Source organism: Thamnophis elegans, chromosome 4, assembly GCF_009769535.1.
Source record: "Thamnophis elegans isolate rThaEle1 chromosome 4, rThaEle1.pri, whole genome shotgun sequence".
Taxonomy (NCBI): Eukaryota; Metazoa; Chordata; class Lepidosauria; order Squamata; family Colubridae; genus Thamnophis; species Thamnophis elegans.
Window position 1 is genome coordinate 31280105 of NC_045544.1, and position 110041 is coordinate 31390145.

Genomic DNA, 110041 nt, shown 5'->3' on the forward strand with positions numbered 1-110041 from the left:
GAGCGAGTTCATCAATGAGATTTGTGATGTAAGATGGTTGTTGCAGAGGAGGCGGTGCCAAAGCGGTTGAGGCTTGCGCGGCGGGTAAACCGCCAGTAACTGTCAATTGCGCGAGGTAGCGTTCGATTTCAGTTGATGAGGAATCTGCTAACTCTGCGGCGCGAGCCTCATCTATAGCGTATATCAATGTGACTTTAGGCTTACCTAAAAGTCTGCGCCTAAGGAAAATGTCTTTCAGGCCACAGACAAACTGTTCTGCTAGGTTTGCCTCCAAATCAGGAAACTCGCATTGCGCTGCGGCGACTCGCAGAGCCTGCAGAAATTGATTAACTGTTTCTGAAGGCTTTTGAACACGCCTGCGGTACGCAAAACGTCTTGCAATTTGCGAGGGAGTAGGAGCATAATACGCCTGGAGACCGTCCGTTAGCTCCTGCCAGGATAGGTCGTAAACTGCTCTTGGAGCGGCAAAAGACCTTGCGGTGGCAAACATCTCTGGACCACAAGCAGTTAGGAAAAAACCACATTTTCTTGCTTGTGAGTAGCCCTGACGGTTATTCGCAATCAGGAAGCATTCAAATCTTTCAAGGAATGCTTCCCATGTCTCACTTCCCACCCCAAAAGGGGCAAAAGTTGGCATGCCAGCCATTACAAGGGAAAAAATAAATAAAGAATTACTTGGTTTGAAGAGAAGTGTCTGTTGAATTTTCTTCTGGTTACAGGTCCCCAGTCCTCGTCACCAGTATTGTAACTTAAGAATGAAGACAGAGGCTCTGGTTCGGTAACGCTGTAACCAATTTAATATAACAGTAACTATTAACAAATTATCTAAGGAAGACCGGCTGTGAGCACGGTAGAAACAATTGTAACAAAGATTAGACCGGTAGTCTGTGGAGAAGAAGCAGCGAAGCAGTTCCAGGTAGACTGGTATGTTTGGCTGCCAGTTGAAGAATCAGTTGACAGTTGGAAGAGCCTGCCTTTTATACCAGCAGCTCGGCAACTGACAGGCGCGTCTGATTGGCTAAGACGCGCCTGGCTGCTACCGAGCTGTCCTTCGTAACTGCGAGGACTTTCTTTCAGTATACAACAGTTTACTAATGGGCTTAATTCTGTAAGCCTAAGTATTCTGATCAGCCAAGTATCAAATACAGGTAGTTCTTGATTTACAACCACAATTGGGACTTGAACATCTGTTGCTAAGTGATGCGGTCCTTAAGTGAGTTGCAGTTGATTTTATGTCCTTTTTTGCCATGGTTGTTAAGCAAATCACTGCGATTATTAACCGAATCACATAGTCACTAAGTGAATCCCACTTCCCCCATTGATGTTTCTTGTTGGAAACCCTCTGTGACTGTGGTAAATGTTGATCATGTGATCTTAGCATATTGCAAGTGTTGTAAATACATGTCAGTTGCCAAGCACCCGAATTTTGATCACATGATCATAGAGATACTGCAACAGTTGTCAGTGTGAGAACCGGTCATAAGACATGCTGTTGTTACTTTGAATGGTCATTAAACAAATGATCATAAGACGAGGACAGTATGCTAAAACTAAGTTCATACATCCCACTAATCCATAATCTTGGTTTGTTGGACAAGACTTAGTGATTTGGTTCATACATGGTGCTAAGACATAAATCTTGGTTTACAAACCAAACTAGCCTAGATTGCATTAAGCTCAGTTCAAACAAACCACATTCTATGTGAGGGGGACTTCAGCTCTTGCTAGAAACACAGAGGAAAAAACTAGTCAGAGCTTCAAAGTATTTCAATATGAACCTGAGTGAATGGATTTATCCCTTCTAGCTACAACCTGGATGAATGGATAAGGAATAAGAGGTTTCTTAAATTTAAAGGGTGATGGATTGTGGATCGGAGGCGATCCTGGTGGGCTAAAAACCTCCGAAGTGCACAACTATTTGGTAATGGATTTATTGGTCAGCGGTGATGTTTTCTTTTCAATATCGATGGCTCCACAGGTCCAAAGTGTGCAGTTCATGGAGTTTGCTGAGGTGGAGAACCATGATGATTTTTACACCGTTGAAGAGGCCTACATTCATACGCAGGATCAGAGAGGGGCTTTTGTCATGTATGATGTGGCCCTGCAAGACCTGAAAGAGACAGAAAAGCAACTTTTGCTCGTGGCAAGTCAGTACATTGAGATGGAAAAAGGTAAGGCCTTTATACAAACTTGGGCCTGAAATATCTCTGATATTACCAATAGTTGAGGGATAGAAACTATCACAAAAAGCAGCCATCCCCAAAAGAGAAATTACTTAGTACACTAATAATACAACCAAAGATAGTTGTTTTGAAGTAATACTTGGAGAAGTAGCTCCAGAGGCACTGCTTGTTTGAAACTTTAACCTTACTGGTCATTGGGGGTCACTATTTATTTGTAATGCATCTGTAATTATAGTAAGCATACAGGGGTGGGTTCTGGCAATCACTACTGCTGGTTTGCTCGTAAGTATGCCCCGCGCGCATGTGCAGAGCAATAAAAATTGCTTTGCACATGCGTAGAAGCAAAAAACACAATGGCAGCACATATGGCGCTGTTCAGAAAACCAGCATGGCAGGCCCGAGTCACTTCCAGTTCCAGCGACCCAGGCCACCAAACTAATACTGGTTCGGCCGAACCGGTCCAAACCGGTAGGTACCCACCACTGAAGTATACCTATATTGATAATTTTCAGTTCTGTGAAGCAGGAAAATCTTGATAACATAGAGGGAATTCACCGCTTATGTTTTATTTGCGCCTCATTAACTGCAAGTGTTTGTGACTGCTTGAATGTGTTATTGCTGGGTTGAAGTCTTTCGTGTTATCCTTTTCTTTTTGAGGCCAGAAAGCAAGGCCTGATTCCTCTAGCAACCGCTATTCAAGGCGGGCAGAAACATCAGTGGATCGATCGGCAGTCTTGCTTGACCTTTGGACTTGTGAAGCAGATTTCTTAAAAGATAAGTGGCAGGTACACATATTCACGCTTCATTGGTCTTCTAAGAAATCAAGGAACCCCCCCCCCAAAAAAAACCCTGTAGTGTAACGTTCCCATGGTTCGCCCATGAGGCCAATGTTGAGAAAAGACAGGACACAACCTTTCTCGGGATGGAGCGACCCAGATTGGGGGTCTGAGAGCCCCTTTTATTGAGATAGGACAAAGGCAGGAGGAGCAATGGCATGTGAGTAAAAGCAGCCTGTAAAAGTACAATTTCTAATCTACTGCTCAGTCTATATATGGTCAAATCCTGGATGTCAATGGTAGGGCACATCTCAGAATGTTATATTATGCACTATCAGGATGTTATGGCGTTTTAGGAGTTTGTTTTCTCCTGTGTGATTCAGCGTGGCTCTGCATGCCCTGGTATGAACTGGGCCATGGGTGACTGCTACGCCTACACAAGGAACTATATTACAACACTGTAGAAAGTAAGAAAGATGACTTTGACAGAGATATGCAAGATCGGTGGCCAGAGTAGAGGTGAGGGTGAGACACATTTTAAAATTATAAAAGACAGATAATATTTGGAAGTGGATCAGAGAGATACCTCCCTAATTAACTGAACTATGAGACGAAGGAGGAGGTGCAGTACAATCAGATTTGGGAGACTCTGCTATCATAGCAGAATTTATAATCTCAATTTAGCCTTGCTGCAGAGTTGATTTCTTAGTTTAGTCTTCCTAGTGACACTGACAGATCGCCAAGGGCAGTGATTGCTAATCTCTTCTGGACCGAGTGCCCAAAGCATGTGGATGCCCGAGCCCCTAAAATGCAATGTGCGCATGCCCTGCCCCCGTGCATGTACGCCTCATCACTGCATGCTCCCTGCCCCCCCACTCATGCCTGTGCTGCTCCAGCATGCGCCCCTGCCCCCCCACATGTGCATGCACCCCCCATGCACCCTGGCCTCTGTTCATGCCTGCGCACCCCACTGCAGCCCTCTCCACACTTGTGCGGCAGAGACCTAAAGACCTGCTGGCTGACAGGAGACACGTGCCCATGTGTGGTGGAGCTAAACTGGGGCAACGGCTCACGTGCCCACAGAGACAGTGCTGCATGCCATAGGCTAGCCATCACGACCCTAGGGGCAACTAATTGTGTGCTGGACTGGAAACATTATTCATATTTGCAAATGGGTTTACTTAATAAATTGATTCATAAGGCTGCTCGTCTCAAGTACATGACTGGGCATCTTCCAATATTAAATCTTATGTTCTGTTTACATCTAGAAATGGAGGCCCTTATTTCAGCTTGTGTCTTTTTTATGATTAACCTGATGAGGTGCATTCATGTGTCACTTCAACCATAACATATAAGAAAAGGAGGGAATAGTGGATGTTTTCCTTCTCCCCTAAATTACAAAATTATACAGTATTTATGTAATCTCATCCCCACTCGGTCTAGCTCAGGGGTCGGCAACCTTAAACACTCAAAGAGCCATTTGGACCCGCTTTCCACAGAAAAGAAAACACTGGGAGCCACAAAACCCTTCCCTTGCCTGACTATTTCCTGAGTGCCCCCCAAACCAGCATATCTATTTGAATTAAAGGTTCTGTTTTCTTCTGAAACTTTTCTTTTCTTGGATTTATCCATGGTTGGCCTACTGGGGGTTGAAAAGCTCAATAAATGGTGTGCTGATGGGTGTCGCACATTGGCAGTTGTGTCACATATTTTTAGCGACAGGGAGCTGCAGCAGAGGGATGAAAGAGCCACATGTGGCTCCAGAGCCACAGATTGCTGACCCATGGTCTAGCTTACTAAATGTTGCTGCCTGAAGCAAAGGTGTACAGGCAGTCCTTGACTTACAACCACAATTGAGCTCCTCTTAACCCAGTTGTTAAGTGAATCACTGCAATTGTTAAGTTAGTAACACTATTATTAAGTGAATCTGGTTACCCCCTTGGCTTTTCTTGATAGAAGGTCGTAAAAGGGGATCCCCTGACCTTGGGACACTGCAACAGTCATAAATATGAGTCAGTTGCCAAGCATCCTAATTTTGATCATGTGATGCTACAATGGTCGTAAGTGTGAAAAATGATCATGTCACTTTTCCAGTGTCTCTCTAACGGTCACTAAATAAATTGTTGTAAATCGAGGACTACCTGCATAGCTAAGCACCAAAAGTCCATTCTTGATACAGAAGATGCCTGGGATTTAGTTTTTGCTTGTCTCTGGTGAAATTATAACCTCTTCCATCGCTATTGTGAGCAACAGTTTGGCTTACAGCCTACAAGGGAGGCTGGATAACATTAAATAAGGCCTTTATTTATTTCCTCAGCCTATGTACGTTGCCTCACTCCACAGTCCCTCTGATTTAACTGAACTACCTGGATTATTGTTCTGAACATATTTATTTTGATTTTTGAAAAACTGGTGTGATACAGCGAGACACTAGATATATAATAGGCAAAGCAGAGAATCTCATTGAGAAATTTATATATGGCAGCACGCACAGAAGTATTTGCTTCCAGCTGAAATATTTACGTTATTAGCAGAAAGCAAAAACAAACTAAAACAAAATGAAGGAAAAAATAAATATTTCTTGCTTATTGTTTTGGCTATGCTTGAAATATATTTTCAGCTTCTCGATAGTTACTTTGAAGTATACCAACATGCTTTAGATTCAGAAGAAAGATTTGCATTGGCCCAAGTAATAACTAACATCATGTACAGACGTCCTCGATTTGATTTCCACCTTGGGTATTTTGTGAACACTTACAGAGATGAATGCACTTGTCTCAAGCTTCACCTCTGCTTGGTGAGAGATATTATGCACCGACAGGTAAGTTTACACTCTATGCAGTAGAACTTTGCAGTAGAAAGTTGTGGTGGCTCATGGCTAACATGCTGAGCTTGAGATCAGAAAGGTTGGCAGTTTGGCGGTTCAAATCCCTAGCACCGCGTTAACAGAGTGAGCTCCCGTTACTTGTCCCAGCTTCTGCCAACCTAGCAGTTCGAAAGCATGTAAAAATGCAAGTAGAAAAATAGGAACCACCTTTGGTGGGAAGGTAACAGCATTCCGTGCGCCTTCGGCGGTTAGTCATGCTGGCCACATAATCACGGAGACATCTTCGGACAGTGCTGGCTCTTCGGCTTTGAAACAGAGATGAGCACTGCCGCCTAGAATTGGGAATGACTAGCATATATGTGCGAGGGGAACTTTACCTTTACCTTTAGCCAGGATAACTTTGGATCTAATTCTTTATCCTTTCCATTAAATACATGACATTCAATTTTTAGTATTTGAACTAGTGATGTCCCAAGGCATGCTGACTGCAGGTATCCAAATACAGATGTTAGCATCTATTTACTGTTTATGTAATGTTTCTGCAAAAGATTGAAAATGGGGATAGGGATGAGAAACAGATGGAAGCTAGTGAATCTAGCAGATTCAATTTATGTGTCACTTTAATTGCTTATATCAGGCTTCCTGTACCACTAAAGTCATGATACAATGTTTTTTTTTAAATCAGAAAATGCTATATTTTATGTAACAATATTTTTTTTATTCCCCCCCTCCCAGATAGAGAATCAACGTAAATATAATTATCAAATTTGGTGTGGTGGTCCTAAAGGTTGTATCTCTGAATTTGGCTTCCCCACATATATAGTTACAAAACAGTTAATTGCTCTCAGTAACAGCCCGTGAGTATCATTTGTCTCTCTAATATGGCACATAGGTTTATAATGGAGCTCGTGCTTGCTATTGTTGTTAAATAAGAAAGTCACACAAGCAAATCCCATTGTTTATTCACTTGGGTTCAAGCAATTCTTATTTAAACAAGTCAACCAGCCAAGCCATATGACAAAATAGCTTTATTTACACTGTTCTTCCACCTGCAAATGCTCATTTCTCAGACTTAGTAATAATAATAAGGCATTAATTCTGTGTTCAGCATGCATATATGTACATGGAGTAATCTCTAAATTAATAGTAGACATGCAAACAATTAAGATTTCATTATCCCCTAAAATATTTGTTTAAAAATTGTAATGTATTATTTTAAAAAGTCAGGATCATGTCACTGTACTTGGACTCAAACATATAAGAGTGTTTCAACACAGAAGGCTCTCTAAATTTTAAAAGCCAGAACTACAAGCAAAACAAAGAATCTGTGACTTTTTTAGTTGTGTTATCTGCTGTGTGGTGTCAAAATCTATTCCTCCCTTTCATTTTGTAATAATGTATTACTCCTTATTTACTCCTCTGCTTTCTCATAAAATAGACTTAAGAAAGTCATCTTTTCAACTGTGTATTTACATTATAAGTAAATATATAAATGTATTTTAAAAAATAATTATGTTAAACTAACATCATTCTGGTATATATGGAAATATATAGTGCACTGAGCTAAAAGACTGCAGCTACATTTATATATGGATAAATAAAAACATAAATTGAGTCATACATTCAATTAAGAAAATGCTTGTTTTCCAATCCATTTCACCTCTAAATAGTTACCATTTTACATTACTTATCATATATGGTTATGTTTTATTACCGTATTTTTCGGAGTATAAGACACACCTTTTTCCCTCAAAAAAGAGGCTGAAAATCTGGGTACGTCTTATACACTGAATACAGCATTTTTTGCCTCCTGAAACCCCACCCCCTTCACCAAAATAGCCATGCATAGCCTTTAGGAGGCTTATAGAGTATTCCTGGTGGCTGGGGAGGGCAAAAATGAGCGAAAAACAGGGCGGTTTTTGCTCCTTCAGCCCTCAGGAGCATTCTATAGGCTTCCCAACGGCTATACATGCCCTTTTTTGACAAAAAGGGGCAGTTTTTGCAAAAAACGGGCTGGTTTTTTGCTCATTTTTGCCCCCCCAACCCCCAGGAGCACTCTACAAGCCTCCTAAAAGCTATGCGTGCACTTTTTTATGACAAAAAACGGCCTGTTTTCATGAAAAACGGGCTGTTTTCGGGAGGTCTGCAGAGTGCAAAAACTTTTTTAAAAAAATTGCCTCTTCAAAACTTGCTGAGTCTTACACTCAGGTGCGTCTTATACTCTGAAAAATATGATAGTTTTTTGGGGTGGAATAGTTTTTATTAATTTGTTTTCAAATAATCCTATTCTGTCATAATACGTTTAACCCCTTTTTCCTTTAAAGTACAGCTCTGAAGAACATGTATTTATTGGAATTCCATTCCTCCCTTGGCCTAGTATCTTTAATTCCTAAAGCTCTAGATCATGCCCTTCAAGAGTTCCAACAAATCTGTGGGCCAAACACAGCCAGTGCGGCCATTCATTTGGAGGAACAAATACTTCAACTTTCGCTGGATGGATGGATGACGATGGAAAATCCAGAATCTTTTTATGGCGCTCAAATTCAGAGAGATGTATGTTTTTGTTCTACATACAAGGATTTGGATGGGTTTCTGGTGCTTAAAAGGTCCTAATCTCATTAAGTAGACATATAGGATTGGGTTAATAGAGATAATTCAAAATGTTTGTAGACCTATTATAGATTCTATGTAATTAAATTTCTAATACAGAAGGACTCATATCTTGATACAAAATTGAATTTAACTGCAGTGTTCCACTGATACAGTGGAGTAAAGCCATTTCTCTTTGTGAGCTGGGCATGGGTACTATTTGTACTTTAAGAGAATCTATTTGCTGTTTATGCTTAAAAGTAAAAAAGAACATCTCTTCCCATAATCATACTTGCCTGTTGTCCAGTCATCTGAAGGTTCTTGTTCCATCTTCTCCTATCTTTCAATCAAATATTTCCATGATATAAAATAATGTCTTGAACAATAAAGTATCAATCGTAACATCAGTACAACAATCCATTGATATTCTTTGAATTAAACATTGATAAATATTATTCTTTCATGGTAGATATTTGCAGATGTTCTGGTTGAGAATCCTCTTATTATAAGAGAAATCGTTACTTTAGCCTTGAAATCGGTATCAGAAGAAGAACAGCGACCAAGTAAAGAAAAACAAACTATTACTTTGAATGTCTTTTCAAGACTCCTTGAACTCCTAACTCTCCGTCATCGGTTGATTGAGGCAGCAGTAGAAGGGGCACAACTGGGCAGGTTAGCACAAAGGAAATCATTGTAGAAAGTTGTACTGAAATTCAGCAATATTTTTTTTATTTAATCTAAGTCTTTTCTGTACTATTGTTTTAATCTTTAAAAGCATAATGGCAAAATCCATATTCAATGTAATAATTGTCTTCTTGCTTCAATTCTTCCAAATCACAATTGACATCATCTTATTGACTACTAAGTTCTTAACTGAAATCACTATTCCTCTCCTTCCATCCTGACCCAGTATAAAGTCTGATCCCATGATCTATAGCTGGCCCTATTAGTTTACTCAACTGAAAATCATGGGAAAGTCATTATTTTAAGGGAAGCTCCAGATATTTCAATCTGAGCTGTAATGTCAATAGTTGATAATTGCAGTTGAATGCTTTTGATTAGTACTGTTTAAATGTGTTTAACAAATCAAATTATACTGGTTGTTTTTACTTTGGCATGTTCATTAGTTAGAAAATATTACAAATATAATACACCAAAACCTTCTACTTATCTTTTCCTAATAACCCAAACTGCAACTTGGCTTAGCAGGGAACAAGCAGCATGTTGTCTAAACCTAGAACTCTGGTTTTATTCCATGCCAATCTAGCCATGGAAAGAATTCAAAAGAAATAAGCTAGAATTTCTGATGCAGTGATCACAGTAATCAAATCACAGATAAAATTGCATGTAGTTTTTTTTAATTTGTGGTAGGTGCCAGCAAAAATTATCTGAGCGGTGGACAAAGTGAAAGTATGGATTGAAGTATTATACAACTATATTTATTTTCTCTGGGTATAAAACTCAAAAAAAAAAATGACAGGAAATGAATGTTTGTGTTTTGCGTGAGCAGAGTGACCACTATAAGCGGTTGGTTCAAATATGTACATTCTTTTTCTTCTTAGACTGTACAAAGAATTTGCAAAAGAAATGGGCTTTAATGAGTTTCATTTATACTTACGGCCTGTGTACTTTGAATGTGCAACTCACAAAGAGAAGGCTGACCAGTTCTCACCAATATTCATTGCTTCACTTCTAGAAGATCAGGACCTTAACCTGGACAGGTAAGTCAGAGGCTTATAAATGTTTTCAGCAGATAAACATGTTTTAAATTGTTTTCTTTTCTTTTGCAGATATATTCCTTCTCACTTAATGTTAGAGATCCAAGATATAGACAATCAAATTGGAAAATTTAGCTTTTGCACCAGGGAGAGCATTCTGCAGGTAACTGAAATATTCTTTATTCCTGTCTCAAAGCTATTATATTACTTCATTTTACTCTTCCGGCCCCTTTCCTATTTGTTTTATTTTGTACTAAATCAGTAGTGTTTATGACTGTACTTCTGACTAGAGTTGTACAGATTCCATAAATAACAAAATATTGTGTAACTGCAGTTTGAAGATTTAGACCTCTTAGCATCTAGATTTTCAACAAATCTTGAAGCAAGAAATGCAATTCTAAATTATACCAAAAGTCACATTATGCAACAATTTAGTCATTCTGAAGTCTTGGGGGGGGGGGTTAACTTCAGTGAATCCTGCCCCCACCCCCTTGTATGCTCTGCCCAAAACAGAAAAAAGGATATTTGTGTTCCAAGGAAAATTCAGTGTTAAATAGTGGAGCAGGTTTAGCAGAGGTCTTGGGTGGAAAAATAGATTACTGATTTTAATCAATCACATATCATTGCTGAAATGATTATTGCTTCTGTATGTTCACTGGAGATCTTCTGATCAACATTATTACTTGTCTATGGCATTTGATTAAATTTGTTTTGGGCTAAACTATTGTCACAGAAGGTGGCAGCATGTAGTTAATTTTGGCTAATGTTGAAAATGCTATGCAGTATCAGACATGGCGATAACGGAACAAAAGACTATTTGGAAATGACAAGGTTATACATGATAGACTGGAAAGCCTATCAATGCACAATATGTTTTTGCTTGTATATAAACGGGGGGGGGGGAGTAATGACAAAATCTTAGGTATTGCTACACACACATCTTAAGAATGTTACACGCACATATAGTTATCTGGAGTGAAGGCTGACTAAGAGATTTTCTGAATTAGATTCTGTTGCTTCCAAACTCCATGCAAAATCAGTCCTGGGTTTATGACCGCATTTGAGCCCAAAACTTATGTTGCTAAGCGAGACAATTGTTAAGTGAATTTTGCCCAATTTTACAATCTTTCTTGCTAGAGTTGTTAAGTGAATCACTGCAGTTGTTAAGTTAGTAACCAGTTTGTTAAGTGATCCTGGCTTCCCTATTGCTTTTGCTTGTCAGAGGATCACAAAAGATGTTCACATGACCTTGGGACGCTGCACATGTCATAAATATGAGTCGATTGCCAAGCATCTGAATTTTGATTACTTCATGGGGATCAGAGGGGGCTTTTAAATCCCGGCGTTGCCAGTTTGCTCATGCTCGTGCGCGCAATGCTTTTGTGCATGCGCAGAAGCATCCGGGTGGGTGGACGGAGCCTCCCGCCGCCGCCACTACTAGTTCAGCCCATCTGGGTGGAACCAGCAACCCACCTCTGATAGGGATGCTGCAATGGTCATAACTGTGAAAAACAGTCATAATTGACTTTTTTCAGTGCAGTTGTAACTTTGAATAGTCACTAAATGAATTGTTGTAAGTTGAGGATTACCTGTACAACTGAAGCATGTTTGTAGCCTCATGGTCAGACCTAAAGGAAGTAAATGTGCAATGTTACACTGTAATGACCACTAATCTTTTTATCTTCATCCTTCAGCTGTTACTGAAGCAGTATGGACTGGAAAACTTGCAGATTGCTCTTGCTTGCCAGATCACACATAAAAATATGCTCCTTGTAGCTGTTCAGCAGGCTGCATTTTGTCCTTCAGTGCACCTGACACTAACTGGAGATTTAAAGGTTGGCAACTTTCCCCTCTCTTCCTCCCTTTCAAAGACCAAATTCCACCACTGTCTTTAAAAAAAAAACCATAAAAATCAGAAGCAAAAAAGTTACAAGGGAGTCTTTCTTTGCTATCTGCCTTCCATGCTCTTTGACTTACATTCTACTGGGAAAATGTTAGACACATCTCTGTTTCAGGAGATTATTGTCAAAGAAAAATAAAATGTGAGATTATGGGTACCTTTCCGTGTTAGCCTTTTTCGTCTGGGGTATATTCCAGATATGTTGATGTCAACTATTTGAAGGTCACATATCCTGATTGAGAAGGCCCTATTCCAATGATGGAGTCTTTGTCAATAGATGTAATTTCTCCATAAATAAGGCGATGGCAGATCTCACTAGGTTGCATCTACTTTATGTGATTACACACATTATTGTTAACCTTCTGGGATTTAGGAAATCTTGTTTCTGAAACTAGACATTTCTTTTAGTCATACATAGGTCTTAGACTTATATATATTGCTTCATAATGTTTTACAGCCCCCTCTGAGTGGTTTACAAATGTCAGCATATTGCCCCCAACAGTCTGGGTCTTCATTTTACCTCAGAGGGATGGAAAGTTGAGTTGACCTTGAGCCCATTAGGATCAAACTCCTGGCTGTAGGCAGAGTTAGCCTGCAATAGTAATAGCAATAGCACTTAGCCTTATATACCGCTTCACAGTGCTTTACAGCCCTCTCTAAGCAGTTTATAGAGTTAGCATATTTTCCCCAACAATCTGGGTCCTCATTTTAGCGACCTTGGAAGGATTGAAGAATGAGCCAACCTTGAGCCGATGAGGTTTGAACTGCCGAACTGCTTGTAACCGGCAGTCAGCAGAAGTAGCCTGCAGTCCTGCATTATAACCACTGTATTCTAACCACTGTGCCACCAGGGCAATGTAATAATGTAAGCAGACATACAGTAATGTAAGAGTCATAGGACAGGTGATTCTTTTATAGAGTCATACAAGGCTAGAAATAATATACTGTCATTATGAATAGTGGCTATTGATAGCCTATAAGGAAGCAACAGCATTTATTTATTTAACAGTGTGTCATATTATGCAAGATTAGGGTATTATACCAGCCACGCCACTTTTCTTAATCCTTGCAGCCCTCCTTTGAAAAAACTAGGATACCTCCTCCTCGCCAGGATACTCTTCAGGGTCTGCCTTTAAGTTTAACCCATGTTGCTTGATGAAAGTCAAACACTATCATCATTGTTCCATATAAGAATTTTCTGAGAGAGGAAAAGGATTGCTGGTTGTGATTTGTAGGCAACCATCATTTTTCTCTCTTCTTTGCTCACATGGTTTATCTTTTTCAAAAAAATTCATAATATAAAAAAGAATAAAATGGAAACCAGTGCAGACTTATCATTTAGCACGTGCTAACAATTTGCCTCAGGAGATCATAATATTCTTCTTAAATGCTCTGTTAAAATTAGATTTTAACCAATTTTTGTTTCCAATTGAGCCTGTTTTTTTTTCAGAAACAGGAGAAGATTAAAAAATATACATGTATTTAAAAATCTCATTAGTTTTCCACCTGGATAGCTATTTTCTGAGTAAAAAGCAGTGTGTTTAATATGCACATTTCTTTCAGTAACATTATTCAGCTCCATACTTATGCTGCCTTCTGGCTATTTAATGCTTTCTTGTTCTTTTTTATTTTCTGTTTTTCTTTTTCTTTTGGGAATATTAGAATAAGCCAAATTAAAGGAACTTGAAACTGCAGAGTCAAAATGTTCAACAGGGCCCATATGATGGCATCAAGCTGTTGTGGCCCACCAGCGACCAGCAGAGCTGGCAGCAGATTTGGACAGTGAGGAAATTGGGGAACAGGGGCCAGTCCTGGAGTCTGGGGAAGGCTCTGAGTCGGAGGCAGAGATGGGGCCAGGGCCATCTGACAGTTACCAGTTGCCTTCAGAGTCAGACATCAGTGAGGCAGATGAACAGCTGGAGCCTGTTCCCAGTGTGCACATGCACAGAGTTGCCAGACGAAGGGAACAGCTAAGGAACAAGTAAGCCCACAGGTGGATGGTGAATGGCCCCTCCCATAGGGCTGTTTGCAGGAGACAATTAGTTCATTCCTGCATTCTTGCCAAGTATTGTGGCATCTGAAAGATATCGGCCTGGCCACTCTTCAAGCCTGATAAAAGTCGGTAATTGTGAACTATCTGGAAAGACTGTGGGCTGGGACTTTGCTGGAGAGGAATTCACCGTAAATTAAATAAAAGGGGTTTGTCGGGACGAGGACTCGGCTTTGTGTTGCTGGGGAAGTCTAAGTCAGAACACAAGCATCCAAGAGCATGTGCTGAGTTCCAGGACACTTACAAGGGCCTCCGTTTACACTGACCTTTCTCTCTCCTCTATAAAAATATTCAGTGTAACAATCTGAGCCACTGAGGCTTTCATTTCCACTTCCATTTCAATTTCTCATAATGTCCTCAGTGGTGGTTGTTTTCCACAGCAACAACTTGCCTGATGGTATCCGAGTGGCTTCCCTGAGTAAGAGACCTCGTTGCTCTTCTCTTTCAGGAAGGACACCTGAGTGTGAAAGGTCAGAGCAACAGCTCACCAAATGGAAGAAGTTCTACAGTTGGGAGTGAAGCAGAGGATACCTCCATGTCTCATTCCATTAGGCGATTTGCAGCTGGAGGTTGCAATTCAAAGAGGTAGCTTAAAGAGACACACACAACTCTTATAGTGTCAGGGGCGCATACGTGCCGAATGAGGACTGGAGAGAACCACAACCAGCCACAGAAAACCCACTGGATGACTTTGAAACCATAATTCTCTATCCACATAACCTATTTCATGGGATGGCTGTAGAATAAAATGGAGGAAACTTCCTTCTTGATGGAAAGAGAGAGACTTTAAATCTAAACAATAATTTTTTTAAAAAAATCAGAGCATCTGGGTATTTAGGCTAGGGCTAGGTAGAGCAGTTGTAAGACAATGGCTGCTGTTCTCGTGTCTGAATGCTCTCTGGATTTAAATACCAATTGCAGAAAGGAGCCTTACACCCAAAAGGCCGTTGCTCCCAAAGAGCTCTTCCAAGTAACTTATCCCTCCTCTACTCCTTTTCTGAGGGATCTTCCAAAAGGGAAGGCAGGTCTTCCAGAATATAATATAGCTCCGCCTCTGATTTTGATTTGTAATTTACTCTGTACCACTGGCATCTTAAGACAGCTAGGGCTGCTTCAAATACATCAGTGTGTTACTGCTTTGTGCCTTATAGGGCGGTCTGTGTTTTCAGTGGAGAGATTCCAGCTCCTGGTTTAGCAACATGCTGAAATAGTTGGGAGAGATTCCCAAATGCAGCAGTGCTGCTAGGCCAGCATTACAGATCGTAGGGGTTCAGAAAACAACATACATTCACTTGAAGTTATTTGTAAAAATAATAAAGGTGTAATATAAATAAATAGATGGATGGATGGATGATAGTGTTGGAAGAAATATCCATCTGGTTCAGTTCCAAGCTGGGAGAAAGACACTGGAAACACGGAGGCTGATTGGAAAGATGGTTTAATGACAAAGCAGAACCACCAAGCATGTGTGATTCTGGGTAGCTGACCACATGGCGTTGAGAGTGAGGGGCTTTTATACCTTCTCTTGGGCTTTGCATTTGAACTTCCTATTCCTGTGCAGGAACATGTATTCTTTTGGCTGTTGTAGGGGTCATAGCTGGCTGTGCAGCTTGTCTGAGCTAAGTTTGGTTGACACCTGGAGGGTGATTGAATGTCCCCAGGAGATTGTGCAATGTGGTGAGCTCTACTGCTAGATGGTAGAGGGTTAATTCTATTAGGTCCTGAGGGTTCATTTCTTAATCCCATCATCTGGTAGCTGGAGGTCTTTTGTTTTGTAGATAGGCTGGCCAAATCTTTCTCAATGGGCATAAAATATCTGATGGGGGCTATTAAGAAAGACTTGGGGGCTGTTTTCTGTCTCCAAGAGAATGTTTCTCTATTTCTCCTTTAAGGAAATATAATATTCTGCCTTTTTAATATTTCCTAAAATATTTCATTCTTCTGGGAGGGAGTGGCTTCCCACAATAGATGATAGATACTAGATAGGTAAGTAGGTAGGTAGGTAGACAGATAGACATCACAGAAAATGGGAAACTTTCCAAGTGTTTGACATATTTGTGTACATATTTAATATATTGTAATACTTTAATTCATCCTGTTACTATAATCCATGGTTTTCAATTCTTCGTAAAAGCAAGAAAAAACCCGAAAAGCAACAGCATTATGTGTAAAAAAAGTTTAATGCCTGGGCACAGCCAAAGAATAAAATGGTGCTTATGAATACAGTTTGCATTCCAGTAGTATTTCTTAGTAATGTTATTTTCCTTCATTCTCCAGACCTACTGAGGCTTTTGTTTCAATTCAGCTGGAGAAACAGGGTCCAAGGGACTTGATGTTGAATACATTCATTCAGAAGAAAGAAATCTTGGGAAGTAGAATACAAAATCCAGTAAGTGTATCTGAAATTGTTTAGGAATTAACCAATGTTTGATGATAATTTTTAAAGGGTTATTCATCAACTTTACTATAATAGCTTGGCTTTAAGCTTTTGGATATTTTTTGTCCTTGCAGATAGATAGTCCTCAACTTAAAACCACAATTGGGGCCAGAATTTTCATTGTTAAGCACTTAAATCAATTGTCCCAATTTTATGACCATGTTATAAGCAAATCACTGTAATTCTTAAGAGAACCACATGGTTAAATGAATCTGGCTTCCCTCATTGACTTTGCTTATCAGAAACTGACTGGGAAAGTCACAAATGATGATCACACAACCCGGCAACGCTGCAATCATTGTAAAATACATGCTGGTCACCAAGCCCCTAAATTTTGATCACATGACCATGGAGACTGTTGCTGCAGTCATAAGTATGAGGACTGATCATAATTCACTTTTTTCAGTGCCATTGTAATTTCAGTTGCTAAACAAATGGTTGTAAGTGGAGGACTACCTGTAATTTAAAATATAAAATATATTTTAGATATCTGTAGCCATGTTTTATGAGATTGGTGGCCATTTAAACAGGATCAATAAATAAATATTTAAAAAATACCATATTTTCCGGCGTATAAGATGACTTTTTAACCCAAAAAAATCATTTCATAAATCGGGGGTTGTCTTATACGCCGGTTATCGTTCCAAGCCTCTCAAAGTCAATCTTCCCTCAGGCACGGCCTGAAACCTCTGAGGCAAGTGCAGTGCAGTAATTGCCAATCGGGAAGGGAGATAAGCATAGCGAGCCACAAGCCTCAATTTTAAAGCACTTCACCTCTCTATCTGGCAAGCAGGGGATTTGATTGCAATGCCTAACAGGCGATCCGGCCCCTCTTAGGGTGACTATGCTAGAGAGCCCCTCTCTACTGCCACCTCAATTTGTTAAATTTAGTAGAAGCCAATTAAGAAATTTTAGAATATCCAATTTTCCAAAATTGTTTAGATATCAGTTGCCTACTCCAACTGTCTTGGAGTCAGGAAGGCGGGCTGATGATGTCACACCCTCTGCCAATCCGAGCAGGCAGGCCTTGTATTCATTAATAGAAAATACATTGCTCGCCGTGATTGGCTGGGCACTGTATACTGCCATAACCACTTGAATTAAAATTACCATATTGAAATCAAATCTGATGTTTTTTAATTTTTATTTGGTGTGCCTCAGGAGAGGGGTAGCCTTATACAGCGAGTATGGCCCAAACTCTATATTTTAGCAGGAAAAGTAGGGGGTCGTCTTATACACCCAGTCGTCTTATACGCCGGAAAATATGTTAAGTCAATCTTGTAATCAGAACAAATAAGAACAAGAATGTGTGTTTGTATGAAAAGAAATAATAGAGGAGTAAAGTCTTAGGAATACTTGAAAAACAAACCTTAATAATGATTGTTTCTTTAATTGTTACCATAAAATGCCAAGTGGTGATTCTTTAGATATGGTAACCTTTCAAATTTTCTTTTGCTATTTGAGGGAACTGTTATGCAAAAATGTTTCTGAGAACAGGGATGAGGATCAAATCCTATTTATATTTTAAAATCTATATATTTATGCAATTTATTTGCATATTTATTGTTATATTCCCAGATGTTGGGGCATTAGATTAGGTAAATCGTCAACACACTGAAATAATTCTGAATGTATCAGGTTGGGATTGGAATCAGAGAAGTGTTAAGAGGATTCCTGAATCCTTCCACTACAATCGCCTGCTTTCCTTTAAAATATCCTTTCAAAGACAATATAAAAAATCTTGAATGGGCTGAGCCGAAAATCAGAATTTAGGGGCCACTATTGTGTTATTTTATATATTGCCTAAAGAATCTGTAGCAAAAATATTTTAAAAATATTTAACTTTTTTAAAAAAAATAGTTGTGCAAACAAGGGTGCCTTTCCACTCCTATATGTTAGCTCTTGAATTCAAGGTATTCTATTTACAACATTTCATATATAATTATTACAACTGTGTACAGTTTAGGTAACAAACAAGTGGCATTAATTTCTTCTAGGATGAAGCTGAAAAAGTCAAAAGAGAAGTTATTGCTGAATATTGCCACAGGCAAGTACAGGAAATGTATGCAGTATCTCTCCTGAAGAGTCATACGCAGTGTGTTTGTTTTTCCCCACAGTCTATGTTATGGTAGGAAATGGTGCAATGTTGACTTTTATTCAGCAGAGGTAATAGAGCAGTGTTTCTCAACCTTGGTCCCCTGAAGATGCGTGGACTTCAACTTCAATTCTGGGAGTTGAAGTACACGCATCTTCAGGTGGGCCAAGGTTGAGAAGCACTGCTATAGAAGAATTAAAGAGTAAATATAATTCTAAAATGAAACAGATTGAAACATCTGATACATAGCGTTCTGTTATTAGTTAAAGCAAGAAAGAAAATAAAAAACCCAATTAATCCTTTATATAACCTTTCAATGTGTATTATGCGAACTGGATATTTACAGCATTTATATAAATAAACCATTCATCAACCTTGGTGTTACATATAAGGCAGAAGAAACTGCCTTGATATTCAAGCCATGAAGTTTGGATTGTTGCAGTGCTGGTTTTGTTATTGAGTCTCGGAAGGAGGTAGCCATTGCTACTGATATTGTATATCATGACACAGAATCAAAGATAAACAAACAGAAGGATTCCACAGAGTTCAGATTATAACTCAAACAACATGACTAGTATTCAGGGATTTCAGGAATTGTAGTCCAGAATATCTGGTGGGGGGCATGTAATTTAGATCTGCATTGCGTTCTTTCTGATATTATAAGTGTTGTGACTGGAATATTTTTTAAAATGGGGGGAAAGTATGTCACAGGCTGGGAGATTGACTTAAAAATCTACAATAAATAAGTTTATTCTCCAATGTAGAAGTCAAGTAATGACTTGATACCATCACAATTAAACAATAAGAAATATTAACGAATGTCTGGATTCTTCCACCATTACCCATTGCTAAGGCTGAAAAGATAAAATCCTATACATTATTTATCTCACAGCAGCACTAATAAATTTTTGAAACTTCTTCCTTTTGAAGTTGGTCATTTGAATATCAAGACACTGTTTTTTTTTAAATATTAGCTAGATCATTCTTCTGATATTAAGATTTGGATCCCGTTTAGGTTGACTCACCGTATGTCTCAGTACTCTCTTCGAAGTCAGATCATTGCCTATTATAACAGTATAAGAGCAATGCTGGATGGCTTTCCCAGGGTGAAAAACAAATACTTTACCATAGGATTGCCACAAGAGAAAAAAGATGAAAAAGAATCCAAAGAAAAAGTTAACAGTGATCCCAGGTTTGTAACTTGTTTGCAGAGTTCCTTACCAACTTGATTGAAGTGCCAAAAAGAATAAAGCAGTGGGGTTAAAGCAATATCGATTGGTGGTTCTTGAGTGCTGTGTACCATTGAATTTATTTGGAGAAGTAATTCAATTATTCTGTTAACAATCAGGTCATTCCAGCCACGACCTCGTTGCTTGCTGTCCAGTGATGGACAATCCTTCTTGAACCTGTGGTTCATCCCTCACCCTTCAGAAACCCTAGCTACATTCAAAATGCTACCAGAGAAGGTCAGTGCTTTAACAATCTTGTACAAAGTTCTTTATTGGCCAAACGGCCTAGATCTGAGATTGATCAACTAGTAGAGTGCGAATATGAACAGCACAGGAAAATATATTTTATTGGGAATCATGATTTTAAAAGTGACTGAGATGTGACCCAAGATATTTGATACTTCGCGATATTTTCTCTCATCATCATCTGCCATACACAATCAGAGATACTATGAAAGCAAAGAGAACTATCCTGACTCAGAATTATGGACTTAGTCCACCCTAATGGATGCTCCATTTTGGGAAAGTTTGGCCTATCCTTTGGCGGATAGCAGGTACAAAGATTTTATCAGCTTCTGTGTGTGCATCTGGGTATATGCATAATAGTTATCCTTAGCTGAATGCAATGAAATTTCATTTTAATGTATACTGATTAGTGTACATTTAAAGTGACAATAAAGTTCTATTCTATTCCATTCCATTCCATTCTTTGTTGGGTGATATCTGTGATAGAAGAAATAGTAGTCAAGCAGGCCTTTCTCCTGTATAGAGAGCTAGCAGGGATACTCAAATTGCTACAGAAGCTAAATTGCACTCCTTCTTAATATACATAATAAATAACTGTGATGCAATGAAGATCCTCCCGGTTTACTCTGAAACCGGGAGGATTTGGTTAACCCAGTATGCTAATCCATAATTGTTTAAACTATGATTTGTTTAAAAAAGACATAATTGGCTGATTTCTTATGCACTGGGATAATCATTAAAATGTTATCATTTTAAGGGGTTCATCAGTCCTGCTGATGATTTAGTGCAGAAGTGGTTAATTTTTGGAATTTTAGAATTTAGAATTTATTAGAATTTGTAGGCCGCCCTTTTCCCTGAGGGGACTCAGGGCGGCTCACACAAAAACTGGGAAGGGGAAATACAGACATTAGGACAAACAAGTAATAAAATAGCAAGCAACATACATTCATCATTCGGGAGGGGTAACTATCCTATCCCCAGGCCTGACGGGCGAGCCAGTTCTTCAAGGCTATGCGGAAGGCTTGGACGGTGGAGAGGGTACGAATCTCCACGGGGAGCTCGTTCCAAAGGGTCGGGGCTACTGCTGAGAAGGCCCTCCTCCTTGTAGTTGCCAGCCGACATTGGCTGGCCGATGGAATACGGAGGAGGCCTAATCTATGGGATCTTATCGGTCGCAGGGATGTAATTGGCAGAAGGCGGTCTCTCAAGTATCCAGATCCACTGCCATGTAGGGCTTTATGGGTGATTAATAGCACCTTGAAGCGCATCCGGAGATCAACAGGTAGCCAGCGCAGCTCGCGGAGGATAGGTGTAATGCGAGTGATCGCGGGTGCACCCGTGATCACTCGCGCGGCTGCATTCTGCACTAGCTGAAGTCGCCGGATGCTCCTCAAGGGCAGCCCCATGTAGAGCACATTGCAGTATTCCAGCCTAGAGGTCACAAGGGCCCGAGTGACTGTTGTGAGAGCCTCCCGATTCAGGTAGGGTCGCAACTGGCGCACCAGGCGAACCTGGGCGAATGCCCCCCTGGTCACAGCCGTCAAGTGGTGGTCAAATGACAGCTGTGGATCCAGGAGGACTCCCAAGTTGCGAACCCTCTCTGAGGGGTATAAAATTTGACCCCCCAGCCTGAGTGGTGGAATAGTAGCCAAATCTTTGGGAGGGAAACACAACAGCCACTCGGTCTTTTCTGGGTTGAGCACAAGCTTGTTAACCCTCATCCAGTCCATAACGGCCTCAAGGCCCCGGCTCATCACGTCTACCGCTTCATTGAGTTGGCACGGGGCGGACAGATACAATTGAGTATCGTCCGCATATTGATGGTATCTAATCCCGTGCCTGCGGATGATCTCTCCCAGCGGTTTCATGTAGATGTTGAATAGTAGGGGGGATAAGACCGAGCCCTGAGGCACCCCATAATTTAGGGGCCTAGGGGACGATCTCTGCCCCCCCACTAACACCGACTGTGACCTGTCCGAGAGGTAGGAGGAGAACCACCGTAGCACGGTGCCTCCCACTCCCACCTCCCGCAGTCGTCGCAGAAGGATACCATGGTCGATGGTATCGAAAGCCGCTGAGAGGTCAAGGAGGACCAGGATGGAGGAACGTCCTTCATCTCTGGCTCTCCAGAGATCATCCATCAATGCGACCAAAGCGGTTTCTGTGCTGTAACCGGGCCTGAAGCCTGACTGGAAGGGGTCTAGGTAGTTTGAGGCCAAAGACCATGCCTAATATTTGGAGAGAAACTTGGGGGAGGCAAAAAGACTGGGACCACATTGCTCATGTGGAAGGCCAGTGGTTGGGGAAACAGTTTTGAAGGTTTACTTTGTTTTTTTAAATGTATAGGACTAAGGGCTTACCTTACACTTGTATCTTTTCTATTTTCATGTTTAACTACTCATGATTTATGAAATAACATAGCAATCATGGACAGAAGGCGGCTTTGGGACCACAGAAAAGGAGGTTCAGGGACCTCATTTGTATCTGCAACCTATGGCCCCCACGTGATTTAGCACAGAGTAGGAATTCAGTCACAAAAAAGATGAAAAAAATGAAGAAATACAATAGAAGCCTTAAATAAACTTAGTTAACTCCTAAATATTGGATGTGCTACTGTTTCTAAGTAAAATACAAAGTTCATCCGCTAAATTTTAATTTACTCAGAAAAAAAAAATACTTGGGCTTACTGTTTGGTAACTACTGTAATAGTAGTTGCCCTTGGGATACAAGCAGAAATGAAGCAGCCAAGGGAATGGTAAGATAAAAGCTGCTTAGTCGTCAGTAGGAATGTGGGCCGGGCAGTTTCTTGGGCTTAAAAGGGATATGGGGAGAGATGTAATTTCAGACTGCAAGACTCTGTTAATGTAAGCTTACAATCAAGTAGAATCATTTGGCTTTGGACCTCATCTACCTTGCAAGGTTGACATCCACCAGTAAACAACTCAGCACACTGCTTGTTGACACTAAATAAAGAAAGACAGTAGGACACTTAGTGAACCTATTTGGAGAGGATTTATGAAAGGCAGCAATTACAGCAGTTTATGAATGATTGAATTGGTGTCACTCTGAACTGCTCAATCAGTTTCTTTAAAGCATTTCTCTGTCTGTTCTCGAATTGGATAGACAACCAAATGGCTTATGTATTCAATAAAAGCACGACAGGCTTGCCATCCAAACAGACAGACATAGAACAAAAAGAAAATATAGGTGTAACTTCTGAAAGTTATAAAGTCTTTATAACGATCAGATAAATGGACTTAATTCAAGTGGAGTATTGTTTGCCCTCATAAATATCAGGCAGGCAGTTCAAAATGGCGAATCACCCAGATGAGCCATTACAGCAAGTGTGCTTCCTGCTCTCCCTCTGCTGTCTAATGGAAGGACTCCTGGATGATCAGCCTAGAAGAGGTCAAACCAGGTAGAGCTGGCTGCTACTTTCATTTTGTAATTGCTGACTGCTTGACGTTTTTTTCTTAAAGTCTGTCCTTTAACCCCCCCCCCTCTCATAGGTTGGCGGTACCGCCCTGCGGCATACATTGCAAATCGTGGGATCCTTTCACGACATTATTGCATACATTTTCAGTTTTGCTCAGCTAGGAAGTGCACCAGGCTGTTTGGATTACAGATGTCCTTCTGAACATCTCACAGCAGACTGGGGAGGGACTGAGCAGATTGGTTAGTATCCATTGCTCAATATTGAGATATGATTTATTCTGGTTGGGGATAGAGTATTGTTTATTTTAGTGAATGCTGGAAAAGGAGTGGATCTATTTTGCCACAGCTTGGCAGCAGCTGTTCCATAATGGTAGACTGAATGAAAACCTGGGAGATAGGGCAAGTTGGACTAATTTTCTCTATTAAAAGAATGACCTGTCCCACAGGTTGCAGAAATGAAGCTACACTTTTCAATGTACTAACAGTTGAAGAACACCGATGTTTCAGTCCACTAAAGATTTCAAATGCAAATCCATATTTTCCAGAGGAGTGTTGCTAAAGGGCGGAGGAAGCATAGACTGTATATCCCATTTTGGATGGGACAGTGAGAATAAGTCAAACTAGCAACAACTTGGTTGGTTTTCATAGAGAACTGCATCGTAACAACTGGATAAAAGTATTTGATGTGATATTACAAAACAAAAATCACCAAAGGTACCAAACACATGCTCTTTGGATTCTAGGAATTGAACTTCTTGAAATACAGAAAAAAATAGATAGCCTTCCAAATTCCTCAGATCCAAAGAAGGTGTCTCACATGCTGACCATGCTCAAAGAAGTGAAGTTTCTTCAATTTGAAGCAGCAGTGAGATATTCAATGAGGTAAGATATGAAAAAGAAGCAGATCAGAGGTATTTTCTGTAATATTTGCAACTTTTCCCCGATTATGCTTAATAAGAGGGGCAGTTCAGCCCTTATCTCTGGGTATTTTTTCTATTCAAAACTATGTATAGCCCATTGTTTCTCTGCTTACTAGGGAACAAATATGGTGGGAAATTGGAAAGTGTGACAAAGTTGGGGGCATACTTGCAAAAGGACTGCTGGGAAAGTTGCCTCCTCACAAAATGGCTGTCAAGAAGTGGCCTAACCAGCTATAAGATTCTATTGGCTTACTCCGTCTTCCTGTAAGACCACTTGACTGCCCAGCTCCTTCTTGTTCTTTTTTCTAGCAGGTGGGCATTTTTCTAAATAAATATTGAATTGCAGTGCCCAAAATCTTGTGCATTTATTTACTAAAATGTATGGGGCCTCTTTGGGGTGCAGGGCATTGCTGGAAAGAATGCTAAAGGCTGATGCTTTAACTTTGCAAAGGATCAGATTCACATTTTTTTAAAAAAGAAACACCTTTTTAAAAAAATGTAGAATGGTTGGCAACCTAGACAAAAGATTGGGGAGCTGAGTATCACTCCATATTTTTTTCTCCTACTGACTGTAAAGCAACTGGGAAAGGAGATAATTCTGATGCAAATATGTCTAGAAAGAAATGCATCTCTTCCACTATCATCTATGGAGATTCTCAGTTATTCAGGTCATGGTAGTCCCAAATGTGCTTTTTCAAAAGGCATGTGGGACTTCTTTTGTTTTTCTTGACATGCTAACAACTAGTTGACTGAAAGGAAGATGAATCCCTCCATTCTCCACCATTCAGTTAGACGTGAAGAAGCTTCTTGGATGAGAAGTGAAATGTCTCATGGAAAAAACAAAGAAAGTCCACATGCCTTTTGAAAAAGCATCTTGGGTTTTCCACCAATCATTCTTCCATTCCAAGTAATGTCCTCCAATAGTTATGAATTAAACAATTGTGGGAAATCGCAGGTGACTTTTTATCTAGTCTAATGCCAGGTATCCAAAAGGTAAAATAGCAGGAACACAAGCAAGCTTACATTTGTTTTGCTTTGGTGTTTTTTTTTAAACCTTTTTAAAAAACCAAGTGAAAAATATCTATCTTCATTCCTGGTACTAAAGTGATTATGAAGCTACAATCAGAGGATATATACACTACATCTTACAAAACCTGGTAAAGGAAGGCTCCTCCCACTCCAATAATTTTGGTTAGGGGTGGGTTGATTTATATTCAGTGAGAATTTAAAAGGTGTAAATAAAAGTATTCAAATGAATTTTTGTTTTGTTTGGTTCCAGAAGCTATAAAAAGTGTTTTATTTCTACATTTTCTGGAAAGCTACAACTACAATATGAAATAAACAGCACTAATTATCACAACCTTTTTAGTTTATTAAACCTATACACTATTTATAAAATGCATTTTAAGATCACATATGAAGAGTGAGTCTGCACGTCTCTTCAATGGTGAAATGGGCAAGCTGCGAATGTTCATGGGAAACTTATTGTGTAAACTGGAGTAAAAGGATAGAAGAATAAGAAATTCCAAATTGGTTTCATTGAGTTCCAAGAGCATAATTATTAGTAATTACATTACTAGTTGAAATTAACATTCCTTCTCCATGAGAATAACAGGAAGCAGTACATTTTCAATGAGAAAGGGCTTTTTGACGACCTTCAGCATCCTGGTAGTGTTCAGAGATAAAACAATGGGAAATGCTAGATCACTTTTCAGGCAGACGTTGTCACAGTAACTTAAATAAAATGCATTGTGCAATGTTTAAGCAGAATAAATCAGAAATTGGATTTGTCTTTTCAGTATTGTTTTATTTTTTTTAAAATTTTATATGGCCACCCATCTTAAGCAATTGTGGGTAACTCATAATAACAATAAGTATTGTTCTATTTTTTTCCAACAACCTTTCAGGGAAGCATTTTTATCATCTGGAAATGTTTCTGCATATCAGAGTATTACAGACAACATTTACCACGCATTGCCTCCCATGAGTAATGCAGTTTTTGGAAGTGCATTTGCTTCTCAACTCCAAATTCCACAGCTATTAGATCCACATGGGGAGAGAGTGAGTAAAATGGCTTTTTTCAAGATACATTTGCTTTAACTTCTGAGACATCTTTCAGAAACATTTATCTCTCATCTATTCTCCAAAGAATAATGTTCAGCATTTAACAATTAAAAACAGCTGAAGTGCTGTGCTTCACATCTGTGCCAATCTGTACTACATATAGAAGGTTCAAATATGGATAATGTGCATGTTAAAATGAAAAGGTTCAAGCAAATGTCTATTGCAGAGGACTAGCATATCTTTCTGACCTACTTTTTCACAGTCTAAAAGGTATTGTAATTAGCAATTTCTGGTGTTACCAGTAATGATAGAGTTCATAATTTTAGCAGAAGACTACACAAATTTGTGGAGAAGAGCTTTTGAGCCAAAATATTCGACTGCCCTCATGGCGGTCAATAGGTTTCTTTCCATGATAGCTCTGTACTTCTGGGAAGCTCATGTTTCAGTATTTCCCTGTAATAAAAATTGTGGTCTTCATCATTGTAATAGTAAAACTTCAACTCACACATATCGCTTTTCTGATTCTCTTTGTGTGTGTCTGTGTGTCTTCAAGTCAGTGTTGACTTCTGGTGACTGTCTGGACAAGTTCCTGCAGTTTTCTTGGAAGATTTCAGAAGTAGTTTTGGTGTTCCTGGTGCTCCCTGAGCTTGATTGTTTTCTTGCAGATGTTTCCTTATGCAACTATCGGTAATATCGAGTTACCTAACCACATTACCTAATTGGGTAATGAAACCTGTGCAAGAAAATAACCAAGCTCAAAGAGCACTAAGGACTCCAGGGTTGAACCCTAACTACTAATACTCTATTCCAGAAGTTGTTTTTCCATTGCTTGCTTCCTAGGGCTGAGAGAGAAAGACTGGCTCAAGGCCACCCAACTGGCTTTGTGCCTAAGATGGGACTAAACCTTTCCCCATTTGTAGCCTACTGCCTTAATCACTACATTACATTGACTCTGTACAATGTACTCATTTTGCTTCTAAGCCAAGAGCTGCTCTTGACAATGTAAAAGACTTTATGCCAAGTTTCTTCCCCATGTTCATATCAATTTTATTCTATTATTTATTTATTTGACTGCCCTTCTTACCACATGGTAACTCTGAGTGGTTGAACCCTTGAATCTTTTCTTTGCCCACCACAGCAAGCAGACTTTTGTGACATTCCATAGGGACCTTCAAACTCCATCGTGCAGAGCTTCGCCTTTTGCCACAGCAACAATGTTAAATACTTGTACAAGTGTTCACAGGACACTCTGAGTCCTGGAAGCTTGAGGATTTTCTGTCAAGTTGGGAATGGGTATCTCTTTCCATTCATAGAGCACCAGATGTGAATTTAATAACTTTCCAGTGCATTTCCAGCTAGCTGAAGCTCAGTTGCTCAGGATTAAAAAAAACATTATTCTCTTGAATATTATGAATATTTTATCACATGATGAGAAAAAGACAATGCAAGGAGACTTTTAAAATGATAGCGGCTGAAGATGAAGAGCAAATGTGACAAATTATGCCCATGTAGGAATTTCCACTGTGATGAATAAGAGTGAAGCATCTACAGAGATTTTTCTTGGAATTTTTCTGTTTCTCTTTTGCCTAGCACAGTTCACTGATCAATGCACACTTCTGTCAATTAAACTGGACTTAAGGATATTAGAGGTAATATACATCTGCCTGGGGCTTAACATTAGATCTCTACTATTATCACTTTCTTTAGGCATTAATGCTGTTTCCCTGGAGGACATTCCTAGCAAAAGGAGGTCTATTTCCCAACACCATAAGTAACCTAAATCCCATCAATTCTAGTATGCAGGTATGAGGCTTTTATTCCTTAGTAATCTTAGATTTCTTTATGTTTCTGACACTATGCAGATGATTACAGAAATTAAAACACATTTATTGCATCTAGAACAAATCTATTACATCACCATGTCTGAATTCAACACCTTGGTACCATAAAATCGTATTTCATCCTAGTGTGACTTCTTAGATTAATCAATGATTGATTTACTTTTGTAAAAACCCAATCACGTTCTGAATTCATCTCATCTTTTCTAGTTATGCCTATGTGGTCTGAGCAATGAGGATCAAAAAGTAGCTCATGGAGAGCTGATTGGGATACAGTTTGTAATGGAAGATGTTCTCTGGAATGCCGAAATTCTGACCGACCACCAAGAAGTGCAAAAACCATTCAGAAAGGTAAAACAGGTAGAATTGTGCATAAATCGTGTTCTGTTTGGGGCTGACCACATTTGCATTTAGCACTAAATAAATAACTTTAACACTAGGGTTTTTAAAAATTTATTGCATTAATTACATGATAAAAATTTTCAAGTTCCAGAAAAATTATGCGTGGTGACTTTTGCTAGAATGTATCAATCATATAACTGAATGACAGTTTATCTTCAAATGACATTTTTTTTAAAAAAAATCTGAACTACCATGTCAGACTAGATACTAGTAGATCAGTGATCAGTAACAGGACAATTTTTATATACTGTAATTGACTCAGAAATAAGAATAACTGAGAGATCCTTGGTGGTCTCTGAGCTTGGTTATCTTCTTGTAGACACTTTATTACTCAACTAAGTAACATCCACAGTGCTAGTCTTTTCTGCAAGAAAACAACCTAGCTCAGAGACCACCTCTACTTCAACCCTGAACTACAAATATTCTCCTTTATTGGTATAAGAATAACTATATGGAAAGTTTACAATTGCTAATTCACACAATTTTGGTTTCTTTTGACACCGAATATTAACATGGTGTCAGCCTCTGCTTTGCTGCTGCTTCGGCTGCCATTGAAACGGGGGAGGGGGGGCATGGTATTTGAGAGGGGAATACTAATTGTGCTGGAGGAGGATCCTGGAGTTTGCTGCCTCTCTTGTGCGCATGCGGAGGAGGTTTCCCGTCAAGGCCAACGGCACCGACATTCCATCTGGGTGATGCCTTTCGAAGTTATCTCACACCTGACACTTGGGAGAATTATGATTGGACTGTAACTGGGATGCCAAGGGGTGGGGAATGGGTTATTCTATATATCAATCGCTTTCGTGCCTAAATAATCAGTCTTTCGCTTTGCTACGCTTCTAATCATTTATAATTAGTAAAGTACACTTGATTTCTATCAATGGACTCTCGTGGTTTTCTTTCCTAATTATTCAATGGAGGAGTGCTGACACATGGACTGAAATAAGTTAGCTGTAGACTTGAATCGTTCATTCAATTTTTGAATTTGTTACCTTGGCAAAAATGTGCTTTTGCAGCTCTGTTAAAATCTCTTTCTAAAAAGTGATCTTGTATTTTCCAATCATTGTTTCATCAGGTTTCAGCAACATCAACAGCTGAAGCAAAAGGAAAAGCTTTAACAGCACCATCTGATACAATGACCTCATATGCCTTGCAGAGATCATATCTGATACGATGGAAGCAGCTGGAAATGTTAAAGGCAGAATGGGGAAGACTTAAATTGAAAGTTGAGGATATCAACACAGTTCCTCTGTATAAGCAGTTTTCTGAATTGTATGAGTAAGTTACAGCTTAATGTAAAATATTTTTAATTTATAGATTCAGTGATATTAAATCTCACAGTGCAGATTATAAAATAAAACATTATTTATATTTCATCTTCCTGTTTTCCTTGTTACATTAAATTTAATTCTAAAACATTTTTTTAATAACAACAGTATGCATCCTTGTTTATAAATAAGGACAAAGACAAATTAATTTACTTTTCTTTCTTGAACTTCTGTGTTAAATAAAAATCAGAATATAACCAACCATGTATTTAATGTTATACTTGCCCTTGGGAATGAGGAAATATTACTGTGTGTTTCTAATTGAACGTATTCATAAACTGAATCATATTGTTTTCACAGCTTTATGAAGTAAGTAAACAAGGAAGTGATTTGATTGACTTCAGTCATAAATGTTTATGGCAACTTTGCTAAGTTATCTAACAATTGTGATTTGTAGGCTGATGCACTGGTGAAATCTACCCACTGTTTATAGGAAATAAAGCCAGTACGCTTCTGGGTACAATTCAAGGTCTTGATCAACAGCTATTAAGTCCTCCATAGCATCTCTCAGTTGTTTCTGCCCACCCAGAGTTGATACACTTCAGATCTCTTCCATAAATAGCTGTCATCTTCTGGGATTGAATAAGCATGGTCTCTCTTGCACACTGCCCTGCCCTCTGGGACTCCATTACCCCTAGATACAAATGATGTCTACTCTCCTGAGGTCCCAGAAAGCGTTTAAAACCTGGTCTGTTCCAACTCTGGCATTAATGATGTATCTTTAGAGGCCTTCTCATATTCATGTGGTTTGCTGTTCTGGTTGTTTTAGTTTCGGCTGCCTGTTTATATGTATTTAATTAATTTTTATTGTTTTTTGAATTTTGTTAGCCACCCAGAGTCTAACTGAATGGATGGTTACAACCTTCTACAGGGTTGAACTGTAGAGTTCTTGGTGGTCCAGTGAAGTTGCACTGATGATGTTACATAGCTGAGAAATGAAACTTCTGCCAGCAAAGAGCCCAGCTCAGCACCAACAACTATGGAATTAAAATTTTACTTTTACTTAATTGCTTTAGTCACTTGACATTGAATGGAATTAGCAAAATGGAAATATTCTTTTCATTATTAGTAGCACCATATCAATATTAATAGAAGATATTTGTAAATATTGCTTTCCTTTGAAGTCACTGAAAAGTTATTTAACGAAAGAACCTATGTATGGAGATTATATCTTTGCATTTTTTTAGAGCTGAAATCTTTCATGCTGCAATGAAATCCGTAGCCAGACATTGCGGTATAGAGGATGACTATGAAGAATATGGCACTATCCAACCATGTTCGTTCTTCCCTAAAGAAGTTTCAAAAATTGATGTAATAACACACCAGGTAAAATAGGGCAAAAGAAAAGATTGGTATTTGTTCATTAAAATATATATCAAGGATATTTCCTCTAACAAATTAGAAGATGTCTATCTCTAGCCAGATTTTATTTGAATAGTTTCCATATGAATAGATAACAATGACTATGTTACAATTAATATTTTATACTGTTATGTTCCCTTCCCATATTTCCATTTTAATTTAATTGAAATCTGGTGAGGTAGGTTAAACAGCGATAGCATCTATGATCATCCAGTAAATTTCATGACTAAGGAATGCATCAGTCCTTTTTTTAGGAGGCAAGTCAATTTTACAAGTGGCAGGTAAAATAAAATTTTATTAAAGAAAAAATAAAATTCTTTCTTTTCAAACTTCAAATATAAAAATGTAAACATTAAAATGTTGGTAGAAATAAATTAGAGCTGTTCAAGCAGCAACACACAAGAAAAATACAGATGAAAATATTTCAGGCAGGCACAAGATAACATTGGTTGCTAGAAATAGCATGATTTCTGCTAGAATCTCAAATGAGATACTATTACAATATCTCATAATAATATTATGAGTCACAAGGTATTACGAAGGAAATTTCTGTCTTTTGCACATGAGTAAGATATAATTCAAAGGGGACAAAATCTAGTTTGATTTGCTCAGAACAGTAAAGAACAGGGATTTAACAGAACACTGTAAACAGAAATCAAGACTGGAAAAAATGCATGACTAGAACAGTTTTACTTATTTCTACAGAAATAGAACCCCCTTGAAACAAATGTTTCTCTGCTTCATCTTGCTTTTTGGAGGTCCTTATATGTTTATATTAGAGTATATGCTGCAGAAATGGAACAGATCCTATTCTTAATCAGCCTCTCAATGGCTTTTCCCAAGTTTGTATTTGATTTAAAAAGGACCACAGGATCTATCTCCAGCAGAAATGAGTGGGAGTATCTATCTTTATTTAAATGACAGCCAACTGTTAATTGTGTACATGTGTACATCTGAACATCTGTTCAGGCAGGTTGTACTCTCACATGCGGGCCAAATGCATTCCCAACAGATACTATTATTTCTACATGTATTCTTGCTTCATTATTTAGTGTTATTTTCCATAATAAAAATAAATATTAATATATTGTATTTGGAGAGGTTTTTTTAAAATAAATCTTGCAACTTTGTAACAAATGTATTTCTTTGATTCCTATTCTGCCTTCTTACTCTGGAGAGTGTATATAAAAACTAAAACAGACATATGCTGTTGGGCCGCTTCACCTGATATTGCCTGGCATCCCTTTGATCATAATCTTCTCACCAACATATGGGGATCTACTTTGTGCTTTTCCTGTTGCTAGGAAAAAGAAAAACAAGTTTGTCAGAGGCAGCTATGTCAATCAGTTGTAGAAAAACCAGTAAACGTCCTCATGGATTCTTAAAGATTAGCACGTCTGTTATGAAATAAGATTTAGTTGACAAGTTATCAGGTGAGGAAGTGAAAATTGCGGTCTGAATGACGGTGGAAACCTGAGACAGTTCTTCTTTGTTAGAAAGCTGGTGGGGAGGAATCATAACAGGCTATTTCAGGAACTCTCTGTTATTGTTATCAGAACAAAGCACTCAGTTGGGTGAGCATAGGCCAGTCACTCACTTATAGCTCTATAAAGAAGGCAATGGCAAACTACTTCCCAAAATCTTGCCAAGAAAACTCAGGGATCAGTCCAGGCCATGACTCAAAATATAACTATACAAACGAAACAAACAAAGCATCAGGAACACAAATATTATTTGTTTGAAAATTTAGTTTCATATAGATGCATGTAAGGTATTTTTTGTTGATGCCCTTTAAAACAACCTCTTTCTGTTTTGTGAATGTGAAGAAAGTACCTGCCAGCTACAGTTTTTACAAATGTTTTCATTGATAATAAATCAACCTTACTACTAAAAGGTGCTGTGATTCATCTGATTATGTTTAGATGACTAGTTTTTTTGAATGTTTTTTAACTTAACGGAATTAATCAAACTTTCGTGGATAAAAGTTGGAGTAGTCCTTGAAAAACACTCACTTTAAATTTGAAAGTACTCACAGTACTCTCTGAATCAATTTAGTTGCTCTTGATAAAAGAAAAAAAAATCTGTTTTTTTTCTAGTTTCAGAAACTTTTGGAAAATGTAGAAATACATATGATCCATGATGTACAAAAGAAAATTAACAAAGAAATAACACTGGTTTTATCTGAAAAAGCAAGAGAAGAGAGGCACCTCCCCACAGGTAATAACTGCAAATGCTTCAAATTCAGGATAGATCTTCAGGTGTGGTGTTAATAATGAGGAATAAGCATATGCTGGGAGACTCCTGGGAGCCACCGTACTCGACAATTAATTCATTTTTAGTACAGCTTACGACGACAATTGAGCCCAAAAATTATGTTGCTGAGTGAGATGGTTAAGGGAGTTTTGCCCCATTTTATGAACTTTTTTTGCCACAGTTAATAACTACAGTTGTTAAGTTAGTAACAGAGTTATTAAGCGAATCTGCTTCCCCATTGACGTTGTTTGTCAGGGTTCCACCACAAAATCGCGGAGGACAAAATCGCACTCGACGAAAGCGCGCATTTGACGTCATCACAGCGCGACGAAAACATCACGCTGTGATCGAAAAATGTAAAAATAAAGCTAAAACCTTACTCTAACCCCCCCAAACCTAATCCTAAACCTAACCCTTAACCTAACCCTAAATCTAACCCTAAACCTAACCGTTAACGTAATGCTAAACCTAACGCTAACCCTTAACCTAACGCTAAACCTAACGCTAACGCTCTAAACCTAACCCTAACCCTTAACCTAACCCTAAACCTAACCCTGTGAATGTGAATCGGCTTGCTTTAATTTCAATTTTATTTCAATTTTTAATTTTTTTCGTCGCGCTGTGATGACGTCACATGCGCGCTTTCGTCGAGCGCGATTTTGTCCTCCGCGCTTTTGACGGGTCACGGTTTGTCAGAAGGTCACAAAAGATAATCACGCGATACTGCAACCGTCATAAATATGAACCAGTTCCCAAGCATCCAAACTTTGATCATGTGAACATAGGGATGTTGCAATGGTCGCAAATGTGAAAAGTGGCCATAAGTCACTTTTTCCAGTCTGTAGTAAATGTTCAAACAGTTACTAAACGAATGATTGTAAGTCGATGACTACTGTTTACTGGACTATTGTTTACTGAAAGTACTGTTACTTTCAGTCAACAAACCCTCTTCAATTATTATTCTTGTTTCCTAATGAATTTTCCTTTTCCTTGTTGGATTTGGCAGTGAAGGGTTTATGCATATCTAACTATGCACATAAACCTGGCTGACACATTTTATAAGAAATATTCATTGATTAAAAGAACAAATTTTGCTTTATAAAACAAAGACAATAGGGAAAAGAGAGGAAGAAAAAACAACAACATGGTATGTGTGGAATTTGAATGAAAACTCCCCCCCCCCACAACAATAATTGTAGCACTTGGAGTAAGGATACAGTAACAATTTTCTTTAAAGTTTAGTTTCTTTGAGTTCTTTATGCAAAATCCTTGCCCTCCTTATGAGTATTCAACTTTTAAAAAAGCAGTCATAGCATTGCATATAGCATAAAGTAGTGGTCTATATGTCATGAATCTGAATATTGTTGATGCAGCTCTTTTGTTCATAATTTCAGAACTCTGGAAGCATCACAGCATGCAAGAAATGTTCTCTGTCACAAGGCCCGAAATAGTTGAATCATTTATACAGAGGCTAATGGAAGATCATCAAGAAATTAATGCAGAGGTATGCATATTACACCAGCTTCAACTAGTAAGAGGTTCGGAAGCATTATGTTTCAGATTTAGCTTCTCATGTCTCTGAATTAAAACCATCATGTTAGATAGAGGTAGTAGATCTTGGGATTTTATATATGCAGTACATTTTCTTCACTATCAATGAACTGTGGAGGAAGCACTAGGAGAAACCAAATTTGCCTGGTTTGCCTCACACTGTTTTTTGCCTGTCTTTGCCTAACACTGAGAGTCAGTTTGGTCTAGGGGTTAAAGCACCTGGCTAGAAACCAGAAGACCCAGTTTTAGCTCCATCTTGGAAGTCAGCTGTATAATTTTGGACCAGTCACTGTCTTTCAAACCAACTCATCTTACAGAATTGTTGTGGTGGGGAAAATAGAAGGAGGGAGGGGTATTATCGTATTTTTGGAGTAGATGTACCTTTTTTCCTCAAAAAAGAGGCTGAAAATATGGGTGCATCTTATACATTGAATACAGCATTTTTTTGCCTCCCAAAGCCCCACCCCTTCACCAAAATGGCCGTGCATACCCTTATGGAGGTTTTCAGGGGGCTCCTGGTGGCTGGGGAGGGCAGAAATTAGCATAAAATGGGCCATTTTTTGCCCCCCACCCCCAGCCGCCAGCAGCACTCTATAAGCCTCCATAAAACTATGCATGCACTTTTTGGACACAAAACTGGCCCATTTTTGCAAAAAGGGGCCATTTTTGGCTTATTTTTGCCCCCCACCCCTCCAGGAGCACCCTGCAAGCCCATCCAAGGCTATTCATGCCTTTCATTTGAAAAAAAAAAACGGGCCCGTTTTCTTGAAAAATTGGCTGTTTTGGGAAGGTTTGCAGAGTGCAAAAACTTTTTTTTTCCTTTCGGAAAGCTCTTTAGTTAGAGTGATTGATGAGAATTAGATTGATCAAGTGCTGTGCCAGCAGAAACAAAGTCTTAGGTGCTGCAGGTTGTCAGCAATTTCCTTTTTCAGCACATGGATAAATACACCTGGAAACATCTACCTACCTACTCTCCCTCTCTACCTACTGTATTTCTCTCTCTCTATCCTTCTACCTACCTACTTACCTATTCTCTTTCTCCCTACCTACCTACTGTATTTCTCTCTCTCTCTATCCCTCTATCTACCTACCTACTCTCTCTCCCTACCTACCTACTGTATTTCTCTCTCTCTCTATCCTTCTACCTACCTATCTACTATCTCCCCCTACCTACCTACTGTACTTCTCTCTCTCTCTCTCTCTCTCCCTCTCTATCCCACTATCTACCTACCTACTTAAAAAAAAATTGCCTCTTCAAAACCTTGGTGCATCTTATACTCCGGTGCGTCTTATACTCCGAAAAATATGGGTATGTGTGATTGTTGCATTCAGTTATTTATAAAGTAATAACAGTAAGATAAAACAATTAAAAAAGCTGGTTTATTTTCTGATTTTATTTTATTTCCAGATCATCTTTCAAAGGGACCACTTTAAAAAGTGCCTCACCTCTCTAGCTTGTGATGTCATGGCCAGAGAACGTAGCAACTTTGAAACCTACTCCATGTTCTATGAAAATCTGCTCCGTCGGCAACATCAGCTACTATATCAAAAAGAACAGGTATTCTCCTGCTACTGGTTCTGTAACAGGAAAAGAGGGAAGTGATTCTTCATTTCTTTGAACAAAATGATGTTTACAAATTACTGTTCTGAAAACAGAAAAAAGGTAGAAATTTCTGAAAAGCAAAATTAGTTAAAAGTACATTTCCATTCCGTTTCAGGAAGTGCGCGTCGTAGAAAACAACACAGGAGCTGCTGAAGTGGATCTAAGTCAAGTTAGTGGCTGTGACTTTGGTGCCTTTATTCAGGGAGTCTATGAATGCCTCCTGGTGTCCTTACACTCTAAAGACTTATTTTGAAAGATTGCATTTACAAATAAAATTGTAAATCATTGCTTCTCCCTGTTTTATAGATAGCTAGACTGAGTCATGAGATGATTCTGGAAATAACTGCTCTGCGAGCCAAAGTAACTGATCTGCAAAGAGAAGATCACAACATCAAAGAGAAGATAAGAAAAGAAGTTCAAGAGGATTATGAAGCATTGGTACAAAATATATTTTTGGTGTGTCTGCAAATAAAAGTAGGTACAAACGATACAGAGGGATGTAAAATCAAGTAGATTAGTCCAATGCTTTTTCAGAAAGGTGTTGAAATTTAGTACAATATTTTATGCTTCTCAAGAATAAATGCTAAGTTCCAAAGATCAGGTCCTGTGTAGACAAGACAACAGAGCAACCTGTACATTGTGCCATGTTAATTCTGTCCATGTTTTCCTTACTTCTCAAACTTCCTAAACTGTAAATGGAATTGTTTAACTTCTTTGCTACTTTATTTTATTGGAACTTCACCAGTGAAAAGATCAACTGTCTGCTCATTGTTTTCAGACTACTGTAATGAAGGATGGTACGAGTTAGCAAAAGAAAAAGCAAAAAAAGCAAAATGTAATTCCCCCACATATTATGTCACTGGTCTTGTTTTCATTCATTACATTTTGTTTCTTATCATAGCTCAGTGTATAGAATGTCAATACCAGTGGTGGGTTGCAGGCGGTACGCCCTGGTACAGGTGTACCGGAGCCAGCCCAGAGCACTGGATACTGTTCCAGTACGGTGCTCCGGAGGGCCCATCCGCCGCCCATGTTCCTGACCGCTGTTTAAAGGCTTCCGCGCTTCCGTGCAGTCACATGATGCGTACAGCGCCTGTGCAACGCTTTGCAGAGCAGCTGGAGCAACATGGAGATGCTAGGACGCATGCATGCGCTGTATGTGTGTGTGCACGCTGCGTGCGTCCATGAGGATGCTTCCAGCCCTGTTCCAACCATACCGGTTGGAATGGTATTTGCAACCCACCACTGGTCAGTACACACTATGAAGTAAAAGCAAACAGCCCCAATGTGCTTTTTTTCAAGAGGCAAATTCACTTTTTTGAAGTCCAAGGGGAAAGTCCAGTTGTCTCTTGAAAAAAGCAGCTTTAGGACAACCATGACTGGATGGCTGAGAATCTCCATAGACATAAAAACAAACAGAAATGTCAAATTTGGTTTTTATTTAATGGAAAGCTGGCTTCAAAAAGCTTTTGCCAGAAATGAATTGGTTTTATTTTCTCATGTTGCCTTTGTTTACTAGGTAGGGATTAGGAGAAATGTCTAGGTTGCTGGTCAGTGTTTATTTTACAAATCATAATGTTAAAAATGGGGAGATTTTATTTTTGTGTTTCCAGATTTTAAAAATCTTACAGAATTGTTTTCTTAAAATTCACTTATTTGAAAAGAGACATTAAGTTTGACTTTGTGTTATGGCTGCAGGGGAAAGTAGATGAATATCGTCTAAACATGAACAAACAAATGTCAGAAATCATCAGTGAAGTGAGAAAAGAAGGTGTGGAGAAAATTATTAATCTGAAGAAAAAGTTTGGATCTACAAAGGGTAACAGTGCGGTTGAAGAACATTTGGCTCAGGTAGCCCTTTAGTTTGCTCAACGTTTAGGAACAAAAGAAACAAATTATGACCTAAGGTCAAAATAAAAAACAAGCTTAGAATTGCAATTTGATATACATGCATTAGAGAAATCCCTCTGAAAGCTATTAAAGCAAAGAAAACAAAGCATGTAGACATTAAATTTTCTGTATTCTGATATTGAGTAAGAATTATGCTAGTTTCTATGGCTTTTTCTTTTGAATTGTTACCAGATATTGTCTGACTTTCTCATTTATTAAAATAATGTGTTATGAATTAAAATATATCTGGTCTGAATTTAACATCTTTCTGAGATTGATTGTATTTAGGTTTTGAGACTAGAAAAGCTGAGCTAATTTGAATTGCGCCTCTGCCTGAGTTAGCCTTCTCTTTTCTCAGTCTAAGTTCCTTTCACATCAGCCATATTGGGGAGATCAAGCATCTGATGAACTTAATGCTAAACAAAATGTATCCATTAGCAATTTTTATTAATTTTTATGGACGGATATATACAAATATGTGATGAAGACAAAAGTTATTGAAAAAATGCATTATTGGGGATAAAAATCTATTTCTTTTATAACTGTTTAAATGTAGAAAATCTTCCTGTTTTCCATATAAATATATCCATATAATATTTAATCCATTTATATCCATATAAATATGAATTTAACAATAAAAAAACAATTGCCTGAGATAAATTGTCTGCTGATTTTTGCTCATCGCATAATTTACAGCGTCATCAGAAACACAATCCTACTGAGTTCAGTGAACATTACTCCCAGATTAAATGTCTGTAGAATTTCAGCCTGAGATGCTTTATAATGTTTCAAATAGCAATGGATGAACTTTTCACATTTTTAATTTTATGAGAAAACAAAACCTCTGAAAAATATATACTCGATATCAGGAATGGAAGATGATGATATCGCAGATTTTATTCAGAACCAAAAATCTGATGATTGATTCTATACGTATCTCATTGTGAGCATAGTTATAATGCAAAAAAAGAATATGCTAGGGTCCATTTCATCATAAGCCGAACTACTGCTCTGGGTATTCCTGAATAGCCATTGAATATTTTTGTATTATGGAGAGAGATTATATGACATACAATTTAATATGTCTTGGAGTTTCTGTTTTGTATTCATATCTCTTTCCTCACTGGAACAGAGACTGATGCTTAAAGGGCTGTTGCAAGGATTTTGGGGAGAGAATGCTAATAGAAAGAACCTGTGCTCTTTAGCAGGGGAAGTTGCAGGAACTACGGGATGAAAACAGTGAATTGGAGAAGTTGTTATGCAAACTGAAGGTCTTAAAGTTCTGGAAAGAAACAATGCAAAAAGCACAATTTTTGAGAACATTGCAAGAAGTAGAGAAGGTGAGATTTCCTAAAAAAAGGCTACTGGCTTTTTAATAAGAGTATAATAAATAAACATGTAAATCATGACAATTTTTGTTTTAAAAAAATAGCATAAATTGGGATTGGACTAGTCTTCAGGATAGAATATATGTTTTGCTTATATGCGTGCTCGCTTCTACACAAAGATATTAATCAGCTTCTGAAAATAACACATGCATTAATTAAAGCATTGCATAACCTTGCAGGCCAAATGTGCACACCCTATGTCCCAAAATTGTGTTGCTGAGATTTAATGAATGCTTGTTTTAAATTAAAATAGGATTGAAATTACTTTCCACTCTGAATCCCCCTAAAAATAGTCATTTTTTCTCATTTTTATGCTAGTTATGGCTTGGTCCAGCTTTTTAAAGGATGGGAATAGAAACAGGAAGTGTTCCATTATAGAATGACCTCATTACATGATCAGTTAAAGCACTAAACCTGGCAAATAGTTGGAATCTGATTTGTGGCCTCCACTCTCTCAAATATTGCCCATACCTATATTGCAGGATCACTGAGAAAGGCAGAAGTTTTCATGTCATTTTCTTTCTGTTGCTTCTTTCAGTGATTAGCATTTGACTTTAGCAAGAAAGGAAATGAAATGTTGGCTGTCTGCCTCCTGCCAGTTCTGTGGCAGATAATTTTTAATGTTTACATCAGGAGTGGAAAAATATCTATTGCCAAGCATCTAGCTGCAGGCAGCTGACAGATGGGTGATGGGGAAAATGAGAAGAGCTCCTAGGGACTGAAATCCGCACCAATGTCCCCAAAGGTACTTTAAGGTGCCTCATGGGTTTGTTGTACAGAAAAATAGTTACGTATGCTGCCTTGGGTTGGCAAATGAGAGGTGCAACATTAATCAATCAGCCATAGCAACTGAGTGCTTAGTTCACCATAGCCTCATAAATCTAAACAGCCTATTTAACTGTACAGTTGCAAGAAAAAGTATGTGAACCCCTTGGGATTACATGGAGTTTTGCATGAATTGGTCATAAAATGTGCTCTGAACTTCATCTAAGTCACAACAATAGACAAACACAGTCTGCTGAAAATAATACTACACAAACATTAGATGTTGCCATGGTTTAATTGCACATAACATGTAAACATTCACAGTGCAGGGAGGAAAAAGTATGTGAGCCCCTAGCCTAATGACGTCTCCAAGAGCTAATTGGAGCCAGGAGTGAGCCAACCTTGACTCCAATCAGTGTGATGATATTGGATGTGTTGCTGACAGCTGTTCTGCCCTTTAAAAACACACACCTGTTGTGGGTTTACTGGTTTCAAGAAACACTGTCTGATGTGAACCATGCCTCGCAGAAAAGAGCTCTCAGAAGACCTACGATCAAGAATTGTTGACTTGCATGAAGCTGGAAAGGGTTACAAAAGTATCTCCAAAAGCCTTGATGTTCATGTGTCCACGGTAAGACAGACTGTCTACAAATGGAGAAAGTTTAGCACTCTTGCTACTCTCCCTAGGTGTGGTTGTCCTGTAAAAATGATTGCAAGAGCACAGTGCAGAATGCTTCATGAGGTAAAGAAGAATCCTAGAGTGTCAGCTAAAGACCTATAGAAATCTCTGGCACATGCTAACATTTTTGTTGACACATCTACAATAAGGAAAACATTAAACAAGAATGAAGTACATGGGAGGACACCACGGAGGAAGCCATTGCTGTCCCAAAAAAAATATTGCAGCATGTTTGAAGTTTGCAAAAGAGCACCTGGATGTTCCACAGCACTACTGGCAAAATATACTGTGGACAGATGAAACCAAAATTGAGTTGTTTGGGAAAAACACACAATACTATGTGTGGAGAAAAAAAGGCACAGCACACCAACATCAAAACCTTATCCCCACTGTAAAACATGGCGGAGGGAGCATCATGGTTTGGGGCTGCTTTGCTACCTCAGGGCCTGGATGGATTGTTGTCATTGATGGGAAAATGAATTCCAGAGTTTATCAAGATATTTTGCATGAAAACGTACGACCATCTGTCTGCCAACTGAAGCTCTGCATGGGATGGGTGATGCAACAGGACAATGACCCAAAGCATACAAGTAAGTCAACACAAAAATGGCTTCAACAGCACAGAATACGTCCTCTGGAGTGGCCCAGTCAGAGTCCTGACCTCAACCCGATTGAAATGCTGTGGCATGACCTTAAGAGAGCGATTCACACCAGACATCCCAAGAATATTGCTACACTGAAAGAGTTTTGTGAAGAGGAATGGTCCACAATTACTCCAGATTGTTGTGCATGTCTGATCTGCAACTACAAGAAACGTTTGGTTGAGGTTATTGCTGCCAAAGGAGAGTCAACCAGTTATTAAGTCCAAGGGTTCACATACTTTTTCCTCCCTGCACTGTGAATGTTTACATGTTATGTGCAATTAAACCATGGCAACATCTAATGTTTGTGTAGTATTATTTTCAGCAAACTGTGTTTTTCTATTGTTGTGACTTAGATGAAGTTCAGAGCACAATTTATGACCAATTCATGTAAAACTCCACATAATGAAAATGAAATGAAATAATCCCAAGGGGTTCACATACTTTTTCTTGCAACTGTAGTTGTAGAAAGAATAATTTCTCCCACATTAAGATATATTCTGCCAATTTACGTTGGCTATGGACATGCTTATTTAAACTAGAGAAAGGTCACATTTAATGATTGTATAGTACTTTTTATTTCAGAAGAGGTGAGATAAAGCAGCAGTATAAGCAGCAATGATGTGAAAATTAATAGTCAGAAATGAAAGAAGTGGAGATTTTCTGATGTTTGTTCAGTATTAAGCCTTAAAAGATCTACAGTACACCCAAAAAATATGGGGACCTCTTAAAGGAGACAAAGTAAAACACATTGTAAAGGAGACAAAGTTAACAACCTTATAAATAATTCAGCCTCTGAGACTTGATTCTCTAGCTTAGATCTTGCTAAATCCTTTGCTTTTACAGGAGGCTATTCAGAATAAAAAAGAGTGCTTGCAATCCCAGATGAAGGCGGAAGATGAGGCCATTTTATTTAATCATCAGTTGAGAGCTGTAAAGAAAGTCTTGGCAGAATCTCAGACCGAAAATAAAAGGCTGAAGCAACAACTAGAGAAACAGGTATCTGCCCAAGCTCATCATATACCACGCAGCCAATAAAATCCTCTTATTTTATTATTTTTACTAAATTCAATAACATCTCCCTCATTTTTAAACTGTATTTTTATGTATTTCGTTTTTCTTATATAATTTTAACAAGAATCTCTGTATTTCTTCCACCTACAAAAATTTAACCATTAAAACCTCAATCTGTTTAAAACATACAAATGGAATCAACATAAGCATTGCTTGCAAAATATCTCCGCATTGGCGACAGGAAGGGCATCCAGCCAGTACATACTCTGCTAACTCCATTCAGTTGTCCAGACTCCACCCCACAAGGGATTATGGGGTCGTTAAAAGATGATGATTGCTTGCAAAATATTAATCATTCTGGAATCAAAATACACTTTCACATTAACTCCTCAAAATTTAAAAATATTTTTCTATCTCTTAGAAATCATCTAGATGATACATTTAGAAATGCTCTTAATAAATAAAATTGGTATTATCCTGGGAATAACAGACTAATATAATAACATCTGGATAGTGTATAAAACCTATTTATTTTCTATATCCTTTGGAACTTCATATTTCAAGTTGGGCCTGTTTTTCGCCCTCCCCAGGCTCTGGAGGCTTTCCTGAAGCCTGGGGTGAGTGAAAAATGGCCCAACAGGAAGTTCAGGAACAAACTTCCGGTTGACCCGTTGGGCCGTTTTTTGCCCTCCCCGGGCTCTGGAGGCTCTCCTGAAGCCTGGGAAGGACAAAAACGGCCTCCCCCAGAAGGCCAAAAAATCAGCTGGCGGAACTGAGGCCTGCCGTGCCAGCTAATATGGCTCTGCGTGCCACTTGTGACACCTGTGACATAGGTTCACCATCACAGTCCTAGAGTGTCTCTCATACATTAAAAACAAGCCAACTCTCTAGAAAGCAATCTGACATTACAATCTAAATCTAAATGACTGTTGTAATAAAATGATGTGAGAGGCAAATTACTTTACATTCTACTCCTAAAGATTATAAAAATGAAAAAAATTAACTTATTTTTTAAATATGGAATGAAATAATTTTTGCTTCCTGCAGTCAATTTTAATCACTCTTTTATTTGAATATTTTAGGCAGCATTGCAAACCATATCCTGTATTTTGATAAAAATATTGTCTCTGTATATAGTATAGTCTATATTAATAAATGTATTTATTCAGTTTCTTTTCTCCTGAGGTTAAACATAGTATTATACAAATCTTGTTAATATTTTCATATAGGAATATTTACTTCAAGAAGCAGAACGTAAGATTAATCGAGAATTTGGCAAAAGACAGCAATTAGATTTGATTAAGACAGCAAACTTGGATAAACTGTTAGAAAACCTTGGAGAGAGAGAAGTGAAGTTGTTGAACCTGACAGAAGAATCAGAAAAATCCTCTAAAACAAGACATCTTCAGGAAGCCAAGATGAAGAAAGAAATTCAACAAGTAAGGTTATAAATATTTTAGTGAGTTACCAAAGGATGTATTTTCGTACATGCTTTGAAAACTTCTTGCTAACATGAGTACAAAAAATGTCATGCACCAGAATGTATATTTGAATTTTAAAATGCAGTAATGATAGACAGATGATCCAGATTTTTTTTTACATTTTTTGTTGCACCTTTTATCGTTTTTACAAAAAAAAAAAAAAAATCAAGGCAGCAAACATACTTAATATTCTTTTCTCCTATTTTCCATGCAACCACCTTGTGAGGTGAGTTGGGCAGAGAGAGTGAGTGACTGATCCAGTCATCCAGCTGGTTTTTCATGCCTCAGGCAGGAGAAGAACCTGTTTACTGGTTTCTGGCCTGATGCCTTAACCACTAGAGTAGACCCATGCAGAAGAGCTTCCACCTTTGGCTTCCACTTACCTTCAGATCATTTTTGTCTGGCAGAATAAGGACACCATTATTTTGTAGCTAATATATTTTATTGCTGCCCTACGGCTTTTCTGATTTTCTATAGTCATCTGTTCTAAACTGATAGGCTTGTTCTGATGCTAGTATGTAGTTGATATGGAATATGTATGCCATCCTTGCCTCAGGGCAATTAATTTGTCTGTTTGTAGTAGTTGAGCACAGTTGGGGTTAATTTTTATTCATTTTCTGAGTTTTTCCAAACTGGTCTGGAAGATTGTCACTTTGTATTACTGTTGCTTTCTCCTGCTAGATTTAAAAAAAAAAAATCCAGGAGGGTGATTAGCATTTGCCCCATCATGGGTAGTCCTAGGGAGCCTAATTTACTATCAATCCCTTTATCAATCCCTTTCTGCCCCTGTGGTTGTACAGCCACCGGGGAGGGTGAAAAAAAAAAAAGAAACAGAGGATCCAGAAAAGTCTTGTTTTCACAAAGCTGTCTCATATTTACTTCTATCTTGGAAGCAGGAAAGTACAATTAATCCCAACATAAACTTCATTTGATCACATGGAATTGCTTTGTTCTCAAACAGTCATATGGCTGCTTCCATCGAAATTTAATCCCTTCTGGTTTAGCTGACAATATTAATTTAACTAAAGTTAAAAGCATTTCCTTTCTTTTCTTGTGTGCACTCAAGTGTTTTAAGTATGGATCATAATATGAATTTGGGATTATTTATAAACATGTATATATACACCTATTTTAGATAAGAAGCCAGCTGACCCAGGAACGCAATTTAAAGCTGAATGCTTTCCAGAGGATACATGAGCTGCAGTGTCAACGTTATGACTCAGAAGCTGCAATTTCCCAGAAATGTTCCCCTGCAGGTATAAATGTAGTTTGAAAGATAATTGGTTGCAATTATACATTAGTTCCATTGCACGGTTATTATTCCAAACAAAAACAAAATCAGCAGTAAGAGTCTATGGCCTTGGAAAGGTAGGGAAGGTGAAAGCAATTAAAGAAATAAAACCAGGCCTTTCTCTAAGAATTATGTCAGTACGTCTCATTTGCCAACATGCTCAGATGTACTCATCAATTAATTTCAGTGAGCCAAAAGCCGTGGAGAAAAATAGTAACAATGGCATAGGATACAATTCAAATAAATTACCATATTATTCTCAGAACCCTCAATTTTGAATGAAAAGGTGAGAGATTCTCTCACTCTTAGTTTTGCTAACTAATGCTATAGTCCTATGTTGAAATTAATCTAAAATGGACCTTGAAAATATTTATTGAATAGCTTCAGTACGAACGTTATCCATTATCCAAAGTCAGTATTTTAACACACTGCTGCCAAAAAGCAGACTTCTTGTAGCCCCCAGTCAGTTCATATTTGATATATGTGCCAAAATAGCAGGATCTTGTTCTTTTCTATTAACTTGGCATCCCAATTTCCCTTCTATTGCATTTGGGGTTTTTTTGTACCATTTCACAAATTTGTTACTTGTGCCTCAGGGCTGAAAATATATCAGGATTTATATTGTAACAGGGGGACCAAAGCATACCTCTCTGCTCTTACTGCATGGACAGTTAACTGCCTATTGGCCTATTTCAGGTAATCAGGTCCCTTTGGGGTAGGGAGGAGTTGGGGAAGCCCTTTCAAGACTGCTGTGAGTTGCTAAACTTCACTCAGGGTTGGACTCTGGGCAGATCCTTTGGAAATAAGCAAGACACACCTGAGTCCTGTAATCTGGGACTTAAACTGGTTGATCCTAAGGAAGTGAACAGGGCTTCGATGAGCTCAGCCAAGTATGGTCTGGGCCCATGCCCCTTTTGACTGATTAAGGTGTCCTCAGAAGTGGCATGTTTGGCCCCAAATGGTTAATACATGTGGGAGGGGCTGGCACAATCTGCCTTGAAGGAAGCAGATTTGCCCCATCCTTGGACCAATCATGTTAGACAATGTTCATCCAGATGTTTTTAGTGAAGGTGGTTGCCACTCAGCTTCCCAGGGCCCTGGGGGAAGTGATTTATATGGACCTTTTCAGTTTGGGTTTAGGCTGGAAAAGATATTGGTTGTGGTTGCTTTTGACTTTTGATGGGCTTGGGAGAGGAGTGGTGCAACCATCCTCACTGTCCTAGAACTGTCAGCAGCTTTAATACAATGGTATCTTTCTGGATTGCCTTTGGGGGTTGGGAGCAGGAGCCATTGCTTTCCATTGCCAGCCCATCCAGTTCCTCACAATCTCCAAACAGGCAGCACTGCAACAGCATTGCCTATGTACCTTGGCTTGATGTATCATCAGCTTAAATGTATCATTTAATTCCAGACAGGGTTGCATTCCCCAAACTGAGCTTGTAATGTGGGGGTTTTGTGGATTCTCTACTCCTACTTATGGAGTAGGTGGCAGTAGCAATACCTAGATTAATTGTTGTTGTTCACAATTGTGAACTTTTCTGGACTAGGAGGCTGTGCTTATGGTCAACTCCCTTTTGGAGTACCACAGTATACTGTACATGGGACTGCCTTTGAGCACTACCCAAAAGCTACAACGGTTTCAGGTTGCAGTACATGCAGTGTTGGGCACTCCCAAGTTTGCTCATGTTATAGCCCTGTGCATGAGTTACATTGGTTCCCATTTTCCTTCTGGGTACAGTACAAAGTGCTGTTTATCATTTCTAAAGTCTTTCATGCTATGGGAGTATGTGGTGCTCTCTGAGCTTAGCTGTTTTCTTGCCAATATCTCATTACCCAGCTAAGTAACATTATTCCTGCATTACCCATTGGAGGGAAAAAAACATCTGCCAAAAAAAATAACGCTCCAAGCACCAAGGACGCCACAGTTCAAACTCTGAACTGCATATATTCTTTTTATCAATGGGACTGCCTCTCACTGAGTGCATCTGTCTGTTCCACCAGATGGAAGGGGTAGGTGTGCTCCAGGTTCTTTCTTTGAAATATTGCTAACTAATGTCTTTTCTGTGGCTTCCCTATTTTGTGGAATATGTTCCCTGACGATCTGGGAGCCACCCACCCTTTTAGCCTTCCAAAAGGCCATCAACCCTAACCTTATTGTGTGCTCAGCTGAGGTAGTGATGGGAATTTGCAGATGGTTACAGGGGCATCCTAGGAGAATGTTTCAGGCACGGGAGTTTTATGATTTTAATGCTCTTGTAGTTTTGTTGTGAGTCACCCAGAATTATCTTCTGACATGAGCCATTTAATCTTTTCCATAATTATAAATAAATGCTCCACAATATAGATCCAGGTAATTTGATCCATGAAACACTTGCATGCATTTAAACCTGCATCATATAAGTTTATTACATCCCCATCAGTAATGAAGCATTACCTAAATCCATGCCATATAGGAATGATCTCTGTGAACACCTTCTTTGTACCAGTTCTTAATTGCTCAAATGACATGACTATTATCTATTTGTACAACTGGGAAGAAACGTTTTAAAAAACCATTACCGGGGATTTATTTGATGAACCCTGGATGAACTCTTGGTTCTATTTACATGCACAAATGCTTAAAGTTAAGACTCCAGTGCTTGACAATATCATACTGATCAAACAGCAGCTGCATTATATCATATCCCTATTCAAAAATACCTTTATTGAGTTGTGGGAAAGCTAAGACAGTATGAGCAGTTGAGGATGATGTGGCAACAAAAATGTCAGAAGATCCAATCTTATCCATTTTAATAAATGTTAACTAAATTTGAAATCTGATTAATCATAACCTAAACTTGCCACCCTGAATTCCTAAAAGCAGAATACAAATCTAACAAAATGTGATGCATCCAGATCTGTTAAAAATGGGAGCATTTTGATATTTTTTTATTTTTCTTATCTTATCTTAAATTCATTTTAGATTATTTATGTTCTTGCTTTCAGTTACAAGAAGCTCTGCTAATCTTTCATACATTACCAAAAGCAAACCTTACTATTTTCCAGGTAAGAACAACTAAGCTATCAACATCATTTCTCATTTTAATTTTAGCGTACTATCTTGGAAAGCTTTAAGGAAAAATATATAAACACATAGGCTCTCTTTACCAAGTAGTTATTAATCTATTATATAAAAGCAAATAAAGTTCACGGATGATAAGTTTTTATAAACAGTGGAAATTTATTACTATCTCATTGCCACCATGATGTTTACAATGTCCCAAGCTGAGCTTGACCTCTGGTGATTACATGGACATATCACTTTGTTATACTGTACATGTAGACAGAGAGGTAAAAATATTAAAGCCTGTCATCGTCCAGAATGTTTTTCAACTTCCTAGTCAAACCTACTTGATTGCTCGGAGTGCTACACCTACATCCTAGTAAGAAAAGTAATTTAAAGGATAACCTAGCTAACTTGGACTAATGTCAAAAAAAGCTAAATTGTTATATTTGGATGGAATACTATCAAGACTGTCCAGGGCCTGGAAATTGAGAAAAAAATTAGAAGCAGTTGCCACCCTACTTCAAAAGTATTGCCAAGATTTCAGACACATTCTGTTTAGATTGCTATAAAGTTCATTCGCACACTTCAATTGTCATCCACACCAGCACTGGAAACATTCTAATGAATAAACATCTTTTCTGTGTAGAGCTGTGAATGGGATGTATTAACAAAGAATACAATGTAGCATTGTGTACCTGTGCACAAAAATATTCCAGAAATTGTTCCAAGCTCTAAGATTAACTGTACACATTAATCAAAGCCTAGAATCTACTGCTGGTCTTGTGCAATGACATCATTGCATATTGTGCTCTGTTTACATTGTTAGAGGTAGAGGTACACCAAATGCTTTGATGTGGAATGTTTAAAGCACCAAATTCCACAAAATGTCTTGCATCAAATGTGAAACTGACAGAGTATTTTGGAAGTAGCCTGAGCTCTTGACAGAGATTAATGAGTTTAAAACACCTCCAAAAATGCTGGAAACCACAGGATGTTTGTAAACGGTATATTTTCAAGAAGAGATATGTAATCGCTTTGATATGATCTAGAAGACATGCTTGGAAATTATTTAGAGACCAAATGCAGTACCTGTTCAACTGGAGAGAGGCTGTAACATTACCAGTTAACCTAAATAGAGCAGAACTTGCAGAGATTACCCAAAACAGGTGGTAGATTCTCATTCTCATGTGTTCTGAAGCACACTACTTTCAAGCCAACCATAATAGGTGCTATCACACTACAGTGACTTTCAAAGGGGAGAAAAAGTGATTAGTACCAATCTTGAAAATAAACACATCTGCTTCTAGTGTCTATTAGAATGATGGCTGTGCAATCCCACTCAGCTGCCATCTACAATTGTAAGGCAAGTTGCTATTAGGAATGCCTATGCAAACAAAAAATAGGTTATAGATTTGTCTGGGGAAAAAAATCACCTTTTTTGATATGCGATGCTATCCCTATTCCCAGTGTGAGGAAGCATTCTTTGTTTTTGTTACAATATATTTTATAGGGATAGATTTGCCCAATAGAAGGTAAAAAGCTATCATTGACTTTTTTACGGGGGTGGGGGGTGCGAGGAGAGGTTTTGTTTTTAGATGAGCAACTATATAACATTATATATATTGCATTTATATTTCAGGCTCTTCTTCATGCAGTCAGAATGCAGAATTGCCAACATTCATATTAACCAAAGATTCCACTCAGAATCTTTTGACAGCCAAAACCAAGTTAGAGAAAATCCCTAGGCCAAAAACAGTGAGTAGTGAAAAGTTAATGAAAACATCAGACGAGAAGTAAAGTTATCCAGTCAAGAGTGCAACAAGTTTATTAATTTGAAGGCTATATTTTAAGAGTTTCACTATGAAAGAATAACAATGGTAACAACCTGAGATATGCAGTAGCTTTTCCTATGCTCTGCTTCCCCAGATTACGCTGCTACAAAAAAATAGCTGTTCCCAAATCTTTGAAATGTTAGCTATTCAGAGTGCAAAACATAAACATAACAAGCTTTGTCTTTCCAGGTACCTTCAGGATGGAGAAATAGAATAGTAGATGTTCTATTGCCAGATCTTACCCAAACCTCACATTCTACTTTTCCTGTGCAACAAGAGCAAAACCCATCTAAAAAATAAACTGCTACTAGATTTGTCATTGACCACGACTGAAAACATTACACTACACATAGTTGCTGTCAGTAATTATTAATAAAACTTTTCCTACCATATTTTCTTCAACACTTTTGAGTAATAATGTGGGAATAAAAGATTTTGGTTTCATCATGGCATATTGAGATTTCATTGTTCTTTTGAAGTTACATATTGTCATTGTACAGGTATGACCACAATTGAGATCAAAATTTATTAAAAGAGAAATTTAAGTGAGTTTTGCCCCATTTTACAACTTTTCTCACCACAATTGTTAAATGAATCACTTTAGTTCTTAAATTAGTAGCACGGTTATTAAGCGAATCTACCATAGTTTCCTCATTGACATTTCTTGTCAGAAGATTACAAAAGCGATATGACTCCGGGACACTGCAACAGTCATAAATGTGAGTCAATTGATAAGCATCTGAATGTAAATAACGTGACCATGGGGATTCTGCAATGGTCGTAAGTGTGAAAAATTGTCATTAGTGCTGTTGTAACTTCAAACAGTCACTAAATGAATTGTTGTAAGTTGAAGACTACTTGTATATAATGCTCATGCATTGCGTAAAGCTGTAGTTTGATATTTCTTAAACAAATGATCTCTTGGGTCCCCTAAACAATGCCTTATAAAAATATGTAGCAAATGTTACATGCTGTCAATGTAACATTTATTAGGTTGTTTATGTAGTCTAGCTCTAAGTAACTTACTTAGACAAAAAAGCATTTTAATAAATGATTTATTATTTTGGTATTACGGTTGCAAATAATTTGCATTTCTTCCAATGACAACATCACATATGCAGTACATAATATCTGTAACATTCCATTCCCTATGCAGTACATTTGCATATGAGAGTTCTAAGAACAATCCAGTTAAGTCACAATTTACTATCTAAAGAATTAAGGTCCACGTGATCAGTTATTTTATACAGGCAATTGCTTAAAAAACAAACAATATGCTAAATTTCAAACAGCAAAGTGATAAAAATCTATTCATACTAATTCAAAAGTAATAGCATTAAACCGAAAACAAAGTTTTATCTATCTAAATCTAGAAGGTAAAGAATTTCATATGTGAATAACCGGGAAGCCCCTTAATGTGTCCACTGTAGTTTGGTAGATTACAAATGAAGCTGGTTTAGAAAATCAAATCATCTGCCACTGCATGTAATTGTTAGAAATGCCCTAGTAACTAAACATACAGCTTTATGCCACCTAAATAGAAAATATAGATTTCCTGAAAGGTAAATATTAACACCTGAATTTTCTAAAATCATTGGAAAATAGCAATTGCTGACACTAAGGGGCAGAGATATTGATTAAAATTTCTTTCCCTGACATGAGGACAACATTAAGAAAATTTAAGGCACTTGAAAGAGGGTTCACTGTATTTAGGAATACATGTTTTAATGTCTTTGAAAGGTATTCTTGGCTCAGTAACAAAATCATCTCACATTTTGATTCTGGAAGTGCATACAGCACTGTCAGTTTTGAAACATTTTCCCCTTTAAATTTACAAGATAAATATTAACATTCAAGAATAAGCATGGAAGCAAAAAGTAAATAGCTTTTTAATCTTACTTTGAAGAAAATGTTTATGTAATATTAAGAATTCATTTTTAAACCGTCATTCTTTAGAATTTAATTAGCATTGTGTTTAAATTGTCAGTTTCTTGCATTTATAAAGATCATGGGGAGGTGAGTAAAATGACTACCACAAGGCCATTAAATACACACCACCTATTTTGGAAATATCTGAATGGAGTAGTCAGTTCAACTGTCTTATTCACCTGAGCTATTGTCTTTTAGGAGTACAGTTGTCGGAAGATTCTTTAAAATTACAGTACTCTCTACTAAATTATTTCATGAATTGACTTTCTGACTAATATTGAAGTGAACTTTACTCAACCTGGAAGGATTAAGGAAATTAAAATGATGTCAACATTTTTAACAATAAATCTACAGAGTCAATTTTGTCATCAGCATAATATCAACCACTGCAGTTCCTCTTTGACTGGAGCTCATCCAGCAGAAGCACTTAACCCTATAAATTCAGTTTTGATTATTTCAACTATATTTATCACATGACTTGCAAAACAAACATTAAGATGTTATCAAGTGAATAATCAAAATAAAATAACTTAGTTCAAGTGTTCAAGTTTGTTTCTATCACACAATTTGCTGTATTATGAAACTACAGGTGGGATATTGCTATGTGGGAATAAAATATTCCAAGATCCATGCAGGACTACAGTACCTTTAAAATATCCATAATGTGAGCACAAACTGTGTTTGCTAAATTATTATCCTCATATGAAAAGCACAGCATTTTCTAAGGCAGGTAATTTGAAGGCTACAGACAAATGGCTTTAGAAACAGTAAACAAAGCCTGGATACAGCAGATTGAATCCATACTTTGCCACATTTTGCCACAAAAATCAGTTGGATAAATTCATCACATGTAGCTTACCCAATCTATTTTCCTCAAAGGAAAATATTCCTCAAAATATAGATCCAATACACTGTATTAACACATATGAAAACAGTTAACGATGTTAGCATATAGTGCTGAGGTTCATATGTCTAATGGAGAAAACTTGGTGCAAATAAAATGACATTTTTCACTGAACCTCAAAATATAAGATGGCACAACACTTCAATTTGCTAATTAAGGCACTGGTCCTTCTTCCTTACGCACAGGGGAACTTGTATCTTTTGATCATCATTCTTCCTATAGATGCTTACACTTCCAATAGAAAACAATCATCGTAATATCATATAATATGGAAAAATATGGGCATTCATATCTGTTAAGAAAAAAATATCCTTAAAACATCCTACAAATCTCTTCCAATTTCCAAGCTGAACAGATAAAAAGTCATACTTTTCATAGATAATTTTATGTCAAATTAACAGTAATCTGTTTTTAATAATGATGCATAGGGATATTGTATCTAAACCTAATTAAATCACTATAATTGTAAATTTACCTACCAAGAACATTGCTGCCACTAAATACAGTAACTATCAAAAGCTACATTTGGCATATCAAATAAAATAATAGATTCTATAGTAGCAGCTGCTAAAAATTTAAAATAAGGGTTCATGCAGAATATTGCAAATATTTCTGTTCAGCAAGACATGATTGACACGTTATTCCAAGCACATTGCAGACCTATTTTTTTAAGTCTTGAAAAATAATATCTTGAACTGCTATATTCCATAAAGAATAAGCATCTTTTGGTGTAGCTAACCATAAATATTGAGCTAATCTAAGTCCACTTAAAAAGAAACGTGTCCTAGAGTGTGTTATAGTTTTGTTCTTTGGACTTGCAAAATTTATACAGAAAGAAGATAACTGCTTGCAGACCCAGCACAAGTACAATGCCACCAATGAAACTGGCTGCATCAAAACTCGCTTTATGAGGTGATGGCTTGGTAGTTGGTATTAGAGCTGATGTGCCTGTCAAATAAGAGGATTATAATTATTAGTGATTTTCTTCTGAATTATATTTTCTATGTATTTTTTATCATCTAAAAATCAGTTCTTCAGCTCTCTCTCTATGAAACAGAATTTGAATACATCCTTCAATGGAAAGATAAAAATTAGTCCTTTTCTAGATTACCGTATTTTTCAGAGTATAAGATGCACCAAGGTTTTGAAGAGGCAAATTAAAAAAAAAGGTAGGTAGATAGAGGGATAGAGAGAAAAATACGGTAGGTAGGGAGAGAGAGTAGGTAGGTTGGTAGGTGGAGGGATAGAGAGAAAGAGAGAGAGAGAAATACAGTAGGTAGGTAGGGAGAGAGAGAAGGTAGGTAGGTAGGTAGGTAGGTAGATGTTTCCAGGTGTATTTATCCATGTGCTGGAGAAGGAAATCCCTGACAATCTGCAGCACCTAAGGCTTGTTTCTGCTGGCACAGCACTTGATCAATCTAATTCTCATCAATCACTCTAACTAAAGAGCTTTCCGAAAGGAAAAAAAAGTTTTTGCACTCTGCAAACCTCCCCAAAATGGCCCATTTTTCACAAAAACAGGCCTGTTCCCCCTCCCAAAAGGCATGAATAGCCTTTGGGGGATTTGCAGAGTGCTCCTGGGGGTTGACCTAGGGCCAAAGTGAGCAAAAAATGGCCCATTTTTCACAAAAATTGGTCCGTTTTTTGTCAAGAAAATTGCATGCATAGCTTTATGGAGGCTTATAGAGTGCTCCTGGGGGCTGGGGGGAGGGGGAAATTGAACAAAAACCAGCCCATTTTTTGCTCATTTCTGCCTTCCCCAGCAGCTCTCTGAAAGCCTCCTACAAGCTATGCCCGGCCATTTTGGTGAAGGGGCAGGGTTTCAGGAGGCAAAACATGCTGTATTTGATGTATAAGACGCACCCAGATTTTCAGCCTTTTTTTTTTGAGGGAAAAAGGTGCATCTTATACTCCGAAAAATATGGTAGATGCTACAGGCGAGCAAGGTCAATTGCTGTTTAATCCTGTTCAGATTATTTAAATCCTGTGTGAGGATGCTATAGAGATACATGATTAAAAAAAAATTAAACACAAATCTTATAAGATTTAATGATCTTGCAAACTCTCAAATAATGATGTTAAAGTGTTATATGATCTGGAAATTAATTGCTAATTCCCTTCCCACTTTGCAGTGTGGATATATAGTATCTCTCTTGGAATCATTACAGCTAAGCACAACTACTGCTCCATAAAGAAAAGTTTATGAATAGCTGACAAAAGACACTGCTGCTTTATGATTCAGATGTTTTGTACATGGTCCCTTACCTCTCTGGAAGGGACCTTATTACTCAATTTGCCTTTTTCTTTTTCTTATTCACCCAAGACAAGAACTGTCTTACAAGTAGCTTTCCTCAAGACAACAGTTCATTATGAGTGCCTGTTAAATTAAATTTTACCTGTTTTAGCAGTAATAACAGAAGTAGTGGCAATGGTTGTAGTAGTCAAAATAGGTTTTTCTGTTGAAGTTGAGTTAGTTGTATTACCTGTTATAAAGAAACAGTTTATATCATTTGATTTGCCTTGGAATATGAATGTAATGTATACTTACAGAATCCTATTTGTGATTCAAATCATTGAACATGACATATTTTAGCTGTTCCTTTCCTACATTTGAAGGACTATGAAAATTATAAAAATATCAATGAATGACATACTGAACACAATTTAAGAATCAAATATGAAAGAGCTCAATATCATAAATGGAAACCCACAAAAACAATGAACTTCAGTTGCAGACTGCCAAGAACAAAAATGTAAAACAAGACCCTTGTATTGTAATTGAGATTAATGGAAGAAAGAAATCAGGAAAAGGAGGCTATAGCTTGAACAAGTTATTATTATATATTTAGGCAGTGAGGATTTTGGAGAACAAACTACCATATTTTTCATAGTATAAGACGCACCAAGGTTTTGAAGAGGCATTTTTTAAAAAAAAGTAGGTAGGTAGAGGGATAGACAGGGAGAGAAAGAGAGAGAAATACAGTAGATAGGTAGGAAGAGAGAGAGAGAAGGCATGTTGGTAGGTAGATAAAGGGATAGAGAGAGAGAGAGAAATAAAGAGAGATAGAGAGAGGGGGGTAGGTAGGTAGATAGGAGGATAGAGAGAGAAAAATAGAAAGATTTAGAGAAATACAGTAGATAGGTAGGGAGAGAGAGAGAGTAGGCAGGTTGGTAGGTAGAGGGATAGAGAGAGAAATAGAGAGAGAAATACAGTAGATAGGTAAGTGTTTCTGCTGGCACAGCACTTGATCAATGTAATTCTCATCAATCATTTAAAAAGCTTCCCAAAAGGGCAAAAAAAAGTTTTTGCACTCTGCAAACCTCCCCAAAACGGCCCGTTTTTCATGAAAACAAGCCCATTTTTTTCTTCAAAAAAAGGCATGAATAGCCATGGAGGAGCTCGCAGAGTGCAAGCCCATTTCTGCCCTCCCCAGCCCCCAAGAGCTCTCTGAAAGCCTCCATAAGGGTATGCACGGCCATTTTGGTGAAGCGGGTGGGGCTTCGGGAGGCAAAAAATGTTGTATTCGGTATCTAAGACGCTTCCAGATTTTCAGCCTCTTTTTTGAGGAAAAAAGGTGCATCTTATACTCTGAAAAATACGGTATATATCTTTTTCTTATGTTTTTTTGCATATTCTTGATGAAATAGACAAATATCACCTTATGAGTTACTTCTGTAACTATTATGCATTTCACCACAACTAGATCTCTTTGTTGCTGGGCAAATTAATTGGGTTGAAATGCCTACAGTCAATATTATCACTGTGTAGTTTCAACCAAGGAGAATTTCTAAAAACAGTCAAGTAACAATACTGTAAATGCAGGTACATCTAAAATTTTACCAGTCATACAAGAAATTACTCATAAGACTGGAAATATAGAAACTGAAATTTTGGTTTAGAAAAATGCTAAGAAATAGTGATTTATGAATTGCTGTACATTTATAATTTTAATACTGTTACTTGAACAATATTATGATGTTTGTCCATCATTTTCAAAGAGGAGCTTGACATCTAGCGCAGCGGTTCTCAACCTGTGGGTCAGGATCCCTTTGGGGGTCGAACGACCCTTTCACAGGGGTCGCCTAAGACCATCGAAAAACACATATTTTCAAAAAAATACAGAAAACATAAAATAATTTTATGGTTGATGGTCACCACAATATGAGGAACTGTATTAAAGGGTCGCGGCATTAGGAAGGTTGAGACCCACTGATCTAGCGGCTAGTGGGCTGTCCACAGTGTGTCCGCAAGTGGCTGGTAAGGCCAATATGGGCACAGAATGTTCTGCCACATGTGTGGACACCACTGTTGCACCATTTGCAGCTCTGTCTTTGCAGAGTGCTTGCTTCTCTTGTGCTATGATTGTCCTTCTGTCTTCAAATGTCTGGCAGCCTTGGTGGATCAACGTGCTCCATGTCAATCTTCTGCCAGGGTTTCCCAAAGAGGTGGTGTTGATATCCAGAGACTTGAGGCTTTCAACATGTCTTTATATCACTTCCTTTGTCCCCCATGCGATCGTTTTCCTTGAGACAGCTCGCCATAGAGGAGCTGTTTAGGGATGCGATGGTCTGGTATCCTTATAACATGGCCTGCCTAGCGTGTCTGGGCTTTCATCCTCAGAAGTCTGCGGAGACACATCGTGTGGAAGTGGTTCAGTTGCCTAGCGTGCCTCCTGTACACAGTCCAAGTCTCATTGGCCTGTATCAGGGTAGTTATCACTACTGCTCTAGCACTACTGAACAATACTAACACATATAGAGCCGAGGTGGCACAGTGGTTAGAGTGCAGCACTGCAGGCTACTTCAGCTGACTGCAGTTCTGCAGTTCGGCTGTTCAAATCTCACCGGCTCAAGGTTGACTCAGCCTTCCATCCTTCCGAGGTGGGTAAAATGAGGACCCGGATTGTTGGAGGCAATATGCTGACTCTGTAAACCGCTTAGAGAGGGCTGAAAGCCCTATAAAGCGGTATATAAGTCTAAATGCTATTGCTATTGCTATACTCTCAAAGCAGATTTTGCTTGATCTATAGATTTATAAAAGTATTGCTATAACTGAACATAATTACATGAGCACAAGAATCACATAAACATGTAAGTAAAAAATTTACACATCTCTACACAATACTTATTTTCCTACAGATTCATTACTGGATAGCATTAAGCTAAAACAATATGTCTGCATCAATGCAGATTTTTTTTTGTTACCTGTTGGGCTAGTGACTGTGGTGGAATGACTAGCTGTAGTAGTACCGACAGGAAAATCTAAAATAAAACAAAACAACTATGAAGCATAAAATTGATTTTTAAGAATAATAGTAGCGATATCTAAAATTCTTCTAAGGTTCTTAAAGGTAAAGATTCCCCCGCACATAGGTGCTAGTAGTTTCCAGCTCTACGGGGCGATACTCATCTCCGTTTCTAAGCTGAAGAACCAGCTGGGGTTTTCACCAGCATATAAATCTTTACTTGAGAAACTTGGGTGTTTGGCCTGGCATTTTTAAAAGAAATATTATGTAAAGTTAATAATTACAGCACTAATTATTCCTCTCATCAGTAGTCATAATCAGATGGATTTCATGAGACATCCAAATCCCTTCTAAGGTAATGGATATACAGCTCTTCATCTTCATTGGGATTGCCAAGCTATTAAGATTCAAGAAGAGGAAAATAATCTACCGAAGGGGCAGGATTGAAATCTTGTACATGACACTTTACAGGCAATCATCTGCCCTAGAGGCTGGGAAATATCGTTAGGTCCAGGTGTCTAGTCTGAACAACTGACAAAACTACTAAATAGTCTATTCACTTTATTTGGGTAAAATTCTTTTTTCAAACTTTTTTCAGTGTTTAGAATTTCATCAAAGGGTTATCAGTGTGTTAATTAAAATAATTCTTATATTTACTAATTAGAAATCCTAACTCTTTCATTGCCTACATCAGGGGTATCAACCTCAATTTCATTGAGGGCCGCATCAGGGTTGTATTTGACCTCGGGGGGGGGGGGGAGTATGCAAAGTAGACATAACCAGCTTGATGTCACTTGTGTCGGGGGCGCTGTGATGGCCCGAGCTCTCTGCCAGCAAAAATGGGCTCCCGAGCTGTTTTCAGCTGCGATGGCACCGTGCAATCCTCTGCCCATGAAAATGGAGCTTGGGAGGGCCGCCCACAGCCCTCTCGAGCTCTGTTTTCGCTGGCACAGGCATTGCAGGCTAGTCGTTTGTTTTCAGTGTGGCCCCACGTGCCGGACCTAAGAACCCCACAGACTGGATCGGGTCCTCGAGTCTTGTGTTTGACACCCCTGGTCTACATAGTCATACTCCTGCTGAGTTGATGGAGATTGTATTAGAAGCTCTACATAGGGGTACTGGGCTATTGGGATTTGAAATGGGCTGACAGTCATCACCATCTTTGTCAATGGAAGTGTTCTGAATTGGTTGCCAATGTTGTGTTCTTCAAACCTCAGAAACCTCTTATAAAATGAGCAAACTGCAATGTTTTGGCAAGGTGCCTAAAAGCCATTGAGGTCAAGATAAGATTCTTTTTGAAAATATTCAGTGATGGAACTCAAGAGTTCCCATAAAAAACTTGTGACATTTTGTGGTACATCACTCATTTAGCTTTGAAATTGTATGCCATCTCATTTTTATTGTACAATGAATGGGGTAGTCCTTGACTTACAACAGCTTGTTTAGTGACTGTTCAAAGTTCCAACAGTATTGAAAAAAATGACTTTTGACCATTTCCCACACTAATGACCATTGCAGGATCAAGGTGTTTTTTTTAATTCAGACACTTGGCAACTGATTCATATTTATGACACTTGCAGTGTTCTGGGATCACATGATCATATTTCGAGACCTTCGGACAAGCAAAGGCAATGGGGAAGCCAGATTCACTTAATAACCATTTCACTAACTTTAGAACTGCAGTGATTCCCTTAACAACTGAGGCAAGAAAGATCATAAAATGGGACAAAACTCACTTAACAAATTCTCCCTTAGCAACAGAAATTTGGGGCTCAATTGTGGTCTTAACTTGAGAAGTAACTGTACAGAACCTCTCACCTTGTGAACCCATGGAAAAACCTAAAGAATGTTCAGATTTTAGAAATAAACCTAAAAGAGGCTATCAGCCTGCTAAAGTTGTAAGGTCGCATCAGAAAGACCCAAACTGCATCATATTTTGAAAACAATGCAGAGGTCATTCTTTTTTAATAGAGTTCTCATTAGAAATTTGTATTCCATAACAATAGGGAAAAAGGATGTATAGAGAGAAACACAAAAATAGTAAAATGCAAGATTTTTTAGCAATGGAGAATTTAAAGAAAAAAGAATATTTTCAGTTGTCATCTGGCAGCTACAGTGCAGTAAAAGATTAGGTGCTGACCAAACATGATTAATATGTTTGTCCTGTTTATTATACTGAATAAAGGTTTCAGGCAGCTTTGCTTTCAGGTTTTTTGGCCCTTAAATAATTATTCTCTTTATCATCATATAAGCATAAATACTCACCTGTACATGTCCCATTTTCAGAAACAGTAGTACAACCAGGATGCGTACTTGTGGAATTTGTGCACTGAGTCAAAGTTTTGTCTAGAGAAAAAAAAAAGTTTTTAATGAATGAAACTTTAAAGCATTTGGCTACAATTCTTATTACAAACATTGTTCTACAATATCCTTAAACACCCAATGAAGTGCTGATTTAATAAAATATTTAGGGAGAGTCTGTTACTCTCCAATGTCTGTTAAATTGCAAATTACATTTGCAGCAGTTTGTCAAACTGCATAAAATCACAAGTATATTTACACATTATTTGTATTATGTTGCATTTACTGTACATACTGTAAATTAGTTCAAAGGAACTAAAATTAACATAAATTTAATTGTCTTAAATTTTTCAGATTTGATGGATTTAGTCCATTTTTTGGAGGGGGCAGGGAGGGCCATTGACTTACCTGAAGGGTCGTTTTCAGGGTGCTGCAAAGAAGAGTCCAAGCAAGGGTTAAATACAGCCAAACTGCCCAGAACTAAATTGAAACTTTAAGCCATGCCTCTGGTGCTGATGAGCTTCAGATTTTTTCAATGAAGACGTGGAACTGTTACGTGCTGAGAAGTCCAACCATGAATCCAAATATTCTCAAAAAAATAAGTCCAAGAAAACTGTCAACTTAGAACTGAGAACAGCGGAGGCAGACCCCAAGGATGGGGTAGACTCTTCTTCGCAGCGCCCTGAAAACAACCCTTCAGGTAAGTCAATGGTCCTTTTCCAGAGCGCTGCTCAGGAGAGTCCAAGCAAGGGACATACCCAAAGCTAAATGTCACTAGGGCGGGAAGCTGCAGCAGTCAGGGTCTCTCCGCTGGTATGAATGCCCTGAAGCACACGACTCCCAAAAGCCCCTTCCGCTGAAGCAAACTTGTCCAACTTGTAGTTTCGTACAAACGGAGAGAAAGAAGTCCAGGTGGCTGCCCTGCAAATTTCCTCAATCGGAGCCCTGGTCGCCCAGGCCACCGTGATCCTTGTAGAATGTGCCGTGATACGACTAGGCACCGGTTTAGACTGCAGGACATGAGCGAGGGCGATGCAGGCTCTAAGCCATCCACCAATTGTAGAAGATGATACCTTCCTTCCCTGGGAAGACGGTTGGAAGGAGACAAAAAGCGATTCAGAACGACGAAAACTGGCCGTAAGCTTGATATATCTGTGAACTGCCTTGCGGACATCCAGCTTGTGCCATTGTTTTTCCCTGGGATGTCTGGGATGTGGGCAGAAATCAGGGAGAATAACCTCCTGGGCCCGGTGAAACCAGGAGTTAACCTTAGAAATGAATGACGGGTCCAGGCAAAGAATCACCCTGTCCTGCTGAACGAAGCACAAGTTCTCGCGGACTGACAGAGCAGCCAGTTCAGAAATACGCCTAGCAGAAATGATGGCAACCAGAAAGTGGTCTTAAAGGTAAGATGTTTCATGCTGATAATACGGATAGGCTCGAACGGAGGCTCGGTGAGAGCACGCAAGACAACAGCAAGGTCCCAAGTTGGATAGCTATGGACTGTCTGAGGGCTCAAGTTGGTAGCCCCCCTGAGGAAACGGCGGATGGTAGGATGACGACTGAGAGAAGCCTGCCCATCAGGAGCCAGAATGGTGGAAAGAGCCACTACCTGATGCCGAAGAGTGTTGGGAACTAGGCCCTTGTCAAGGTTATCTTGCAGGAAGTCCAGGATGACAGGAACCGACGCCAATGAGGCTGCCAGGCCGCACGAAGAACACCAGCCGACGAAGGCCTTTGCGTCCTATATCCGGGTCGTGGACGGACGCTTGGATGGTACAGATCACCCTGGTCGAAAGGCTGTCCCTGCTCAGGAGATCCCTGTCAAGTGCCAGACGGCTAGTTGAGGCCACTAGGGTTCCAGATGTTGAAGGCTCCCCTGGCCGAGAGAGATCTCCCGCGGGGAAATCCGTCAAGGGGGTTCAACGGACTCACCAGGTTTGCGAACCAGGTTCTCCTGGGCCAAAACGGTGCCACCAGCAGCACCTCTGCCAGAATCTTCCTGATGACCCTGGGAAGAAGGGGTAACGGTGGGAATGCGTAGAGCAGGCAAGGGGAGTGTAGAGCATTGACACCTTCCGCACGCGGGTTGTGGAACCTTGTGAAGAATCTGGGGAGATGAGAGTTGGCCGCAGTGGTGAACAGGTCCACCTGCAGGCACCCGAACCTCTGGGACAATCGCTGGAACAGAAGAGGATGTAGGTGCCACTCCGAGTGGTCAAACATGGCCCTGCTCAACCAGTCTGCCTGGGTGTTGGTCGTGCCGGAAATGTGCTCTGCTTGGACGGAGAGGAGGTGCCTCTCCGCCCACTGACCCAGTAAGTCGGCCTCCGACATCAACGATCTGGAGTGTGTGCCTCCCTGGCGGTTGATATGCACCTTCATAGCGATGTTGTCTGTCAATACTCTTACGTGACGACCCTGGATGTTGATCTGGAAGTGAAGCAGGGCCAGCCTGACTGCCCTCAGCTCCAGCCAATTGATGGTGTGAGCGGCCTCTTTTGAGGACCACCTGCCCTGAGCCAGCTGGTTCCGGAAATGGGCCCCCCAACCGAACAGGCTGGCGTCCGTCATGATGGTGAGACGTGTTGGCTCCTAGAACGGGGAGCCCTTCGACAGAGCCGGAGACATCCACCAATTGAGCGACTGATGTACCTCTGCAGAGACCAGGACAAGCCTCGTCAAGCTGCTCTCGTTGGCCTCTGGTAAGGGAGCAGGAGCCATTGAAATGGATGGGAATGGAACCTCGCCCAAGAGACGATGGACAGGCACGAAATCATCTTGCCGAGGAGCTGTGAAAGCTGCACGACCTTGGCCTGCGGAAGCTTCTGCACCTGTGCGACCTTCTCCCTGAGGCTCGCCATACGCTCCAGCGACAGGAAGACCTGGCAAGTGACGGTGTCGATGACTGCACCCAGATGTTGTAGTCTGGTTGTCGGCTGCAGATGACTCTTCTCCACGTTTCTGGAGAATCCGTGGGCTTTAAGCACCTGGATGATGTGTTCCAGGTCCAGAAGCGCCTGTTGGGCTGATGATGATTGAATGAGGACATTGTCTAGGTAGCAGTGCAGTCGAACTGGATGTGATCTGAGGAAGGCCGCCACAGCCACGAGTATCTTTGTAAATGTCCTTGGCACCGAGGAGAGGCTGAACGGCAGGGCCCGATACTGGTAATGGCAGCCAGCATAAGCAAACCTGAGGTAACGACGGTTTTGCGAATAGGAACATGGAGGTAGCCCTTTTTGAGATCTATGGAGGTCAAGATGTCTCCCGGCCTGATGCATCCCAGAATGGACTACAGGGACTGCATCTTGAACCTCCGGTAAGTGATTATATAATTTAGCCTTTTTAGATCCAAAATTCCCCTCCACCCTCCTGAACTCTTGGGAACCAGGAACAGGATTGAGTAAAACCCTGTCTCTTCCTGGCCTGGTGGAACCGGCTCTATGGCCCTGATATGCCTGATCTCCTGTTCCACAAGAGCCCTTTTTACTGGGCACGAGGGAACCGGGCACCTGATGAAGTGGCGGGGGGGAAGGGAGAGGAATTCCAGGGTGAGTTCTAGTCTGATTGTTTGCAGGACCCACTGATACGACGTGGTCTGCTCCCACTGGGCGCTGTACAACTGGAGGCGCCCACCCCTATGGGAGCTGAGATAGTCACTTGTATCTCCTGAAGGGGCGGGAACCCAAAAGGAACGTTTGGAGTAGTACTGCTGGCGGCCCCTGTCACGAAAGGACTGGCTGTCCTGGGACTGGTCCGCCTTCTGGGAGTACGTACGATGGGTCGGAGCGGAGCTAGTAGACGGCTCTGCGTTCCTGTAGGAATAGGGGCCCTTCCTGTCAGACTTCTTAAAGGCAGATGGCATCACCTTTTTCTTGTCCTTGTTCTCTACTAGGGCCGGATCAAGAACCTCCCCAAAGAGCTTATCCCCCTTAAAAGTGGCAGTGACCAGCTTCCATTTGAAGCACATGTCCACGTTCGAGTGCCAAAGCCACAAGAGTCGCCTGGTAACAACATTGGATGCCAGAGCCCGCGAAGCGAACTTGGCTGAGCTCAGGGTGGCATCGGCAGTATATCCGTAGCCGCCATGATCTTATTAATATCCTGCCTTAACTTGGTATCCCTGGCCGAATCCTAGTTAACAACTGCCTCAACCAGAGGAGGGCAGCTCTGGAGAGAAAGGAAGCCAAAGTCTTAATTGCCCAAGCAGCCGCCTGGTGTGTTTTGACAGGCGGTCTCAGATTTCTTGACCTCCACCTTGAGACCTTCCAATAAATGAGGCGGGAGAACGGAGGTTGAGGTAAGGGCCGCCACAGGAGGATCAATGGGGGTAGCTTGAGCAAGTCCTCCAGACTAGCATCTACCGTATACAACTTCTTATCATTGCTACTGGGGGTAGCCATGGTGGCAGGCTGTGCCCATTGCTTCTAAACCATATTAAGAAACATCTTGGGGATAGGCACTATCTCCTGAGCCGAGACAGGCTCCTCAAAGAGGTCCCTGGAAAGATCATCCGGTTCGGTGGGCACCTGAACAGGGGCTTGGACCCCATGCAGGTCGCTATTTTAGCCTTATCCAAGATGGTCTTGAAATGGGCCAACTTAAAGAGGCCAGAAAAAACAGGCTTCTCGGAGGTACCTCCCTCGTCTGCAGAAAACTTGGCCCTCCTCCTCCCATTCTGAATCATCAGAAGCCATGGAAGAATGGGGAGACTGAGGCTCCTGGGAGATCGAAGCTGTCCCGGGTGTTACAGGGGGATGTAAATGTCGGGTCTTACAAGAGCGTTTGCCCCTCTGCTGCATGCCTGCCTCAATACCTTGAGAAATGGCTTTGTTAATGACCTCCTGCATTTCCGCTGAGAGATCGGGTCCCCGATCTTCAACAGGGCGCACCCTGGGGTCTGGTCCGGAGGGAGGATCCTGCGGAGTCAGGGGCCCCAAAACTGGCCCCTCCTCCTCCGAAGGACATGCAAACAGGTTGGCCTGGTCCACCAAGGACACACCCGGGGAAACTCCCATGGCCAAAGAAGCCGTGGGGGAAAATTCCTGGTTTTCCTCATCACTTTCGGAAATAGGATGGGATTGAGTAGGGGGAACTCCTGAGGAGGGCTCCTCAGGAGACACCAGTTGAGAGGCTTGGGTATGTTGTTGGGCCTTGGAAAAGTGTTTTTCAAGGGCCTTCTGATGGTGCAAGGCATCCTTATCAGGCCCTAAACCCTGCTTAGGCCCAGGCCTGGAATGGGGCTTGGAGCCCCTAATGGCCTCCCTGGCAGCCACGCCTCCCTGCCTAGAAAAGTCCTTGGAGGAGACCCCTGATTGGCCAGGTTCCTCTAAAATCTGATCTCCCATGACCCTGGATTCAATCCAATAGATAAGGGGCACCCCCACTCACCACCTCACAACAGCCCACCGTCGACCAGAGTACTCACCAGAGAGACACAGAAAGGCGAAGGATCAAAGGCAATTTGAGAGTTAATCACGAGCAATCACAGCTCCAAATGCCCGCAGGAATAACAATTGTGACCCAGGGGGACTCAAAGCACAGCCACTGCTAATGAGGTGCTTTGGAGATAAATTGCCAGCCAGGCCGAACCAGAAGCTCCAAGCGGCTCCTGCGATGAGTCAGGCTTCAGGCAGCTGCAGCATGTGCGAAGAGTTGAAAGCGAAACCGGCAGAACAGGGGGGAAATGGCGGGTGGCTCTTTGCTGCCACGCCTGCACATTAACAAGCCGGCAGAATCAAATAACGCTCAGAGAAAATCGTGCCGAACGCCAGCTTCAGCAAGCACGGACGATGGCCCACGGAGCTCTCCGCGGGGAATCCAGCTGCAGCAGGGTTGCTGCAGCAGCGCTGGTGTCGGCACTCCAACCCACACCCCCCCCCAACAGCTGCCTGTGTCCCCCGCGGTGCCTAAGGTATCCAGGACACAGGGAGGACCGAAAGGGAGAGAATGGCCAAATTCAAACAATTAAGGAAACCTTCTTTCTTTTGCTCTCCAAGCCTGCTTCAATATAATCAAATATAAACTACTTACAGACAAAGAGTCCAAGCAAGAGATAGAATTGAAGAGAAATTTAAAGTGCGTCCACTGGGCTAGCTGAATTGAAAAAAACTGAAGCTAATCAGCACCAGAGGCGTGGCTTCAAGTTTCAATTCAGTTCTGGGCAGTTTGGCTGTATTTAACCCTTGCTTGGACTCTCCTGAGCAGCGCCCTGGAAAAGCAAGTATTTTAGCCACTGAATCTGAAGTCCATCAAAAAAGGGACTGTTAATACAAAGTTTCACTATACACAATGTTATCCATTCAGCTATTATTTGTGACATTTTCATTTCTTTTTCACTATTATTAATTGGTTTCATATATGTTATATTTAAAAGATAGCAGTTATATAATAGAATGGAAGAGTGCTAGGGAACTGACAACATCAATGCTCATGCTTTCCTGAATTATTAAAAAGCTCATTCTAAAAAAAATCAATCTGGTTTACAAATTAACAATATTTTGTTCAATATAACAGCATTAGCCCTACCTAAAATATATGCAGGAAATCCTGTAAATCATGTAGAAATCTACAGTCAAAAAACTGGCTTAATATGTAAAAGATAAATCCCGCTCATCTCTTAGCTTTTTTCAACTTTAATTTTATTAGGTTCTATCTTGTAGAAATAATAGAAGACACAAGAGGAGAGAAGAATTCTTAAACATTACCAGATTATAGTCTGAAACTCTAACAATTCAATGTTTCCTCATCAGTAGTTTTTACTGCAAATTGTTTCAATTTTTCATTATTCCAATGATTTCTTGCTATTTCCTTTTCAATGCAATCTCTTTTCTATGCTTTCATTAAGTTTATCAATACCGTGCCTATTTTGCCATTTTAGCAACCATATATTTTTGTGTCAATACACTGCACATATCTCATAGGTGGTAGATTAAGGCAGAATTACTCTAGCAGAATAATCAGAAGACAAAAGGGAGTAGTTTAAAATACCGTATTTTTCAGTGTATAAGACGCACTTTCCCCCCAAAAAGTGGGTGGAAATGTCTGTGCATCTTATAGAGTGAATGTTGCTGAAGCCCTACTCTCCCGCCAGCCCCCACTCTTCGGCCTTTGCCTCCCAGCAATTTGTCTCCTTGCAGCAAATAGCTTGGTCAGCTTCGCCCAGCTTGATTTAGCATGAACAGATGATTGGTAGTTGGATCGGCCTCCCGAAATACCGTCGATCAGCTGCTCTAGGCTGCAAGGATTGCTGCCACATATTGCTGCCTCCGCACGCCCCATTTTCAGCCTCCGCATGCCTTGTTTTCGGCCTCCGCATATCCTGTTTTTGGCCTCTGTGAATCCTGTTTTCAGCCCATTCCAGGCGGCAATGTTGGGCGGTGGCAGTGATCCCCGCTGCCTGGAACAGGCCAAAAATGGGATGCACAGAAGCCGAAAATGGGCGGAAGAGGCGGCGATGGGTGGTGGCAATCCCCTCAGTCTGGAATAGCTGGTAGGTGGTATTCTAGGAAGTCGATCCAACCATCAATGAGCTGCTTGTGCTAAATCAGGCTGTGCTGAAGCTGACCAGGCTTTTTGCTGCAAGGAGGCAAATTGCTGGGAGGCAGAGGCAGATTTTTTCCCCTTGTTTTCCTCCCCAAAATCTAGGAGCATCTTATAGTCCAGAGCATTTTATAGTCCCAAAAATGCAGTAAGTATTCCAGAAACATATTAATGTTGTTACAAAAGACTCAAAGAATGAATATATTGTATTATGAATGCTAATAAGGATAGGAAAATATGGAGAGTTGTAGTTAATCCTTACTGACAATTTTGTGTTCATCCTGCTTTCTGTGTAAAAATTGGAACTTCTTCACTTTTCATTAACCCAACTTTGCATATTTGTCAACAAACATGCAAGTGATGTTGAGGCAGCATATTAAATATATTGGCACCTCATTAGATGTAGCATCTTTCCCAAAATTATAGTCTTAACCAGCTCAATAACCTTAGATGTGTTATATACCTAAATGAAATTACCTCTAAATATAGGAGGCCATTTTCTTTGGCTAGATATATGCCTTTCCCACTAGTCCTGGGAAATGCAAAAATATCCCGGTTGGGCTAAAGTTTAGCCCACACAGCAAAAGGGCTTTTGGAACACATATTATATTGTTCATTTTACGTTCAGACTTGATAATCTCACATTTAAACACATTTTCTGGTCATTCTGATTTATCACACAATTTCTATTTTCAGATATTTATGAATGTTACTCAAAATGCAGCTAAATTTTGATTGGTTTTGCAGCTGCTGCTTGATTTGTCTATATTTTAATATAGATACAAACTGTTATAAATTACAGCATTGAGTTTTTTACGTGCTGATCTTTAGCCAAAATAAATATATTTGATTTTCCAGATAGTGTTTACTAAGACTAGATTTAGTTTTCCTTTAAAAAAAAAGAATTCAAATCCTGGCTTTAATTTTTCTTTACTATTTCTTTCCCCTTCTTTGTACTTTCCATGTTGCTTAACCCAAAAGAAACTGGTCGGCTGTCTGTCTTTTAGTTATTAGATTACTTAGAAGGTATCTCCACGTTTCATATACAAGCTTAAATTCCAACATACAATTTGAGGGGCACAATACATGATTGTGTTCTTATCTAATTACATGAATCCCTGAAGCTGCATATATGTAGCAATGACATATTTTTATATACGTTTTGGCTGTGAAAAATGAAACCTTATAATGTTTAATTTTACAATGTGTGCAAAAATTTATAAAGTCAGTAAAACAAATGTAGCAAATCAGAAGTATTCAACATAATTCAATTTACCACTGCATTGAAGCCATGTGCAATTCAGTTGAGATGATTCAATAGCGATGCAGGAACTACAATTTATATGTCTTTCACAGCCAACTAGAACAGAAAAAAATTGTAAAAAGAGAAGCCAGTTAACAATAGATAGAAAATAGAAATATAAATCACAATAGTTTAAACTTAAAGGCTTTAATATATCATTGATGACTAAAGATACTTGCATGATACTTTATATATGTAAAATACTCAGAAAAGTAAAAATTCAGAAATACTTGTAATGGTCTTCATTTTAAAATGGAAAGTTAACAGAGAAAAGGGGAAGAAGGAGTAGACAAAGCATTAGACAGTATGAATTATTCATATTTAGAATTTGGTTGTTCAAAAGCTATTTTTGTTACTATTCTTGGATCACAAAAGTATTAGGTTAACCTATTGATTGCAGTATTATTTGAATGCCAAATTTACATGTCTATATACCTTAAAGCTCTTCTTCTTTCCCTTTCACTCTAAAAATTGATATAGTTTTAGCAACAGCAATAACACTTAGACTTATATACCATTCATAGAGCTTTATAGCACTCTCTAAGAGGTTTACAGAGTCAGCATATTACCAACAATCTGGGTCCTCATTTTACCCACCTCGGAAAGATGGAATGGTGAGTCCACCTTGAGCCGGTCAGGATCAAACTCCTGGCATTAGACAGAATCAGCCTCTAATACTGCATTCTAATCACTGCACCACCATGGCTTCTTTTAATTATTAAATTCTATACACTAATGACACTAATTTAAATTTAAACTCAATTCTTTCAGGTTTAACAATAATATTCCTAACCATCACAATGAAATGTCATATTTATATTTATTGCACAAGTAGCGCTTTTCCTGTCTTAAGATATCAATGATCCACTCAATGACAAAATGGATTTTTCTAGATTCCAAAAGGCTGTCAAAGCCCTGATTGCTCTGTGGATGTAGATCTGTCCTGAGTGATCAATGCAATCATTCCTAAACACGTTCTTGCCAGCAGAGCCTGAGCAGCAGCTTGGAATGTATCTGAATTGAAAACTATGAAATAAGTAGGATATCCACTAGAATACACATGAAGGAAAACCCATGCCAGATAAGTTTGATACAGTTTAGGGCCCATTAAAAAGTTAATATGGTACAATAAGGAGGTCTTCCCAATGTCCCCAATGGAGTTTTTTCAAATAGCAAGGGCCATATTGCATTCTGTCCCAAAGAAAGACCCAAACTCTCAGTAACACATGAGAAATACACAAGAAATCTTGAAGGTAAATTGCTTGAATTCAGTACAATTCAACCTCTGGCGGATGCAAATCCAGATGTGGAAGCATCCAGAATACCATCCTGTCCCATTTTGGATAAGTAGTGAGGCCCAAAATAAGCTTTGATCTGTCAATTGTGTATTCAGCTCTTACAATTACAGGTAGTCCTTGACTTACAACAGTTCATTTAGTGACTGTTCAAAGATACAAGACCACTGAAAAAGTGACTTATGAACTTTTTCCACATTTGCAACCATTGCAGCATCCCCATGGTCACGTGATCAAAATTCAGATGCTTGAGAACTGACTCACATTTATGACCATTGTAGTATCCTGGGCTCATGCAATCATCTTTTGCAATTTTCTGACAAGGAAAGTTAACAGGAAAACTAGATTCATTTAACTGTTACTAATTTAACAACTGCAGTGATTCATTTAACTGTGGCAAAAGGGTATAAAATGGAGCAAAATTCACTTGACAAATGTCTCACTTAGCAACAAACATTTTGGGTCAATTGTGGTTGTAAGTTGAGGACTTCCTGTACTGGCTTATTAAATTAGTAGGCGAGGCTAGTTAAGGCCATCAATGCCTCAGTGAGAAAGGGAATGGTGCCATCCTTCTTTGTTCTCTATTGCTGTAACTCTATTGATCCTCTAAGACTTCTTAGTAGCTTTCATACCATTGATTATGATCTTTTCTTGAACAGGCAGTCTAATTTGGGCTATGGCAGAATTATACTATAGTGATTTCACTTGTACTTGGAAACCTTTTTTCATGAGGGAGAATTACTGTTTCTCAACTGTTCTTGCACATGGCAACAGAGCTACAGAGTCCCTGGGGTTTCATATTATTTCCCCATGCCTTTTAACATATGTAAATAAAAATGCTGAGCAGTCAACCAACAAATGTGGGCTGAGGTTCTCTCAACATACAGTTTTCACCTGGCTCTACTTCCCCTTCTTAGCTCATGGGTGTGAGAACTGACATTCTGAACCAGTTATTGGGCAGGGTAAGGGACAGGATAGGGGCCAATAAACTAACACTTGGTGTAGCATAGGTTATCTTTCATCAGTTTCAGATGATCTACCAATTATGAGGTTAGGGGGGGAGAGAGAGAGAGAGAGAGAGAGAGAGGGAGGGAGGGAGGGAGGGAGGGAGAGAGAGAGAGAGAGAGAGAGAGAGAGAGAGAGAGAGAGAGAGAGAGAGAGAGAGAGAGAGAGAGACTTACAACAATATTCATATTCTGGTAACTTCCTGGTTGGATTATTGCAATGTATTGTACATGGCTCCCTTCAAAAACATTCTGGCAATTTCAGCTGTTTAAAATAGAGCAGTTAGACTGCTCACTGGGACTGGCTGACACAGATTATTCCAGTATTTCACCATCTATATTGGTTACTGCTCCACTTCCAAACCATAATCAAAGTGATAGCTTTCACCTTTAAAGCCCTTACAAGCTTAGGAGCAGGTTGCCTAAGGAGCACTTTCTTTCATATGTATCTACCAAGACCGCAGTATTGTCTAACAAAGCTCTCCAAGTCCGTCTGTCCCCCCCCCCCCCCCACACACACAAAGGAGGTAATGTCTATAAGGGAGAAAGCCTTTTCTCTAGCAACCTGTCAAGTTACGGAATGCCCTGTTCCAGATAAACCAAACTGCTGCCACATGAACATTTCAACACTAGGTAAGGACCTTATTTTCCTTAATAATTTTGAAATAGTCCTTGATTTACAACAATTTGTTCAGTGACCAGAGTATAATGGCACTGAAAAAGTGACTTATAATTGTTCTTCACACTTACAACCATTGCAGCAGCCTCATGGTCACGTGGTCAAAATTTGGGCATTTGGCAACTGGCATGTATTTACGACAGCTGCAATATTCTGGGGGGTCATGTGATCACAATTTTCAACTTTCACTAGGCTTCCAACAAGCAAAGTCAATGGGGAAGCCAGATTCATTTAACAATCACATGATTCACTTAATTGCAGTGATTCATTTAATAACTGGCAAAAAAGTCAAAATGGGACAAAGTTAACTTAACAAATTGCCTTGCTTAGGCTTAAAAAATCATATCATGTTCTTATAACACAATTCACTGTTACAAATATAAACAAGGAATAAGAATCTTTGTAAAATACAATATTAATACAAGATTGGTATTCTGATGACTTTTATTCCTATATCATTTGATTGACAAAACTTTAGTTCAACATTTATGGACCTTCCCCTTTGCCCTACAAGCCAGCAACTCTGGTACAATCTATCTTAGAAACATAGAAAACGTCATCAAAAAAACCCCAGTAGTCCTTTGAGTTTTGTTTGCTCTATTTATTTATTATTTTTAATTATTTGGATTATTTTTAATTTTTATCTTGCATTGTGTCTCCAGTTCCCAACGCAATACGTTTATCAGTTTACAGTACACAATCCAACACTTGGCAAAAAAGTTTTCAGATTCACATAGACCTAATAGTGGAAAATCATTTGTCCCTTATTTTTTTGTCTTCTCACAGACAGAACTTCTCAACTATAAATTCTAGCTTTTCCCTCCACTCAACGAAAAACCTACTTCATTACCAAAGAATAATAAAAATAAAGCGGTTTAAAGCTAAACCTGCCTTTCTTTGGCTAGGAAGAGGCAATATTACCCCTTCATTACCCCCAAAAAAGTAATTCTGCTACTTCCGGCTCTAATTTGTCCCTCTTAGATTCGCCTCGCTCAAGTCGATCTTGCCGGCCAGCAGAAGAAACTCAAAAGGGTCCAAAAATGATGACCTGCCTCCATTTCGCAGGGCTCCAATATATCGGGCGTTTTCTTTCCCCTCTCTGCCGTCCATTTAAATCCTCGACAAGCCGAAAAGCAGCCGCCCGGCTTCTTTATACAGCAAGCAATGGCAGCGACCCGTGACAGTCGTTTAAAACCGTCTCTGCTCTTCAAACGGCTTTTTTCTGGCTGTGAAATTCGGTTGCTTTTGCGCACAGACCAAAGGAAGTGTTTGGCATCTGGATAATCCAGCTGAGAGTGCTTGCAACCGGTGTGTGGTGGGAGCTGGAAGGGACCTCGGAGGCCTTCTAGTCCAGCACCCCTGCTCAAGCAGGAGAACCTACACCATTTCAGACGAAGTGGCAGTCCTTCTTAAAAACCTCCAGTGGTGAAATACCCTCAACTTTTGGTGGCAAGCCGTTCCGCCAGATAATAGTCCTCATTGTTAGGAAGTTTATCCTTAATTCCAAATTGCTTCTCTCTTTTGATTAGCTTCCATCCCTTGTTTTTTGGTCTTGCCTTCTTGAACAAGGATTAGTATGTATGTATGTATGTATGTATGTATGTATGTGCTGCAGGTATATATTTATGTACGTATATAGCCATGTATTGTGTGTGTTATGTATGTGTTTGGGTAGACATACACTTTCTCTTGGGAGCAGACAACAGATTTTCATTTTTAATGCAGGCCCGGGTGCTCGCAGTAAAAAAAAATGACAATAAATTAAGTCAGTGTTTTTCAACCACTGTGCCGCGGCACACTAGTGTGTCGTGACATAGTGTAAGGTGTGCCGTGGGAGAATTACTTTATATATAGTCAATATAGGCACAGAGTTAAATTTGTTTAACATTTTCTAATGGTGGTGTGCCTCGTGATTTTTTTCATGAAAAAAGTGCACAAAAAAGGTTGAAAAACACTGAATTAAGTTATCTTATCATCCTCTGGGGCTTTATCTTCCGCCTTCGGCGATCCCACGATCTTCCTCAGGCCACTCGTTTCTCTCCCCATCCCTCCCAGGAATCTGGCAGCCGGTTCCCCATTCGAAGCACGGCCGAAGGAAGAACCGCAACGCCGCCTCCCTTTCTTTTTCTCACGCCTCGGGATTCGCGGCCAAAACCTTTTCCTCTCGGGACGCGAGGCAGTTCGGGCCCTCCGCCTGCTAAGTCGACAGGCCGCCTCCAAGTGAAGCCCAGGCGTTTCCAGCGCGGTCCCCCCCCCCCACCTCACTCCTCGCTCCCTCGTCCTTACCTTCTTCGACAGCTGCTTTGCTCTGCGGAATAAGGCAAGAGGCGAGAACCGTCAGGAGCAGCGAACAAGCCAGGGTATCCCAGAAGTAGCGCTGGCGGCTGTAACGGCTCATGTCGGCAAACGGTGGAGAAAACTGAGAGCAACCCCTCCTCTCCCAGAAGAGCGTCGTCCGTTCCAGGTGGCCGTTTAACGCCCGTCTCGCGCCACTTCCCGGACCGTACTGCCCTCTGCAATCACGTGAAGCGGCTGTTGAACGGACGACGGAAGGAGGAGGCCAAGGGCGTGGCCTCGCTTACACCTTTTAGTATGAAAGTTTTCGACCACTCCCCCCCCCCTCCCACGCCCGTTTTACTGCGTTGGATCGGCCCCAACCACACCGGAATAGGCACGTTCTAGTCACGTGACCGACGCTTCGCCCGAGAATCGAAGGTGGGAAGCGCTGCGGCCGCTCTAGGCCCGTACCCTAGAGGCTCTTCTCTTGTAGATCTGGCGACGTAATTGGCGAGGAAGTGATGTCATGGAAATGATCTGCCGCCGCAAAATTTGCAAATGTTAATGCGGTATGCCGTGCAGATCATCGGGACCGGATTGGTACTATCTTCATCCATAGCACAAAGGCTTTTCTTAAAACCATGAGTTCAAAAGTTTTTTTTCACGGTTTTAAGAAAAGCCTTTGTGGTATGGAAGAAGATAGAATTTTTTTTTAAGAAAGTTTTTTTTTAAGAAAAAACTTTTTGGATATGTGCGAAAATTGTTTTTGGAATTTGGGACTTGTACCCCACCTTAAATATAGATATGATTTGGAAGATAAATTGTCAGCCAAAGTTAACATAACCTTCCTCCAGATGTTCGGGCATCTTTGGTCCTTCTTTAGTGTCTAATATGTTACATTTTATTTCTCACTCGTCCAAAAATTCAGTGTTGCTGTACACAAAATGAAACAATACAGGTATTTCTTGGCTTACCAAAGTTGATTTAGTGACCATTCAAAGTTACAACGGCGCTGAAAAAAGTGACATGACCATTTTTCAGAATTACAACCTTTGTAGCATCCTCATAATCACATGATCAAAATTCAGATGCTTAGCACCTGGTTCATACTTAGGACCACTGCTGTGTCCCAAGGTCATGTGATCACCTTTTGCAACCTTTTGGCAAGTAAAGTCAATGGGGAAGCCAGATTCACTTAATAAGTGGGTTACTAACATATCACCAGGATCGGATGGATTACACCCCAGGGATCTGAAGGAACTGGCAGACGAGAACTCAGAACCACTGAACTATAACTTTCATAGATCATGGAGCACTGGGGAACTACCAGAGGACTGGAAAAGAGCTGATGTGGTTCCCATCTTCAAAAAAGGGAAAAAAACAGATCCAGGAAACTACAGACCTATCAGCCTGACCTCAATACCAGGGAAGATTCTGGAAAAGATAATCAAGCAACGAATTAGCGAACACCTAGAAGCAAACAAACTAATAGCCAAAAGCCAACATGGGTTTGTCAAAAACAGATCACGCTAGACTAATCTTATTGCATTCTTTGATAATGTGACAAAATTAGTGGACCAGAGGAATGTCGTCGATATAGTTTACTTGGACTTCAGTAAGGCATTTGATAAGGTAGACCATAACCTACTACTAGATAAAGTAGGAGAATGTGTGTTAGACAGCATCACCACCAGGTGGATTTGTAACTGGCTGACCAACCGCACTCAACATGTAGTCCTCAATGGAACTGCATCTTCATGGAGGGAAGTATGCAGTGGAGTACCCCAAGACTCGGTTTTGGGCCCAGTACTCTTCAACATCTTCATCAATGATTTGGATGAGGGAATAAATGGGGAACTCATCAAATTTGCAGATGACACCAAGCTAGTAGGAATAGCCAACACTCCAGAAGATAGGCTAAAGATACAGAAGGATCTTGACAAACTTGAACATTGAGCACTACCTAATAAAATGAAATTCAATGGTGAAAAGAGTAAGGTTCTACATTTAGGCAACAAAAATGAAATGCACAGGTACAGTATAGGTGGTACCTTGCTCAACAGTAGTAACTGTGAAAGGGATCGTGGAGTCCTAGTGGACAACCATTTAAATATGAGCCAGCAGTGTGCAGCAGCTGCCAAAAAAGCCAACACAGTTCTAGGCTAAAAAACCAGAGGGATAGAATCAAGACCACATGAAGTGTTAATACCACTTTATAATGCCTTGGTACGGCCACCCTTGGAATACTGCATTCAGCTTTGGTCACCACGATATAGAAAAGATGTGGAGACTAGAAAGAGTGCAGAGAAGAGCAACAAAGATGATTAGGGGACTGGAGACTAAAACATGAAGAATGGTTGCAGGAACTAGGTATGTCTAGTTTAATAGAAAGAAGGACTAGGGGAGACACGATAGCAGTGTTCCAATATCTCAGGGGTTGCCACAAAGAAGAGGGAGTCAAACTATTCTCCAAGGCACCTGAGGGTAGAACAAGACACAATGGGTGGAAACTAATCAAGGAGAGAAGCAACTTAGAACTGAGGAGAAATTTCCTGACAGTTAGAACAATTAATCAGTGGAACAGCTTGCCTCCAGAAGTTGTGAATGTCCCAACATTGGAAGTTTTTAAGAAGATGTTGGATAGCCATTTGTCTGAAATGGTATAAGGTTTCCTGCCTAGGCAGGGGGTTGGATTAGAAGACCTCCAAGGTCCCTTCCAACTCTGCTATTGTATTGTATTAACTGCGGTGATTCACTTAACAACTGTAGCAAGAAAGCTCGTAAAATGGGGCAAAATTCAATGTCTCACTTAACACAAATTTTGGCTTCATTTGTGGTCGTAAGTCAAGGACTACCTATATGTGAGAGAAACACTGAACTCTTATCCACCTTGAATGCCTTTTGGTTACAAAGATGATTACAAATATAATCATGCTTTATAAGCGAGATATTTAAAGTTTCTAGATCTATGGTGTCTTAACCTCTGCTGAACAAAACATTCAGTTTATACATTGATAAACTGATATATATCTTCACTCCCTCTCCCATTTTAACAAGAACAGTTAAAAACTAGTGGTTGAACAGGTTTAGCAGGTTGGGTTGATGGTTTTACTGCCTACCCTTTCCCTAAGGAGGATAGTTGCTCTACATATGGGACAATTCCCCATCCCCTTTTGCATTAAAAAAAACCCTCCATACAACCTGTAATCTGAAATACATATAGATTTGGGGTGTTTCTGGGAGTACTATGTCTCATGTTTATAGTGTCTTTCCTAAAATCTGATGGGGACGTGTGCGTTCAACCACTGTTATATAAGGTGAATCTATGAAGCCAATCAATTCGTAACCTGTAGACTGAAATATATCAGTTATTATCCTCCAAAGGGCAGTAATTTGGTAGTGCGCCACGCCTGAAACATCACTGGATGCGAATGATAACACAAAACCCATAATGTCTGGAGTTTCTCTGTTATCCAGGTTATGGTTGTCCCAAAAGTGTTGTTCAAAAGACAACTGGGATTTCTCGTTTTTTTCCCTTCCTCATCCAAGAAGCTGCAGTGGAAGAAAAAAACAATAGGACAGTACAGTTGCCTTTTGAACACCTTTGAGATTGACCCATAGTATGTTTACTGACACATCATTATCACAAGTTAAAATTACATAAGACCAGTCTCTAAGAATCCCTTTAAAAGTTGTCATCAAGCTGTAATGTTGATTTAATGCGGATGTATTAAATGTATAAGAAGTAACAGTATATATTCAATTGTACTTAAAATTTTAAAAAAATTAATCCAAATATTAATTTTGTTTTGGCCCCACCACACTCAAAGCTCAAATGCAGCACTCAGCTACAAAAGGTGGCAGATTACTAATGCTTAAGCATTGTTATGATGAACAAATTCTTTACCAGTCTAATCAGAGGTCCATTTGGTTTTGGTTTTGGTTTATATTTGAATAAATCAAATATACCTCATAATTCATTGTGATTCTCAAGATGAATAACAAAACATGTTATTGGATAATATTAAAATTAGAGAATCTCTTTAGTGCTTCCTGAATAAGAAAACAGTGTTATTTCATTGGTTATGAAATGCCCGACAGTGTTAAAATAGCAAATGAATTTGTTTAGTTAAACAAATCTAATTCTCTTTGAACAAAAGAGAAAATAGAAAATGATCTTTTTAGAATCTCAGATAAGTCTTTCACAATGTTTTTATTTACTTATTTACTCAGTATATTCCTCAGCTATCTTGACCTCTGTTTTACAGATTTTATAACTGGAGTTAAGTTTAATCAAGTATTTTGTCACAAAATCTTTATCTTCAGAAGATATCCTTAAAAATCTAACATGTGATTTAGCAACAAACTCAGTAGTTTATTCCCTTTGAGTCAACAAGTCCAAAACATAAATCCAAAACTTTATCCATCTTGAAAGAAGATTTATGTTTTGGACTTGTTGACTCAAAGGGAATAAACTACTGAGTTTGTTGCTAAATCACATGTTAGATTTTTAAGGATATCTTCTGAAGATAAAGATTTTGTGACAAAATACTTGATTAAACTTAACTCCAGTTATAAAATCTGTAAAACAGAGGTCAAGATAGCTGAGGAATTTGTCTCTATCCTATGCAATGTTGTATGATAGCTTGCTGGGTATACAAGTGATTGAGGTGGAAAAATGGAGAGATGTCTTTTAATTCTGATCATCTTTGAAACATTTTAGTTCACTTTAGTGGTGTCGTATGTGGTTTCTCTCTTTTGTATTTTTGACCACCCAGAGTCACATTATTGGAGTTCGGCACTATATAAAAGTTCTAAATAAATAATTTATAAGTTGTGCTTTGATTAGCAGCATTGTGGAGATCCAAAGTGGCACTAGGCTCTCCCAAGTGATAAAAGGGATCCTTTGTTCGTGGAATGAATGTTCAGCTAGTAAATGATAACACAGATTTTCAGGCTAGGGCAAAACTGGTACGTCATTGTGCCTTATTTCCTTCTAAAAGTATTATACCACTCTCAGCCTCACATTTAATTGCTTGTAATGATGATATTCTGAATCCAGTCTGTTCTGGGCTAAAAAATCCCTAATCCACAGGCTGCACCAACCAATTTGATGTAGTGGTTAGGGCTTCAGGCTAGAAACTGAGACATTAGGAATTCTAGTCCTACCTTAGGCACAAAGCTAGATGATGACTTTGGGCCAGTCATTGTCTCATGGAAGGAAGGAGGGAATGGCAAACCACTTCCAAAATCTCACCAAGAAAAGTGCAGGGACTTTCTAGGCAGTCACCAAGAGTCGAGACTGACTTGAAGGCACCCATCCACTCATCCAGTACACCCATATATACTGTGTTTCCCCGAAAATAAGACAGGTTTGACCCTCAAAGTAAGTGTTTGGCTTTATTTTCAGGGAGGTCTTATTATTTTTGAGGTGCAGGAGGCAGCAAGTGTGGTCACCTTATGGCTGCTGCTGTGTTGCAATATTTTCGGGGAGAGCTTATTTTCGGGAGAGGGCTTATTTCAGCATATGTGTTCAAAAGTCCGATTGGGCTTATTATCCGGGAAGGTCTTATTTTCAGGGAAGCAGGGTACTGCTCACAAAGGTGAAGCCATCAGACATGGGCTGCCGAAGCCAGTTTTACACTAGATAGCAGAAAAGAGCTGTGGGGAATTTTCTGCTGCCATCTACAGGTTCCATAATATTTTGTAGCCCAAAATATTCAAGAGTATGATTATATGCATACAGGTAGTCCTCTCTTAGTGACCCTAATTGCAATTCCATCACTAAGTGCACCAATCATTAAGCAAAACATCACGATTGCCCCACACTTGGCTTCTCCATTTTGGCTTGCTTTTTGTAAAATAAATAATGACCTGGTGTAATATATCAAGTGTTGTTGTTCATCTGAGGCTGTATTTTATCTACCGGTAGTTTTAAGAACTGCTAAGGACCAAATTATTTTTACTATGTCCTCAGATATATAACCATAGAATTCAAATAAGATGTACTTTCTTTTTCACATGACTATTTTGCTTTGGAAAGGAAAAGGACAAGTGTTTTTATTCTTTTGCAAAAATTAAAAAGTAATTTTATTTGTCAACTTTTTAACTGCTACAAATCATACGATCAGAACAGAGCTATACAATTAAATTAAATTAACATCTACAGTAATCATGGCTGGAAAACATTACAATTAATAATTCTGCATGGTAGCACGGGTCTCTCATTGAAGGTTTGTATTAGTTCCAGTTCCCGGAGAACATCTGAGCCCTCGATCACCTGTCTAAAGTAATAATTAAAAAAGAAACCCAAGTAAATCCTTGGAATTTATGTCAGTTGGATTGATATTAAGCCATAGTTTAAGAGTACTATTTGTTTGTTTGTTTGATATCTATGGCCGACCATCTTGAAATACAACTCTGGGCTGCTCTTAGCAGTAATAAAATTATAAACCATATAATCAAGAAAGAAACACTAAAATGAACTAAAACACTTGGTACCCCAACCATCTTCTAGGATTCCCCAATAGTTACCGACGCGCTCTTATCACTCTGCCCCAATGCCTGGAAAAACAGCCAGTCTTGAAGACCTTCCGGGAGGCTAAAAGGATGGGTTGCCTGCTGAATTGTTGGGAGCATGATGTTCCAGGGGTAAAATATTACCTGGTCAGGCGAACCAATATTTCCGATGATCTGCTGGGCAACGATCAGCTGTGACGCACGATTTATGTTAGCTAGAATGGTCAGATTTCCTGCTTTTTAGCTAATCTAAATCACAGCGGATTCCCCCTCCCTGTTCTACTTACCTTTGCAGACTCGCAAGACTTCAATACAATACAATACAATAGCAGAGTTGGAAGGGACTTTGGAGGTCTTCTAGTCCAACCCCCTGCCTAGGCAAGGTGGATAAAAGTTCAGTGTTTCTCTTACATATAGGTAGTCCTTGACTTACGACCACAAATGAGCCCAAATTTTGTGTTAAGTGAGACATTGAATTTTGCCCCATTTTACAACCTTTCTTGCTACAGTTGTTAAGTGAATCAGCACAGTTAATACAATACAATAGCAGAGTTGGAAGGGACTTTGGAGGTCTTCTAGTCCAACCCCCTGCCTAGGCAGGAAACCCTATACCATTCCAGACAAAAGGCTATCCAACATCTTCTTAAAGACTTCCAATGTTGGGGCATTCACAACTTCTGGAGGCAAGCTGTTCCACTGATTAATTGTTCAAACTGTCAGGAAATTTCTCCTCAGTTCTAAGTTGCTTCTCTCCTTGATTAGTTTCCACCCATTGCTTCTTGTTCTACCCTCAGGTACTTTGGATAATAGTTTGACTCCCTCTTTTTTGTGGCAACCCCTGAGATATTGTAACACTGCTATCATGTCTCCCCTAGTCCTTCTTTTCATTAAACTAGACATCCCCAGTTCCTGCAACCGTTTTTCATATGTTTTAGTCTCCAGTCCCGTAATCATCTTTTTTGCTCTTCTCTGCACTCTTTCTAGAGTCTCCACATCTTTTCTACATCGTGGCGACCAAAACTTCAAAATGTTCTTTTTTTAGCACTGCGGGTGCACCTCAGGCACACATGCGTGCACAAATCGTGCACTCGGTGGCAGACTAACTGAACTGGTAGCAAACGTCAGAGGATTACACCACTGTGGTATTCCACAAGATAGAATAATGCAGCTACCTCACTTCAGTGAATCGTCCCACTAATATTGCTTTGAGTTTCATGATAGAAGAAAGGCAGGAGAGAAACATTAAAAAAGAAAAGAAAATGTTCCCATGTTTCAGTTACAACATTTATACTTGGGATACCCAGAGTGACTTTTTACACATACCCAAAAGCCACATATTTGGTATTCAGATATGGTGCCGGTTGTAACGTGATGTAGAATTGGGATGCGTTGGTGTGACGTCCTTTGTTGACCATTCCAAGAATCCCTCTCTTATCATGGGGAACTGCAAAACTTTCATCTAAAAACAGTACAATAAGCAATATATTGGTGTGCATGTGTGGATGTACCTACATATAAACATACCAAGGCTGATGAAACTGTCTTTATCCCCATTGAATTAATCTGCACAAGTTAAGAAGTCTTGGTTAGTCAATCCAGAGGTCATTTTCTTAGTCTTTCCAGTTCTTGCAAAAGAGGCTGGGAGGCTGTTGCTTCCTTTTTAATAGCCTTCTTTCCCTGGTCCTTCATCACAGTCAGCACCATAATGCATACTCACTTGTTTCTCTATATGGTTTTACTCCCCCATTGAAGTGGAGTTGGAGTACATGTCAACATGCCTTGTTTTTGTAGAGGATCTCTGAGGTTTCTTGATCATGGACACCAGAAGGAGCAGTTTACCTCTCAGATGACATGGACTGAATCATTTGATTTACGGGGAATTGGTTTGGCCCTAAAGAGACCTGGTTGGGGCTGAAACCAGGTTGCTCTTTATCCTGGCTCCCTGTAAATAAGGCTATAGTGTAAGCACATTCTCTATGGTCCACTAATTTACTTTTTCTAGCACTGTATTCACTTGTCTGCTTGCCTTAGTTCATTGTAATATCTATAATGCAACCAGAAAAAAGTATTGATCATCCCCAGTTTTAGACAGAAAGATGAGAAATACCTATTATGTACAATTCACAAATCCACCTCAAAATCGAGCTCCCCACTATTCCTTAACATGACAGTGATTTGCTCTGTGGTTCCTAGGAATAGTCTATTGCTCTCCATGCTTTATAGCTTTACTTCTCCTGGTGATGATGGCCAAAAATCAAACCACCTTGTGAACTATCGAGAATTTGGAACATTTGAGTTCTAAACTGCTTCTGAATCTCTTCAGCTCAAACCTGACCCTTTTTATGAGGAAGTGGAAAATGGCACTTGTAATACAAATGATTGGCATTTGCACTGATTAAAGTAAGAGCTTCAATATCTCAGTAACTCTATTTTACGCTATTTCTTTCAATTCTGTTTCTCTTAGAAGATTATTTTTTACATCTAGGATATAATCATTGCCTATGATATGTGTGAAACACATATCTGCTATTTATGTAGGACCAGCTTTGTTTAAGAAAATACTTCTACCTTCAAACACGGGTCCATATATGGATTCACCTCCAGTTCCTGTTCCACCATTTATATCTACGTGTATTATGAAAAATAAAATAAAATAATACATTATTTTTGATATCATAAAACAGAATTTTAAATAACACTGTCATATATAATATTATGATTTGTAATTTTTGTCTTGAAGCAAAATTAGGAAAAATATCAGAAAAAGGAAAAGCACAAAATTATATATAAATGACTATTTTATAGATTATCTGTAAAATGATTCTAATAGTTCTCTTTCAGTGAAACGGTTGTCTAGAACTTTACATACATATCCACGCTTGAGAAGCCCTTATATATTTCATGATATTGGGAAGAGTTAGTTTAATAGTTATTATTAACAGATCCTGTAATATAGGGAACTCATAGTATTACAGTTGTTGCTGAAATACAACTCTCGACATCCAGGACTGGTCATGTTAGCTTGGTCCCTGGGAAGGATAATTCAACAGCAGTCAGAGGACCACAAGTTCTCAAATGTTGTTGTAACAGAAAGCCCACAACATCTTTATTAAATATATACTTAATGACTATTCTATGTTTAGGCTTGCTTCTATCTGAATAAAAGGCTTCCATCCAGATAAATTTATATAAACTTTAAATTTTGTGTAAAAATTTGCTCCATGTTTTATTTTTCCTCCATGCTTTTTAATTTACTGACATGTGATTAAGTAAAAATATAATTCTTATCTTAAGGTTTGGTTTTATTCTGGTGATAGGGTGGAAGAACACTCTCACATGCTGGATAGTATACCAAACCTGTCCCATGCTTCACTCCATGAACAGGTTTCAGTACATACCTCCTCCTTGTATCCAGCCATTTTTTACAATTCGATGAAAAATTGAATTCTTGTAAGTGAGTACCAGTCCAGACTCAGGGTTCTCTTTCTCTCCTGTACATAAACACTTGAAATTATGGCATGTTCTGGGGCAGATATCAGAATAGAGCTGGACAATAGAAGAATATGGAAAATTTCAGAAGCTCAGTTCCTGAGGTCAGTAGGAAAAGAAACATTACATTAATTTATGAGATCAAAGGATCACAATTAATTATGTATATTCCAGATTTTTTTTTATCAAAGATTGTGATATCTTTTTAAAATGAGTGTTTTATCCTCATGAGAAAAGACAATGCATTTTAAAACAGGAACAAAGAAACATGATTCAGAGATTGAGGTCTTGAGCATGGCCTCCTACTGTTATCTGTTCTATTATTTTATGGTGCCATAGAATTACTTTTCTGCCTCAGTTCAACTGCTCACTATCATTTCACCCATCTCAACTGACCAATAAAGCAATAACGCTAACAGCCCTTGGCAATGGTGTTGCCTCTCTTTTGGAACACCTGTCCCTTGCCAAGGGGTTCTCCTGTCAATGTTTCAGTTATGTTTCAGGAGGTTTTTAAACTCCTTTTCTTCTAAAGAGCTTTTGGTTTATGTTTTAAGAGAGGGAATGCACAGATCTATTTTCCATGGTGTTATGATAACATTAATTTTAGTATTTGCATGTTGCAATAGCTTATTTTACATTTACTGTGAATCATTTGGGAATGTTCACAAGGACACAATGCAGAAATTCAATATGCATGCATGCATGCATGCATGCATGCATGGATAGATAGATAGATAGATAGATAGATAGATAGATAGATAGATAGATAGATAGATAGATAGATGTAGAGAGAGAATGAACTGCTTGATTGGAAAACTCTTATGGTATAATGCTAAACATGTTAAAGAAGAAACAAAAAGGTTTGAGGAGAATTGGCAGTAATTTACTGGATTGCAGCTTTAATAAATCCTTTAAGTTTTATTTCATTTATTTCATCAAGTAAGCATAAGTTTGCATTTGAAAAAAATCTAAATCAAAATATATTTGTTTTTATGTTCTGAGAAGGCATTGCATCTTCAAAAGTCATTCCTTTCTCTTTATTACACATATGCCTATGCATACATATACTGTACAAGGTAGAAGGGATTGTACCTTCTAAGGCAGGGGTGTCAAACTCACATAGTCATGGTGGCGTCACATGACATATCGGGACTTTTCCCCCTTTCGCTAAACTGGGAGTGGGCAGCACATGATGCATCCAGCCCATGGGCTGGGAGTTTGACATTCTAAGTTGACACTTTTCACATGCATTTTTAAAGTACTTATGTAAAAATGGATTTTATAAAATTTACAACTTTGCACCCATTAGTGGGCACAAAATATTTTAAAATAAAACTGACTGATCAAACCAATACTTGACCAAGCTGAAGCGACAAAATTTAGGCTCTAGAGACCAGAAATGTTGTACACACTATTGCATTGTCATCCAAATAATTCTGATGAGCACTCATTCTCTAACGTCCATCCATGTTCGAACGTGTAGTTGATTTTACATCAGGAATTGGACCTTAAGTGTTTAAGTAACAGTTTTGAACCTAAGTGTATTTGCTTCCATGTACAAGATAAAAACAAGGATTGTTTGTCTTTTCCTTGGGCAACTTACCTCAAAGAGCAATTTTCCAATCGAAACTTCCTGAATGGCTATTTCCATGAAAACAAACATATGCTGCCAAGATAAAGAAACCAAACCCTATGGTTAAAGTGAATGAATCACTGGATAAAGATTACTCCCTTCTGACACTGAGTCATGCTTCAGAAGGTAAATGGTCACATTCCAGTAAGTAGTCAATTTCATCAGCATTTCCCTGAAGCTATAGCTTGTCAATATTTAGCATATTTGATCAGTAATCATCAACTAAACTTCCAAAAGAACTCAGACATCATATGGATGAGTCTGGAAAGCATTCCAGAGTACATGTTAATAGCAGAGGCTCAGGATTCATCTTAGATCAAATGTGAACTGAGGATATATAGAACAATCCAATGTATCTGTGAAATTTAAGCAAGGAGAAGAGATTTTCATTCAGTAGGCAAGCTGTGTTTTAAGGCTTGAATTAATTCCTGGTCATCCCCAGGTTTTCCACTTATTCACTGTTACTGAACCTATGCTGGGAAGGGTGTGCCAAAGCTTCATAAGGGTTCTATGAAGGACTATATGGAACTCAATGAAGTACATAGATAGCTTTGGATAGGGAGGGTGGTGGTGTATAAATTTAGTAATAAAGAAAGAAACAAACAAATGAATGAATAAATAAATAAATGGAATGAAAGTCACCACATAAACCAGGATAGTGAAAGCACACCTGTCAAGGAACAGCAAGGCCTGCAAACATGCCACAGTTGAAACTCTGTAGGCAACAATAGTGTTTTTTTAGAGAAAAGTATGTATTAATGTAAATTAGAGTAAATAATACTGAAAATATGGTTGTTGTTTTTTTTAAAAAAACAACCTTCCTCCTTTGTGAATGATTAAAATGAAATTATTTCCAGCTTCATTGTACCACTGCTATTTTAGCAGACATTAAGCCTGAGATCAAAACAGTTTTTGCAAGATAAACTCTGAACTTTCACAGTGAGTGATCGCCTATGTTCCACACTGCATTCTTGAGATGGTGGGAGCAGACTTTTTGGGGAGCTTTTGGGGATCATTTTGTCCCCAAAATGGATTGAGAATGTAGTCCAGGGGTGTCAAACTCCAGGGCCACGAGCCAGATGTGTAACACACCGGCCATGCCCACCCCTGGTTTAATGAAGGGGAAAACAAGTTGCGATATGTCCCGTGATGACAATGTGTTGTCGTGAGTTTGACACCCCTGATGTAGTCCATTCAACAAGCCTTTTATGGTATAGGGCCAAACATTTATTTTCCATCCCAGATCTGAGCTGCACGATAACTTCCATATCATGTACATTACCAATTTTTGCATCAGACTCGGCAGGAACTCACAGCATTCCAGACACTTCACCCTTATTAAACACTTGGCTTGATTTGGCAGAAAACTCTAAAGTGTGACATGGCTATATTAGAATCTTTATGCCAGTTAAGAGTGAAGCCCTAAATTGTTTGTTTGTTTGTTTGCGCACAGCCGTGCAAAGAATTCAGATGCAGCTGTGCTCCAAGGTGTAGGCTTTTTCTTCCTGTTCTTCTGAATTCATGATATTGGCCAATCTCATATGCCCTTGAGAGGCAGCTGAAAGATGTTAATGGGACAGTTGCTATTTACCTTGGAAGTGCATGATTCCTGACAAGCTCAGCCATCCAGACTGAGCTCTGGACCTCAGCAGCCTGTTTTTAATCATTTACTCACTCACTGACAATCTCTATTATTTTTCAACTGGCATATTGCATATTTTCATTCATATATATATATATATATATATATATATATATATATATATATATATATATATATATATATATATATATACACACACATACATACATACACATACATACACACACACACACACACACACACACACACACACACACACATACATACATACATATACACAATTGAAAACTAAATAGCAAATAAGTATTACCGGCTTGAGTCATACAGCCAGTGATGGCCCTGGAGTTATAAACTGGCTTATCATGGCTCCAGCATCACTGATAATGAAATATACTACAGCCTCCCACATAGATGCATTCAATATTTCAATTTAAAAAGGATGCTGGCATATCCTTGCTTGGCCTGGAAATGTCACTAGCAATCCATTTTAGTTTATTTGTGAGGATTGTTTGGACTTTCCTGGAGGGTGGGATTTTGGACAGCCATAAATTTGTCAGAAGCTATTATTGGTGTTTATCTGTAAAGCATGATATAAGGAAGAAGAGAGGGATTTAAATCTATGGTTTTAATGTTAGTGTTTAGTAAGATTTATGTGGTTTAAATGCCACAAAGTGATGACTAGAGCAACTTAAAAATTGGGAGAAAATCTATGAATTGAAATTCTCCTTGTTACCCCTAATTTTCTAAAGCCTTTTCAACTTTATAAAATTAAACAAATGAATTACATATAATTTTATGTAAATTCCAAATATTGTATAGCCATCAGTGAAACTTCTAAAAATCCAAATATCACCTTTTTGGCTTTTAAGTATTTTGTGAGGAAATCTGATGTAATTGCTTCATAAAGTGCTTTGGGTTTAAAGTCTTTATAATCCCAAACATCATAAGCCCACTTCAGCAGCATTTTTTCATCTCCAAGAAGCTGACCATCAACAAAACACAGCACATTGGATGGATATTCCCATGTTTCACCTCTCAGTTCCTGCGATCAGAAAAAATATATTAAAGACTGATACACATACCATAGAAAATCCCTAAACATTTTACATTGGTGATAAAATTAAGAATAGATCTCAAAAGATAACGATGAGTTTTTGCTAAAAGATTCAAGTTTGAAAGCATTACATAAGTTGATCAGGATTTCCTATTTATTACTGAATTTCTAACCTGTCTTTCTGTTTCTTCAACTGTAAATTACTGGCTATATTAAATGCATCATACTAAGCCATAAATCGTTCCTTCTGGCTTGTTTTATTGTGGAATTCCAGATTCTTTGTCAATTGTGGTTTATTCAACAAATCATAATTTAGTATAATATGTTATAATGTTAGACCTCAAACAAATCACTTCTCCTTAATTTAGGCTAATTTGTCCTGATTTCGAAATAGAAGTCACACAATCAGAAATTAGCCAACTATATTTAACCTACCATGTTGTTCAAACCAGTTTGAACAACTACTTTGCAGTTCAGTGTGGTATGCAAATTCTGAAATTAGAATAATAAAACTACCATAGTTAACTATAAATAAGCATATTGTAAAAATATAACCAGAAATTAAAATATACCTTCTTTTTTTCTTGTAGATATTCATCCCATGCAAACTGCAATAAAGGAAGTACTTTAGGCTCAGCTATCTTGGTGGGGAAATTTCTCCTAAGAGTCTAAATATGCAAGAAAAAAGTTTTAAAGACTGAGCTATGTTTTATATTTTATAATAGTGCTCCTAAACATAACCATTATAACACATATAGCAGATCATATAAGTTACTTAAGTAACAATATTTTGGGATCACTTATAAGTGAGGAATTTATACAACTCTACTTCCTATCATACATCATGCAAGTTTTATCGTGATAATGATAAGATGTCAATTTCTTTTGCATTTATTATACATGAGTAAAATGGCTAAAAACAGCTTACACAATGGAGACTTGCAAAAGGAGACTTGCAAGTCAAGAAATGTATATTATCAAGCATCAGTTCAACTGAATGGTTCTTAGTTAGCTTCCACCTCCCTCTACAATATATTTCATTGTATCTCATAATCTAGGAAGTACGTGTAATGAACTGACATATATTTATGATGTAGCATCAGAACTAAGTATCTGAATGAAGGTCAATATCCTTTCACAGAAAAATCTACTCTTGAGAGTTATTGATAAATGTAAAATTTTAGTTGCCTTCCCTTTGGTTTAGCCATTTTGTTCATAGTAGCTCTCCTACATCCCTACTTGCTTTTCTTTGTAGCCCTCCCAACTCTTTAAAGGAGATGAGAAGTTGTAGGATAGATGTCTCCTCCACAGTCAATGAAGAAGGCATTCCATCAGTGGATTTAATTGGTTAACACCCTTTTAGTCTACTCAACTAATTAATTCTTGGTTTTTCATAATAATGTGTGAGTTGACATGAAGTGGCCTAGGAGAAACAGCCTTCATATAGCTGCTTGAATAGTAAGAATATTTACTTTTTCAGTACTTTTTGTGCAGACATAATTCCCTCCTAGTGTGACATTCTCCATATCTCCACATCTGCAAAGATTTTCAGCAACTGAACTAAACATTTGAAAACAGTCACTTGGGGACAGTTTTTCTCCACCATGAAGGAAATGACAGTTTTATTTCTACCCAACGGAAGGAAATTTATTTTAGTTTATACTTATTTATTTTATAAGTCCATTAGCTGCTACAAAAGCCACGAGAAATGTAGGAATGGCCAGTTTGTCAGGAGCATTATTTTTTTAAAGTTACAAAAGCCTACCTTATAACTGCATACTGACAGCATAGAAGATAGAATCATAGGGCTGGAAAGGACCTGAGAAGTCTTCTAGTCCAACCTCCTCAAGGCAAGAGATCTTATACCATCCCCATTAAATGGTTGTCCAGTTTATTTTGGAAAACCTTCAATGATGAAGCACGTACAACTCCGGGAGGCAAACTATTCCATTGATCCATTGTTATATCCAAAAATTTCTCCTTCCTTTTAGGTTGGATCTCTCTTTAACTAACTTTCCACCCATTAGTTTTTATAACACATTTAAATCTTGAGCTCAACCGACAATTCTGTTCTGGAAGAATCTACCATTCATTGAGCCTTTGCAATACCATGTTTGTGGTCCAAAGAGCTCAGGGGCAACATTATCAACACAAAGAGCAACAAGGAAAAAAGAAGCAGTTCCCCAAGATGTAAGCAGTGAATTTGCAACAAGGACCTGGGCCCTGGGAATTACCTCCGCTGCGTGAGCTGCCATGTGAAAGGAAGGTTCAGTGAGCAGGCCCACCACCTCCACTTCTTGGCACTTTATGGACTGACCACATGGGTTCTTCGGCCACATTGCCACAAAGTTTTATCTCTCTTCTCTTTGCTTTTCAGCCGCCCAACTTCTTCTCAAGCAGCAGCAGCAGGAGAAAAATCAACAAGTCCCCTCACCATAGCAACTCCAATCAGGTGCGACCGTTCTCTCCAACTGGGAATTCTGCCAGCCAGCAACTGATTCTCATCAGACTTTCCCTTTTATCTAATCATGCAACATGAAACCCAACCGGCCAGCTGGGAGGTGCGTTTAAATCTGATAACTAGCTGTTGTTATCAGCCCAGAATGTTGATTTTCCAATGAAATATCATCATGAGATAGTGGTGTGTTGGCTCACTGAACATGTTGAGCTGTGATACCCACTGAGAAGAAACCAACATACTTAATACTTTTCTTGCCTATACATTCGTGTTTTGAGGGAATTATTTTGATAGTACATATTGATTAATGGTGCCCTGTAGAATTAATTTACACAGATGATAATAACATTTGCTTAAAATCTCGATAATAACATAAAGTGCTTTTGGATTGGTGGTGGGCTTTGCTAAAGGGCAATTTTTTGTTCTCTTGATTAGTACAGTTAAACAAATTAATTCTTGCCGTATTTAAGCTTACATGCTGATAAAAACAGCATGTAAGGTAACGTCACATGCATAAGAACAGAGCTTAAAGTTAATCATTGAGAAAACATGATAAATTTAATATACATGTAAGTCATTATGTTATATACCCAAATTAGATCAATCATTGACTGCATGTGATGAAGAAATGTGTATTGCTTTATGAGTTTATTCCAGAGGTGGTTTCCTACCAGTTTGCACCTATTCGGTAGAACCGGTTCGTCAAATCTACCGAACCGTTTAGAAGAGGTTCCACCAGTGGACCCAGAAAGCAGGCCACACCTACAGAAGAGGTTCCAATATTTTTTGAAACCCACCACTGGCAAGGATCTTGTAACTTGACAGCTTTTAAGACTTGCATGCTTCAATGCCAGAGTTTCTGAATAGCTACTTGGACCGACCTAAGTACTAATTCATAATTTCATATCTGGTCACATGGGTGGCAAGCCACTCCCACAAAGGAGGCCACACCCACAGAGTAGGTTCCAACAAGTTTTGAAACCCACCACTGGTTTATTCTGACTTGACAAGCAGTCATTACGGTCTGGGATAATGAAATTCTAGAACACAGGCTCAGTAACACTTTTTCATAGCTCCCGCAACTACTGTTACATTTAAGTAAGGAACTAATATTTGGAAAGATTACACCTCTCCAATGTAGCATAAACAAGAACAAAATACTGTATATACTCACAGATAAGCTGAATCACATTTTTCATGGTATTTTTGGAGGTTTGTTTAGCTATAGATGGGTTTATCAGTGAGTGTATCTGGGAAATATGGCTTAATTTTTTATTTTAAATATTTAAAAAATATTAACGTATATACTTGCAGATAAGCCAAATCCAATTTTTAAGGTGCATTTTGGTCCCTCAAATTCTGTTTATCTGCAATTATATACAGGTAATCCTCAACTTACAAGTCATTTACAATGACTGAGCCCAAAATATCTGTTGCTGAGTGAGACATTTATTAAATGGGTTTTGCCCCATTTTACGAACTTTCTTGCCACAGTTAAGTGAATCACTGCAATTAAATTATAATATGGCTGTTAAAATGAAATTGGCTTTCCTATTGAACTTGTCAGAAGGTCGCAAATGGTGATCACATGACCCCAGGACACTGCAATGATCATGAGTCAGTTGCCAAGCATCTAGATTTTGATCATGTGACCATGGGGATGCTGCAATGGTCATGTGAAAAACAGTCATCACTTTTTTCAGTGCCATTGTAACTTTGGTCACTAAATGAATTGTTGTAAACCAAGGACTACCTGTATAATAATGAGACTGGAACATTTTCCAGTATGGACTGACAATGGTTTGCCATCTATACCTACTTTTGTTGCAGCTTCTCAGAAACAATCACCTTGTGATCTTGAAATATGCTTGGCTCGCAGATGATTTATTCTGGATTTCAAGTTTTGTCCTTTTTTTCTTCTTGTTATTCTCATCCATTTAAAATAGTACAGAGATCTCACCACCAGGGAAGGGATATCTATCATGTGGGTCTTAATGAAACTGTATAGAAGCTTTTCTGTTTGGTCATGTTGTTTTACCTAAGAATTTTCAATTCCTTAAGGATTCTAATGAAAACAATTTTGTTCTTGTGAAATTTGCAGACACCTTGTTGTTGACAGCCAGATAATTTTAAGGGAGAAATTGGTAAAGTAGGAAATGGAGGTAAATATTTCAACGGTTGTTGTGCAATACTGAAAAGATACACAAAAGTACTGTATTCCCAAGTAAAACAGGATATTCTACATATGTTTACAATTCAGGAAATCAGTTTTATTTTTATTGATAGTCAGAGGGAACTCCAAAAAGCCAAACTGGTTCCTACTATAAAGGATGGGGAGGCAAACCCTAATAATTTATATTTACTACTGGTAAGTGCTCAGCCAAGGCTGAGTTTTGGTTAACATTCAGGCTAATAGAGGCGTGGTTTGGGAACACAGGCAAGGCAATTATTCAATCTGTTTTTCTGCTTGTTAATGTTTTTCTTTTAACAACAAAAAAAAAAAGATAGAAGCTGGAAACTGAGCCTAGAATAGAAATGTGGTTCATTCTCCCCAGCAGCCTCAAATATATAATTGATTGAAATGCAAAGGGATCTGAAAATGAAATGCAGGAATAATTGAGAGAGAAACAAGTTTCAGGAAGTCATCTTGTGGTATGGTGAGAGCCTTATATTTAAACGTGCCTACCTTTCCAGAAAAGTAGAAAAATAAGGCTGCTGGGAATGATTTGGGAAGGCTACAGGAAGTCCTAGAAGGCATCCTCAAAAATTTGTCTTTGTTAATAGGGTATTTGTGACTGGTCATATCCATCATGGCTGCTACGTATTTTGTGACAGCATCTAAATATAATCTCAAATGATCATTGGGCATATGGGAAACGGTTGAAATATATTTTTATATTTGCACATATGATTATTGCAATTGTATTGTAACTTTATATATTTTTCTTAAAACAATTGCATATAATTTGTTCTTATTTATACTGCACCGCAGAAGCATAAGTTTGACCTGTAAGGAACACGTTTCTGACAAAAAAAAGTTTGTAACACACAAAAAAACCGTGGAAGAAAAAAAGATTTCCGGAAGGATTAATATATGCATTGTGTTTATTTTAAAAGCACTACAGCTTTATCTTACATAAAGAAGCATTATATTGTAAATGTTTAACTGAGGGCACAATTTAATCATTTAGAGCAGAATTATTTCCCGGTTATACATTTTTTGCCTCCCCCCCCCCCCCCCATTTTATTATTTTTTTCCTTATGCAAACCTTCAATTAATTATCTTCACTAGATCATTCAATTGGTCTTAAGACACTAAACTTTTTAAAACAATAGCTGTATAAAAACCTCAATCAATTTTATTGAGGGAAGACTGAGTACCCTCTCTTCCCATGTACAAACTCTGAGCACCTTCATTTCATCCTGTTCTGCATTATACCAAAGGTTACCACCAGGATGCTGAAGTAATCCATAATGTTTCATTGCCAACCATTGTTCACTGATTACCACAGTGAAGCTTTCCTATATTCAGTAGAATCCATATTGTACAGTTTAGACAGTATGAGGAAAGGAAGAATGGAAGGTATAGTGCATATCTGTGTACTGATGTCCACCACACTGCAATTCCTTAAGGAGAAAGTATGCTCTCTCTTCCTATTCCTTGATTACTTCAGGCCTAATAATTTTGGTCAACAGTTTATTGGTCCAAGCATGAAGCTTTTATCCTCTATTCCCCAGTTTGATTCTAGTTTAAAAACTAGAACTACTATTAACATATAAATCAAATGTTCTTGTAGTTATAATGGGAAACAATCACTTTTTAAAATTTTATTACAGGAATGAGTATACTGCTTATTCACCAGAATATAAAAAAGTGCAAGAGAAAGGAGAAATCACAATGCCTGTGTTTTCTCTGTTAAGCCAATAACAGAATTGATTTGTGTCAGTTAAGTCGAGGGAAGTTGAGCATTGAACTGATGTGCATAATTTTTAAAAAGCTAATGAAAACATAACCAAAACAAGGCAATAGTTTGCTAAGCCTGTTATCATTACTTAGAAGAGCCTACGCCCATCTGTTGGAGATGTAACTTTTATTTTTTCTGTCTTTTGAAATTATGCATTTACTTTTGCAAAAAGTTACATAAATTCTTCAAGTCTTATTTTACCTCTTCTTGTAGAAACCTTCTAATAAAATTGACTCTCACAAAGTCTTAATTGACACAAACTCATCGATTATTTTGGAAATCCAAACATGAGCTTGCCTTAGCCCAAATTAATGAGCGTATAGGAGGAAAAAATACTATGTATCTAAAATATCAGTTGATAAGCTTGTTAAATATATACAGTATAAGTCCATTCAGAGGCAATTTTACATCCCATCATTTTCAGTGGAAAAATTAAGCATGCATTGTTCTTTTTCACTGAAATAACAGAGATGGCAAAATGTGTAACCAGGCTTGTACCATGTTCTTTTAATATTTGATTGCAGTTCAGGCAAAGGGCATGAGAACACTGGTTAAAAAGCCATGCTTTCAGCATATATCTAAATTGACAAATCTGCAAAATAAAAATGCATAAACCAATTGCCGTTAAGTCAACAATCAACATTACCAGCATGTGAAATTAAATAGAAAATATTGTATATATAATGCATTTCACATGAAGGCTCCTCTTTCATCTTGATAAATAAATATATTTAAGAAGGAAATCAGTCTGTATTTTTAAAAGCTTGCCCTTCAGTGTGATGATCTCCAGATGGCTGGTCTACAGTTAGAGGCTGTTAAGCTGAATTGGAGATATGTACAGTATGGGTCTGTCCCTTGCTAATTTGAGGAGGTAGAATTGCATCTTGACTAATGCGAAACTGTTGGCTAGGTTCTTGGGCCATTTGCAGATGTGGGGTTGGATGTGGTGTTCCTGCAGCTATTTGAAGCACATCTGCTTGACTCTGATTGGCATGGAGATGTTCCAGAGCTTCTTTGGACAGTGTGATGACATGCATTTGTTCAGTCTGAGGAGAATCCATTGGGTCACTCACAATGCTGATATTCTGAATCTGGTCTGTGGGTTCTGTTTGGCCTGAAAGAAGCAGGTTCTGCAGCTGTTGTGATGGCTGAGTAAGAAGAGTAAGACTGCCTGTGTGCTCCGTCATCACGTTTTGGGAATCATCTGAAGTGACAACGCTAATGCCTTGAGTATGGCTGGGCACAAAGTTTATGTTGTGCACTGAATCTGTCACCAACAGCTGAATCTCCTGGGGTCCGGAGGTAGAAAGTTGATACTGCTGCAGCTGAAGAATGTTCCTGACATCCTCTGTGCTGCTATCGTTGGATGCAGTGCTGGCTTCCTGTAGCTGTTTCTCTTTGACATGAATTTTCAAATGAGATTTCAAATTGTCTAAACGTGCAAACTGCACACAACACTCTGAACAAGAGAAAGGTTTTTTGCCGGTGTGCAAGATACAATGTCTCCTTTTGGCACTGGAATCGGAAAAGGATTTTCCACAAATACTACACGAATATGGCTTTTCTCCTCTGAAAGAGAAGACATCTGGTTTGATCACATATGTCCATATTTTGCAAAGCACGGATGTTATTAAAAAACCCAAAGCATTATTCAAGTATCATGGCATTAAAACTGAATGGCAGATGGATTCGCTCTCTCTCCCTTCCTATGAAGTACACTTACTCAGGTAAGTGATATGTAAGTCAATGGAAGCCATCTTACTTTCTTATCATGCAGTATAAATCATTACTGTACTACAGAATGAAACTCTCTGAAATCCTGTTGTTGCTCACGATGCCTCAACATGGTTGGTAGCTAGTTTGCCAATCTCAACAACTATTGGGCAGGATGGCAGATATATGGTGAGAAAACTGGGCACATCTAAACCCATTGTACTTTTGCCATTTATACTGCAGTAGCTATGTTTTGTTTCTAATCTTGTTCCAATATGTCTACCATAGAATAGAATAACAGAATAACAGTAAACAGACTATTAGAAGGCTCCTCAACCATATGTTGAAGCAGCAGGTGAGTAAGTCTATCATTAAGATGACATGACAATGCTATTCTTTTTTATCCATTTTGGGGTATTTAGTTGATTTACATTGGTGCAGCTGAGGTAATAAGTGACAAGATATTAACACAGAAAAATTCCACGTCATATTTTTCTCTAACTCTATAGCTTCCTATATCTTTACTATTGAGCTTTCAAAGACTCTCAGGATTGTCAACTTTCTGCTTTGATAAACAGATGATGTACTTGCCCCCTAAAAAAACAAATTTCAAAGTTTTTTTAAAGACATTACTATCATTACTATCTATTGCTATTGTACATTATACTCTCAATCTGTAATGATAAACTTTTTTTACCAAAACTTTCAAGAAGATAAATTAAAACTGTATGCCTTGTTTTATCTATAATGAGAAAACCAAGAGTTCCAAGAGTTCATTTGAAGTAGGATCCAATAGAGGTCATTGGGCTATTTTTTTTGACAACATATATTCAATAATGTGACAGTGCTCATTAACTTTGGGCTAAAGACTAAGTATAATGTGCACCAGTGATTAAAAATAATTAGTTTAAATATTCACAATGGTGTATACCACACATGAATGGCCCACGAGCCACATGCATCCCTGGGCAGCTAGTAATACAGCCCAACTAGATTATAAACTTTTAATATCATATTATTGTATATTATAAAACAATGTTATATATTTTATATTAGGCTCAAGACAATTTCTCTTCACTCAATGCAGCCCGGGCAAACAAAAAGGTTGTATACCCATGGTGCAGACAATTAAAATCATTAGTATGTAACAGTGATGGCAAACCTTTTTGGCACCAAGTGCCCAAACCGGAACATGTGTGTGTATGTGCATGCATGAGCACCGGAAACTCAAAGACCAGCTGCGCGCATGCACGCTGGTCAGCTGGTCTTCACGCACGCTGGAAACCCAAAGACCAGGTGCCCACCTGGTCTTCAGGTTTCTGGGGCTCCGGCATATGCGAAGATCAGCTTGCCAGCGCACATAGGAAACCAGAAGAGCAGCTGCCGATGGTGCGCGTGCCCACAGAGAGGACTCTGCATGTCACCTCTGGACGCGTGCCATAGGTTCGCCATCACGGGTATACAACATAACATGAACTGCATTTACAAACTATGATCTGTAATTGCAGCAGACAATAAAACTGTATTAATAGCCTCACTCAAAGTATTACTTATAAACTGGTTTCCATACAAAATCACAAAGAAAAAAAGGGAAGGAGATACCTGTGAATTCTGATATGTGTCTGAAGAGAACTTTTTGCTGTAAATGACTTGCCACAGATTTCACAAGTAAATGGCTTTTCACCTATAAAAACTTGCTGATTAGTATAGTATGTAATTATCTCTTATTTAAAGAACAATTAAGAGAGTTTAACTTATAAGTAGACTCTAATGAATGTAACAACCAAATCTCATGCTAATTCATAGCTATTACGGTGAACAAATAATGAATTGACATATGAACATACAAGAAAACACTGAGAAAATTTTGGAGGACAATGTTTTTCTCTTCAGTCTTCTTTAAATGCCCCTACCCTAAAAAAATAGGGGGGAAAGATTATGAAATATATTCTCATATTTTAATGTAAAATTATACACATAGCGGACAATATTGATTTTATTTTCTTTTAGTAATCTGCTCACGGTTTTCAGCCATATTTGCCTCTGATAAAAAAGCAGTCTATTTCCTACCAGCCAAAATTTTTTGAACAGTAGCAGCAGTTTGACAGTGGAAACCAATTATTCAAAGGTAATAAGTTGGCTTTCACTGAATGTACTGAAGTATCTGTCAATTTAGATTCCTGCACTGAGTAAATGATTGAAATCAGCAGTAGGACTCCCACACTGGGCTGAATATGGCACCTATAGTCCACTACCGTAATAGCCCCTACCAATTCTTTTACTGTAAACTTTGCACAGTATTAATTCAGCACCACACAGATTCATTGTTAAAAATCAGAATCCATTATAACCTCATTTATTATCTACAGATGAATGCTGCTTACTTGGATGTTCCTACCTAAATTATATATACTGCCAGCTTTTTTTTCAAAAAAGAATAGAAAGCAGCATTACCTGTATGTGTTCTTAAATGTTTCTTTAATTGAGCTGTATCCATGAATTTACGATGACAGAGGATGCATTCTGGCAATGAATGGCCTGATTATGCAAAATGAAATATAAATTATTATTTTCCCCAAGTGTGTCTATTTCATTTATAATTTTTATCTTAACATGTCGGTGGTTAATAATAATAAATGCATGAAGTTTACAACTCTAATACAACTGAAACCAAAATAACGCCACAATTGATGGAAGCATTATAGACAATATTTAGAAAATTAAAACATGGGATAATGGCTCCATCAAATGCTAGCGAACTGACTTCTGCTTGCATGGTAGATTTCTCTACTTTTCTTCCACATGTACTCCAATTGCTCTCAGATTTGGGAAGCGTGTGGGATGAAGGAGGAATCTCTTATGGTAACAGATACTGTTGTATCAGCAGACAATTACTATTGCATGTATCCCTATGTTCTTCTAGTTGTTGCTCATCAGTACATTTGCGATTATACTTTTTCCAATATAATCTTAGTAACTAAACTATTACATTATTGAAAGAAGCTTGTACTAAAACGCAATAATGCCAAAGTTAAGTGAACTGGGTGTCCAGTTCACCACAGTAACTCTTCTTCAAGCAACTCTATTTCTCTTGCTTCTTCATATACAGGAATTACCCATTACTATTTCTATCTTCAATCATAGTATCATCATACTTTTTAGCTTATTATGAATTGCTTCATTTCAATTATTTTCTGCATTTTCAGTAGAAGATATTCCCAACTCCTCAAACACAGAATATTTAATTTTCTGTATTACCACACTACTTATATAATAATTTTGCAAAATGATCAGCTGGAACTAACAATGTGCTGAAACATTCATGGAATGCACAGTAAACAAATGTATACCTGTCGGTTATGAAACAATAATTAGAAGTACAAGAAAATCTCAACATTTCCTAACAACTTGTAGTATTCTTTAATTAATTATACCTGTGTGAACTCTATAGTGACTTTTAAGTTGCCTTCTCTGGCTGAAGTATTTTCCACACTGGTCACAGGTAAAAGCTTTCTGACCTGAAAAGAGGGGAAAATAGAGAAATTGTAGTTATTTGTACTTATAGTAATCTGAGCAGTCATCTGTGAATTCGCACCTAGTTATTCTGATCTTGCATAGCAACTCAGTTGAAATATTCCAGAATGCAAGGAATTCTGACAAGAACTGTACCCATTACAAAGTAGGGCACCATCCAAAAACCTGTTCTCAGGACTGCCACAAAAGGTTGAAACCAAGGTGATCATTCTTAGTTGCAGGTAGGATGAATGGACTGGTTGTATAAATTCTCTAATATCATTCAAAAAATCATAGTAGCAAGTAGTAGCATCATCCCAGGGTCGTCATTTGCAACCTTCTTTACCAGATTTCCACAAAGTAATTGGGAAAGCTGGTGGAAAGTTGCAAACCTAAGCAAAGTTGTGTTCGCTTAACAACCAATGATGATTTGCTTAATAATGGCAAGTGGGAAGTGCCAAAAATGCTGTTGTTATATGCAGTCAAATAACATTGCTTAGCAATGGAAATTCCAGTCCCAATTGCCATCATTAACCAAGGACTACCTGTAGAAAAGCTGTGACTAGTAGACTGTCTGGCAAATGGCTGCAAAAGAAATAGCCATAGCACTTAGACTTATATACCGTGTCACAGTGCTCTATAACCCTCTCTAATAGGTTTACAGTCAGCATATTGCCCCCAACAATCTGGATCCCTATTTTACCAACCTCAGAAGGATGGAAAGCTGAGTTAATCTTTTGCTGGTGAGAATTGAACTGCTGAACTGCTGGCAGCCATCAATCAGCAGAAGTAACTGGCAGTATTGCATTCTAACCACTGTGGCACCACGGCTCTTATCCCTCAGAAATGCCACTGATGAAGCCATGGAGTGACTTCGTAAGTTTACGAGATGAAGTATTTTACTCGTCGTATTAACTAAACAAGAGGATTCCAAATTTATAGGCCAGTGATGATGAAACTTTTCGACATGAGTGCCCCAAATGGAACGTGTGTGCATGTGTGTGTGCACGTGCACAGGAGCGCTAGAAACCCAAGGATCAGCTGGCTGGAACGTGCATGCCTGTTTTTTGGCCGGTTTTTTGGCTGTTTTCATGCCATTTTTGAGCCGAAAAATGCCCAGAAAACACTCTAAAAATGCCCTGAAAACACCCAGAAAATGCCCTGAAAACACCTCAAAAATGCACTGAAAGCACCCTGAAAAACAGTCTGAAAATGCCCTGGAAAATGGCTTGAAAATGCCCCCCAAACGGCCTGAAAAACAGCCTTGAAAATGCCCTCCAAAACAGCCTGTTTTTGGCCTTTTTCAGGCTGTTTTCCAGTGCCTGTGAAGACCAGCTGGCGAGGGAGCGCATGCCCAGAGAGGCCACATGTGCCATAGGTTTGCCATCATAGTTATAAGCTATTAAGCAGGCAGAGAAGTTATACATGTAAATCAGAGGGACTATGAAGAGTACAAGATTTACAGAAATAGTAAATGAAACATTTTCTTAGGACTACTTGATAGTATTTCATATTTTGTACCTGGACTTTCATTTACAGAACACTACATAAGCATCTATTTATCTCATTTCTGCGGCCACTACCACATTCTCATTACTTGTTTCTGTTAATTGGTTTTGAGAGCATGTAGTAGTTAAAAGATGGAGGAGGAATTTCTCTTGTCTCATTCTTGGAACAAGAACAACTGTAAACCCTTGAATACCAGTGGATTATGGGTTCATATATCCTTAAAGGTACATATCCAATGTACCTTATTCAAAAGAAAACACACCAAGGACTTCTACCCTCAACATGAAATTGACCTAGAATTTATTCCACAGGGAGAAATCATGAGCTATAAAAAGCTTTCTATAACGGAATGGAAAGATATAGTTTTATGGATTAGTAGATAGCCCCTATGAACCATATAGGTATACCTTATAAAAAAACCCGAGACCCTAAGGGCAAAATATTGAGGTCAGCTATCATTTCCAATTCTTAAAATGAGTTCTCTGAAGTGTCAAACATTCTGTTACTGAAATAATGCAGATATACTCATTCTAATCCTGTCAGGGATTATTTTTTCCCACGTTACAATTTTAGCCTAGTGAATGGCTTTTGATCTTACCTGTATGAAGACTCATGTGTTCCAAGAGAGAATGTTTTGTGGTTAAAGCTTTATTGCAAACTGTGCAAGTATATGGCCGTTCCCCAGTGTGCATCCGCTCATGGACTTGGAGAGAGTGCTTCTGGGAAAAGCCTTTGCCACATTCACCGCATTTGAATGGGCGCTCTCCTGAAAACAAAGGTATGGCACTGTGAATGGGAAACAGATATTTCAAGCAGATGGAGCAGTGCTTGAAATAACAACATGCATCATGTAATTTAAATTGGAAGTACATTTTTCAAAAGTACTACTTTGAAAATACTACAAAGGCAGCAATGTTGATGGTAAAATAAGTGTTAATATAAAAGGACAATTTTAATAATTTTAATTGTAGTTAACACCCAACTTTATATTCTGCTGTAATTATTTATATAAATAGCTGTAGTCTAGGAAGATAACTAATTATTCTTTCCTTCTCTCATTTTTGCCATAACAATCCTATAAGGTGGGGTTAGGCTGAGAGAGATTCACTTACCCAAGCCACGCAGCTGGCTTCGTTGATACAAGAACTCCTGGTTTCTATGCTGGTGTCTTAAACCAAGGCAAACAAAAGGGTTCCTTTTTTGAGGCTGTATTGAAACGTAGAACTACAGGAATTCCTAATTTACAGCGCAGAACTACATAAGCGAATTACTCATGTGAATCCATGAGTAGATGGATAGAGTAGAGTCTCCCATCATTCAAGGCTAATATTTGAAGTTTTTCAGGACAAGAAGGCATGTTCTAGGATTCGAGGATCCGGTGTGCCAATTCGGATTTACAAGCAGGTGAAGATAGCAGTTAGCAATCCCAAAGGTGCTTTTTCAGGAGGCAACTGGACTTTCTTGCTTTACTCTTTTGAGGACATTTCGCTTCCCATCCAAGCTTTTTCAGCTTTTACAGGATAGTGGGGAATGGAAGGATTTATATTCCTTGCAGACAAGAAAAAACAAGGAAGTCCAGTTGACTCCTGAAGAAGCACTTTTGGAGCAACCATGACCTGGATGACTGAGAATCTCTACATAAGTCTATATAATTTGAGATGAGCATCCATAGAAAAGAATGGAATAGAATAGAGTAGAATAGAATAAGGAGTAGGAATAAGAATACTTTTATTGGACAAGTATAATTGGACATACAAGGAATGTGTCTCCAGTGAATAAGCTCCCAGTGTACATAAAAGATATAAGTGCTAAATCATGTTCATAGTCATCATAAATACATTCATCATCAATGGTGTGGGAATAGGAATAGATTTCCAGAGAAAAAATTGCAGACTACAGGAACCAGGAGTACTAGGGAGACCCTGTTAAATATTATGATTCTTGGTGGTGTGTAATATTTTTTAACTTTATGTATTTTATTACTTATATATCTGATAGTAAGCCATCTAGGTTATTTTATAAAATACAAGTGGCCATATACTTTTTAACATAAATATTTAGATTTATTCATTTTTCCATATATTGATTGATCATTTATACATTATATTAATCTCTCAAACGCATTTTAATAACAGAATGTAGATTGCATATAATATTTTCCCCTAAGATTGAAAAGAGAACTAACCTGTATGACTTCTTCGGTGTATAGCTAAAAAATGATTATATTTAAAGACTTTCCCACAGTCTTTGCACTCAACTTCAGAACCAGTACGTTTTCTTCTGCCATTGGCCCTTTTTGTCAGCCCACTGTCCTCTTCATCACCAATAAGTTTATAATCTTTTAATTTGATTGATCGCCGTATCCTACGTTTGCTGTAACGACTCTGAGTGATCTGTGTATTTTGGCACTTAGGATCATAGTTCTCATCCTTTTCTGTTGAGACACTGACCACAGCTTCTGTTCTACATATTTCTCTTCCCTCTCCACTTACAGGAATGAGTTCATTGGTATTTCTGTCTTCTACCACAGTCTCCCACTTTATAAAATTTTGCTTATTATGAACCGAATTGTTCTCTTTTAATTGCACATCTTCCATTGAAAGGGATTCCAGTTTTTCTTCCTGGATGTTCTTCACTTTTCTTGGTCTTCCACGCTTTCGCTTTGGTGGGTCTTCATTTTTCTTATTTTTTGCTAAGACAGCTATTGGGGTTTCACCATTAGAAATTCCAGATAATGTGTTTGTTAAGCTGCCGTTCCTCTCTTGCTCTGTATATGCTCTAACTAGATCATTCACTTTGAGGAGATGAGCAGTCGCTAAAATCTGATCTATACTTTTTTCACTAGCTTGTAAGCAGCCTGTGTAAATAAATTCCAATAGCACACCAAAAGCATCTGCCACCATCCCTTCAAGCATGTAGATCGACTGGCCAATCTCGCCCTCTTCAACGAACATCATGGAGAAATATTCACTGCTGGCAGCAAGTAATGCCTTATGGGCTCTAAAGTGAACATTTTCTACAATTAAAGTGATGTCACATAAAAAATCTTTTTTTCTCTGTTCCTCAAATTTAATTAGAATAGTGTCTCTGTGAACCTTAGAGTGGATTGCTATAGGTTTCTCTGAAGAATTAGATGCAGCTTCATCCATTATTGCTAAAGACAAAGGGGAAAAAAAAGAAACTAAGATTCAAAGTGCTCCAAGACAAATGGAAAATACTTATTTAAGTACAAGGGACATTTGCTGGCCTATTTGAATGGCACTACACAATGCCCCGAAACTGCCAACTTTCAGAGTTATTCAGGCTAGCCAATATAATTCAGAATTAAGCATCCTAAATAAGGGTCTCATTTAAACATCAGCTTAGATTTAATAGTTAATTGAGTTAATAATTAAATAGCTTTAAAAATAGAATAAACGTTGATATCAAAGTAGCAAAAATCAGACCCTCTGATAAGATCCCCCAAGGTTTGAAAGGGGAAGGCAATTGTCATGAATTTGCCACCTACTCTTTGCAATGCCTTACCCCTAGAAACTCTGTTTTGGAAAAATGGGGGGGGGGGGCTCTCTTCAGAGAAACATGGGAAATGGCAGTGGGGGAAAGCAGCAATACATTTCACCTCTTTTCTTTAAACTTGTGGAAGCACCTAGTTGGTGGAATCAGTCATAGAATAAATCCTTTCATTTAGGGATATGTATGTATGTATGTATGTATGTATGTATAAAATTTATTGGCCACCCATCTTACCATGAAATAATTCTGGTGGTTTACAGTCACAAAGCTATATCTGTATTAAAACATAAATTAAAAGTCAGAATCTAGGGACATGTGGGGCGGGCAGGGGCGGAATGGGTGGAGGTGGGATCTGTTGTTCAATCCATCCACCTCTTCCACTTTGCTGTTCCCCCATCGAGCCCCCAGGCCAACTAGCAGAGACAAGTCTTTAGACCCTTTTGAAAGGAGTTTTGGCCTCACATGGGGTGGGGGAAAGATGCTACAGAGGACGGGGAGGGGGGGGACAACAGAGAAGGCCCTCCTCCTGGATCTCTAAGTAAATTGGGATGCAAACCCTTTGCCTGAAAATTTAGCTCCATTTATTTATACAGGTATTTCTACATAGGCACACATAGGTACATGTATGCACAAGAGGGTTTGCATTGGAGCTACTGAGAACAGAATACCATACAAATTAGACAACTTGAATGTAATAGAGTACATATGTATTGCAGTTTGACTTCTAATTAGCTGCCAATTATAAGTAGATCTCAGGACTTATTCCTAAGTATATATTTGTGAATATCAAATCAACAAAGGCAGAATTCAGATAGGAATGTAAGTTTTTTTTAAAAAAAAAAAACATTATTAGAGATAAGTAAAAATGTGATCTAGTGGGAAATTATACACATTCAAGCTCATTCAAAAATAAAATAAAATAGAAACGTCACATTTAGCAGTGATGCAAATGAAACCTGCAAGACAGATATTGTCCAGATCTATTTTCTGTTCTTTTTAACAAGAGATTATACTAATGTTCTGGTCAATAGGAAACTGGCCAGTGTTGTCACAATGTACAAAGAACCCCTCTCTTTGTTTCAGTATTGCAGCTGTACCTTTTCCCATTGCTGTGTATGCTACTGTTGGCTTTTTCCACATATCTGGGAAAAGGTGTGGCTACTTTATTGTTTTGAAGTACAGTGCTTTATTTAGATTACTATCTATTGCACAATGACTCTTTCGAAGGATTTCCACAATATTACTAGTCGGTATCATTTACATAAGAAGCACATAATAATCTAAGGCCAACTGAGTCTCAGACAGCAATCTATGATTTTTTTGTCAAATAAATGTTGATGTAGCAACTTTTTCTAAAACCACTTAAGAAATCCTTTACTAGGCCTGTCACACAAGTATGTTTGCTTTCCAATATTTTTGAAAGTTTAAACTAAACAGGATATTTATAGGCTACTCATTCCAGTAAAAACCGGCTTTTCTCTTAGATGATGTGAATAGTTTTGTGACACATCCAACTTTTCCATAGAATCATATTTCTAACTGAACAGTAATTTTCAATATTGATTTAATGCACTGTTTATTCTTCTGTGATTTGTACTACATTAGCATTTGTACTACATGTTCAATTGGGAGACTATTTTTCTTGTCAGTTTTTACATTTTTCTTTTATTACTTTATTTATTTATTTATTTATTTTAAAAAGGACTTTTATTTCCTCCCATGTTAAAAATTGCTAAGAAGATTAAAACCATTTATCACACTATATTCAATCATTTACTCGGTAGCATACTTTCCCTTCCAGCTTAGATTTCATACGATGTGATTTCACAGATAAATAATAAAAATAAATGTCCTTTGCTATAATGAGCCAATACCCGCACTTCCTCCCCCCCCCCAAGCTTTTGCGCAAGCCAAAAAAGACCACGACCCAATTAGAGAAAATAAGGGCAAAAAATAATAATAATGACTGGTCTTTCAAAGCCAGACCTGCCTGCTTTGCCAATTTCCCTTTGCTCTCCTATTTAAAACAAAAGTGGAGTCAAGACTGCAAAGCAAGACAAGGTAGAAAGATAAAGGAATAAAGGGAAAGAGATGAAAAAAAACGGAACCGCGATGCCCGCTTTATTTATTTTTTCCCTCTCGCCTGAACTTTCCTGCCTTTCACAAGCTGCGAGCGAAATTCAACAGGTGACGCTCCCCCCCCCCCATCTCATCCAACTGGTATAAATACGAGTTTTCGGGGTAGCGAATGTCTCCCTCTCCAACACTCATTGGAAGTCCCGTCCTTCCGACCATCGTTATTTACTAACCTAACCCATTTACCCAAAATAAGCCTTGGTAGCGGGCAGGATGCAGCAGAAATCCCGGCCATCCCGTAGTCCCTAAAGAGAAGACCCAGAGGAAGAGTTGGAACCCCGCAAACGCCTCTATCGCGCCGTTGGTCAATAACTGTCAATGGAAGACCAAGACCTTCCTCTGGATAAACTATTAGCCCTCCGGGCGGGGGGGGAAAGTGGGGGGTGGGAGTCAGCGATGAAACTGGACTCACCCTCGACTGCGAAAGCTGCAAATACGGAGCCCCACTACAAGGCGGTTGAAGCCAGCAAAGGCATACGCCGGAAGCGGCAGGCGCGTATCCCGGAAGTGAGGTCACAAGACGAAGGCGGGGATTACGAGGGGAAAAAGCACGACAGGGGGGGGGGTGGAGTTCGGGCGTAGAAAGAAGGTAGGATGGTTAGGTGTTCGTTGCCCTTAAGCGACAGGCGGGGGATCCTGTCCAAGCCGGCGTGTTCTGGGATTGGAGGATCCGGTGTGCCGATTCGGATTTCCCAGCAGGTGAAGATAGCAATAACACTTAGCGATCCCAAAGGTGTCTTTTTTAGGAAGCAACTGGACTTTTTTGTTTTTTCTTTGAAGACGTTTCGCTTCTCATTCAAGAAGCTTCTTCCGCTCTGACAGGATAGTGGGGAATGGAAGGATTTGTATTCCTTGTAGACAAGAAAAAAACAACGGTTGACCTTTGGGACAACCATGATCTGGCTGACTGAGAATCTGTACAGACTTAGCAATAGAACTTAAGACTTATCTACCGCTTCATAGTGCCCTCTTAAGTGGCTTACAGAGTCAGCATTTGACCCCCAACAATCTGCATCCTCATTTTACTGCACACTGGCTCTTCATTTTACCAATCTTGGAAGGATGGAAGGCTGAGTCAACCTTGAACCGTTGAGGATCAAGCCCCTGGCAGTCAGCAGAGTTAACCTGCAATGCTGCATTCTAACCACTTCCCCACCACATCACTTCTGCCCCACCATGGTTTTTGAAAATAATATTGATCGAAGAGTGCAAGGGCTCTGTATCTCAATCAACAAGGCTAACTACTTTTTTGCCAAACACATTGATTTTTTACCGAGCCGAATTTGAGGGAATTCTAACCATAGCTATGTAGATTCTCAACCATCCAGATCATCCCAAATATGTTTTTTTCTGAAGATGCTCCTTGGCTGAGAAGGAAAATGTCCCCCAAAGAAGAAACACAACAAGTCCAGTTGTCTTTTGAAATAGCACTTTTGGGACAGTAGGCCGAGATCTCATGGGACAAGCCTACTTTACTTAGCCTACCGAGCCTACTTTACTTAGGGTGTCCAATAACAAACTTCGAAGACAGGGTATTAGGATGGCAGGCGTATAAATACAAAAATAGTCTTGGCACTAGGAATGGCAGACCCATGGATGTGATTCCGGGTGATTCGCGAT

At 38.8% G+C, this 110041-nt stretch overlaps 5 protein-coding genes across 5 annotated transcripts; 2 read left to right on the forward strand and 3 right to left on the reverse strand.

The window, feature by feature from the left end:
- The first annotated feature begins 1966 nt into the window (after window positions 1–1966).
- On the forward strand, window positions 1967–19804 carry LOC116507263. The gene is made up of 12 exons (XM_032215293.1): window positions 1967–2171; window positions 2841–2968; window positions 5580–5780; window positions 6522–6643; window positions 8111–8339; window positions 8845–9047; window positions 9938–10096; window positions 10166–10256; window positions 11788–11928; window positions 14492–14628; window positions 16321–16432; window positions 19550–19804. Exons 1-12 carry the CDS (start codon window positions 1967–1969, stop codon window positions 19802–19804), a joined length of 1983 nt encoding a protein of 660 aa, XP_032071184.1.
- A 222-nt stretch (window positions 19805–20026) lies between these two features.
- LOC116507423 (coiled-coil domain-containing protein 162-like) lies at window positions 20027–52696 on the forward strand. The gene is made up of 21 exons (XM_032215541.1): window positions 20027–20041; window positions 23560–23725; window positions 24229–24367; window positions 26313–26466; window positions 28177–28272; window positions 28518–28658; window positions 29785–29987; window positions 31225–31363; window positions 33496–33616; window positions 35047–35156; window positions 36612–36761; window positions 36922–36975; window positions 37113–37280; window positions 38505–38657; window positions 39902–40036; window positions 43016–43168; window positions 44413–44622; window positions 45800–45920; window positions 48941–49000; window positions 50641–50756; window positions 51023–52696. The coding sequence occupies exons 1-21, from the start codon at window positions 20027–20029 to the stop codon at window positions 51131–51133; spliced, it is 2715 nt and encodes a 904-aa protein (XP_032071432.1). The 3' UTR covers window positions 51134–52696.
- Window positions 52533–75663, reverse strand: CD164 (CD164 molecule). Its single transcript, XM_032215542.1, has 6 exons — window positions 75326–75663; window positions 70035–70118; window positions 61178–61258; window positions 58872–58928; window positions 56063–56149; window positions 52533–54614 (listed from the first exon to the last, which is right to left on the reverse strand). Exons 1-6 carry the CDS (start codon window positions 75435–75437, stop codon window positions 54451–54453), a joined length of 585 nt encoding a protein of 194 aa, XP_032071433.1. The 5' UTR covers window positions 75438–75663; the 3' UTR covers window positions 52533–54450.
- Window positions 75664–81420: 5757 nt separating this feature from the next.
- On the reverse strand, window positions 81421–92005 carry PPIL6 (peptidylprolyl isomerase like 6). Its single transcript, XM_032215014.1, has 8 exons — window positions 91849–92005; window positions 90187–90282; window positions 89414–89602; window positions 86928–86990; window positions 85234–85381; window positions 84404–84460; window positions 83159–83294; window positions 81421–81600 (listed from the first exon to the last, which is right to left on the reverse strand). Exons 1-8 carry the CDS (start codon window positions 91951–91953, stop codon window positions 81489–81491), a joined length of 906 nt encoding a protein of 301 aa, XP_032070905.1. The 5' UTR covers window positions 91954–92005; the 3' UTR covers window positions 81421–81488.
- Window positions 92006–95295: 3290 nt separating this feature from the next.
- Window positions 95296–108918, reverse strand: ZBTB24 (zinc finger and BTB domain containing 24). The gene is made up of 7 exons (XM_032216344.1): window positions 108834–108918; window positions 104958–105926; window positions 103371–103538; window positions 101185–101268; window positions 100205–100288; window positions 99353–99434; window positions 95296–97606 (listed from the first exon to the last, which is right to left on the reverse strand). The coding sequence occupies exons 2-7, from the start codon at window positions 105919–105921 to the stop codon at window positions 96853–96855; spliced, it is 2136 nt and encodes a 711-aa protein (XP_032072235.1). The 5' UTR covers window positions 105922–105926; window positions 108834–108918; the 3' UTR covers window positions 95296–96852.
- Between the last annotated feature and the right edge of the window lie 1123 nt (window positions 108919–110041).

Excerpts from the sequence above, each read along its gene's own strand:
- CD164 (XM_032215542.1), bottom strand. The coding sequence starts at position 75,437 with ATGAGCCGTTACAGCCGCCAGCGCTACTTCTGGGATACCCTGGCTTGT. Across the intron at positions 56,150-58,871 it reads CACAGTCACTAGCCCAACAG|GTAATACAACTAACTCAACT; the intron begins GTAACAAAAAAA and ends TCTTTATAACAG. Across the intron at positions 54,615-56,062 it reads TGTTATTACTGCTAAAACAG|GCACATCAGCTCTAATACCA; the intron begins GTAAAATTTAAT and ends CTTATTTGACAG.
- PPIL6 (XM_032215014.1), bottom strand. The coding sequence starts at position 91,953 with ATGTGGCCGAAGAACCCATGTGGTCAGTCCATAAAGTGCCAAGAAGTG. Across the intron at positions 89,603-90,186 it reads ATCTACAAGAAAAAAAGAAG|GAACTGAGAGGTGAAACATG; the intron begins GTATATTTTAAT and ends TTCTGATCGCAG. Across the intron at positions 81,601-83,158 it reads ACCAAATATGTGGCTTTTGG|ACAGGTGATCGAGGGCTCAG; the intron begins GTATGTGTAAAA and ends TTATTACTTTAG.
- ZBTB24 (XM_032216344.1), bottom strand. The coding sequence starts at position 105,921 with ATGGATGAAGCTGCATCTAATTCTTCAGAGAAACCTATAGCAATCCAC. Across the intron at positions 101,269-103,370 it reads ACACATGAGTCTTCATACAG|GTCAGAAAGCTTTTACCTGT; the intron begins GTAAGATCAAAA and ends CCCTCTTTTCAG. Across the intron at positions 97,607-99,352 it reads ACACATATCAGAATTCACAG|AGGAGAAAAGCCATATTCGT; the intron begins GTATCTCCTTCC and ends CTTCTCTTTCAG.
- LOC116507423 (XM_032215541.1), top strand. Across the intron at positions 28,273-28,517 it reads CCATCAATTCTAGTATGCAG|TTATGCCTATGTGGTCTGAG; the intron begins GTATGAGGCTTT and ends CATCTTTTCTAG. Across the intron at positions 38,658-39,901 it reads TTGAAGAACATTTGGCTCAG|CAGGGGAAGTTGCAGGAACT; the intron begins GTAGCCCTTTAG and ends TGTGCTCTTTAG.
- LOC116507263 (XM_032215293.1), top strand. The coding sequence starts at position 1,967 with ATGGCTCCACAGGTCCAAAGTGTGCAGTTCATGGAGTTTGCTGAGGTG. Across the intron at positions 5,781-6,521 it reads GAGATATTATGCACCGACAG|ATAGAGAATCAACGTAAATA; the intron begins GTAAGTTTACAC and ends CCCCCCTCCCAG. Across the intron at positions 8,340-8,844 it reads GCGCTCAAATTCAGAGAGAT|ATATTTGCAGATGTTCTGGT; the intron begins GTATGTTTTTGT and ends CTTTCATGGTAG.